General features: G+C 43.0%; 1 long non-coding RNA gene across 1 annotated transcript; it reads right to left on the bottom strand.

The window, feature by feature from the left end:
• Nucleotides 1-87,543: 87,543 nt before the first annotated feature.
• LOC144819323 (uncharacterized) lies at nucleotides 87,544-141,328 on the bottom strand. Its single transcript, XR_013607292.1, has 4 exons — nucleotides 141,087-141,328; nucleotides 120,993-121,095; nucleotides 99,127-99,236; nucleotides 87,544-87,656 (listed from the first exon to the last, which is right to left on the bottom strand). It is a non-coding gene; the product is annotated as an uncharacterized LOC144819323 (long non-coding RNA).
• Nucleotides 141,329-144,179: the final 2,851 nt, after the last annotated feature.

The following is a 144,179-nucleotide window of genomic DNA, read 5'->3' as shown; positions in this document are numbered from 1 at the left end:
CCACCATGGTAAAAACGCTTCATCGGGCAGATAGTTGATGCAACCTGACGCGTTTCGAAGCCAAGTGCTTCTTTCTCAAAGGTTCATCTTCGCATGATGCTTGAGACACACCCTCTTTTCAGTTGATATCACGCCCTCTGATGGGCAATGGTTTCTGGATCTTGTAGTGTGCCTCCGTCGTACAGCCCTGAATAGGTACATTACGAAGTGTTCATTTCAAAGCCCTGAATGGACTTCTGTCCTCTGGTGCGTTTAAAATCCAAAGTCAGTGCCCCACCTGAGGTGAAGTGGATCCAAACCTCGTGGCGCCGACCTTAAGGGGCTGGTGCAGTCTCTCGCGGCAAGGGCGGCCGCGTGTTAAATTGAAGCTCAAGTTGCCCCTAGGGCAGAAACTCACTCGAGCACTGACCACCATGGTAAAAACGCTTCATCAGGCAGATAGTTGATGCAACCTGACGCGTTTCGAAGCCAAGTGCTTCTTTCTCAAAGGTTCATCTTTGCATGATGCTTGAGACACACCCTCTTTTCAGTTGATATCACGCCCTCTGATGGGCAATGGTTTCTGGATCTTGTAGTGTGCCTTCGTCGTACAGCCCTGAATAGGTACATTACGAAGTGTTCATTTCAAAGCCCTGAATGGACTTCTGTCCTCTGGTGCGTTTAAAATCCAAAGTCAGTGCCCCACCTGAGGTTAAGTGGATCCAAACCTCGTGGCGCCGACCTTAAGGGGCTGGTGCAGTCTCTCGCGGCAAGGGCGGCCGCGTGTTAAATTGAAGCTCAAGTTGCCCCTAGGGCAGAAACTCACTCGAGCACTGACCACCATGGTAAAAACGCTTCATCGGGCAGATAGTTGATGCAACCTGACGTGTTTCGAAGCCAAGTGCTTCTTTCTCAAAGGTTCATCTTCGCATGATGCTTGAGACACACCCTCTTTTCAGTTGATATCACGCCCTCTGATGGGCAATGGTTTCTGGATCTTGTAGTGTGCCTCCGTCGTACAGCCCTGAATAGGTACATTACGAAGTGTTCATTTCAAAGCCCTGAATGGACTTCTGTCCTCTGGTGCGTTTAAAATCCAAAGTCAGTGCCCCACCTGAGGTGAAGTGGATCCAAACCTCGTGGCGCCGACCTTAAGGGGCTGGTGCAGTCTCTCGCGGCAAGGGCGGCCGCGTGTTAAATTGAAGCTCAAGTTGCCCCTAGGGCAGAAACTCACTCGAGCACTGACCACCATGGTAAAAACGCTTCATCAGGCAGATAGTTGATGCAACCTGACGCGTTTCGAAGCCAAGTGCTTCTTTCTCAAAGGTTCATCTTCGCATGATGCTTGAGACACACCCTCTTTTCAGTTGATATCACGCCCTCTGATGGGCAATGGTTTCTGGATCTTGTAGTGTGCCTCCGTCGTACAGCCCTGAATAGGTACATTACGAAGTGTTCATTTCAAAGCCCTGAATGGACTTCTGTCCTCTGGTGCGTTTAAAATCCAAAGTCAGTGCCCCAACTGAGGTGAAGTGGATCCAAACCTCGTGGCGCCGACCTTAAGGGGCTGGTGCAGTCTCTTGCGGCAAGGGCGGCCGCGTGTTAAATTGAAGCTCAAGTTGCCCCTAGGGCAGAAACTCACTCGAGCACTGACCACCATGGTAAAAACGCTTCATCAGGCAGATAGTTGATGCAACCTGACGCGTTTCGAAGCCAAGTGCTTCTTTCTCAAAGGTTCATCTTCGCATGATGCTTGAGACACACCCTCTTTTCAGTTGATATCACGCCCTCTGATGGGCAATGGTTTCTGGATCTTGTAGTGTGCCTCCGTCGTACAGCCCTGAATAGGTACATTACGAAGTGTTCATTTCAAAGCCCTGAATGGACTTATGTCCTCTGGTGCGTTTAAAATCCAAAGTCAGTGCCCCACCTGAGGTGAAGTGGATCCAAACCTCGTGGTGCCGACCTTAAGGGGCTGGTGCAGTCTCTCGCGGCAAGGGCGGCCGCGTGTTAAATTGAAGCTCAAGTTGCCCCTAGGGCAGAAACTCACTCGAGCAGTGACCACCATGGTAAAAACGCTTCATCGGGCAGATAGTTAATGCAACCTGACGCGTTTCGAAGCCAAGTGCTTCATTCTCAAAGGTTCATCTTCGCATGATGCTTGAGACACACCCTCTTTTCAGTTGATATCACGCCCTCTGATGGGCAATGGTTTCTGGATCTTGTAGTGTGCCTCCGTCGTACAGCCCTGAATAGGTACATTACGAAGTGTTCATTTCAAAGCCCTGAATGGACTTCTGTCCTCTGGTGCGTTTAAAATCCAAAGTCAGTGCCCCACCTGAGGTGAAGTGGATCCAAACCTCGTGGTGCCGACCTTAAGGGGCTGGTGCAGTCTCTCGCGGCAAGGGCGGCCGCGTGTTAAATTGAAGCTCAAGTTGCCCCTAGGGCAGAAACTCACTCGAGCACTGACCACCATGGTAAAAACGCTTCATCGGGCAGATAGTTGATGCAACCTGACGCCTTTCGAAGCCAAGTGCTTCTTTCTCAAAGGTTCATCTTCGCATGATGCTTGAGACACACCCTCTTTTCAGTTGATATCACGCCCTCTGATGGGCAATGGTTTCTGGATCTTGTAGTGTGCCTCCGTCGTACAGCCCTGAATAGGTACATTACGAAGTGTTCATTTCAAAGCCCTGAATGGACTTCTGTCCTCTGGTGCGTTTAAAATCCAAAGTCAGTGCCCCAACTGAGGTGAAGTGGATCCAAACCTCGTGGCGCCGACCTTAAGGGGCTGGTGCAGTCTCTCGCGGCAAGGGCGGCCGCGTGTTAAATTGAAGCTCAAGTTGCCCCTAGGGCAGAAACTCACTCGAGCACTGACCACCATGGTAAAAACGCTTCATCAGGCAGATAGTTGATGCAACCTGACGCGTTTCGAAGCCAAGTGCTTCTTTCTCAAAGGTTCATCTTCGCATGATGCTTGAGACACACCCTCTTTTCAGTTGATATCACGCCCTCTGATGGGCAATGGTTTCTGGATCTTCTAGTGTGCCTCCGTCGTACAGCCCTGAATAGGTACATTACGAAGTGTTCATTTCAAAGCCCTGAATGGACTTCTGTCCTCTGGTGCGTTTAAAATCCAAAGTCAGTGCCCCACCTGAGGTGAAGTGGATCCAAACCTCGTGGCGCCGACCTTAAGGGGCTGGTGCAGTCTCTCGCGGCAAGGGCGGCCGCGTGTTAAATTGAAGCTCAAGTTGCCCCTAGGGCAGAAACTCACTCGAGCACTGACCACCATGGTAAAAACGCTTCATCGGGCAGATAGTTGATGCAACCTGACGCGTTTCGAAGCCAAGTGCTTCTTTCTCAAAGGTTCATCTTCGCATGATGCTTGAGACACACCCTCTTTTCAGTTGATATCACGCCCTCTGATGGGCAATGGTTTCTGGATCTTGTAGTGTGCCTCCGTCGTACAGCCCTGAATAGGTACATTACGAAGTGTTCATTTCAAAGCCCTGAATGGACTTCTGTGCTCTGGTGCGTTTAAAATCCAAAGTCAGTGCCCCACCTGAGGTGAAGTGGATCCAAACCTCGTGGCGCCGACCTTAAGGGGCTGGTGCAGTCTCTCGCGGCAAGGGCGGCCGCGTGTTAAATTGAAGCTCAAGTTGCCCCTAGGGCAGAAACTCACTCGAGCACTGACCACCATGGTAAAAACGCTTCATCAGGCAGACAGTTGATGCAACCTGACGCGTTTCGAAGCCAAGTGCTTCTTTCTCAAAGGTTCATCTTTGCATGATGCTTGAGACACACCCTCTTTTCAGTTGATATCACGCCCTCTGATGGGCAATGGTTTCTGGATCTTGTAGTGTGCCTCCGTCGTACAGCCCTGAATAGGTACATTACGAAGTGTTCATTTCAAAGCCCTGAATGGACTTCTGTCCTCTGGTGCGTTTAAAATCCAAAGTCAGTGCCCCACCTGAGGTGAAGTAGATCCAAACCTCGTGGCGCCGACCTTAAGGGGCTGGTGCAGTCTCTCGCGGCAAGGGCGGCCGCGTGTTAAATTGAAGCTCAAGTTGCCCCTAGGGCAGAAACTCACTCGAGCACTGACCACCATGGTAAAAACGCTTCATCGGGCAGATAGTTGATGCAACCTGACGCGTTTCGAAGCCAAGTGCTTCTTTCTCAAAGGTTCATCTTCGCATGATGCTTGAGACACACCCTCTTTTCAGTTGATATCACGCCCTCTGATGGGCAATGGTTTCTGGATCTTGTAGTGTGCCTCCGTCGTACAGCCCTGAATAGGTACATTACGAAGTGTTCATTTCAAAGCCCTGAATGGACTTCTGTCCTCTGGTGCGTTTAAAATCCAAAGTCAGTGCCCCACCTGAGGTGAAGTGGATCCAAACCTCGTGGCGCCGACCTTAAGGGGCTGGTGCAGTCTCTCGCGGCAAGGGCGGCCGCGTGTTAAATTGAAGCTCAAGTTGCCCCTAGGGCAGAAACTCACTCGAGCACTGACCACCATGGTAAAAACGCTTCATCGGGCAGATAGTTGATGCAACCTGACGCGTTTCGAAGCCAAGTGCTTCTTTCTCAAAGGTTCATCTTCGCATAATGCTTGAGACACACCCTCTTTTCAGTTGATATCACGCCCTCTGATGGGCAATGGTTTCTGGATCCTGTAGTGTGCCTCCGTCGTACAGCCCTGAATAGGTACATTACGAAGTGTTCATTTCAAAGCCCTAGGGGCAACTTGAGCTTCAATTTAACACGCGGCCGCGAGAGACTGCACCAGCCCCTTAAGGTCGGCGCCACGAGGTTTGGATCCACTTCACCTCAGGTGGGGCACTGACTTTGGATTTTAAACGCACCAGAGGACAGAAGTCCATTCAGGGCTTTGAAATGAACACTTCGTAATGTACCTATTCAGGGCTGTACGACGGAGGCACACTACAAGATCCAGAAACCATTGCCCATCAGAGGGCGTGATATCAACTGAAAAGAGGGTGTGTCTCAAGCATCATGCGAAGATGAACCTTTGAGAAAGAAGCACTTGGCTTCGAAACGCGTCAGGTTGCATCAACTATCTGCCCGATGAAGCGTTTTTACCATGGTGGTCAGTGCTCGAGTGAGTTTCTGCCCTAGGGGCAACTTGAGCTTCAATTTAACACGCGGCCGCCCTTGCCGCGAGAGACTGCACCAGCCCCTTAAAGTCGGCGCCACGAGGTTTGGATCCACTTCACATCAGGTGGGGCACTGACTTTGGATTTTAAACACACCAAAGGACAGAAGTCCATTCAGGGCTTTGAAATGAACACTTCGTAATGTACCTATTCAGGGCTGTACGACGGAGGCACACTACAAGATCCAGAAACCATTGCCCATCAGAGGGCGTGATATCAACTGAAAAGAGGGTGTGTCTCAAGCATCATGCGAAGATGAACCTTTGAGAAAGAAGCACTTGGCTTCGAAACGCGTCAGGTTGCATCAACTATCTGCCCGATGAAGCGTTTTTACCATGGTGGTCAGTGCTCGAGTGAGTTTCTGCCCTAGGGGCAACTTGAGCTTCAATTTAACACGCGGCCGCCCTTGCCGCGAGAGACTGCACCAGCCCCTTAAGGTCGGCGCCACGAGGTTTGGATCCACTTCACCTCAGGTGGGGCACTGACTTTGTATTTTAAACGCACCAGAGGACAGAAGTCCATTCAGGGCTTTGAAATGAACACTTCGTAATGTACCTATTCAGGGCTGTACGACGGAGGCACACTACAAGATCCAGAAACCATTGCCCATCAGAGGGCGTGATATCAACTGAAAAGAGGGTGTGTCTCAAGCATCATGCGAAGATGAACCTTTGAGAAAGAAGCACTTGGCTTCGAAACACGTCAGGTTGCATCAACTATCTGCCCGATGAAGCGTTTTTACCATGGTGGTCAGTGCTCGAGTGAGTTTCTGCCCTAGGGGCAACTTGAGCTTCAATTTAACACGCGGCCGCCCTTGCCGCGATTGACTGCACCAGCCCCTTAAGGTCGGCGCCAAGAGGTTTGGATCCACTTCACCTCAGGTGGGGCACTGACTTTGGATTTTAAACGCACCAGAGGACAGAAGTCCATTCAGGGCTTTGAAATGAACACTTTGTAATGTACCTATTCAGGGCTGTACGACGGAGGCACACTACAAGATCCAGAAACCATTGCCCATCAGAGGGCGTGATATCAACTGAAAAGAGGGTGTGTCTCAAGCATCATGCGAAGATGAACCTTTGAGAAAGAAGCACTTGGCTTCGAAATGCGTCAGGTTGCATCAACTATCTGCCCGATGAAGCGTTTTTACCATGGTGGTCAGTGCTCGAGTGAGTTTCTGCCCTAGGGGCAACTTGAGCTTCAATTTAACACGCGGCCGCCCTTGCCGCGAGAGACTGCACCAGCCCCTTAAGGTCGGCGCCACGAGGTTTGGATCCACTTCACCTCAGGTGGGGCACTGACTTTGTATTTTAAACGCACCAGAGGACAGAAGTCCATTCAGGGCATTGAAATGAACACTTCGTAATGTACCTATTCAGGGCTGTACGACGGAGGCACACTACAAGATCCAGAAACCATTGCCCATCAGAGGGCGTGATATCAACTGAAAAGAGGGTGTGTCTCAAGCATCATGCGAAGATGAACCTTTGAGAAAGAAGCACTTGGCTTCGAAACGCGTCAGGTTGCATCAACTATCTGCCCGATGAAGCGTTTTTACCATGGTGGTCAGTGCTCGAGTGAGTTTCTGCCCTAGGGGCAACTTGAGCTTCAATTTAACACGCGGCCGCCCTTGCCGCGAGAGACTGCACCAGCCCCTTAAGGTCGGCGCCAAGAGGTTTGGATCCACTTCACCTCAGGTGGGGCACTGACTTTGGATTTTAAACGCACCAGAGGACAGAAGTCCATTCAGGGCTTTGAAATGAACACTTCGTAATGTACCTATTCAGGGCTGTACGACGGAGGCACACTACAAGATCCAGAAACCATTGCCCATCAGAGGGCGTGATATCAACTGAAAAGAGGGTGTGTCTCAAGCATCATGCGAAGATGAACCTTTGAGAAAGAAGTACTTGGCTTCGAAACACGTCAGGTTGCATCAACTATCTGCCCGATGAAGCGTTTTTACCATGGTGGTCAGTGCTCGAGTGAGTTTCTGCCCTAGGGGCAACTTGAGCTTCAATTTAACACGCGGCCGCCCTTGCCGCGAGAGACTGCACCAGCCCCTTAAGGTCGGCGCCACGAGGTTTGGATCCACTTCACCTCAGGTGGGGCACTGACTTTGGATTTTAAACGCACCAGAGGACAGAAGTCCATTCAGGGCTTTGAAATGAACACTTCGTAATGTACCTATTCAGGGCTGTACGACGGAGGCACACTACAAGATCCAGAAACCATTGCCCATCAGAGGGCGTGATATCAACGGAAAAGAGGGTGTGTCTCAAGCATCATGCGAAGATGAACCTTTGAGAAAGAAGCACTTGGCTTCGAAACGCATCTGGTTGCATCAACTATCTGCCCGATGAAGCGTTTTTACCATGGTGGTCAGTGCTCGAGTGAGTTTCTGCCCTAGGGGCAACTTGAGCTTCAATTTAACACGCGGCCGCCCTTGCGGCGAGAGACTGCACCAGCCCCTTAAGGTCGGCGCCACGAGGTTTGGATCCACTTCACCTCAGGTGGGGCACTGACTTTGGATTTTAAATGCACCAGAGGACAGAAGTCCATTCAGGGCTTTGAAATGAACACTTCGTAATGTACCTATTCAGGGCTGTACGACGGAGGCACACTACAAGATCCAGAAACCATTGCCCATCAGAGGGCGTGATATCAACTGAAAAGAGGGTGTGTCTCAAGCATCATGCGAAGATGAACCTTTGAGAAAGAAGCACTTGGCTTTGAAACGCGTCAGGTTGCATCAACTATCTGCCCGATGAAGCGTTTTTACCATGGTGGTCAGTGCTCGAGTGAGTTTCTGCCCTAGGGGCAACTTGAGCTTCAATTTAACACGCGGCCGCCCTTGCCGCGAGAGACTGCACCAGCCCCTTAAGGTCGGCGCCACGAGGTTTGGATCCACTTCACCTCAGGTGGGGCACTGACTTTGGATTTTAAACGCACCAGAGGACAGAAGTCCATTCAGGGCTTTGAAATGAACACTTCGTAATGTACCTATTCAGGGCTGTACGACGGAGGCACACTACAAGATCCAGAAACCATTGCCCATCAGAGGGCGTGATATCAACTGAAAAGAGGGTGTGTCTCAAGCAGTATGTGAAGATGAACCTTTGAGAAAAAAGCACTTGGCTTCGAAACGCGTCAGGTTGCATCAACTATCTGCCCGATGAAGCGTTTTTACCATGGTGGTCAGTGCTTGAGTGAGTTTCTGCCCTAGGGGCAACTTGAGCTTCAATATACATATATATATATATATATATATATTCTCCAAAGTACTCCATTCATTCGAACAGACGTCTCCGACACTCAAAAGATTGCAGTGCACGTAATATTTAATCATCAGGAAAACAACGCGTTTCGCATTACAGCTTGATCACGTTTACAAATTGCCACCAAATAATTCTCCTTTTACTCTTTCGAACAACATAGAAAATGGACTAACACCCAAGTGTGTAAAGTTCGGTACTGATTATAGCAGACATTTTGAAGGAGTCAATCTGTAAAATACATGTCATACATTTATCTTCAACCACGAATCAAACAATGACATTTTGCCACCAATATTGTCCATGTTTATAGTCAGTGTTCATGTACCTAAATTTATGCCACAGAATTGAAATTTATCACAATTTGTGTATATCACTATTCCTGTAGTTCTATTCTCGGGCAAAATAAATGAGCTGTCGTCATTATTTATCAGTTTAAGAGGATATAAGTCAAGCATATTTTAAGGAGTTGGTATCCCTACCGATACTTGGATGTCCCGCCCAAGTGTGTACACGGGCGAATCGATCTAGTCACATTTCCCCACATCACTCCCAAGTGGGCAAATAGTTCCAAAATGTCTCATAATGCACACAACATTGGTTCAATAAAGTCACAATTATAGCTGCGAAATTCAAGCCCCAGTGGGCAAAATCCTCCACATTTACCTTAAATAAGACAACAGTTCATTGATAAATCCTTTCGTAAACAACCTGACTGAAAAAATACATATAATAGGCGGCTATTCGATCTTCAGCATTCAGATCTGATTGGCTCCATAATCACTGTCATCTAGATTCCTCAAAGTACCTATAAATAAAATACATAGAAACATTTTTAAAAGAAAGACCTATAAAGATTCATCAGCGGACAGTTTAACAGTTAATGTACATATCAATTTCATCATCATGCAAGGTGTACAGCTAATTCCTCGTTAATATTCAACCCATTAGGATCCATACATTCGAAATCGATGATATATCTTGATTCCATTTGTCGTAGAGCCAATTTTCTGTTTCCCCCCGAATTCCCAGATTCACTTTATCGATGATCACCATCCTCAACAAATTTTCATTTTGAAAATGATGGTCAAAGAAATGACGAGCCACAGGATATTGTACATTGTGGTTTTTTATTGCCCTACGATGCTGTAGAACTCTTTCTTTTGCTTTTAGAGTAGTGCTGCCCACATACCACCTATCACAAGGACAGATGAGTATGTACACGCAGTACATTGTGTGACATGAGAGTGAATTTTTGATTGTAAACACTCTCCCAGATGTAGGAACAATCAGCTCTTTACAGTTTGTACTATTTCGACAGGCTTTACATGACCCACAACATTTAAAGCCTGGATTTTCTTTAGGTTCCATTTTGCTCTTTACAGCATTAGGGCTAAGATCGTCTTTTAGTGATCTGCATTTTCTGAATGTTATCTGGGGATTTGGGTTTAGATGGGGCTTCAAATGATTATGAGTCAGAAGGACATGCCAGTGTTTGTGAAAGATCCTTCTGATCTCATGTGCCTGTCCTGAATAGGTTGTAATAAACCTGACTTGATTATCTTCTTCCCTAGTTCTATTTGGGTTGAGTAGCTCATTTCTAGTAGTACTGTCAGCTCTTTTACATGCCTGTACAATGATCTTGTTTTTATAGCCTCTTTCTTTGAAGCGTTTACACATAGTGGATTTTTCCAACTCGTAAGCCTCTATTGTACTGCAGTTTCTTTTTGCTCGCAACAGTTCCCCATAGGGGATACTGTTTACGAGACTTCTAGGATGTGCACTTTTGGCATTTACGAGGCTGTTACCTGCAGTTTTCTTGCGAAAAAGGCTGGTTGTTATGGCAGTTCCCTGAATTTCTACTTGAATATCCAGGAATTCAATTTTAGACTTATATATATGTTCTGAAAAAGTCAAATTTACATTATTTTTGTTTAATGAACCCACAAATGCTTTGGCAGAGTTAGGACATCCATTCCAAATCATAAAAATGTAATCGATGTACCTAAGCCACAGGACAACTTTGGTGTTAAATTCGGTTAATTGATTGGACACCTGCTGCTCCCACCAACCCATAAAAAGGTTGGCATAACTGGGGGCGAAGCAGGTGCCCATAGCCGTGCCCTGTGACTGTCGGTACGTCTTGTCATCAAAAATGAAAAAATTGTTATCTGTAAGAAAGATTTGTCCAGAGGGACAGATAAAAAATATAGTTATGGCAATTATACAATGCATCGCCATATGGAGAGGTGGCACCCTATCAACTACAGTGCTGCACAGTTACGTGACCAGCAAGATAATCCTCCTTCTGTGGCCAGAAGATCAGTTGTAGAGGAAGTGACGGGACCAGAGGCGAGGGAGACGGTCCCAAATAAACAGATGAGGTTCGGGGAAGTCAAACAAGTGTGCGTGCATTGCAATGAGTTGATTTGCTACAGAGAAAGTAGCATCACTCTAATCAACAGAGCTATCGACAATCATGATTGTCGAAAACGCCCCAGAAAATAAATTATCTTTTTTTTTTTTGCTCCTGTTGAGCCCTTTACAATGAATCGTTTTCGTTTCCCCCCCCAAAAAAAAACAAAAAAAATATAAAACCGTTCAAAAAATACAAAAAAAGTAAAAATATGTTCAGAAAAATAATAAAAAAAATATAAAACAACAAAAATAATTTTAAAAAAGTTCTTTTCAGAACTACCTCCCCTTTATAAAAAAATTGCTAGAATGTTTAGCACTCTGGCAACCTCTATTTCTTTTGGTTCGCTTCCCGGTTCGCTCGCCGGTCCGCGAACCGGGAGCGAACCAAAAAAAAAAAAATAAAGAAGAGTAAGTATAAGGGAAGGAAACAGAGAGTAATGTTAAAAGAAAGACAGCTATAGGGAGTAACACAGAGATACTGTTTAATAGATCTATTTACTGAAGAAAAGATGGAAGAGGGTATAATTGTGAAAAACAAAATAGATAAGGAAGTGGAAGAAAAAAAGGAGAGTAGAAGAATAATAAACAAGAGTTTCTTAGAGAATGTGAGTGAATGTTCAAAATAAGATTAAAACATGTGGAATAACAGAGAAAAAACAGAAAGCAGAAAATAAGAAGTAACAGAAAAGGAATGATTTAAACAGCAAAGAAATGTAAATAACATAGGGGCATATTATCAACATAGGTGATAAAATTATCGCTGCTTTTATCGGCAGAAATCTGCCACTAAAGCCGCTTTTGCGGCAGTTTTCTGCCGATAATGACTGCTTTTATCGGCAGAAAACTGCAGCTAAAGCCACTTTTGCAGAAGAAAACTGCCGCTAAAGCCACTTTTGCGGCAGTTTTCTGCCGATAAAAGCAGCGATAATTTTATTGCCTGTGTTGATAATATGCCCCTTAGTGTGCTTGAACTACAGAGAGAAAGCATAATGAACAAGTAGTGAAAGAGTGATCAGTCAGAGACAGTGAGAGTAATAGAGACGGAGTGAGTGAACAAGAGTGAGGAAGTATGAGAAGAGAGGGACTGAGAAAAAGAATGGAAGGAGTAGAGTAAGTAAGTAATAGAGAAAGGAATGAGGGAAGTAGCAAAGGCAGGAAAGTGAGGGTTAAAGAAATGAAGTAGTGAAACTAATAGAAGTTAAATGTGATAGAAATGTAACGAAAAGAGTACAAAACATTTATCTTATAATTGTCGTTAACTTAGTCACTTGTTATTTTTATACTTTCAATCTGTGAAAGAGAGAACAAACATTTGAAAAATATTAAAACATGTATTTAAAAATTAGAAAAGACAAGGGAAAAGATTGAAGGACAAACAGTTTTTCAACAACTTTGACACTTACAGAAGCCTCTGCTTCTCCATGCCCCTACACAGTCCTAAAAATATACATTTTAAACTAACAGTATCTTGATGCAGATGAAGTGAGGCCTATCTTGCAACATGGTGCATCTTTTGCACTGTTGCTGTCTCACAAAAGTGACGCAACGGCAGCGCAAAAGAGGTGCACAGCCATCATAAAACTGTCCCTAACATTTTAAATGATTGTTTCAGGATGCCAATAAGGTGTGTCCTATCCAGAGGTTTGTTTGAGGTGAGGCCTACTCAGGGTTGCAGATGAAATTTAGAGTTGTTGAAGAGTACAGAGGAGATAATACATGTCCATGCCTACCAATGAAGTGAGTCATGTCCACTTTACTCTTGAACAAAGGCCAGACCTCCTCTGTTTCCCTGGACAGGCCTAAACTTGATCTGCACAATGTGATTCATAATATTAGGAAACACAGGTGATGTAATTGAAAAACGTGCAATTTCTTTTGCTCATTTCACAATCACATCACTTGTGTTTCCTTTGCTTAGGTATCTCATTGTGCAGATGTAGTCCAGCATATGAAAGAGTACGCAGAAGTGCAGCACTGCATGCAACAACTTTGACACTTACTGAAGCCTCAGCTTCTGCATGCCCCCTACACAGTCCTAATTATATACATTTTAAACTGACGGTATCTTGTTGGAGATGAAGTGAGGCCTATCTTGCAACATGGTGCATCTTTTACACTGCTGCTGCGTCACAAAAGTGACGGAACAGCGGCGCAAAAGAGCCGCACGGCCATCATAAATCTGCCCTTAACATTTTAAATGATTGTTTCTAGATGCTGATAAGGTGTGGCCTATCCACAGATTTGTTTCAGGTAAGTCCTACTCAGGGTTGCAGATGAAATTTAGGCTTGTTGAAGAGTACAGAGGAGATAATACATGTGCAGGCCTACCAACGAAGTGAGTCATGTCCACTGCACTCTTGAACAAATGTCAGACCTCCTTTGTCTCCTGGAACAGGCCTAAACCTCATCTACACAATGTGATGTGTAATGTTAGGAAACACAGGTAATTTAATTGAAAAACGTGCAATTTTTTTTGCTCATTCCACAATCACATCACCTGTGTTTCCTTTGCTTAGGTATTTCATTGTGCAGGTGTAGTCTATCATATGAAAGACTATGTAGAATGTGAGCACTGTATGCAACAACTTTGACACTTACAGAAGCCTCAGCTTCTCCATGCCTACTACACAGTTCTAAATGTATATCATAAATACAAAAAGTACAGAATTAATTATACATGTTAAATGGTTTATTTTTGCTGTTCTCAGAATTTATCAAATTTCACTAAAAACAGTGACTTGAAGGTATTCATCATATAACAGCGGGGGAAAAAAACACAATCAAAATGATTGTGTTTAAAAAACCCATATAACATAACCAATCAGAAATCAGAACTCCTGAAAAGTAACTTACTTTCCATGACGTCGAAGGATATCCTATGAACAGCTTACACTCTGTTGTGCTGTTATTATTTTCAGCCCGCCACTTTCTGAAAGAAAAGCTCCATCGTTTTGACAAATATGTTACATACAATAAATGACTTCTTGCTCTCTACCGCACTTTTCCACAAGGCCAAATCATGTAAGAGCCATTTATAACTCTTGGAATTGTTCTAAGCAAATCCCGTCATTTTGTATTTCCACAACTTTCAGAAAGAAAACGTTCAAGATCACTTTCACAATCCTATACTAGTAATATCTCACCCTTCTTGCTCACTCATGTTCCATATTTCCTATGACATTGATACTGCTTACTATGAAGCAGAATTACACTACCTCTATGACTACTACAATTATTTAATTCTCTACATCACTTTTAATCACAAAGCAATTTAAAACAGTAGATAAAATTATATCAACCCCTAGAATCATTATAGGCCAGTTACCTACCCTAAATTCTCTTTTCTGAAAACAGAAAGTAAGAATATTTTTAAGTAAAAAGGCAACATTGTATCGTAGTCAAATAGGAATCATTTACGAAACAGCAGCTTTTTTTACATTTTCAATAAGCTGTGTAATAAGCGGATCTTGTCAAAGGACCATCATGTCATATAATAGCTGCAGTTAAAAATGTTCTTCCTAAAATAAACGACTGTGTAGCCACAACATTTGTAATTAAAGTTGAAGACTTACTTTCATCAGGTTTATATAGTTGGAATTTTAAAATGACATTATAACCAAAAGTTTGGTCAAATAATCTAGACAGCATTGCAGACTTACATTACCTCTACTCCATGTTTTGATTGGCTGCTTGAATTACCTTATAAAAAGAAACAGTTTTTCTGAACTCATTCAAAGTGCAGTTATTTTTCCATGACGTTAAGTGTTATGGTAAGAACACCGTTTGCTTTGGGAAATACTCTGTTGTCCTTTAACTAATCCGTGCCCACCACTTTCTGTAAGAAAACCTTCTTTTTTCCAGGAACTATTTAAAACTTAAAAATTAACTTTTGACTCTGTACTACACTTATCCTCAAGGCCAAATAGTGTAGGAGCCATTAGAACCTCCCTGAAATTCCTCAGAGCAAATCCCGAGATTCCTTCCCTAAAATTTTGGTTTTAAAAACACCAGGTAAGAATTTTTAAGGTCAAAAGGCAATTTTTTTTTTAAAGTTAAAACAGAATCATTGCAGAATGACCAGCCGTTTCTAGACTTTAAATAAGCTGTGTAATGTCCTGATGTTGTTGAAGGACCGTCATGATATATAATTGCTGCAGTTACAAAAGTCCTTCCTGATATTGACAACTGCGAAATTTCTAATTAAAGTTGTCAATTTTGTTCCATCAGGCCTACATCGTTGGAACATTAAAATGACATACTGGCCATATGTTCGTATAAATAATGTTGACAACATTTCAGACTTACATTGGCTACACTCCATGTTGTGATCAGCTGCTTTTACTAGCTTATTAAAGGACACTGATTTACTGTCTGGCAAAGATAAATATATACATTTTTCTGAGTCTACACTAGTAGTACTTGATACCCTACAGTTCTCGCAGTCATGCTGCCATTGATAAGAAAGCCCAAACAGGTGATCTACATCTACACCTTCATCATGCAGTACATCAAGCATATACATTAAAAACTCCTGACAATCTTGCTGAATATTTTGAGAGAATTGTGTTTGACCTGAACATCTGTCTAACAGATTTCGAATTTCAGACACACTTTCTATTTTTGTTCTATCAGTGCCACATTTCTCTAACACAGAATTCAACAAATTGCAAAATCTTTGATCCGAATTGACCACAATCTCTTGTTTTACATTTTCTAGAGAAAACAAAACATTAACCACTACATTAGCATAGCAGTTGACACCAGAACTGTTTTCAAATTGAAAACCAACAACATCTTCAACAACATCCTTTTGATTTCTGCGTATAATTTCAGGTTCATCGACTTTTCGTCTTTTTGCTACAACCTCCCTACTATTGGTCACATTTCTTCGTTTCCGGCCTACCACACGTTTCTCAAACAAAGGATATTGAGGAAAATGTGGCGCATACTCTCTTCTTAACCTATTGTATTCCTTAATACAATCTAGATCCGCACAAATGTTTGTGACATCACACTCAATCAAGTACAATCCCGATAAAGTTCTAACTCGTGACAATGCCACATATGCCATACCCTCCTTGAACACAGAACTGCCAATATTCACCAATGCACTGTCTACACTTTTCACTGACCCTTCGAGAGGAAAAAAGCCGCTGCAAAATACTAGAACGCAAGTGGCGGCAGAATTATGACCCTGAATCCAAAGCTACTTACAAAACTGCCTTGAGAAAATTTCTTAAACATAAAAAAGTCACCATGAGAGATTATTTCTCTCTTCAAATCTCTAAAGCTAAGAACTCCTCCAAAGCCATTTTTAATATTGTTAAAGAGTTTGTAAACCCTCCCGCCAAGGCTTCGCAGAACCCTTCTAGCCAGGCTCTATGTGATGGACTGTCTGATTATTTTCTAGAGAAAATCGATAAAATTAGTACCTCTTTCCCTGTTGAGGAACATCTCCCGGTTCCTCCTGACCTGGCCCCAGAATCGGCTTCCCTACAGTCTTTCAACGAGCTGTCTCACGAGACCGCACTCAGGTTATTCACCCAGTGCAGATCAGGTTCGCCTTCTGACCTTATCCCTGCCAAGATCCTGGGCGACCTAGCTCCTATACTGGTTTGCCCCTTTCTTTCTATTTGGAATGCCTCCCTCCATCATGGCATATTTCCATCCATTTGGAAGGAAGCTCTCTTAGTCCCCATTCTGAAAAAGCCTGATGCCGACCCTACAAAATTTAGCAACTTTCGCCCCATCTCCCTCCTTCCCAAACCCGCAAAAATTCTGGAAAAAGCCGTTCAGCTGCAATTGACAGAATATCTTGAAAACAACTCTTTTCTACACGACTCTCAATCTGGCTTTAGAGCGGGCTTTAGCACCGAAACTGCTCTCTTGGAAGTAGCTGAGACCGTCCGTGAGTGTGTGGATAGGGGCGAGGAGGCCATGTTGGTCCTCCTCGACCTGTCCGCCGCTTTTGACACGGTTTCACATATAATCCTACTTAACCGTCTAAGGCAGGCTGGAATTAGCGGCTCTGTATTAGCCTGGGTTGAGTCATTCCTTACTGGCAGAACGCAGAGGGTGGCGCTCGGACCTTTTAAATCAGAGGGTAAACCCCTGCTGTGTGGTGTTCCGCAGGGCTCTGCCCTGAGCCCTCTGCTTTTTAATGTCTATCTCGCTCCCTTGGCTACAGTGGTGGAGTCCTGTGGGGTCAGGGTGGTCTCTTATGCTGACGATACTCAGCTGATATTCTCTTTTAGAGACCACTCGGACTCCACCTTTGCCAACTTCCGCCACTGTTTGGATAACATCTGTGCCTGGATGACCATCAACCACCTTAGGCTTAATACTGATAAGACAGAGGTCTTATTCTTTAACCAGAAAGTTCCAATATCCCCTAGCCTGTGGTGGCCCACCGCGCTTAACCCCCCGCCCTCCCCGGTCCAATCAGCACGTAACCTTGGCTTTCAGTTTGATGACTCACTCTCCTGTAAAACGCAAATTAACAAGGTCACCTCAGCCTGCTTCGCGAAACTTCGCATGATTAAAAAGATTTTTCCTTACCTCCCTTTAGATGTCCGTAGAACTACCACTCAGGCCCTCATCACATCTCATTTAGATTACGCCAACAGTCTATACGCTGGTGCCCCTCAATACTTGATTGATCGCCTCCAGATCGTGCAGAACGCGGCAGCTAGACTGATTGGAAATATCCCTTACCGTCAGTCGGTTGCTTTTTATTGCAAAGAGCTTCATTGGCTCCCCATTGCAAGCCGCATTCAATTCAAGATTCTCACCCTCGCCTTTCGTGCCATCAACGGTCTAGGGCCAGGATATCTGAAAAAGCGAGTGGTAATATCCCAATCAGTGAGAACTCTGAGATCCAATAATCTACGTCTCCTGACTGCACCTCGTTTTCGACGATCCAGAATGGGCGGCAGAGGGTTTAGCGTGACGACTGCTAAACTATGGAACTGTCTCCCACCTGACCTCAGGTTTTGCCCTTCAGAATCCCTTTTCCGCAGCAAATTAAAAACGTGGCTCTTCTCTAGAATATGATCCTGTTCTCCATTCCTCCTGCCTCCCCTCTCTAGTTGTGAGTTCCTGTTTTAGCGCCGGGACACCCATCGGGGGTAGCTGCGCGCTGTATAAGCTACTTAAATAAAATAAATAAAATAATAAATACACTTAAACCTTGCGATTTATGGATTGTCACCGCATATGCCAAGCAAACAGGAAACTGCTTACGGCGAACATATAAGTCTTTTACAAGCAAAAACCTAGCAGAGCAACGACCAATTAGCTGTACTTCCTCAATGCCATCAAATTTCATTTTTAAAAATTCAATTCCATCTCTATTTCTGTATTTCACAAAATCAACAACATTACCCATTGATCCATTTACCAGACCTCTTTCAACATGTAAATTCCTTCTTAAAATTATACGGCAATTTAAGCACACATTCAGAGTCTTTTCAAAACCTGCAGTTTTAGATATAGTCTTCTCTAATGAATCCAATTTTGATTTCAAATTCTCAGACAAAATAATTGTTGATCCCATATGCTCTACTCTGTCAATAGCTTCCAGTTTCACAATCTCTTGGTTTTCTAAATACAACATTTTTTTGTTGAAGATGGCACATTCTGCAAGAGTTGGCATCAAACATATTCCAGATTTCTTCTCAGTAATTTTCTGAAAAATATTCTCAGGCACAACGTCTTGTTCTGGATACAAATTTGACAGTAATCGTGCATGTAAAGCTTCTTTCCCATGCTCGGTCACTTTTCCAATTCTAACATCTTGTAGAATATTCTTGTAATCTTCATCCTTCGCCTGACGCATATTTTCACGCAGTTCAGCATAATTGAAGTTTAACCATATATTAACGTTGCCAATGCTCCCTAGGCACTTCCTGGTATCTTCATGCGTGAGTATTTTGAACACAGGTTGTCCTTTCACTGGTGTCAGCTGCAGAAGATCACCGAAAACAATGATGTGTTTGCCACCAAATAACACATCATACTCTGTTTTGAGAACTTCTTGCATTCTCAAATGCACAAAGGCAAGCATGACATTGGAAACCATGCTTACTTCGTCAATGATAAGAAGTTTCATTTTCTTCAAGACTCTTGAAACTTCACAACAAGCATCTCCAGATAACTTGTGGTATTGTAATTTGTTATCATGCTCCACTGGCAGCATCAGTAGACGATGCAAAGTAATACCTTTAATGTTATGTGCTGCCAGTCCAGTTGGAGCGGTGACAACACAAGACAGCGATGACTCAGTCCTTTTCTGCAAATAACATGAAATTGCTTTAATGAGGAAACTTTTTCCAGTTCCCGCTTCTCCACTCACGTACAGTCGGACAGGCTTCAACGACGTACATGAGCACTCTTTCTTCTCATGACTTAATCCATGATCAATTTGGTTAGTAACTTCGTCATATATTTTCCTCTGCTCAACGTTGAGTTGTCTTTCCAAGTCTTCTAAGTTAACCGCATCCTCCTGAGCATGTGCCATGGCTCTTTCCACTTCAATCATGGCAGTGGCAGCTTCATTTTCGATAACTGGTCCTCCTAGTGGATCCTGACTCAATGAAACAGAACTCTGACTGTCCTGAGAACTGTCTCTAGCAATCTCGGCTGCAATCGTTGCTTCCTGCTCGATTTCCGCATTCAACATTTCTAGATATTTGGGAAAAACAGGACATTCTATGGTCTCCTTGGCGGCATTGAAAGAGTCTTTGTAACAGAGGAAATCTCCAAGCAGTTCCTCTTCTGCACGCCAAGGCTTGAAAAGTTGCAAAAGTGCTAAATAGAAAAACTCTTTTTTTTCAGGAGATTCGCCACTCAATTTTCGATGGTTTACCAAGTGGCATTTTCTTTGCTTGACGAGACATCCCTCACTTCCAATTACAGCATACACTCCTTTATCAATATCTTCTTTGATGTTCCTCTTGAATATGTAATTTTGTAGAACCTCATACAGACAAACATTCTCGAGGTGACTGCTTCTATTTGGATAATATGTATCCAACATGTTGGTCTTCAAAATATCAGTACTGTTTGGCTCCTTTTCCGCCAAATACTCAATTTCCCGCACAGGTTTCAGAACTCGATTACGCGTTGCAGCAAGACCAAGACTCGCCCAAACGATACTCCTGGATTTGGCATAGTGACTTGCTGAAGATAACCGGTCAGAACATTCGTAAGCTCCGATTTCTCGATGTGACAACATCTTCAGACTGAAACTGTACAACTTCTTACTGAGGCTCTTTTCATGGGAAATGTCCTCCCACATATCCTTCAATTCTGTCTTTTCTTTTTTGGTGATGTAAGATGTCACATACCGAGCCACAGCCATACAGTTATCAGCCACAAACTGTATATCCATGTTAGCATTCCACATGGACAAAATCACTGGGTTGTAGTCGTTGATGTACATGGACTCTTCGTTCCTTTTCAAATTGTATGTGTTTTTAGGTGATTTCTTCATCACATTATGTCGCAGCGAAGACATCAAACTGTTCACTCTTCCTTTAGAAATCACCGGTCGTGGAAAGGCGAAACGACATTTGGTGTAGAACTTGTCCTTGTTTCTAAATTTATGACTACAGTACTTTCCACAACGATGGCTTTGGAAGCGTAAAACTTGTTCTCTTAGGCTTTTCTCTTCCTTTGCGTTTGGAACAGCACATGTAGAATACTGTTCTATGAAACTCATCACTAAGTCTTCTGGATCTGTTCCAAATTTAGGTGCATCCTTGATCCACAGCAGCATATGTATATGAGGAGCACCTCTTGCTTGGTACTCCTTTCTCCAGAAGAAATCCAACACCTCTCCAAGAGGTGGATTTTTCTTGTTCATGATGAAAGACATCATAGCTTCAAATCTATGATTGAAGTACCTGCATACATTCACTGGATCCAAAGAGCACAGTTCTCCGGGTGTCTTGAATTCGATATTTTCAATGTTTCCATTTGCCTCTCGTAGAAATTCAAGTAAGTCTTCCCAGCCATACTCGGCACAGCTGAGAGTGAGGAACCATGTGGGAGTTCCTAAGTTCCTCAGCATACATTTTAAATCACCATGACGACGGTACCAGTACTCATTAGTACCACGCTGACACGCCATGAGATTAATCAGGTGAGAATCCAAAATACACTCTTGCAAATTGACTTTATCCATAAAGTCACTTGCCGAGATGTTTTGCATCTGTATACCACTTTTCAAGATGTGGTTCACTGCATATGACAGTCCAGACAGATCGCTTTCAAACAGGAGATGAAACAAATACGGAATGCATTGTCGAAACCTAGGATCTTCTGCATACAATCGTAAAGTCCGGTATTCAGAAGCAGGAATTTGATGAGGTCGCTCATCATATCTTCCTCCTTGACCTGTTGGAAATAGCTGTGGGAAACACCGAGCTTCCAAACTTTCCTCCCAAACACTAATTGGACTCCCTTTGGCTTGTTTCATTTGAAACAACTCAATAGCATTCCCCATGACTTCCTTGGAATGCAAAGGATGAACACTATAATGTTCATATATTTCTTCACTTTTAGAGGGTTCTACTTTCTCAATTTGACCACCACACAAATCACTATCCTCTTCTTCACTTACTTCCTTTTCTGCAACATATACATTCTTATAGTACTTATTGCTTTTTTTCAAATACAATGTTGCCTTTTTGACTTTCCTAACATCCACTAAATCTTGCCATATTTTCTTACTCTTTGTCGGAACCCCATTAACTAAGATAACCAGAGGTTCCTCTTCCACTTTTTCTACTCCAATTGTATTAATGGAGAAGTGTGGCTCAATGGTTAGAAGCGGCAGACCTTGATGCGGAGCTCTGGCCAGGGACCAGGGTTCGATTCCTGCCTCGGCGGGTCTCGAGCTCAAAAACTCCTTGGACCTGATATTCTCGCCTCAGTGCCTATTCTAATCATGGGTCCCACGCTGTGACTCTGGGCAATAGCTTGCTTAATCTCCACGTCGGCCCCAGCAGCGCAGGGGATGCCTGGTTTCACCTTGGGGGTGCCCAGGAGTGGACACTTCACATGGAAAGCCAGGAAGGGTTCCTCTGCGGTATGAATACAGCGCTACGAGGCCTGAGGGTAGAAGTGCGCTATATAAAATACAATTCATTTCATTTCATTTCATTAATGTTTTTCTTCAAATCTAGAGGCAAATAAACAACTCTTCCCTTTAATCCTCTCTGTAAATCTGATGGAGGCAATTTCCCTGTCTTTTGCTCCATTCTTACAATAGCCTGAAAGGGATGGATACTTTGAATCAAAATAGATTCATAAGTATTTAAATCCTTCAATTCAGAAGGAATCTCAACCAATTCCAGATTATTATGAACCGCTGTAGCAGGCATCCGGTTTTGATTTAATTTGTTACAACAATAAGTACACACACGTTGATCCAATCCCAAATCAAAACAATTTTCTACCATCAAGTATGTTGCGAAATCCTTCCATTCACAATTATTTTCCCTTTCACTTTTCGCATATAAATCCACTAACTTAGTCTGATTCTTATAATAAGTGCGTCGACAACACACACAAGGGAAATTAGGCCTCTCACTTGATTTCACCTGAAACGTGGCAATTTCCTTCTGAAAATTATCTGTACTGGAAACCTGTACACTATCTTCCACATTACCCTCTTCTTCTGGGTCAATTTCAACATTCTCCTCTTTACTTCCAAAGTAACAAAACTCAATTTCTTCACAAATATTCTTCACATCTATTTCAGAACCATGCAAAAGAGCAGTGCATAATTGTTTAAGCATAATTGCTGGACTCTTAGCATAATACAACATTCTAACTAATTTCCTCACTTTATTATGATGCACTGCTAGCATCCTGAAATGATGAAAAACACTCTGGCATACTCTCCTGGAAAGACAAGCCAGTGAATGACCATGCAAACCTGTCACTTCTCTCACTCTGCAAGGATCTAATTCTTGCAACAACATCATTTTCTGCTTCAAACTTTTCTTATTAAATGTCCGTACAAAATCACAAAGCAAATTGATGGAATCCTGTCGCACACTGCAAATACTACTACACTTCCAGGTGTACACAGGTCCCTTAGGACGTCTTCCTAAAACCTCATTACCTAACACCTCTTCTGCCTCTGTTGTCACAAGTTTTTCTTTTTCAACTGGACAACCATCTTTCACCTCATAAGCTCGACCACTGGTGTCAACTGCATGCACCAAATCATTATCCTGGAAATAACTCTCCTCATTAAAAAATGCCTCACAACTTGAACTATGCATCCATTCTCCTGAAAAAACTTCACAAAAATTACTACGATTAACTGTTCTCTTCCATCTACTATTTCTTTTGTAATCATAAATTGCCTTATTTAGCTTCCTAATTCTATTGATTATCAAAATAAATAACTTTCGCTTAATTTCAAATGCCTGATCAATAACTTTCTCAACTTTTTTTTTTCTCTTATAAAAAACCACTTTCTGTTGACCTTTCTTAATATTTTTTAACAAATTGCCAATTATCCTGTTGCGGAACATTCGTCTACGAATGTCCCTAAACTGTTGTTTCCTTCTACTATCATGCACAGAGTTATCTCCTGCTCTAGCAGTAACATTTTTGATTGGCCTTTCCTTTCCGTTTAAATTGCTTCTCTTTTTCTGGACTAAAACATTTTCTGTAGTACTACTTTTTTTTCTACAAATGTTTCTTATGAATGATTTCGTTGTCTTACTCTGAGCTTTCTTGGTGACTTGACGAGTTTTTATTGTAGAGGACTGCTGCAACAATTTATTAAGCTGCTGTCTTTGACGTTTTGTAGCCTTTCGGATTCTACCCTTAGACGGCATTCTCTAATTTCGAAATAATCTGCAGTTGAATCTGTGGTAAAATATAATAAAAATTTTTATTAACCACTATTACCAAACAGTAAATCAATAACAGTCGTCAAAAATTTAACACACTACTTGTCATTTTTACATAGAATAATTTTTAGTGCATTGGCAAATTTAGTATTCACAAATAGTAGCAAAGAAATGGAATGCTTCTACATTTTACCTGTGCTGTTTTATATGTGAATCTGATCTAATTTTATGAGCATATTTTACTATTTTATTAAAGACACTACACATAACCTGTTTTTGAAGTTGTGTTTAATTTTAAATGAAACGGTTTACATTTTTACTTTTTATTTCCAGTAAATTTTAAAAATAAATGTTTATAGTTCCATAGGCTCAAGCAGGTCAGCTTCCCACCCTATGTCATACAATTCTGACAAATCGGCATCCTCATCATGTTCTTCATCATCCTCAGGATTTAAATCATCCAAGGGATCTACTTCCACTGACGTTTCAATGACAAGTTCAATGATAAGGTCGAGATCAACTGATTGCTCATTATCACTCATGGTTGATGTTGTCGTTATCTTTAAAGAAAGAGAACAACAATGAGATGTTGCAGAGTAAGAGACAAATCTCAGAGACTATAATAGTAAAATTGTTTAACAAGAGTAACATTTTGCAGCTATTATTTAGCCATGTCCAGCGATGCTGAGGAGGTGAGGCCTATGTCCAAGTTTTCAGTGAACAGGACTCATCTCTTCTTAACCTTGGATAACACCGACTCTATGTCCCCTGCTCATACTTAAATGTAAAGGGGCAGATTTATGTTAACTGGCACATCCCCACGGATGCACCAGTTAATGTGCACCGCTGCTCTGCCACCCATGGTGTGCCGCATTTACAATGTGGAGCACCATTGAGTAAAAACAGCACAGATGCGTCACGCATCTGTGCCGCAAAAGCAGCACATTGCAGGAATCACGTCGTAAGCGCAACATGTCTACTGCAATGCACAGGAGCAAGCCACACATTGCATGGTGCATCACTCCTTATGCCTGTTTCAAACAGGCGTAAGGATTTGATTCAGCAATGCTATAAAGCTGACTCAGTGAAATCTTCTAAATTTCACTGTGTTAGTTTTACAGGGCTTTCATGCAAATGAATGCCCACCCTGCAACAAAACGCCTATATGAAACCTGACGCAGGTTTCATGTGGCACAGGACTTTACAGCATGACACATCTGCCTAGATGCATCAAGTTGTAAATATGTCGCAACATAGCGCATCTTTTGCACCGCCGCTGCGTCACAAAAGTGACGCACAGCGGCGCAAAAGAGGCACACGGCTATCATAAATCTGTCCCTAACATTTTAAATGATTGATTCAGGATGACGATAAGGTGTGGCCTATCCAGATGTTTGTTTGAGGTGAGGCCTACTCAGGGTTGCAGATGAAATTTAGGCTTGTTGAAGAATACAGAGGAGATAATAAATGTGCAGGCCTACCAATGAAGTGAGTCATGTCCACTTCACTCTTGAACAAAGGCCAGACCTCTTCTGTGTCCGTGGACAGGCCTAAACCTCCTCTGCACAATGTCATTCGTAAAGTTAGGAAACACAGGTGATGTAATTGAAAAATGTGGAGTTTCTTTTCCTCATTTCACAATCACATCACCTGTGTTTCCTTTGCTTAGGTATCTCATAGTACAGATGGAGTCTAGCATATCAAAGAGTACACAGAAGTTGAGCACTGTATACAACAATTTTGACATTTACAGAAGATTCAGCTTCTTATCTTGTTGGAGATGAAGTGATGTCTGTCTTGCAACTTGGTGCATCTTTTGCATCACTGCTGCATCGGTTTCATGTGGCACGGGACTTTACAACATGACACATCTGCCTAGATGCATCAAGTTGTAAATATGTCGCCACATAGCACATCTTTTGCACCGCCGCTGCGTCACAAAAGTGACGCTCAGTGGCGCAAAAGAGGCATACACCTATCATAAATCTGTCCCTAACATTTTAAATGATTGATTCAGGATGACGATAAGGTGTGGCCTATCCAGAGGTTTGTTTGAGGTGAGGCCTACTCAGGGTTGCAGATGAAATTTACGCTTGTTGAAGAGTACAGAGGAGATAATACATGTGAAGGCCTACCAATGAAGTAAGTCATGTCCACTTCACTCTTGAACAAAGGCCAGACCTCTTCTGTGTCCGTGGACAGGCCTAAACCTCATCTGCACAATGTCATTCGTAAAGTTAGGAAACACAGGTGATGTAATTGAAAAATGCGGAATTTCTTTTCCTCATTTCACAATCACATCACCTGTGTTTCCTTTGCTTAGGTATCTCATTGTGCAGATGGAGTCTAGCATATCAAAGACTACGCAGAAGGTGAGCACTGTATGGAACATGGCTATCTAACTCAAAGAATCAAAATCTAATTTTGCCAAGCACACATGGGGGTGTATTTACAAGGACCTTTCAGCACGGGAAAATGTCTTTAATTAAAATTTAAAAAATAACATCAAAGGGACTCAAATGCCTTTTAAATATACCCCAAGCAACCTATGAAACTCTAGCACTACATATCAAGAAACCTAATTGATTTCAAAAATCGTTTTTAAACACATCATCTAAATCAATTATATACCTACATTCAAGGGGAAATGACTTAAAATGGCCTAACACACACGAAAGCGTTTTTTCAAGGCCCTTCCACCATTTTTGGGTCACTTTTAACATGGCTATGTAACTCAAAGAATTAAAATCTAAATTTGCCAAGCACAGATGGGGGCATACTTACAAGGACCTTGCACCACGGGGAAAGGTCTTAAATTAAAATGGGAAAAATAACATCAGAGAGACTCAAATGCCTTATAAATATGCCCCAAGCAACCTATGAAACTCTAGCACTACATATCCAGAAACCTAATTGATTTCAAAAAACGTTTTTAAACACATCATCTAAATCAATTATATACCTACATTCATCGGGAAATGACTTCAAATGCCCTAAGACACATGAAAGCGTTTTTTTAAGGCCCTTGCACCATTTTTGGGTCACTTTTAACATGGCTATGTAAGTCAAATAATCAAAATCTAAATTTGCCAAGCACAGATGGGGGCGTATTTACAAGGACCTTGCACCACAGGGAAAGGTCTTAAATTAAAATGGGAAAAATAACATCAGAGAGACTCAAAGGCCTTATAAATATGCCCCAAGCAACCTATGAAACTCTAGCACTACATATCCAGAAACCTAATTGATTTCAAAAAACGTTTTTAAACACATCATCTAAATCAATTATATACCTACATTCATTGGGAAATGACTTAAAATGGCCTAAGACACATGAAAGCGTTTTTTGTAAGACCCTTGCACTATTTTTACGTCACTTTTAACATGGCTATGTAACTCAAAGAAACAAAATCTATTTGTAAAACACTTGACACAAAGCAACATTTTAAATACACAACTTTCTTCATAATTTTCTCCCTAAAGCATACTATTCTCTATCTAAATTAAATGAATCTTTTCTCACCTTAGCAAATACTTTTTGAGTTCCAAAACAGTCTCAGACACACACCAATATGTCTTTAGCAGAGCAAAAGGTATGCACTCCAGAGACTGCAAGCAACAATGCCACAGAAATGCTGTAATTCATCACACATATCTCTCATGTCACCCAATCAAAACTCTTCCCTCACTTTTTTCAAATCAACACCCTTCCCCCCTCTGCCCTTTCTGCCTTTTTTTCCATAGCAACCACCTCCTGAAAGACCTCTGATGTTTGCAAGTTCACACAACAATGTTTCAATTGAACTCTGAACTCTCAGTACACCTGCATATCCAGTGCAATCTTTCATAAAATGATTTTTTCTTGACCATTCAAATTACATCTTTCAAAGAACTCATCCATGCACCCTAACTTTCTGTTTTCAGCAATCAAAATCCACCAATCACTGCTACTGCTTCATTAACACAGAAACTCCACAGTTTTTTTCATTTTAAACTCTTATTTTTTCAAATGCCATTTCATTGCCACACTTCATCTGACTGCAGCAGAACCTTCTCTCACCATGTTTTCTGTCTGGATTGTTGGACATAGTTACATCTACTGGGCTCAAAGGTATGCTGATAACAGAAATTTACCTAACCTCAATTTACAAAATGTGGAAATTAAGTGGATTGGCCACAGAGGATTAAAATGTCACCAATTGATACCATTGGTGAAAACCTTTATGCATTTTCCAAAACCTGACCTGTTAATTGTGCACTGTGGAGGAAATGACTTGGGCACTTTGACTGGTGTAGGTCTGAAAATGTTTTTAAAAGACACCTTTGACCAATTGATGGCACTTTTTCCTCAAACTGCCTTAGTATATTCAAATATATGCCAAAGACAGAAATGGAGGTGGTCGAACCAATTTTGTCCACAAATTGAGAAATCGAGGAAGCATGTAAATAAGTCTGTTTCAGCTTACATGAGAGACCATGGAATGGGCTCCATGTACAACAATAACTTGCGTTACTACATGCAAGATATCTACAGAGGAGATGGAGTTCACTTCTCAGATGAGGGGAACAGAATTTTCATCCTCAATTTAAGACTGTGCATTGGTACCTACTTGTAGGTACCTACATCAGCCACAGGACCCAAAAGCTCTTTTCAGAGCTACCCTACATCTGATCACTCACAATGATTATTTTACTCTAACTTTTTTCACTAATTTTCACCAAAGTACGCTCCCCGGAGCGCTACCCGGTACGCGCACCGGACGCTAACCGCGCGAAAATTTGAAAAAAAATGGGTTTTTTTCTCGCACATATGGGCCTCCTCAGCCACCCTCAGAAAACCTAGGGGGTCAGGATACGTCTACCGTGCCCCCTTCTACCCATTCTGAACATTATTTGCCCTCCATCTTGTATCTCCGTAACACTGCCGGTTCGCGTACCGGAGCGCTCACCGGGAAGCGCTCGATTAAAAAAGGTGGGAAAGTAATTTACAGAAAAACCACTGGAGACAATTTCACCAAATATAGATCAGCTCATACTACATACCAATCCCTACCATTTTCACAAATTTGATTGGAATACCATTTAGCCATTTAACCTGTAGACCTCTCTAAATACCCTGAGGTAAATTACTTCACAAAACACATCTGAAGTGTTGGAATTGACAACCAATTAAAATGTTACTTTCATTTTCTACTTTTTTTACCTGACATTTGATTGGTTATGTACCTGAATATATATAAAGAAAGAGAGAGAAACACAGCCATTTTGACTACCACCTCCTGAAGTAGATTTCAAGAAAATTTTCACTGAGAACTTAAACTGCTTTTTGAAAGGTAAGTTGTTATTTTGAAAACTGAAGTATATTGTGCACTTAAAGTTAATTTGGAAAACTTTTTCTGATAGTTTTATACTATCACTCTGTAATAGTTATAGATTTAGATAGACTTCTCTGTTATAGTTATGGATGGATTTAGGCTTCTCTTGTATAATTATGAATTTACTTAGGCTTCATCACATACACTTTTTTATATTTCTACTTCCAGTCTGATACTATACACTACCCAAAGATAAATTCACTGTTAAAAAATCCAAACTACCTGTCTGAACTTAAACCCAACAGTGCCCTAACTCTTCTGATATAGTTATTTTTTATGCAATTTACAGCAAAATAATGGAAGGGGAGCACGAAAATATCAATGTTTCCTTCGACATTACATCTGAGGAGATTCTAAATGAAGAATTTTTAGATGAAAATTTTATGGATCAGTCTTTGGATGAACAATTTATTGAATGCTTACAAGACATAGAAACATGCATGTTTGAGGAGATTCCAGATGATGTAATGCTGGAAGTTTTATTGAACTATGAAAATTCTGACCAATAAATTTTTATTTAATAATTAAAAATTGTTTGAGACATTATTCATTTTTATATCTAATTCATGAAGTACAACCAAAATAAATAAATAAATAAAAAAACACAAAAAAAAACAACAAAAAGAACAATCAATAAACATACAATATTTCAAAATATCATAGTCTATCAATCTTTTTTCCTTACAGTACGCTCCCCAGACCGCTTCCCGGTGCGCGTACCGGGCGCTCCCCACGCAAAAAAAACAAAAAAAATGTGGGTTTTTTTTGCCCCGCGGGTCCTTTTAAAGCCTCCACATCAAACCTAGGGGGTCAGGGAGGATCTACTATGCCCCCTTATGGTCATTTCCCCCTTTGTTTTGGCCTCCTCTTGTCTCTCGATCCTACCGAGAGACAAGATGGCGGCCGCTCCGGACTGTTTAGAATGTTGACAGACACCGGAGCGCGCTTACAGATATATATATTTTTTTGAACGTTAATTTCTCAAAATCCACTGGAGCACATATATTGATACCTAGCAAAGGCACATCGGGCTACCAGTCCCTACAATTTTGCCAAGTTTCGTGAAAATCCATTCAGCCGTTCGAGCTAAAAGTGAGGCCAACCGCCCTATGGAAAATGGAAAATTGCATGGGAAAAACACATTTTGGGACCCCCATTTTTTCTCAGCCCCCCCTTGACGAAACCCCCCCAAATTTTCAAGGGCTGCTCAGAAACAAAATGTTCCATTTTCCTGAAAATTTCAGCCAATTCCGTCCACAAACGCCAAAGTTATTAGACATAGAATTTTCAAAAATCCCATAGAGAAAAAATCCTAACTATATATACCTACTGGCGACCGCCAGTAGGTAATATATATATATATATATATATATATATATACTACTATTATAAAGGAAGAACTTTGAACCTTTGAGGCGGGTAAACTCGGGAACCACAGCGCCAATCCACACACCCGATACATCGTTGTAATCGTCAGGGTGTGCAGATGGACATAGGCTATATAAACGTAATAAATATACGTTATTTAAAAAATGGACAAAAAAAAAAAGTAGTTCCTTGGAAGAAGCGCCGGCCGTGACGTGCGTTCTGACGTGAGGAGCGCGGGGAGGAGCGGCGTCCAGGAGCGCGAGGAGGACCGGCGGACATGGCGTGGGGAGGAGCGGCAGACAGGCGGTGAGGAGCGACGGACATGCGGGGAGGAGCGGTGAGGGGCGGATGAGGTAGGTTATTTATTTATTTATTTAGGAGCAGTGAGCGGCGGAAAAATGAAGCAAAAATGACAATCGTGAGCAAGAGGAAGCAAACGGTGCATTACAAAAGTGAGCCAAATGGTGCATTACAGGAGGAAAAAGTTACGTGTGCAGGTTACAAAAGCGTACATCGTGAGCAAGAGGAAGCAAACGGAGTATTACAAAAGTGAGCCAAACGGTGCATTACAGGAGGAAAAAGTTACGTGTGCAGGTTACAAAAGCGTACAAAGTAAACATAGAGGTATAATACTGCATTACAGGAGGAAAAAGTGACGTGTGCAGGTTACAAAAGCATACAAAGTAAACATAGAGGTATAATACTGCAATATATGGAGGAAGGCTCCGGGAGACCTACGGACAACGTCGGGGCGGGCGGGGGCCCTGAATCCTAATTGCTCCCGGACAACGTCAGGACGGGCTGCTAGTATATATATATATATATATATATATATATATATATATTACCTACTGGCGGTCGCCAGTAGGTAGTTATAGTTAGGACCTAGTTTCCATAGGAAATCCGCAACATTCTATTGGGAATAACTTTGGCCCTGGTGGACGAATGTTTGCGAATTTCTCAAAGAAGATGGCTGGGTCCGCTGCGCTCATTCTGTGAAAGTTTTGGGGGGATTGGTGAAGTGGGGGCTGAGATAAAAGGGGGTCCCAAAATGTGTTTTTCTCATGTTATTTTCCATAGGACGTTTAGAAACGGCTACAGCTCGAACGGCTGAATGGATTTATAAGAAATTTGGTAGAAAGATAGAGTGTGGGTCGCAGATCACGCTTTTGTTTAAATGGTGTAAATCCGTTCAGTAGTTGCTGAGAAAATTAAAGTTGAAATCAGTTATATATCTGTAAGCGAGCACGGGTGCGCGCACCTATGCGGGTGTGCGCGAGCAGCATTGTGATTTGCTGTTTAACGTCTGTCAACATTCGATTCGGAGGAAATCAGGAAGTGTTGTCCGCCATTTTGTTAGTGCGAGTGAATATGTGTTTGGAGGGAAATTATCCTTTTTGCTTGGATTTAGAACGTTGAGATATGAACTTTTGACCTGTGCCTTCAGCTAGGTGCAGATTGAGCTGTTACCATGGTAACAGCCAGAGAAGGCAGAGGGTGAAGGGTGACCGTTATGTGACTTTGAAAATATTGAAAGGATAACCAACTGAAATGTTAATTTGAATATGAAATTGTGCGGGAACAAATATGATTGGTTGAGGAGACATATATGAGTGTGTATTGACAGAAAATCTATGCCATTATTCGAGTTCCAGGGTAGTCCAGAGTCGTTCTAGTGGACCAGGCCCAAATCCGGGGAGTCGGCCGCCATTTTGAGCGTTCCGCAGCAACAGCCGCTCTTCACCCCGGCCACCGGAGTGGGTCCCCGGCCATCCAACCGAGTGGAACGCCAATGGCAGTCATGGTGCAGCTGACCGGGGAGTGAAACGCTAAGGGTCGCCCTGCTGCAGCTGACCGCGGGGATGGGCCTTGGCGCGTGGTGTTGCCCCCGGGCTATTTGCACAACGGTCCTCCACCCCTAGGCCGCCACCTATGCTACCTCGACAGGAACAGCGTCATGCATTTGGATCGATGTTGCAGCAGGCTGCCATGTAAATAGTTATTTAATAAAACGTTTTACCCTGTTACTTTGCTGGTGTGTTGTATATATTTATAATATTTGCATAGGGTTTGTCGTTATTTTGGGCGGGGTGGGCGGCGGAGCCGAGCTAACTTCTCTTATTTAGTCAGCACATAAATTGACTTACTGGTGCGCATTATTTTGGGTGTACATTTGGAATATCGGTTGGGGTCGGGTTCGTCGTACTGAAATAACCCTTCAAGTTTCTGGTGTAGGCTACTCTCCCATTCACTAGCTCCAGAGAGAGTCGTTCCTAAGTAAGGAAAGTGCTATATTCTTTTTCGTCCTTCACATGCGGATACCATGTTCAGGCTTATTTTTCTCATTCCATTAACCGTTTGATAAACGCCTCAGTCATACAAAAAGCATTCTTTTATTGACCCAGTCGTGCGCCACACATACGCATTCATACCGTACAAATCAGGGCCCATGCGCACATTCATACCATACAATCTTTCACGCTCCCAGAGATAGCTTGTACATATAATGTACCGTCTCACAGAGCTAGCCTATTTTTCCTCGCGTGGAACACGGTGCGGTTTAGGTCTTCTCCATACTTTAGCTGAAATTCCAATGTAACCTTCAGAAAAAGAAAAGGGGGGGGCAGCGTTCAAAGCACATCAGCGTGCATAAACACGAAAATGTTTTTATCTACCACGTACTTGACTTATCTCTCTGAGATGCATTCCCTTGTGTCTCGGCAATGGTAGTCTGTTCATTACATAGATCGCCCGAGGGCGGTAGTACAGACCGCGCGTAGGAAAGGGTCAAAAGCCAGGGGTATAGGAGTATGTAACAAGCGAGCCATTTAATTGAAAAAAATAAACGTGACAAACGGTTGCAGGATCAGTGAAGGTTGATTTTTTATTCGAAAGTATAACAGGATCAGTTACAATAAAATCGTCCATACGCACACCAAGGGCGAGTATCATGGGTAACATTACTTCAAAGCTTTAATAATACAATAATCAATAATGAAAAACCGACATCAATAGGGTTGTCCGTATGCCCAGTCAGTACCCTTCCCCGCCCGCCATGTGCACAAAGACCGCATACATCCCCCATAACGTCAAGGCTAAGTAACTAGAACGTCATAAGGAGTTGCAAGTCGCTCCCATACTGGCGCCATTTTGGTCGAGGCCAGGCAGGTCCTTTCAAGTGGTGTGGGACCTGCCTGGCTTGGGGAATCTTTCAAGTGATGTGACTGAGGAGCAAATTGTGGACCTCTTTAAAGACTTCAACCCACTACATGTCAAGAAATGTCAAAGCGGAATGAAATGCTTTGCATTTGTAGACTTCAGTTCAGCGAAGACCCAGCAGAATGTTATAAGTAAATGTCATGGCACGAAGTTCAGTGGGCGGTCTGTCATTGTGAACGCTTCAATTAAGTTGAATGGCTGCAAGAGCCCCGATTACACCAGCAGCCCTGTTAATATGCCGATCTTGGAAAAAGTTGCTCTGTTGGATTGCAATGGCTGCAGTGATGGTCTTGGGAAACTGCTTCCGAAAACTCTAAAGGCCACGAAAGCTTGCTATGCTGTTTCTTTGGAAATGCGGTGCTGGGTGATGGAAGTTATTGAACAGTTGGCAGTGGTGTTTTTTGTAGATTTTGGACGCTCTGCCACAGTCCTGGTTTCGTCATTACGAGCACTTGAAAACAAGACATTCTGGGCAATACCACCCTTGACGCAGCCCTTTATGCTACAAGATGGTGTCTTCCGTACAGAAAATATTGTTGGCAGCATTTTGAAAGGAAAGATAAACGGCCGTTCTCCTAGTGAGTCTCACATTCTTACATTTATGAAGAATGTTGAAGAGTAGTATGTTGAAAATCTGAAGCCATCGTTCTACAAACTCTCAACCAGCCTTGGATGGAAAAATCCTGAAGAATGTACAAACTGAAAACCAGTTTTTGTCTGCATAGCATCAGCAGCAACACTTGAGTCAGCTTTGTGTGAAGCCGCCATCTTGATCCAATCAATACCGTCCCCCCGCACACATTCAGGGACCAGGCCGCATTGCGAGGGCACCGCAGGACGTGTCTTCAGGTCAAACGGATTGTGGGACAAGGTCCAGAATGGAAGAGTCACCAAAAGGCTAAAAGTCCCGCCGGACCCCGGGAGCCGGCAGCCTATGTCGGGGGCTCTCTCAGGCCACACCAGGGCAACAAGACTTGGGGAGGGGGCAGGAGCCAAGCGCCCCCTCCGAGTCCGCGCCACCACACCGCCCCTCGGGGCGTGGAACAGTCGCCCGGTCCGGACGTGAGCCATGAAGAAGGGCACCAGCCGCCATCTTGATCCAATCAACTCCGTCCCCCCGCACACATTCAGGGACCAGGCCGCATTGCGAGGGCACCGCAGGACGTGTCCCCAGGTCAAACGGATTGTGGGACAGGGTCCAGAATGGAAGAGTCACCAAAAGGCTAAAAGTCCCGCCGGACCCCGGGAGCCGGCCGCCTATGTCGGGGGCGATCTCAGGCCACACCAGGGCAACAAGACTTGGGGAGGGGACAGGAGCCAAGCGCCCCCTCCGAGTCCGCGCCACCACACCGCCCCTCGGGGGCCTCCGTCAAGCGGCTCAGGGAGGCACCGCAGGCAGCGGTTCTTCAGATCAGTGGCTATCACCGGCAAGGCTCCCCTCCGTCAGCAGCGATCGTTGGCGCTGTGGTTGCGGCCGGAGGCGGGTGAGACGTTGTAGCCGCAAGAGCAGGCGAAACTCAACCGGCCAAGTGAGGCACTGTGCCGCAAGAGCGGGTGAGACTCAGCTGGCCGAGCGAGGCACTGTGCCGCAAGAGCGGGCGCAACTCAGCTGGCCCAGCGAGGCACTGTGCCACAAGAGCGGGCGCAACTCAGCTGGCCGAGTGAAGCGCTGGGGTGCAGCTGAGGAACCTCCACCTGGGGAGGTGGGGGAGGCTCATTCGCGCCGCCTCTCCCTCCCAGTGCACCCCACGCCGTCTCCTGGCGCAGGTATATGTGATGGTCGGACCAGGCAATAAGAGGGGGGGGGTCATCAGCAAGGCATTCACCCCCCCCACCCGTGGATCGCTGGATGCCACCTCAGGGTGGACGAATGGGAAGGCCAGTACAACAACATCGTGGCCGTGGTGCTTCCGGGCCATCCACCCAACGACCTCTTCGGCCGATGGCTGCCAGCAAGACCCCGCCCTATACGTGCCGGGGGCCTCGTCTTCCGGATGGGCGTAGCCGCGGACCTGCTGCACAAGGAGGGACAGGAACAGCGTCATGCATTTGGATCGATGTTGCAGCAGGCTGCCATGTAAATAGGTATTTAATAAAACGTTTTACCCTGTTACTTTGCTGGTGTGTTGTATATATTTATAATATTTGCATAGGGTTTGTCGTTATTTTGGGCGGGGTGGGCAGCGGAGCCGAGCTGTCTTGCAGACATCATGGCGTCGAGCTCGGTTCCTCTCACTAGTTTCATATTTCTCATGAGGGGTTGTTCCTAATGTTTCTATTTTAGCGAGGTCAAAAAGAGATCCCATCAGTGGCCTAATGATTTTGCTTGATTCCTTTTGTTTTTTCCAACGATTTTTATGTTATAGTTTGCTTGCACGATACAGCGGCTAGTCCGTATTTTACATATATGTCCTTTTTATTAGGGGTGTCCTCCGGTGGAGTCGGATGATCTACCTCTAATAAACGGTCCGGGCTGAACCAACTACCAACAAACGGGGCAGAGATAGGCATGACGGATTACAAAGGGGACAAAAGTCTGCACTACCTATCCTTCACTATCCGCAAAGACTAAACACAGTATTGCGACTCTGTGCTTGTTTGTAAATAGAGAATGAACCAAAGAGAACCAATTCCAAAACAGTAAATGCTTGGATAACAATCAATCAAATGGAGAGGGAAGCAGGCACGACGGATTACAACGGGGGCAAAGGCCTGCGTTACCTACCCTTCACTATCTGCAAAGAGAGAATACTCCTAAAAGAAAAGAGGGGGGGGGCAGCGTTGAAAGCACATCTGCGTGCATAAACACGAAAATGTTTTTACCTACCACGTACTTGACATTTTAAAGCTTTTGATATTTGCTATTAAAAAACCATTGAAATTCACTGAAAAAACCATAGGTTATAGACCATATATAGTTAGGAATTAGCATTTACAAAACCTTGAAAATTAACTGAAAAAACCATAGGTTTTACACACGTTATAGTTAGGAAGTAGCATTTAAAAAACCTATGAAATTCACCGAAAAAACCATAGGTTTTACACCAGTTATAGTTACCAGGAAATTTTACTCGCATAAAACCATTGAAATTCCCACGTTATAGTTAGTTGGACTCACTATAACTTGCGCGTGCAATGCACTGCTGATGACGTCACATATTACATCACTCATGACGTGGTCAGTGACATCACTCATGACATCACTGATGATACCATCCTTGCGACAGAGTGACAGACCTCTTTTCACTGTAATGTAACCCTTGAAACACATATTCAAAAATAGAAACTAAAATTTTCAAAAAAATGGAGATACCCATACCAGTTACAACAACCAATTCAGTAAATCCACCATCTATATACACATCCACTCTTTCACCAACAGGTCTATGTAGTCACTCATACATATACTCACTCATCATATATAGTGATACACCTATATATCCTGTTACACAACGACAGTCATCCAAAAGATACTCTCACACATACTCACACATGCAAATAAACTATTAAACATCCATTTATTTGCATGTACAGCTATACACACACTACCACTTTACTTCTAAGGAAACTTACACATACTTACTCTCTTAAACAATCACTTATAGAAACACATACTTATTTAAACAGGAACTCTTACAATCCCTCACTCTCACATATACTCACTTATATACATCAATATTCACATATACTAGATTAAAACATATGTAGTTATAGATAAAGACACTAGTGAGACAGTGATTCACTCACTAACATACATATATACACACTCATCCACCCATACAGTCCTGCACATATGCTGTATTCAAAACACATACAAACAGAGAGTCAGTCATTCATGCATCTATGTGCTAAGTAACACCCCCAACAAACATATAGACACTCATATTGATATTAAAAAAAACATCTAATAACCCATATACCTACACATGTAGCTACTCACGAACCCATGCAGCCACTTATACACAAAGTGAAATATTAATACATATGTTTAAACATTTAAACATTACTCACTAATATTTATTTTTCAGAAAGACACACATTCACTGGATGGTGTCATCAGTGATGTCATGAGTGATGTCACTGACCACGTCATGAGTGATGTAATATGTGACGTCATCAGCAGTGCATTGCACGCGCAAGTTATAGTGAGTCCAACTAACTATAACGTGGGAATTTCAATGGTTTTATGCGAGTAAAATTTCCTGGTAACTATAACTGGTGTAAAACCTATGGTTTTTTCGGTGAATTTCATAGGTTTTTTAAATGCTACTTCCTAACTATAACGTGTGTAAAACCTATGGTTTTTTCAGTGAATATATATATATATATATATATATATATATATATATATATATATATATATATATATATATATATATATATATAATTAATGCAATCTAAAAAAATGTTAGGCCTGGGTGGTGAACTTCTCACCGTTCATGGAGTTTGCGGAGTTTTCTGCACTCAGCGGAGCTCAAGGAGTGCATAAAACTCTTCTTCGCGATGTGCAGGGGAGTTTTTTCCCAGCTCGCAAACTGTAAGTTTACGATCGCGAACAGTAAGTTCGCGAGCGCGAGCTGTAGCTCGGGTAGAATTTCCACCCGAGCAGCAGGAATACCAGCAGAAACTGCAGTTTGCATTGCACTCCGCCACTCGCAGATTTCGCAGAGTTTTTTGTAACTGCGCGGAGTTCCGTGTAGCAACACTCCGTGAACTATGCCAAGACCTGATTTTTTTACTGTTATATTACGTTCCTTCAACCCAGTCAGTCTGTCTCTTTTGCTGCTACCTGGCACCCAGATGTCTTCCGTAGGGGCCAGGTGTGGAGAGGGCAGTTGGTCAAAAAGAGAACAATTGATGAATGGGGAGTAACACAGAGGAGCTTCTTGATAGAAGGATGCACCTCAAGTGGTACATGATGATCAGGGTTGTGCCAGGCAATCCAGGGACAGCGTCTGGTGTGCGTTGGTAGGAGTTGCACCAGACACTTCAGGTCTCCAACACAAAGAGTTGCAAATTCTGTACCTCTCTGGAAAAGAGGAACAATGACCGGTGCACGTTGAGATGGGTTGCTCCAGGAAATTCCAGTCACACAATGAAGAGTTGCAAATTCTGTACCTCCCTCAAAAGGAGACACAATGTCCAGGGCATGATTATACAAGTGCACCAGACCAGTCTGGTCGCACACAAAGGCACAAGTTCAGCAATGCCACACAAGGTAGAATGAGGGACTACAACGGATACACCCACGCCTTTGAGGGTTGCACCCTGTGAATCCGACACCGCATGTAATGAGCATGCTGTCAGAGTGACACACAAAAACGATGCGGCACGATTGATGAAACGGGTCACACGGGTTCCCGCAACCCTGTGAATCCACTCACCACCAACTGGACACTTATGAGTGTCAGCGTCCCTGCAGTACAGGAACCACACACCTTAAATATGGGCACGATTTCTGGGGCTCCGCACTAGACAATCCGGTCTCCAGACACAAGTCTTAATTCCATGATCGCATCGCGCTACCCGATGGGATTCCGTATCTGATGTGAGCACTTGAGAGGGCATTGCTCTCTAGATGTCACAGGTCAATGGTGTAAATCCCTCGCAGTAGATCTTTGAAATCCGTGAGATCTCCGGGGGAACAGGAGGCCGGCAGACAGACACTTGGCGAGCACACTTTAAGGTGCCACATTTCAGCAGGTCTCCAGCCCCGGCCAGCCTCTATTCAGAAAGGCCATGCGGTCCCCTTCATGGGCAGTTATCCTCCATGTGCACGACAGAGTCCTCTGGCAATGTGCACAATGCAGCCCGGGTTCTCTGGTCTCCAAGCATATCTCAACCCTGCTGAAGGATGGAACCTGCAGTTATACTGTTGTGTGTCTCTGAAGTTAGGGGAGTTTAAGGGGTTTTCCTTTGAACCCCTGATGTCTCCCCTAAATTATAGGCCAGCCTGCCATTGGGCCATGGAACGCAGATCTTAATCTTTAGTGGAGCCATGATCCGGACACTAGAGGCTAAGGGCCTGAATATGATGTTGGTTGGAGGTACCTCTAACCAATATCACTGTGGAATCGGGAACGACCGACCTCCAGTCGGCAGTCCCAACCGCATTATTATGATACGACCGCATATTGTGCAGTCACACACTCCCATTTCCCTATTGAAGCTTGTGCTGCGGTCAGAAACTGGCCATAGCACAGGCTCCCATTGCAAAATGGGAATTTTTGTAAATCCCTTCACCCTGTGCCTGCCACACGGTGAAAGGGATTTACAAGTGGGCACCATAGGTGCTCCTCAGGCCCACAACCATAGGCTACGGAGGTGAGGGGGTCCTGCCAGGGGCTGGAAGGTTTTTTCTAACTATTTTTCCATGTCGGAAAGGCATGCATGGAAAAACTGTGTGAAACTGACATCGTAATCCTAAAGGGATTACAATGCAGTTCCGATGGGCCGACAGGCTCCTTGAGCCCGTGGGGAGCCAGCTGGAATGACCGGCCAGTTTGACTTCCGACTGCCTACATTGTAATTAGGTGGTTGAAAGTCAAGCCAGAGATGTCGGTCTTAAAGCCTCCCACCTGCGGTCAGAGGCTTCCTGACTGACATCATAATAGGGTCCCTAAGTGTCAGAACCTCTCTCTCCAATCTATCCCATTTGGCCCTCAAATGGCAGAGGTCTGTCATGGTTTATGGCTGTCTCTGGGGGAATGCAGAGATGTGCTCCCATTGAGCCTTGGTGTTCAGTGGAGCCAGGAACACCAGCACACAAGGCTCTTAGAGCATAGAAATGTCCAAATTCTATAAGTGGCATTTCTAGGTGATTTTAGCCAAACCCCCCTTTACCTTTAGGAAGGGTTCGGCAATGCGAATCCATTGATAGGAACCATCATGAGGCTGCTCCACTACAATCCACTATTTCAGCCCGAAGTGATTTCAACCACTTCCACATGTTAACCTATGGGCAGAGAAAGCCTCATACATAGTGAAAACTCACACAGATATTCCTCATACCTGGGCACACATGCACTCGTGCACACACTGGCCTGTTATGGCTTGTTGGACACAACAGCAGACTGGACACAGGTTTAAATAATACGTGTGTCAGTGCTTACACATGAGCCTGCATTGGCAGGCAGCACAGGCAATAATGGGCACCATCTGGCAGGCGGCTTATGAGTTAAATCACTATAGCTGCTGGTACGCACACACCAGTCGGCGATGTCCCACTATCCTATGGTTCAGAACATCGAGTCATCCCCACTTCCCAAAATGGGAAGGAAGGGTGCATGCACTTTCACACCATATTTACAGCAGAGAAATGCCCAGAGCCGTGAGGCCCCACAAGAGAATTAGCAAAACCCAGGCAGAAAAAGGAAAACGTTTAGGGAGATGCTTTCTGATGGGTATCAAGTCCAACACGTTCCCATCCTGCTACATCAGCTGGACACCATGTTCCCTAAAATTTAGACTCTCATAGGTAGCCTGCCAGCCCAATTTGGATGTAGTGAACAGGGTAGAGAAGGAAATATAGAAATTAGTGCAAATTCTCCGTGCAACACAAGAGGCTTATAAAAGTCATGAAGAAGTTCAGATTGAGAAGAGGTGGGAGGCAAATAAGATTGCTAATTTTGAATATGGTGAGAAGTGTGGGAAAATGCTGGCCTGGAAAGCAAGCTCTGAATGGTATAGACACTATTTAAAGGAAATTATCGATGAAAGAATGAACACCAGTGTCAATACCACTCAAGAGATGGAAAAGGCTTTTTTGATCATTTTTTATTAGGATGAATCTGCCAAGGATAATCCTCAAAAATCTGGTACCGATCATCCCACACACCGCTTGTTAGCTCTTTTAAACCCCGATTTAATTACATTTTGCTGCATTTTAACCTTTAGGGATTGTGTTGGGGGAAGGGAGCTTTGTAATTACTTTGCATCGTGTGAAGTTTCCTTCCCTTTGGTCAGCCACAGAGAATCTGATTGTGCGGAGAGGGCAGGATACCTGCAAATACTTAAGACACTTCCTATTTTAACCCGCCATTTTGGAGGTCAATGCTCTAGCTCTCTCTCTCTGTACTTAGCTACTTTAGGAGCATTCCAATGCGAATGCACTGACTGAGCATCACACCGGTGCTCCAAAGGCAAGCCTGTATGCACCAGTCTGCTCCTGAACTGCACCAGAGGGAAGACTCCTGGTGGTTTGCAGTCAGCCCCCATCACGTCCTCCAAACAAGAGCTGCTTGAACTGGCAACCGCCTTGCATTGGGCCTGCCATTAACTCCTTAGATCGATCTAGCAGGAGGTAGGTGTAAGAACTGTGGGTTTTCACCCCTGGACTCACTAGAGGTTAGTATAGAAGGCAAGGCAAAACACACCCTTTAGACCTCAGCAAGCTCTTTATGAATTGCAGGACCGTAGTCAAATATGAACTGGATGAGTATGACTTTTTGGAAGAGCATCGCCCAGAGGCGGTCTTCCTCACTGAAACACAGCTCATGGAGGATTCACCCCCGAGATATTACAAGCCATACCAACAGGTTTTGCCATGATAAGACTGGAAAGACAAGCAGAGCATGGGCTGTATAACAAGCTTAGTATTGAGGAACGTGAAGAAGCTGTGCTTTGGCTCTGACCAATAATTCTATGCTCTCAGGAACTCTGATGTATCCCCCACCCCTGCAACCAGCCTCCAGTTTTGTTGCAAAGTTAGATCATGTCTTGGCCCCACTTGCACATCGGTATTCCAATTTTCACTGTAGTTGGAGATATCAATATACACTTTGATGACACAACTTGCATCACTGTTACGATTGTGGTCACAGACTTGACTGGTTTACAGCTCCTTCACTGTGTAATGTTGATAGAGCAGATTTCATCTGGAGTCAGGCATTGTTTTATTTTTTGTGCTTCAGACAGACTGCATTTAAAATTGACACGCACATTTTGGTGTAAGTTAAAAACATGGCACATGAAAAATATGAAAGTGAGACCTAGTCAGTCTGAAATGATTGTGTCGAAATAACATGTGTTTTTGCAGTGTAGAGAAAAACTTGTGATTTAAGTGGCCTTTTTAGTTTTGAAGATTAATTGAATGTGTTCTCTCTTCCCAGTTCATCCCTTGCAATCTAGATTCTCTATTCCTGTCTTAAGAGACTTTGGCTTGTTGCAAATTTGAATAAAAAATATTTCAGTTCATAACAACGCTACACATGGGGCTAAACGCTTTTTAGCATGAAAAGCTATCTAAAACATTAAAGCATGTATGTATTAACTGTGTGCGCTTTTAAAATTCACATTAAAGCATAAAAATGCTACGTTGTACATTGCACATTTTTTGCACGCTGTGCATAAATAATCAGAAAAGCAGCTTTACATTAATAGCTTGGCTAGGTAATATTTTATAAAGGGTATTAGTATGGAGTTGGGAAAACATAATGTGCTGATTTAAATGAAATTAATACTCTCTTTTGTTTGTTTTGTTTTTGGGCCTAAAATAACATGGCTGCCTGTGAATCCAGCAAGGCTGTAACTTGCATTAAAAGAAGAGAGCATGCGCAGATTGTGCCAGCTTTCTTCATGACACAAAGGAGTCAAGGCCACTGTGAACTGTGCATTCTTGGGATTGTGCTAATGTACCAGTGTTAGTTAAAGTATCCTTCCAGCCTGCGATGTGACAGAAAGGAGGAAATTTGAATGAAACATTTTTCCTAGCAAATGTTGCAAAACATATAAAATGTATTAATCATTTACGCTTCTTTTGTTAAAACTGGTATGCTCTAGAATTTAGAATGAGATCAGGATGATGAAACCTCTTGCCATTATGGCTGACCAATCAGGTACAAGCTTACCTGAAAATGCAACATTTTGTGTAGTCTGCCAAGTATTAGAGTATAAATAATGACCTCTTTGGAGGCGTGTTTGGCTTCTAGGCTCATTTGGCTTTCAGGCTCATTTGGCTTTTGGCCTAGGCTCTGCTTCATTCATATGGGTTAGGTACGAGAAACGCCGTGGGAGAGCTTGGGGTGAGATTGCTTCCGATGAGAGTCAGGGGGGGGGAGGTTCCCTTGCTTTTATTTTTTCAGAGAGTCCTTGCACATCATTTTTTTGGCACTGCATTCCTTTGAGGTCTGGTGAAGGAGGGGCTGCTTGCTCTTTTAGACACAGAGATGCAGAGAGAAGCAACAGATAGAAAGGCTTATTTAGATTTAGATGTTAAAATACTACGTTTATGCTTTGACTAATTAATAAGGTCTGAAATGATTTATTTGTCTTATGCAATTATTTCTCTTTATGGGGGATTTTTGCAAACTATTTAATTATTGATTAGCCATGCAAGACTCTTTTTCTTAGAAACTCTTTAAGAGTTTTGACTGATATTGTGCGCCACATTTTCTTTTGTACATGTGATGCTTATATGCAGACTGTAATACGTTCTATATTAATGCTAATTTTCCTTTTTTCCAAATTCTGTAACCTGATTGATATTTTACTAATGAATAAAAGGGTCAGAGAAAAACGTAACTTTTTTTGTAAAATTTTTATTTCTCGTTTTAAAGAGGAAAAAACAGAAAGAGAGAGAGAAGGAAGGAAGAAAAAAAGAGCATCAGCGACAATCCCGCACATCCCCTCACACAGGAGGTAATCATAGCGGTTCGGACGCAAGGTATTACTGTCAACAGAGAGCACATCGTACAGATCAAAGGATCAGAACTGGAGATCTCCAGGCGGTCCCTGCAGTGTCCGAAGAGCGAGGCGTAAAGCAAGGGCATGGCAGTGCAGGACAGTCATATAGGAAGGCAGGCCATAGCAATTATCAATGCCGATGGCATCTGGCGTACGTCCGCTGCCAATGCTACGGGATATGACGCATGATAACAGAGATCAAGGAACAAACCCCCTCCCCCTAGTGATGGTGACAGCATTCATCTCAGCAGGCAAACAAAACTTAACTTTTGATTAGAAAATAAACCCCTTTAAAATACTCAACAACTCTCTTCATTGGCTTACATAATAATTGCATTTTTGATTGTTGATGTTTATTTAAAGTCTCCTGAAGGTAATACATGGTGTCAAGTGCCCAACATCTTTTCAGTGGTAAATAGAGGTAGCATGAGGGTTTTGCATTGAGAAATTACCAGATGAAATTACCGCTTCATCAGTTTCTGATAATCAGAGGATGGTCATTATTGATTAGTTTGGTGATTAATGAATATTGATTTCACCATCAGCTATTTAACTAATGGATCATTGACCTTAAGAGGGGAGTAAAATAATTGCCCAAGTTAGATAAAATATCCAAATCCTGATTCCTGACTCCAATGCTCAGAACCTGAAGACTGGCAAAGCAGTACTGGAAGGTGATACAAGAAGTTGATTGCTGGAGCGGTGTGAGTATCAATAGGGTTGTGAAATTTTTTTTGTGCTAGGATGTATTTTCAAAGTGTTGAAAATATTAAGGGTTTTTTGACTGTTGGGGAAATTTTGCTCATTTTGAATTGATGGTGTTATTGATTATACTGGTAATTTCATAGGACAGCATTTTTTTTGATTATTGGTTACATGTTTTAACTCTTCATGTTAAGTAAGTTAGTGTCTTGTTTTATGTTGTCTGGAAACACAGGTACAGTGATACCTGGAAATCCCGGGAAGGAATAGAGGGTGGTAAATGGAAGCCACACTGCTATGAGGTTACTCGTCTGTTGGAATAACACTCAGAAGCTAGGTAGGGCTGGCAGTGTTAAATTAGGGACTTGTATTCTGTGTAAAAGTGTGAGTGAGTGATAGCAAAGAGATCGCTGGTGAAACTTTGGTATTATATCACCTAGAAAGGGTAACACTGAAGGAGTAGCAGGCTCTTCTGAACTTGAGTGACCGCAAAGAGTTCGCTGGTGTAACTTTGGTGTTATATCACCTAGAAAGGGTAACACTGAAGGAGTGGCAGGTTCTCCTGAGCTTGAGTGAAGGGTAAGCGGAAGGGATTTACCTGCAGTGTTTGAAGAGTAAACGGAAGTTCTTACTTTGTGAAGAGTAAGCGGAATGTGTTACTCACAGTGAAAATAAATCTATCCTTTATTTAGTGGAACAGACAGTGTAGCAAATGTTTTTATGTTGTTTCTAACAGAATTATTGTTTAAGAAAAACTCAGAAAATATTGCGGTAAGATTTTGTGGAGGGTCAGTGGTAGGAGTAAAACTGACTGCAATTGAGATTGACATCATTGGAGAAAAGAAATTGCATTGAACTATTTCAAAAATAAAAAATTTTAAGGTTTAAAGAAACTGTTGGGAGGTAAAATGAAAAATTAGTTTTTTATTGGTGATGCTCCTGAAGGAAAACCTGTACATTTTAAGTCTACCAATTTGGGACAACATTCATGTATGTGGGTTCACCATTGGTGCAAGAATACTGAAAAAGAGGGTGCTTTGAGGTTTCCAAAAGATGGTACTTTTGAATTGCAATTTATTGACAAATTAAGGGAAGTGTTATGTGAAATGAAGACACAATCTAAAGCTGCACAATTTGAGGCCTTAAGCATGTGGGAAAAGATAGCAAGAGAGAATGCAAGTGAGGATAAAAAGATAAAGCACTAGATGCAGGAGAAGGGAATTAATGATGATAAAGAGCTTCTAATAAATAATGATTCAGGTGATGAAATAATGGATGCATTGTTAACTGAGTGTTCACCTCTTTATGTGGTTCCCATGTAAAATACGGAACATAGTGCACCAGTAAGTACTACAGTGGCTCCTGCTTCTGTTGAACGGAGAGAAAAACAGACTGAGAGAACTGTGCAGACATTCCAGGTTGACTACCTGTTGATTCAGCACTGACAGTGATACCTCCAGGTGTTACTACTTCAAATGTGACTGATTCAGTCCAAGAATTACAAACTGTAGATGCACAGACAATGCCTAGAAAAAGTATGACTGTCCCAATTAATATGGTCCCTAAGGAAAAGGTTCAAAGAGCTGCAGAAGGAGTGATTATGGCAGGGTTTATTTCAGAAACTCAGAAATCACAGATTATTGAATAAAAATTACCCCAGACAGATCAAGCACTAAAAGGTGAGGGAAAATGGTATTTACAACATCTGCAACCCAGGATAAAATAAATATATTTAAAAATGGGATTTTTCAAGCCTGCTTTGAGGAAGCAGCAGTGATTAAAAAGATAGAGAGCATGGGGGAACATATTAAACCAGACCCTGAAAAAGAGAGATAGCTTAATGTTTTACATTCAACATGTGAACATGAAGAAATGCACAGTCCCTGCTGTTTAAATCATGAAAATGTGAACCAGTGTCAGGAAAAAGAATTACTTTCCCTGAGTAAGGAAACAGCAGCATGTGCATTAACTACACATAATGGACTGACAGATTTGGCTCAAAATTATGAAATTGATGTTTCAGGAAGTTTTCCATTTCAGAATAGTTTCAGGGTACATATGGATTATAAAGCAAATGAGAAAATGTGTTCTTCAGGAATGCAAAAGTACATTGCAGACATAAAATATATGTTTTAATGCAATGGGTTTGAGACATTAGGAGACAAATGGGGAAGAAAACATGAGAAGAAAAAGAAACCACCAGACCTAGCAAGGAAACTGGATAAGGAAAAGAAGCCACCAGATCTAGTTGAGAAAAATAATAAGCAGAATGAGGAAGAAGCTTTTGCTTACTCATCGAGAGAAAAGGTGAGCGAAATGTATGTGCATATGCCACAGAATAAAAGTGAATTTGCAGCATTTCTGAACATAACCCCACAATTGAGAGTTAAACTTATGCTGTGGTACCCACAAGTTGATGGATTTGATGAAATTTTAAAAGAGTTGTGGACTAATTTGGAAATGTTCTTTTACGTTGCCAGGCAAACTGAATTGTGGTTTGAATCTAAAGTTGTTGTTCAAAGGCCAGATGATGAGACAGTGAAAAGGGTTTGCATGAATGCACCATCATTTTCTGTTGTAATGGAGATTACTTTCCTGAATGGCAGAGTGCCTGCAAAGGATTTTGATTGGGTACAGATTAAAAGAACACTGGATGGAAGTAAAGGTGGTTTGGTTTCTGCAAATTTAGGTATGGATATTGTACTGCTGGAAAATGTGTACTTTTGCCATCTTTATAACAGATTTGAGCAGTGGAAGAAGAAATATAAATTTAAACATGATGCACAAAAACATGGAGAAATGCAGATGCAAAATATGCCAGTTAAGCAAATGCAAATGTCAGTTCAGAAACAGGTACCAATGGCAGGAATTTACCAAGCACAGATGGTCTCACAAAATATGAAAAAAGCTAACATTTATTTAAATAAGTTGTCCAGAGCAAATGGGAATTATTTCCAGAGACAAAATCAGAACCCAGTTCAACAGGTTGCCGTGTTTAAAAATTAGAGTTTCAACCCTCACAATTCTGAATTTACCAAGTCCATTGTGAAGGCAGTGGAAAGTCCAGATTTAGTTGCAGGAGGTTTAAACAAAGAAATTACAAACCCAGTTTTAGAAGAATGTGCACTAAAAATAGGCCCATTTGAGGAAAATTGCAAAACTGTTGTCTGTGACTCAGGCCTAGCAGAAAAACAATTGTTTTGCAAAATAAACAGCACAATTTACTGTACACCAGATAATGTTAGTTTTCAGATTCCTGATAAGGATGTACATTTTAAAATGGCCCAACAAGAGACAGCTGTAGCATTGTTTTTAGAAAAGACAGTTGAAAAATTACCTTCTGCTTTAGAGAAAATAATAAACACAGAAATAAGAGAGTTCACAGAGAAGGATGCCAGATTAATAAAATGTGCAGAACATGTCTTATTAAAACTAGAACCAAATGACATGTATATAGGAACACCATCAGTTGCAGAAATGTAGCCAATAAAAGGATTTTTGATGGAATTGATTGGAAGTTTGTGTAACTTTCTGATCACAGGTTCACAGAAATTAAATGAAAAGAACAGAATTGTGCAGGAGATTAAAAGCATACATTTTCCATGTTGTCCTGTGGTACCGAATCCAGCCAGTATATTTTTACACATTCCATGTACTGAAGAATAGCTTACTTTTGTTGATTTTTGCAAAGTTCATGTCACAGTGCCATTGTATAAGAATAGTCAGGAGTACTGTCAAAACGAAGATGAATACCTGGGACACAAAATTGGAAAGTGAGGTAGAAAGGTGTCACCAGAGAGGGTGGAAATAATTTCCAAGAAAAATCCACCTCAAATTCAGAAAGAAATCAGGAAATGTTTGGGAATGGTTGGCTGCTGTAGAGAGTGGTTACTAAACCTTCCCCTAGTGGCTAAGCCTTTACTGAGGCTGACACACAAGGGTGTGTCTGATCCGCTCCCATTGGACAACAATTGCACAAAAGCATTCCTAAAGTTGAAAGAGAAAAAGTGTCACGCCCCGCATTAGGAATGAAAGTTTATTTGAAAGAAAATACACCAATTTGCAGTGAGAGGAAGGGTTGCACTCTCTCATTGCCTATTCAAAACAAGCATTTGCAATGCAATAGGTCTCGCATTAGGAAAGTTTGAGCTATTGTTATTATAAATGACACATTTTTTATTTATGTTTTCTTTTTGAAAGTAGCGAAATTAATAGCATTGTCATTTACAATGCCAATAGTTATAACTTTCGCAAATGTGACACCTATAGCATTTGTAATGCAATATGTGTTGTATTTACGTGACGTACATGTATTGATATTACAAATAACAATGGCTTTTAATTTTTTTAATAATTAATACTTAAATAAAAGTTATTGTAATTCATAATGGCAATAGCTTAAACTTTTGTAAATAACTTTTGTGAAGATTATGTTGAGTGTATTTTATTGTGAGGAAAATCCAAGAACAGAAGTGAAATATTAACATCTTTTTTGTTACATTTGTAATAAAGCTTGAAACATATTTGAACCAGTTGTTGTTGAATGGTTGCACAGATTGATGCTGTGGTGGCGCTGAGTGATGTTGTGATGGCGAACGAGTGATGCTGTGGCGTTCAGTGATGCTGTGGTACTGCATAGTGATGTTGTGGTGCTCCTGAGTGATGCTGTGGTGGTGCTGAGTGATGCTGTATGATATGCTATGTTTTGTTTTGTTTTCCTATGTTTTGTTTTGTTATGTTATCCTATGTTTTGCTATCCTATGCTTTGATTTGTTATGCTATGCTGTGTTTTGTTATGCAATGCTATGTTTTGTTATGCTATGCTATGCTGTGTTTTATTATGCTATGCTTTGTTTTGCTATGTTATGTTTTGTTATGCTATGCTATTTTTTGTTGTGTTTGGTATGCTATGCTTTGCTATGCTATTATATGTTTTGTTTTGCTATGCTATGTTTTGTTAAGCTATGCTATGTTTTGTTGTGTTTTGCTATGTTTTGTTATGCTGTGTTGTTCTGTTTTGTTATGCTATGTTTTGTTATGTTATGCTACGTTTTGTTATGCTATGCTATTTTTTGTTTTGCTATCCTATGCTTTGTTTTGTTATGATATGCTATGTTAAGTTTTGCTATCCTATGCTTTGTTTTGTTATGCTATGCTATGTTTTGTTGTGTTTTGTTATGCTATGCTATGTTTTGTTGTGTTTTGTTATGCTATGTTTTGTTATGTTATGCTATGTTTTGTTATGTTATGTTATGCTATGTTTTGTTATGTTATGCTATGTTTTGTTATGCTATGCTATGCTTTGTTGTGTTTTGCTATGCTATGTTTTGTTTTGCTATGTTTTGTTTTGCTATCCTATGCTTTCTTTTGTTATGCTATGCTATGTTTTGCTACCCTATGCTTTTTTTGTTATGCTATGCTATGGTGTGTTTTGTTATGCTATGCTTTGTTTTGTTATGCTAAGCTGGTGAGGGTGTGTGAGGGTGTGTGAGGGTGAGTGAGGGTGAGTGAGTGAGAGTGAGTGAGAGTGAGGGTGTGTGAGAGTGAGGGTGTGTGAGGATGAGGGTGTGTGAGGGTAAGTGAGGGTGTTTGAGGGTGAGGGCGTGTGAGGGTGTGTGAGGGTGAGTGAGGATGTGTGAGGGTGATAGGGTGAGAGGGTGTGAGGGTGTGTGAGTGTGAGGGGGTGTGGGGTTGAGGGGTGTGAGGGTGAGGGGTGTGAGGGTGAGGGGGTGTGAGGGTGAGGGGGTTGTGTGGGTGATGGGGTGTGAGGGTGAGGGGGTGTGAGGGTGATGGTGTGAGGGTAAATGAGGGGGTGTGAGGGTGGGTGAGGGGGTGTGAGAGTGAGGGGGTGTGAGGGTGAGGGGGTGTGAGGGTGAGGGGGTTGTGTGGGTGATGGGGTGTTAGGGTGAGGGGGTGTGAGGGTGATGGTGTGAGGGTAAATGAGGGGGTGTGAGGGTGGGTGAGGGGGTGTGAGAGTGAGGGGGTGTGAGGGTGAGGGGGTGTGAGGGTAAATGAGGGGGTGTGAGGGTGGGTGAGGGGGAGTGAGAGTGAGGGGGTGTGAGGGTGAGGGGGTGTGAGGGTAAGTGAGGGTGAGGGGGTGTGAGGGTATGAGGGTGAGGGGCGTGAGGGTGAGGGAGTGTGAGGGTGTTTGAGGGTGAGGCGGTGTGAGGGTGAGGGGGTGTGAGAGTGAGGTGTGTGAGGGGGTGTGAGGGGGTGTGAGGGTGAGAGGGTGTGTGAGGGTGAGAGGGTGGGTGAGGGTGAGAGGGTGGGTGAGAGGGTGAGTGAGGGTGAGGGGTGTGTGAGGGTGAGGGGGTGTGTGAGGGTGGGTGAGAGGGTGTTTGAGGGTGAGGGTGTGTGTGTGTGTGAGGGTGTGTGAGGTTGAGGGGGTGTGAGGGTGAGGGGGTGAGAGGGTGTGAGTGAGGGTGGGTGAGGGTGTGTGAGGGTGTGTGAGGGTGAGGGTGGGTGAGGGTGAGTGAGGGTGAGAGGGTTGTGAGGGTGAGGGGGTGAGGGTGTGAGGGTGAGTGAGGGTGTGTGAGGGTATGTGAGGCTGAGGGTGTGTGAGGGTGAGGGTGTGAGGGTATGGGGTGTGAGGGTGAGTGAGGGTGTGTGAGGGTGAGAGGTGTGAGGGTGTGTGAGGGTGAGAGGGTGTGAGGGTTTGTGAGGGTGAGGAGGTGTGAGGGTGAGGGTGTGTGAGGGTCCGAAGTAAATGGTGGCCGGGCAGACATCATAAGACAGAGAGAAACACAAATGTTAAGATAACAGTGCTCGAAGGGGTTGTGGCCTTTAGTATATACGTACACGGCAGTCCATGTTAGAAAAAACCTACAAGATACAGAAGCATGGTGAAAAAGAATCCCTGAAAAGGCCTCTGTGTGGACATGGGACACCCATTAAAAGCAATTGCTCACCAATTAATGACTTTTGGAAACAATGCTTCTCTCCCAGGGCAACTTAAATTTGCGGAGGTGCGTAGGTAAAGAGAGGCTGGTGGAAGGCCTGTGCGTGTGTTGAGGGCTGTCCCAGGAAGGCGCACATGATATAAATCAGCGGGTATCTGTGCTATAAACGCACTAACGTAAGGGTATTTTAGGGCCACACCTCTGCACACCTGATCCTCACATTTACTACATTTTGTTTCTAGGAAACGGATGCTTGAAGTCAAGAAAAGTGAGATCACCTTTTCGAGTTATTCTCCAGTAACCTAGAAATGAGGGTTGCGGTGGGAGGCAAATGAAACCTGTCTGCCGATTTAAATAACAGTTTCTGAGAGATGCAGCTTTCAGGAGCAAAACAAGTAGCGAACTAAAGACCTCCTTGAAAAATAACAGTTAAGAGTGCTGTGTGAGAATTAAAACACATGAGGATACATATGAGAAAACGTGAGAGTCCGACCTACAGTGCAAGATAAAATGCACCAAAACACATTTTGACAAGTTAGCATGCTGACTATAAAATCACAGGCAGGCAAATCACTGCAAGGAAGCAAAGTAAAATAGAACAAGGACTGGGCGAGAAGGTGGGGGGAATGCCATCAGGAAGCGAGGGGGTGACAAATGGTGAGTATTTCGCGGCCGCTTTGATGTTCTGAGTGCCCGCACGGCTCACTGAGAACATCAAATTGTCCGCGAAGCATGGTGGTTTGTGACGTGGCTGGTGTGTGTGTGGGGGTGGGGGGGAGAGGGAGGCATTGCTTTGAAGTGTCAAGCGCATAAAAAGGCCTCGTTTACAATTTATACGGTTGGTCTGCAATGTAGGGTGTCACAAAACAGCACAGATGAATGATCAGCATAAACTAAAACGCAATGAGAGGTAAAGACAGACACATTTAAAGCAGAAATCTCTCAAGGAAAAATATAGTGTTATTACATAAGTCATGCAGAAAAAAATGCCATAACCTTAGAAGAACATACATTGACTTAACAAACGCTGCTGTCATCTGTTTGCACTACCGAGCACCAATGCGTATTCTCTCTTGTCCAACCAACTCCATTACTCTTTGCCATGGCATGCATGGGTCCAGCAATGCTGTATAAAGTATAATGCAGCTTCCGTTCTAAAGCACAGGAATGAAAGGGGTCACAACTTGGACAGGAGCTCTCATCGCTGCAGCACAACGTCAGGTACTGTCACATCAATCAAGCTGCGGCCGCGACATCTGTCAGAGAGGCGACAGGCACACGCGGACACGCTCAGCTTTAAACTGGCACCGAGCTGGGCAAACCCTGTCAAAAAGCACATGCCTGACGATTGTAAGCACGACGATCAACGGCTAAAAATATCAGGGAAATTAGTTTATGTAAACACTGAAGATGGACTAAAAGTATTCTTGTGTATGCACCAACCTTTACAAAGTATGACGACTTTCTGCAACTGCCAAAGCAGTGATTAAGGATATATTTTATTTGTGTAAATATGGATTGATAAAACGGTGTGCACGACAATGTTCACTGGGAGCAGATTTTTTTGTAGCGCTCAAACTCCAGTCGATCACGCTCCAGTCTGCCAAGAAAATGCAGACTATGGATTGACAGCATGTGAAAGACGGTGAAATGGCAGCGCGGGAGCTGGAGGCCTCCTCTGCCGTGTGAGCTTTTCACTCTGCCGTGTGTTAGCCAAGGGCCTGCTCAGCAGCGTGCGAGGGAAGAAGGGTCTAACCCAGGCCATCTTAGCCCACCTCCATGGAGTAATAACATTGGTGCTAACTGGGCTGGATATGATAGTGATTGGCAGGACAAGCAATAGGCCTACCAAATGAGAAATGTGTAGGCTATGTCAGTGTGGGATGAGGAGGGAGAAACCCTGAGTGAGAATGGGCGAAAGCGATTGAAGTGTGCAAGGCACACTGACTGAGACTTAGAACGTACAGGGAATGCACAACCTATTTCTCTCCCAAAAGTTGATTTGGGTATATTTTGGTGGAAATAAGGACATCTAAATGGATGTACCCAAGTGCTACGGGACTCCATGGAATGGGATGTAAAATAATTGTACAACAGAGTCACTACATCAGTGAACAAATGTCTGCCTCCAATACCTTCGGGTAAGCCGGCAAGACTGCAAAATAAACAAGCTTTTACTACAAAAAAATGGCCACCAGATGGCAGTATAAGACAGCCTGTGGAGAATGCCAGCATAGTTCAGGCCCAATTCAAACAAGTTAAAAAAATGCGAGTCACGGCCTAGCGGCCGTGAAGTGTGAAAATGCGTGGGCAGAGAGAAGGCAGGCGCTGGAGAGGGAGGGGGTGGGCAACTCGAACGACCATATGGAGAGGGAGGGGGTGGGCTGCCTGCTGGGAGAAGCTTGTGTGAGGGAGGCTGGGCTGGCTGGGCTGCCTTTGATGATGGAATACGAGCTTGTGCACGAGGAGCTTGTGGTGATGTGATTCTCGTGAACTGTTGAAAATCCGCTTTTAGAGAGCCTTTTGCGAGCCTTGGGTTTAAGTAGTGGTTTAGCTGCATTAGACTCGCATATTCCTTCCTTGCGGAATGGAATAGGCGAGACCTATAGATGAATGTTTTCAAAGGTCTGTGATGTATTTCCCAATGACCTTGGACCCTAACTTCACAGAAATGTCAGCAAATGAATTGGTTTGTGATGAAACTGAATATGAGTGTCTAAATGTCATGAAAATATGCATAAAGCCAAAATCAGACTTTAAGGATGAACGTCTGAGTCAGCCTAACAATGTCCATTTTTTTGATGGCCCATGTTCGAAAGGTAACAATGACATATTAAAAGCAGCACATGCTGTGCTCCTTATACATTATGTTGTCAAAGCTTCATGGCTCTCAGTAGTTACCTCAGCCCAAAATTCGAAATTGATTGCCCTTACCATAACATGCAGTATATCTGCTCAAATGAGAGTCACTGTTGTCATGGGAGAGAGAAATGCTAATTCAGTTGCACAAAATTGTGTTCTGTTATAATATACATTCTATGGAATCTTCACAGGTGAATTAAAAGAGGCTCAAGAAAATGTTTCAGAAGCAAAACAACAGGGTGGTATCAGAACTGTTTTGAGAAAAGTGACAACTGCATAGTGGCAAATGTGTTATTGCAAAAACTGATGCCCAGGTATAGATTGCCAGTTTCTCTGAAATCAGATCATAATGAGGTCTCAAAGATAATGAGTGCAGAACAACAGATTGGACATGGAATGGATTGTAGCTATCTGTCTGAAGTGTCAAGCATAATAAAGCGACACAATGGCAGCACAGAGTTACATTTTGCAAAAAAACTGTATTTCAGCATCACCAAAGTGGCTTGAAAATACATATGCAAATGCACTTGTGGAAAACACTGATGGGAACACTTGCCATTGCTGTGTAGGTCTGGGTGCTGTACAGTGTGCAGTTTCTCACCAGATTGCAGTTGCTACACAAGATCTGCATAATGGATGGTGCAACGACTTTGATCTGAGAGATGCTGTGGTGAAACATCTGAATCTGATCAAAGTGAAAATACGAGTGAAAGGCCTTGGTTGAAAAAGTGCAAAGGATTGTTGGTGCTCTGTCAAAGTTTCTCTGCACCTAAGTAGTCTAATTGCATGCAAAAAGGTACAGAATGCCACGCTGTATGAGCCATACTGATGGCAAGCTGATGACTAAGAGCAAAGAAATGATGAAACTGTCCTGTTGAATTCACCTTTTATTATTTTAGTTACCTATTTTAAAGAAGACTAACAATTCCAAGAAGCTACTTACAGAACTGCATTAAAACATTTGAGCTTGGCTATATGTGATCTGATTACAGACCAGACTTGTGTTTGCCTTAGAAATAGAAGTAACATTTTTATATGCTCAGCTTTTGCATTACAAAAATGTCACCTGTGAAATTAAATAAGTGTTATGATGTATACATCATTTGATTATGATTTGAATCATCAGAAGGGTGGATTCATGGAGCAGATTTCATCTGGAGTCAGGCATTGTTTTATTTGTTGTGCTTAAGACAGACTGCATTTAAAATTGACACGCACATTTTGGTGCAAGTTAAAAACACGGCACATGAAAAATATGAAAGTGAGGCCTAGTCAGTCTGAAATGCTTGTGTTGAATTAACATGTGTTTTTGCAGTGTAGACAAAAACTTGTGATTTCAGTGCCCTTTTTAGTTTTGAAGATTAATAGAATGTGTTCTCTCTTCCCAGTTCATCCCTTGCTGTCTAGATTCACTATTCCTGTCTTAAGAGACTTTGGCTTGTTGCATATTTGAATACAAAAATATTTCAGTTTCTAACACCTCTTTTATAATGTGTGTGAATTATTAATGCACCAAACACTACACATGGGGCTAAACACTTTTTAGCATGAAAAGCTATCTAAAACATTAAAGCATATATGTATTAACTGTGTGCGCTTTTAAAATTTACATAAAAGCATAAAAATGCTACGTTGTACATTGCAAATCTTTTGCCTGATATGCATAAATAATCAGAAAAGCTGCTTTAAATTAATAGCTTGGCTAGGTAATATTTTATAAAGGGTATTAGTATGGAGTTGGGAAAACATAATGGGCTGATATACATGAAATTAATACTCTCTTTTGTTTGTTTGTTTTTTGGGCCTAAAATAACGTGGTTGCCTGTGAATCCAGCAAGGCTGTGACTTGCATTAAAAGAAGAGAGCATGCGCAGATTGTGTCAGCTATCCTCAAGACACGAAGGAGTCAAGGCCACTGTGAACTGTGCATTCTTGTGATTGTGTTAATGTACCAGTGTTAGTTAAAGTATCCCTCGAGCCTGCGATGTGACAGGAAGGAGGAAATTAGAATGAAACATTTTTCCTGGCAAATGTTGCAAAACATATAAAATGTATTAATCATTAACGCTTCTTTTGTTAAAACTGGTATGCTCTAGAATTTAGAATGATATCAGGATGATCAAACCTCTTGCCATCATGGCTGACCAATCAGGTACAAGCTTTCCTGAAAATGCAACATTTTGTGTAGTCTGCCAAGAATTAGAGTATAAATAATGACCTCTTTGGAGGCGTGTTTAGGCTTCTAGGCTCATTTAGCTTTCAGGCTCATTTGGCTTTTGGCTTAGGCTCTGACGAGAAACATCGTGGAAGAGCTTGGGGTGAGATTGCTTCCAAAGAGAGTCAGTTGGGGGGGTTCCCTTGCTCATATTTTTTCAGAGAGTCCTTGCATGTCATATTTTTGGCACGGCAGGCCACATTCCTTTGCGGTCTGGTGAAGGACGGGCTGCTTGCTCTTTTAAACACAGAGATGCAGAGAGCAGCAACAGATAGAAAGGCTTTTTTAGATTTAGATGCTAAAATTCTAAGTTTATGCTTTGACTAATTAATTAGGTCTGAAAGGATTTATTTGTCTTATGCAATTATTTCTCTTATGGGGGATTTTTGCAAATTATTTAATTATTGATTAGCCATGCAATACTCTTTTTCTTAAAAACTCTTTAAGAGTTTTTGACTGATATTTTGCGCCACATTTTCTTTTCTACATGTGATGTTTATATGCAGACTGTAACATGTTCTGTATTAATGCTAATTTTCCTGTTTTCCAAATTCTGTAACCTGATTGATATTTTACTAATGAATAAAGGGTCAGAGAAAAACGTAACTTTTGACTAGAAAATAAAACCCTTTAAAATACTCAACAATTCTCTTCATTAGCTTAAATAATAATTTCATTTTTGATTGTTGATGTTTATTTAGAGTCTCCTGAAGGTAATACATGGTGTCAAGGGCCCAACACCTTTTCACCGGTAAATAGAGGTAGCATGAGGGTTTTACATTGAAAAATTACCAGATGAAATTACCGCTGCATCAATGTCCTCTACACACAGTTTGGGGTACACACTGGAACCTGTTTTTTTCAAACATGGCTCATATAGTTGTTAAGTACCCTATGCCACTCTCATGGTCTGACCTTTTTGCCATCCCTTTTCTGGTCCCCCATGAGAATACTCCCAAAAGTCTTGCATTCATCTCAGCGCTGAAGGCTAGGTGATGGGCCAAAGTTACCCGGTCTGCATTTTGCGGTGCCCTGCCTACTAGCCATCCTACAGATGTACCAGCTTGGCTGATGCATAAGTAGGTAACTGGATTATTGGTTTAATAAGGATCTTTTAGCTGAAAAAACAAGTACCAATGTCTGGAGCACTTCTGGCGTAGAGAGCATGACTCTGCCTGCAAAAGGCAGGAACAAAAACTATCATTGTGGCATTAAAAAAGCTTGCATGAATATTTTATCAATAATCGAGGTGGCCCAACATTCCTCTCACAAGTTATTTAGTGTGGTGAAGTAACTATCATCCTCAGCGCCAATCTCAGCTACGACCAACCCAATAGAGGAAGGATGCAATGCTTTAGCGCAGTTCTTCCTGGAAAAGGTAGCAAATATATACAACTTCTTTCCTTCAGGAGCTAGAGACTGCTAAAGCACCGGTTCAACTGGTCAGACTGCAATATATGCTTCAGTAAAGTCAGATTCTCAATTAGATCCAGCTTCTCTGTGCATTCTGGAACGAGACCTGGAGCAGATCCACCCAGTTTTCGGTGAATTGATTAACAGCTCCATGACCTCTGGCCAGGTACCTAGGAGAGGGAAGCTTGCCGTAGTGGTTCCGCTTCTAAAAAAGCTGCTGATAGATCCCACCTAGCCAGAAAACTATTGCCCAGTCTTGTTATTACCAAGATTGCAGAGAAAGCAGTCAATAAGCAGCTGTCGAGCTTTGTAGAGAGCCACTACCTATTACACAGGATCCAATCTGGATTCTGCCCCTCATTGAGTACAGTTTCAGCCTTACTGTTGGCAAGAGTCCATTCATCAGATCCTGGACTCTCCCAAATATGCGGCAATACTGATTTTGGATCTCACTGCCACATTCAACACTTTGCCTCGCAATGATTTCTTCAGAGAGAACTGTGGGGTGGGACACAAAGCACTGCTCTGTGTTGCGTCTTTTTTACATAGTCGCACCATTCATGTGTCACAGAAGCTCCACCAGTGCAAGGTGCACCCATTGAAGCAAGGGATGCCGCAGGGCTCTTCTTTGAGTCCAACCCTGTTTAATTTATATGTGCGACAATTTGCAGACGTAATTGAGAGCTATGAGTCTACAATTGTGTCATATGCAGATGACGCACAACTCATCATTGCGTTGTTAATGGCTAAAAGGATGGACTTAAATTGTCTTAAGCTAAGAGCTGGAAAGATGGAGATTCTGACCTAGGGCAACCATTCAAACATCTATTCAAATGCATGGTGGCCTAAGGAGCTGGGTTTAGTACCAAACTCCAAACCCAAGGTCAATAATAGCTGCCTTTGGGTGGACTAAAACCTGGCTTTTGACAACCAATTTGCAGTGACAAGAGAGTGCTTCGGACGTCTTAAAGTGCGGAGGCAAAGACAGGGCGTCTTGCCGGATGCAGCAAGAAAGGCAGAGTTCAGGCCTTGATAGTGTCCAGGCTGGACTACTACAATGTCCTATATCTTGGAGTGACACAGGGCAGGATCAACAGACTGCAAATAGTGCAGGATGCTGCGGCCTGACTCATACTGAATCTACCAAATCAGCGTTAATGGAGGCTGCACTCAAGCAGCTTCATGCGGTCTCAGTGAAACAGAGATCCTAATTTAATGCCTGTTACTAAGACCTGACCTACAAAGGCTGACGATATTTGCAAAAGTTTGTCAGACCTTATCTAGCTCTGAGGTACCTTAGATCAGCTGGGGAGATACTGGCAATCGTTCCTATAGTCAAGAGGGTGCATATGGGCTGGAGTTTGTTTAGTTACCTGGCACCTGAATTGTGTAATGCTTTGCCAGTAGCAGTTCACCAGGCCCAGTCGGAAGACTATGAGAGGATTCTCTGTTACTGTCTCAATACACTAGATATATAATCAAGTGTTTTAAAAATGTGTTTAAATTTCCTAATTTCTGGGAAACTCGGTCTCGATTTAATTATGAATATCCTTCAATTTATTTTCAACCAATTGTTATTCTCTTAATTTGTGCTTGGACTTAGGGACTAAGCCACATCTTACTTTTCTTCCATACAACGAATACTTGATACTTTCAGCCTGATTCATCATTCTCCCGTTTTGCGAGCCCCTAAAAGCGATTCATAACGAATCGCTATTAAGGACTTGCAAAACGGGATTCATGTAGGAATTGCAATAAATATTGCGATTCCTACATGTTCCTTATTTGCGATTAGCTAATTGCTAATCGCTAATAAGGAATAACTCCCCATGCATTCCTATCGGCCTACAGGCCCAGCAGAATGAGGTGCTTTTGATGTTAAAGTGTAAGGAGGGGGGTGTGGCACCATGTTATTCCCTGTTAATATAGAATACAGGCTGGATACACCATACTGATGGGGCAGTACATGGAGGACTGATGCAGCAGTGCAGGCACCCTGACAAGCTTGCGGTGGGGCAAGGTGTAAATATTGCCTCGCACTTGCATGGTGATGGCTAATCATTGACATATTGGACATTCCTTTAAACAATGTTGACTAGTGCTTAATTTGTAAAAAAATTAAATAAATAAGTGCGGGTGCCCAAAGGTTTTCTTAGAATGTCACTGTCCACTTACCTACTTGCCCGACTGGCACCATTCACTCTTCCTGCTGCCACTGTCCCCTTCCAACCATGGCCGTGCCCACTCATGGCATGTGCAATTTCAAAAGCGCATTCTAGGTATTCCACGTATTTATGGATGGGGGGACAAAAATGGTAAACTTCTTCACAACCTAGTGTCCTACCCCAGAGCTAATCGTCTCATCCCAGAGATCCGGACAGCCAGAGGGTCCTGTCAGGTGACGTCGTCGGCCATTGCACAAACTTTCGCGCACTATTATGCGGCCTTATATGCCGCTCGCCCTCCTGGTGCCTCCCTGGCTGGACTGTTGGAGGAGTCCGGTACCCAACTGCCGTGTCTCCCCCGGGAAACCGCTGAAACCCTGGACGGCCCTTTCACCCCGGAGGAAATTCACGGGGCAATCTCCCTGGTGAACCCAGGCAGGACGCCTGGACCCGGCGGGTTCCCCCAGGAGTGCTACGCCGCATTCCGAGATAACCTGGTCCCTCACTTGGTGGAGCTTTTCCGCCACGTGGTTGATGAGGGGTCCTTCCCATCTGAATCAATGTGGCTACCATTGTAGTCATCCCGAAGTCGCACCCGCCCTCCCTGGACTGCTCTGACTACCGCCCAATTTCACTGATCAACACGGAGATCAAGATCTTCGGTACTGTGATAGCTCAGCGACTCCGGCCCCTCCTGCAGGACTTGGTCCACCCTTATCAATGTGAGTTTATGCCCACCAGGGGCACCCATCGCTGTATTCGCCGCCTCCACCTGGCAATGGCCCACCGTCATCGGCTGTCCCCGTATCTGGCATTGCTTCTCGTCGACTTTGAGAAAGCTTTTGACACGGTGGACTGGGGATACCTGGGGGATGTACTAGAGCGGATGGGCTTTGGCCTTCCCTTCCGCCACCTGATCAGGGTTGTTTATAGTAGCCCTAGAGCCGCATCCTCATTAATAGTGAGCTTTCCGAACCAGTTCCGATCCGGAGAGGAACTCGTCAGAGTTGCCCACTCTCACCACTTTTATTTGCACTGGTGATGGAGCCCCTGGCGGCGCTGATCCGTCAGGACCCTCTCATCCGGGGTTAGGCCTGGGACCTGAGCCAGGTTGATAAGATTGCTCTCTATGCAGACGATGTTCTGCTCTACCTGGCAGATCTGTACCACTCCGGCCTTAGATGCCCGGAGGCCCTCTCGGCATTTGAGCGGGTCTCGGGGCTCCAACTTAACCCGGCAAAATCATCCTTGGTCTCGCTACACCCCTCTTGGGCGTGTTTTGATTGGCAGGCGGTTATTCCCCTCCGGAGGCAATCATTCAAATACCTGGTCACTCTCCTGCCGGAGCTTGAATGGGCCCTAAACATTGCTCCCCTGGTCGTTCAGATGAAGGCTGACCTCAAGAACTGGCAGTCCCTCCCCCTTAACCCGCTGGGCAGGAGCGCGCTTTTTAAAATGATGATTCCCCCCCGCTTTCTCTACATTTTGCAGAATACCACGATCCACCTTCCAGGTAGCTGGTTCCGGGAACTAGACGGCACACTCACCCGGTTTCTGTGGGGAGGCGGGCAGTCGCGAATGTCCCTGGCACACTGTCGTATTCCCCCTTTTACGGTGGTATGGGAGTCACTAATCTCCACCTCTACTACTTGGCCACGAGACTCATCATGATCCACGACTGGTTTGCAGGCGGCTGGTCCGACCCAGCTTACCGGGTGGAGCTCAGTACCATGGAATTTACACAGATTCAGGGGTTCCTATACGGCTGCCCAGTGCCGCAGGACTTGCCCCCAGTCACCAGGACGGTACTCACGGCCTGGCGTACTGCCCCTCGTCATGTGCAATGGGACCGGAGGCTTACTAGACAGACGCCGTTATGGAATGGTGCCTGGCTGAGGGAGGTCTCGTCCTTCGGGGGGTTCCGCCGCTGGGACCTTAGGGGGTCTCGCTGCTTGGAGACGTGTGGGTGGGAGACCACATGCGATCCTTTGCTGACCTACAACACCGGCACGCCCTTCTCCACTCCCAATTATATAAATACCTACAACTCCAACATGCTCTCCACACGCACATCCCAACCACCCACCTATCACCCGGAATTCAGCCCCCTGGAGGCCCAGGTGATGATGGGGAACTTGGGCCGGAGGGTCCCGTATATACCGAGCTCTGGTGGACAACAGCCCTACATCCCTTGACCGGCTTCGGGAGCGATGGGAGGGGTGAGTGGGTCCTCTAGAAGAGGCCGACTGGGGGGACGCCCTTATGGCACCCAAAACCCTGACTACATCCTCTAAGTTACGCCTGGTCCAGCTTTACTACCTTCACGCAGCGTACCTCACTCCGGCGCGTCTCTTCCGAGCTGGCATGAGAGCATCCCCGTCGTGTGCGCGCTGTGCCTCTACTCCAGCGGATTTCTACCATATGGTGTGGCAGTGCCCGGCCTGGGCGCCGTTCTGGAGGGGGGTTGAGCTCGAGCTCACGTGGGCCCTGGGGTGGAAGGTCCCCCATGACCTGAGGCACTTGCTGTTGGGGGTATTCGATGGCTTAGATGGCTCAAGGGCTGACAAGTGTTTCCTGGGGACAGCAGTGGCAGTGGCGAAACGAGACATAGCAGCGTACTGGTCCCAGACGGCGGCACCAACGGTGCGGAAATGGAGGAGGGGGGTGGATTGGTGTGGGGTACAGGAGGAGTCTCTCTTTGAGGCCCGGGGCAGACTGGAACTTTTCGGTAAAGTGTGGGGCAAACGGTTCGGTTTAATACCACTGTGAAGGTCCAAGTCTTATCACGCAATTGCGTTGTCTGGGGGGGGCTTCTTTACCTTTGTTGACGTCAATGAGGAGATGTGTTTTAACTGTGATGTGTGATTTGCTATCAATGATATTTGCTTGTTCATAAAACTTTCAACAAAATTGATTATCAAAAATAAAAAGTGCATTCTAAAGCCCTATTTTCACCTAAAGGTGCCTGGAAATCCATAAACTGTGAAAGGATAATCTGAAAGGGCACGCATAAAATATTCCAGTACTTGCACAGTTCGGTTTAGGGTAGAGCAAGGACTGAGGTACGTGAATAGGTGCTTTATCCTTGGTTCTATACCTCTCTCGTTCAGCCCACTACAGGTTTAGGCTCTGTAACTTGCTCAGAATAAGAACACCATTAGCGCCAAGAAACCATTCAGTGGACATGCGCTCTATAAATGCTAAGAACAATGACATAGCATAACACCATGTGGCGAATCATGCGAAATACCACAATGCTTCCACATTTGCCACTTGCAATTCAAGACTCTTTCAACCCAGCATCACTTCCTGCCGTGCAACGCGCGCTGCAGCGCCTCCTTACTGCGAAAACACAATCACAAACAATACAACTAGCTAGAGTACATGTTGTCATTATCTGCAGAGTATAACGCAATGGCCGCCAAGTGACCTTCTGTGATGATCACACCAGTGTTTCACTCTAATACCTGCTCTACAAGAGGCATGGATTAGGTAATTAAAACGATAAAATCTGAACATATATATTAATCTTTAGAAATGTCTGTTGGAGAGTTTCTGAATGACTTCCCTATGCAAGCTCTCATTAAATGTTAGTCACGTGGGACTTTTTCTACTCCCCAGCTCCCTACATTCCCCTCCGGAACCCTGCATCAGATTAGGAGCCAGATATCGGATGCGCATGGAGTCTGAACACCTTCATGACTCACTGGCAGGACTATGAGTGCAATTGGCACACATGCGACCATTGTGCTGCAGAGGCGCCAATGTCTGTAGCCTGTGCAGCGTTATGCCTCACTTAAAGGCACTGTAAATACACTGGAACATATGTGACCATAGCTCTGTGCTTTCTGCACAGAGGCCAAATAACTGGTTATATATTTAGCTTAAACACGTTTACAACCCATTAACAGGTACCCTAATTAGCATTGGCACAAACTCTGTGCATTCCGCAGAGAGGCCAATGAGCACGTAGTGTGAACTATTATGACACAGTGATAGGTACTGTAAATACATTTGTCATGTATATGATCATCGATTTGCATAGAGGCCAAACAATGGATGAGCATGTAGTCTGATCAGCGTTATGAACCACTAACAGGCACTGAACATACAATTGGTTCTGTGCTAAGTGTACAGAGGCCAAAGACTGAATGGGCATGTAGTTTGAACATCTTTATAACCCACGGACAGGCACTGTAATTAAAATTGGAACATATGTGATGATTGTTCTGTGCACTCTGCAGAGAGGTCAGAGACTGCTTCAGCATGCAGTCTGGACATGTTTATGGCCCACTGACTGGCACTATAATCACAATGACACATATGTGACCATCAGTTCGTGTGCTCTGCAGAGAGGCCAAAGACTGCATAGTCTTTTAATCTGAACACCTTTATGGCCCACTTATGGACACAGCTGGAAACTCACATGAACTTCAACATCAACTCCAGTGCTCTCTATCGCCCCCATCATAAACATCCATTCTAACTCTGCAACCACCAAGTAACCTAGAGTTGACTTTGGCCACAGTATTGCTGTGCTATAAAAGGGTCATATGCTGCATGGAGTAAACACAGAAACACAACATGTGTAAAAAGTAAATTCTCTTAGGGAATCTGGTGGGACCGTTGCAGTAATGGCGACGACGACGTAACAGACGACGTAACACAATATGAATGGCACCTGTGAAGTTAACGTGTAGTGTGCAGGTGTGAGTGAGTGAGAATGGGGGCAGTGAGGGTGACGCAGCACCCATGCAGTGATGTCACTACTGTTGCCCACTTGACAATGGAGTGTCTGGACTTGTGCAGGTCACTAAGCAGAAGAGACGGCAGCAGGCTTCTACTGAGACCTGGACAACTTCCGCCCAGCGACCAACCTGCCATTCCTGGCAAAGACTCTTGAAAAATGTGCAACCTCTATATGGAATCCCTAACTGCAACACTAAAACACATCAACCTGCTGTATCAATTATATGCAGATCACACTCAACTATATCTAAAAGTCTCCTCACTCAGTGATATGCTATACCCGATTGAAACCCTAAAAGAGGTACAATGCGGGCTAGTAGGAAACCATCTGAAGCTCAACCCCAAGACAACGGAACTCCTCCTAATTGCCTGCCTATCCAAGAATGGCCCAACCACCTGGACACTCATCAACTCCACTAAATCACTTCGGATTACAAAAGGCAAAAACATGAACATGAAGGCACTCCTAAGCTCCACGACTAAACAAATATGAAGCTATCCACTTGTTGAACCTAGAATGCTTATCAAGTAAACTATCTAGGAAAGAACTACACCCTAAGGAGCTCAGACACACTACTACTGAAACCGGCCAAACTCAAGAAGGAAAGATCACACACTCTCTCCTTGTCTGGGAAGGCACCCAGAATCTGGAGCTGCTTGCCACCTGAGATACGTGTTAACCAATCTTCAACGAGCTTCAAGAGAAATATCAAAGCACTACTTATAGAAATATACTTGGGCCCAAATGGACACAGATTCTTTTCCCAGAAAATTACACTATCTCCAATATTAGTGTATATTATACTTGGGATAAGTGGATAGAACAAAAATCAAACACCCGCCTTCTAAGTATACTACTTCACCTACTATTCCGATCCATGTAAGGCTTATTCACAGGGCAGGAAACCTCCCAGTCTTCATACCCACCCATATCACTGGAGTACAGCAGAATGAACGCATGCGTATACCTAACGTACAAGGGAGACGTATATAGGTAACTAGCAAATTATAACGTATATAGACAACTTCAAATTGTACACACCATGGGGGGCAACATTGCAGAATATGTAACCACTAACGTTAACCTGCAAACGGAAACTCTCATGATATGTGAACACCAACTCCTGTGAAAAAAATAGTTTTGTCAATTTAGTCATTGAAGGTTGTGTTGTATATAGCTGAAACTGAGGCAAAATATCCGAATATGTTGGTCACTTGTCTCCAATTCACCGTTGGTGGAATTGTTTGTCCCTCTTACTTGTTTGTTATATTTCATATCCCTTGTTCTCTATTATGTGATTTATCATAAATGGTCAGATGCACTGTTGTTTGTGAATGTATGAACTAGCTTTCCCTTTAACACGATGAAGAACGCTATTTGCTATAGGACATGAATGTGCATCTTATTTCTGTAAGTCCTTTTGTGCTTGAACTGTTCTTACCAGGCCTTATAGTTTTTCTTTATTTTGATGGTCTATACGGTGTGTTACCGCTACAACGCATCTTTTACAACGTAATGCTGTTACAACGCAGCTATTACATCGCAAATACCATTACAATGCATGCCATTACAACGCATGGCATTACATAGCAGATGGTATTACAACGCATACCATTACATCGTAAGTATTGGTAAGTATTTAATTTTTTTTTTATTTTATTTAATATGTTATTATTGATTTAATTATTATTAATTATAAAAAAATATTTATTTCGTTTTTAAATATTATAAATTAAATATATTAATTTAAGTATTTTTTAAAATAAGTATGACTATAGGAGTATATGTTTTGGGGTACTGATGTATATGTTTTGGGGTGTTTGGGTATTTTTAGGTTTTAGGGCAGTGTTTGGGTTTTGGGGTACAGGGGTGTTTTTAGGTTTTAGGGCAGTGTTTGGGTTTTGGGGTACAGGGGTGTTTTTAGGTTTTAGGGTAGGGTTTGGGTTTTGGGGTACAGGGGTGTTTTTAGGTTTTAGGGTAGGGTTTGGGTTTTGGGGTACAGGGGTGTTTTTAGGTTTTATGGCAGGGTTTGGGTTTTGGGGTACAGGGGTGTTTTTAGGTTTTAGGGCAGGGTTTGGGTTTTGGGGTACAGGGGTGTTTTTAGGTTTTAGGGCAGGGTTTGGGTTTTGGGGTACAGGGGTGTTTTTAGGTTTTAGGGCAGGGTTTGGGTTTTGGGGTACAGGGGTGTTTTTAGGTTTTAGGGCAGGGTTTGGGTTTTGGGGTACAGGGGTGTTTTTAGGTTTTAGGGCAGTGTTTGGGTTTTGGGGTACAGGGGTGTTTTTAGGTTTTAGGGTAGGGTTTGGGTTTTGGGGTACAGGGGTGTTTTTAGGTTTTAGGGCAGTGTATGGGTTTTGGGGTACAGGGGTATTACGACTTTATATAAATTAAATTAATTAAATTATTTTTATTTAATTTAATTAAATTAATAACAATATTTACTTACTGTTTTAAAAATGTTATATTATTTTTATTATTTTAAATTAATTTAATTAACTTTATTACATTTTTTAAAAAAAAAATATACTTACCAATACTTACGATGTAATGGTATGCGTTGTAATACCATCTGCTATGTAATGCCATGCGTTGTAATGGCATGCATTGTAATGGTATTTGCGATGTAAAAATCGCGTTGTAACGGAACGCGTTGTAATAACATGCGTTGTACTGACACCAATCCGTCTATACATAAATGATGTTTCAGGACATGGAGCTTCCCATAGAGCCGCAGGTCCACACGATGTGAGAATGATAATGATTTTCATGTTCAATGATGCAGTTTTGTTAGAAATTGTTATTTATATTTCTAATTGATTTATATATATATACCTTTTATTCACAGATGTTTTGTCCCCCTCTCTGTATTACATCATCGCCTTGACGACGGTGTGGTCCTTTACTGGTCTGGACACCGAAACGCGCGTTGGCGTTATTTTTGTGGGCAACAGGATTGTTCTGTCCATCTTCAGTCCTATTTGTGTTCCTGCCGCCACCTTTGCTTTATTGGATGATCTGTTTGTCATCTGGTCATCAATCCATCAGATGGCGTTAATGTAATATTGTGACTACTTGTAGAGTTGTGAATGAGAAATTAGTTGTATGGGTATGAGTGGAGAATATGTATTTATGAATGTGAGATTGAACTGTTTGTGTGGGACTGTATATTCAGATAATCTGGTTTGTACTTTTTATCTAATGGTCGTATAATGAAATGATTGCCTTTCTTGTGGCATCGTTGCACTTAATCTTGAGCTCTAGAAAAAGAAAAAATGAAAAAATAAATAAGAAAAGTAATTGTTTATACATCATTGGTTTTGCTCTTTGACTTGCTTATGGGTTGTTACGTTATCCTGGTTAATATATAGGACCCTATATAGGGCCTCAAGAAGAAAAAAATTTCGGCAGGGCTCTCCTCTGTTCTCTTTGATAGTTTGGTCTTCCCCTTGCGAACCTGTCTACATTCCCTTTTTGGCGGGCCCCCTTCTATTTAGCACACCCACCTACTTAGTCTCTCCAAGTCTTCCTTCTGTTTTGCACACAGAGGAGCTTGAGTTTAAAAAAAAATTATTAAAGAGGCTCCGGGCTGTGGAACTCTCTTCCCTGGTGATGCAATGAATAACTCAGTGCTTTAAAAGGCAACTTCTTTTGTAAGTTTTGTCTCAGCACTTAACTGTTTTACTGCAGGCAATAGAGTCTAGAGGCTGACTTATGTGTGTTCTTACAATTTATAAATTATTTAACCTGTTCAGATAGAGTGAGATTCACATTTGGAGCAACCTTCATGTACAGCCGATTGTCATCCAGAGGTTATAGTTAGCACCGGAAAGTAAGCTTGTTGTTACAAATTTGCAAAAAAGATAGTCAAGATAATCTGCAGCTGCCTAGGCCAGATCATGTAGCCTAGGTGCAAAAACCCCATATTGCATTTCTTTCTTACATGTTATGTCAAATGTGAATTGAATGCTAACAACTACAACACAGCGCCACAAAGTCAAATTGACTGATTCTGAGCTTTACAAGTACCGCCTACCCATATTACTAACACATTAAGCGAAATAATTGTTACTGATTGAAAGCAAAGATAAAGGCTTCTATCCACAGACTAGACACTCAAACTCATCTGTTCACAAACTTTCATAAGTTAAGGGCTCTTCTTTTGGTAGTATGGTTGATTGCTAAATTTGACCTTGATGTACAACTTAGAACTCTGTCCTCTGATAGGCCTGATTTAAAAGAGCGAATTAATTGGACATATGACAAATAACTGATAGGCAGTTCAACTAACCCGCCGTATTGTGTTACTTAATATAGAAGAGGGCAGATAGCTGATGGGGCCGATTGCGGAACCTCCACCAGCTTGGTATTGGGTGCGTGCTCTTGTTGCTTAAAATGGGGCCGGACTGGCCTGCTAATTTAGGGCGACATTCTTTGCCCCATTTTCAATGGCAACAACACTAATGGCAGCAGATACGGCTGGGGTAAATCTCTCACAACCTTGGTAGCCTCCAATGAATATGGTGGATCATTTACCACAGTAGGTGGAGGATGAAAGTATTTCCTCCTCCAAAGAAACAAAAAATGCCAGAGGTGGAATGCTCAAATTAAACTCAGCAACTGGTAATTACCCAGAGCGCATTCCAGTGAATCATTTTACACCCACTATGCCTTCCCAGACAGGGACCAGTCATATCCAGATCACACTTGACCCTGTACCACAAGGATGTGTCTCATGGTGTTGCTGTATACCCTTGCCCTATTCTAAATGGCACTCTTTGCCTGTGCATATGCTCAGTGGGGAGATTAATTCCCCTGCTTACTGTGGATTTTTTAAATGTGTTTTTGTTTGACTACCACACAACTGCAGGACATGTTTATTGTCCAAACTTACTACAGAGTGCAGAATGCGAAAGAGGAACATTTCCCTCCTGTAGCTCTTGCAGGCATTTACAAAATGTGACCCAGAGTTCCCCCAGCAATGGGTGGTGCAACTCGGTTTTGCTCTATTTCCCCAGACGGTGCAGCTAGACACAGTAATCACAGGGGCTTTGCATATGGTCTTCTACTAAAAACCTGTGCGTTGAACAGTTCAGAAAGCAAAAGCCTCGTTATGGAAACATCACATTGTAAAAATTACTTGTAAAATTACCACCTTCCAACATTAAATTGTGACAGAAATAACTCACCTCTAAATAATGGTAAAAGTTCAAACTTGTCTGAGATGATCACCAACAGAAATTCTGCTAGCATAGATTGAAGTCCCACTGTCAAACACTACCTTGCTCCCTGGCCCCATTTAAATCGCCATGGAGAAGAGTTAGAATGCTCTCAGCTAACCTCATGAACCCTAGGTTCTCAAATCTTTCACTGTGGGACTTGATCTGGTGCTAGCCACAACCACACCACCCTGATCATTCCATTCCTCGGTACCCTTTTGCAAAAATTAACAGGTCACTTCACCACCACACGCAACTTGGCCAGTAAACATCGTTTCATGCATACATTATGCACAGTCTAGTTCATTTAAACTGTCATACTAGTTATAGACATTCACATCCTTATAAGGTTTGTACCTCAACATGACTTCAGTGACAGTAGCGGCTCTTTGAGGGAGCGCTGCAGGGCGCTGGGGCGGGGCTGGGCGGTGCAGTGTGCGCCATGTAATTCGTTTTATTTATTTATGTACTTACCTCCATTAGGCCGTATGCTGGGGTTTACTATCCCCACCCTGCCCCACCCCCGCCCCACCGCCCTGCAGCACTCCCTCGAGGAGCTTCTACTGGAACTCTTAGTAACTATGTTCACCCTGACAGGAGCTGTGAAGTACTGAGCCTCATAAGTTTCTTGATAATTACCCATTCCACCACACTTAGAAGAGTATCCTACACATTTCTCTGAGCATCATGAAATAAGTGACTCTAGGCTGCTTTCAGCTACTGTCCCCATAAGTTCCTTGATTAGGTGACTTGGTTAAGCACAAATTGCTGTGCACAATGTAACTGACCAAGCACAAGTCTAGTCCCCACTTTCCAGTCCCTCAGCAAAACAAAAGGAGAAACCCCAGTCATATAATGTGATGTATTGACATAACTCCACATTTTATCACACAACAATGATTCAGCATCCAGTCCGAATGCCATGGCAGTATCTCCTTTTTAAAAAAACTGTTTTGCTCTCTCAACCAGTCCATTTTAGGCCGGGCCATGTAAGGCAACATTAAAACATGTAACGTAGTGATACCTTTAAAATTTCAACAATTTCTCAGAGACAAAATGGATCCCATTGCCTGATATGAAGGTTTTAGCGGCACTCTCTAATTAAAAGCTATTCATAAAATCTATGATTACCTCGGTAGTGTTGGCTTTAACAAAAGCGTAATAAATCAATTACAATGGTAATCACTAACAACAGCTAGAATTCTCATATCCTCAGAGTTCGGAGAATTGTTCTGGAAAATCAATGGATAACTTCTCCCAATGTCTGTCCGGTAGAGGAACAGGCTCCTCAGCACACTTCTAATGTTTATTAAACAACAGCCACTCACAGTACATATTCACAATATTTACCACCTAGGATCCCATCTCTGGCCACCAATAATAGATTTATAGTAGTGATACCTAAACAATCACTCTGAGCTATGACTATCAGTCTGTGTCTTAATATTTCAGGTGCAAACCCAATTCCTGTCTGAGGACCATTTCCTGAACAATGGACAGGTTGTGCCAACCCGTGTCTTATCAATTAATCTATCCCAAGGTCATCAATTAACAAAATGCTACTTCACTTGGCACACTATGGGGTCTCTCCGGCAAGCTCTACAGTACTCGTCTCCTGAAACTACAGAAACGTTCTCTTGAACAACATCTACAGCCACTACAACACATAATCTGCCACACATCTTTGTAGCATTTCAAACAAGGGCTTCCATGAAAAATTATCAGCTCTAAATTTCCTTCCAGCACTCACATACTTAACATCAAAATGTTACTCCTGTAATTTAGAAAATCTCATCAGTCTTGAGGACATCTGTCCCATGGCATTTCCATTGATCATATATATGGTTTGTGGTCAGTGTACAATTTAAAATATTTCCCCCAAACAAATGTTTTCAATTTTTCCACTGCCCACGAGCACACCAGTTTATTAGTGTTGTAAGGGATGCTAAATCCTTGAGAGAAAGAGCAATGAAAACTAGTTTGCCAATTATTGTCAAGCCACTGTCTTACAATTGTTCCTAAATACAATGAGTTGGAGCCCAAAGTTACACCACATTTTTCTCCTGCCATATAAGGTTTCAGCGCTGGAGCATTAAAGGCTCATGCCTTTATAATGATGTCGGGTGGGTGTCACCGTTGCGGAATCGGGACAGACCAACCTCCAGTCGGTTGTCCCTACCGCAGCATACTCCCATTTATCTAGGCAGGGAAGGGACTGACTGCCTCCTTGGTCCCCAACTCGAAGCTGCAAAGTGAAGGGGCCCCCAATGTCACTTTGTAAACCGACATCGTAATCCTACAATGGAAATGCCGTCCATAGGGATTATGGGGAGGCCCCAGACAGGCTCCTTGAGCCCGTCAGATTCCAACTGAAATGACTGGCTGATTTCACTTTTGACCACCTACATCGTAATGTGGCGGTTTAAAGTGAAACCCGCAATGAGACCCAGAATCTCATCAGTGGCTGCATAATCATGGACTACAAATGAACAAATCTGGCGTCGTAATCACTAAGTTCAAGAAATGAACAGAGAGCATGGTTCCCCTCGAATTGGCAAGAATAGGTAAATACTTTAAAGTTTTGCAGGACCTTCTTAAAAATACACAACGAAGTATAGAGATGACCGTGGTTTGATAACTTTTAGATCCTGCACTACGGACATAAGGCATTGTAATGTTTGACCGCAACGTAATTGAGATCTAACATTTGCTATGTATCTATTCCATTTTGTGGTTGATTTTAAATTATTTTTATTCTCCTTACCAGAAAACTCAACTTGGCTCACTTACAATAGATTTTAAATAGCCAAATACCCCAAATTTACTCAAAACTGCCTGCATATCCCGAGTTTTACTCTTGGGCACTACGTGCCAGTTACTCTAGAGTTCCCATTTGCTCTTTGCACAATATGTTTTAAAATGTTTTATATTGTCATAGTTTTAAGTAATCTACACAATAATCTTTGTATTGTATATTAGCCATATGATCTCTCTATCCTTCCAGGCATGTTTCGTTCCAGAAGCTTGGAAATTAGCGCAAGTGATACCGCAAAAAAAAAAACTAACATCCCTATTTCACAGCTCAATAACCTAAGACCCATTTCACTTCTACCATACTGCGCTAAAATCATAGAAAAAGTAGTAAACAAACAACTCATGGATTTTGTAGAAAAAGAGAACTTACTCCATCCCTCTCAATCAGGATTCAGGCCAGGATACTCCACTGAGTCTGCAGTTCTGTACTCCACGGAATGTATTCGAATGATGGTGGATGAGGGCGAGACTGCAGCATTGGTCATGCTGGACCTCAGTGCAGCATTCGATACTGTGCTGCACTCAAAGCTGCTATCACGTCTCTCGAACTTAGGAGTAAAAGGCCCAGCACTCGCCTGGCTCAGCTCTTTCCTTACTAAGAGATCATTCCAACTACACTGCCCACCCTTCAGATCATCACCTCGCAGTGTCAGCCATGGGGTTCCACAGGGCTCAAGTTTGAGCCCTACCCTATTCAACATCTATATGGAACCCCTGGCTGACATAGTAAGGAATTTTGGGGTGGGCATTGTTAGCTATGCTGATGATACTCAACTCATGTTCAAAATCACACCGGACTGTAAGGAATATGCCACCAACTTCTCAAATTGTATGACGGCAGTAGCTACCTGGATGGACGATAATTGTCTACGCCTCAATGGAGAGAAGACTGAGGTATTGGTGGTGGGAAAGGAAACCTCTGTTTGGTCTGATGCATGGTGGCCCTGTGAATTGGGAAAACTTCCCAGCCCTGCAAAAGTGGTAAAAAACTTGGGAGTCATGTAAGATTCTGACCTATCGGGCAAATCCCAAGTGAATAAAACTACAGGAAAGTGCACTGGCATATTCAAAATACTTCGAAAAATCATTGATTTGATTCCCATAGGAGCTAGAAAAACAATAGTCCATGCCTTAATAACGCCACATTTGGACTATGGAAACGCCCTCTTAATAGGCCTCAATAACAAAGGCCTACACCAGCTCCAATGTATTCAAAATGCGGCTGCACGACTGGTGTTAGGTCTCTCGAGAAAAACCTCCATTAAATCTGCCCTAATCAAACTTCATTGGCTTCCTATCAAGGAGAGAATCATATTCAAAAGTCTCTGCTATGCCCACAGGATAGCCCATAACAAAGGCCCCATATACCTGAGAAGTCTCCTGGCTATACATCGACCGATTAGAGCCCTAAGATCATCAGGAACAATGCAATTTAAAATTCCCCGCATTAAACGAGCTAAAATGGGAGGTAAATCCTTCCGTTCCCTAGCTGCTAAACACTGGAACGATCTCCCCCTTCAATTGCGGATGGAACCGTCCGAAATGATATTTAGGGCAAAACTCAAAACTCTCCTATTTCCTAAATAAATAGCTGATTTGACCCCCTCTCCGGCATCTTCCTCGTTGGTTGATTTATAAGCAGTTAGCGCGGGGACACACAGTTTGTGCAGCCAGGCGCTTTATAAGTGTTTTATTATTATTATTATTAAACAGAGAGCGTCCTTTTCAGGCGATTGTGGGGTATAACATCTGCTAAACTAATTTGCGCTTTATACCTGTTGGAGTAATTTTCCTTTATCACATTTACTTTACAGTTTTGCCTTGTTACTTGAAACAGCCCTTATCATCCTGACACGCGACATACCAAGCTGTATCCCAGTGGAAAGACTTAAAATTAAAAATTAAAAGGTAGCCTCGATTGCTAGATCCTGACTCTCATACCGCTTTATTTTATTTTTAGGCTAGACATTTTATGATACATTTTCTTTTTATTCTTTAGGTATTTTATCTAGAATAAGTGTGATTAAAATTTCTATCGCCATTTATCTTTCAGTATGACTCTTCTCCACTTTTAATAGGTAATTATTCACCGTTTTTCTCATTATTTTTTCAATGTAATATCTGAGAGCATGCATCTTTGAAACCCTCTTTACTATATTGTTACATAACTAATAGCTGTACCCAATACCATTATTTGGTATTCAGTACCTTGAGTCAAGTCTCCTGATATATATATAAATTCTTTGAGGTAAGATCTTGTCTTAATAAACCACATTTGTAGATCTTTTTCTAGATTTCTAAATTTTCTTGCTTTACTCAACACGGGGCTAAGTGGTAGTACCTTTATTTGATCTCACTAATCATCTTCTCTAGCTCCTTTTTCAGTTTTTCAGTTCTTTTTCATCTTTTTTCAGCTCTTTTATCATCTTTTTCAGTTTCTTGATTACTTGGAAATCATGGTTTTCCTCCTCTCTTCCCACAAAGATACAACAGTCTTGAGGTGATGGTTTCTCTCTTGTCTTCTCCTTGACCTCTGTGTTATTCTGAGCAGCAGCCTAACTTAGCTATGACTCTGGATTTCTACTATGCCTTATTTTGTCCTTTGTGCACCCCATGTAATAATATGTAGCCTCATTGTACCTGTGTGCCGTATTTGATATGTATTTTTTGTTTATAGAATATCAAGAGGTTCTCCAGAAGAAGGCGTGTTGCACGCCGAAACGTGCGTAGAGATGTTCATCATATTTACCTCTAATGTTGTTATAATTATTGAACGGATTCTTCTGTCTGTATACCCTTGCAATATTTTATTTGAACACATATGATTGTATTTTAATTGTTTTCTATTGATATGTATTGTTTATTGTTTTTATGTAATTAATTTGCACATGATTATCATCCACTATTTTATATGTATTAATAAATGACAACATACGGCTTCCTTTTAAAACTATTTCCCTGTTTTGTTTTTACATTGAGGCTACTTTTTGTTTTATCTTGTGTTATGTGCCATACCCGACTTTAGACAGGTACTGAGTTGCTTAGGAGTGATTATTTTTTAAAATACCCTAGAGGTCTTGTGCACTTTCTAGTGCTCCAACAATTAGATGCTGAAAAACCCAACACACAGAGGCATGGTCAAACTGCATTTTTAAGAACTTGTATGACCCAAAGAGCATTGCAAACCTGGTGAGGTCTTGAGACTCCAATGATAGACGCACCTGATAGTAAGCCAACCTGAGATCTATTATAGAAAAGTATGTAACAAAGGGTGCTATAATTTCATGTATCCTTGCCAACAGATGGCAAGACAGTAGAATCTTTTTATGTAAGGTGTGTAAGCGTGGACAGAGGTGAATTACGCAAGGCCTTTTTAAGGCATTTACAATCGTAGCCACTCTTTGTGAGGAGTCAGTTGGTGTGATAATACCTTCACAACGCAACTCACTAAGAGATTTAAGCTGTTCATGCACACTCAAATGGATTCGTCAAACCATATGACCCATGGGAGATTGTATGCTTTCAATTTCTGCCATGTTCAAACTCCTTAACAACGCTAACTCTTGTCTCAAAGACTTCCAGAAAGCTACTGAGAACACACGCCACATCAGGAGAATTTATACTTTCATCAGACATTGCCACTGCCCGAGGACGCTGGACAATTTTGTGGTAATTCCACAACACGTGAAAGGGCACAGTTACATTATAAATTAGAACATAAATGTTGATAAAAGACTGTACTATATATAGCAGAAACTATAACATTTTGCTTGTTACAATATTAGGCAAACATCTCTATGAAGTGGTCGTAGACAGAATTTCGGTCACTCCAGATTACTCTTTAGGGCAGATCTCTGGTCAAATTCTTCCGATCGCAGCGTCGCATAATTTTGCTCCTGTTAAAGTGACATGATTACAGCAAGACCGCAAGGCTCCAGTAAACGAGCTGGGAATGCAAGCCAGATTTGGCATCCCCTAGCATGATTTCAGATTGCTAGGAAGCCTTCCGGCAGCATTTACTAACACCGGCGGTCACGTTCAGAGGGTTACTTCAAGAGTAGATTTTCTACTCGGGAAGCAGCAAAATCAGCTCAAAATTAGATTTTCGACTAACTATTCTATCCGAACAGACAGTTTAGGAAGCTGTTTAGTGTGAAACATTTTTTTTGTTTTACTTTTTTTTTCAACAGAAAGGAAGTGCCATGGAGGCTCCTACTTCCTCCTCCTGTCTAGGAGGCCCCCCCCAGTGCTTTGTCCATCCTTTGGTCACTTATCATTTGGATTTGGAGGGGAAAGGATCACTCTCTTCTTTGTCTGGAATCCCTGATGCACATACCTTTGGGTTTTCAGGGATTGTTTTTGAGGAATCGAGTTACAGAACTTTTGGATACGTTTGTGGTTTGATGGGACAAGCACCAGTACTTTGTTTTACCTTTTTATGCTTTATCTTCCATTTTAAAATTTGATGTCAGGCCTGAAGTTGGAGTAGGGGCCTGTTTTGCATTAACCTTTTTAGTTTTCTCTAAGGAAAAAAGTATACACTGGTTTGTGTCAGCTGGGGGCATGGTTTTAAAACTTTTAATGTGCTTTTTCTCTATTTTCCTGTGTGCTTCTTGGGAATTTTGAGCTATTATTTTGCTCATTTTACTGTCTGACCTAGTCTGCCCATGCCATTGACATGGCCAGCCAGCTATTATTACTAGGATTTGGGTATATATATTAAACAACTGTTGTTTATGTTGTATATGTTTTTTAAACCTCTATTGACTTAGGGATGGTCTTGGATTAACTGCAAAACATGCTTTTTGTATTTTACATTTTTCTGCAAAGGGTTAAAGTATTTTGATGAGGTAATTTTTGATGCCTTGAGATGTTTGTGGTTGGTGAATTTTTTAATTTGACAGATAATTTTCATTTTTGGCATTACTGAATTAATGGTAGTAATTTCTTCTTTATTTACCATCCCTCCTGTCTTTGCTAGTCAAGTGGACATTTTTCTTGTTTAGCCAGTGTGCGTGTTTGTTTACTACTGGCCGCCATTTTGTCTTTGTTCTCCATGCCATGTGGCAGGGTGGCCATTTTGTTTTGTGTCGTTTGTGTGTTTTGCCCTAGGCCTACATGTGTTCCTTGTTGCCCATGCCTACGCCCTTGGTGGCAATGTGGCTGGTGGCCATTTTTTTGTCAGTGTGCTTTACATTTGGAGTAGGCCTGCATGTGTTCTTTGTTGTCCATGCCTTTGCCCCTGGTAGCCATGGAGCCGGCTGCCATTTTGTAGTCAGTGTGTTTTGCTCTTGCCATAAGAATGCATGTGCTCTTTGTTTTCCATGCTTTTGTCCTTTGTGGCCATGTGTCCTGCAGCCATTTTGTAGCCAGTATCCTTTGCTTCTGAAATAGGCCTGTATGTGTTCTTTGTTTCTCATGCTTTTGCCCTTGGTGGCCATATGGCCGGCGGGCATTTTATAGTCAGTGTGCTTTGCTTTTGCCATTGGCCACAGATGCACATCAGCACTCATTTTTAGGTCTCGCGCCTAGCATTGCAGTGTGCAGCACGGCTCGCGCAGCAAGAGACCTGTAGTAGGGGGTTTTAAAACTAAGGAAGGAATCGCTAACGCACAAGCATGTGCTTTTCCTTTTGGCCCACGTTATTGGCCTTTGCGTGCGTCTTTTTAATAAAGACAGCACGCAATTGGCCATAGGGGGGCGCATTGCTCCACCCATGGCCTATTGGTGTCTATTACGCGCACTGGCCGTCATGTGGTTTCAATTATCGTGCCCAGACACGGGCACGATAATTGAAACCAAATCGCTTGCTGTGGCGCGCGCGCACCACTCGCGGGCTTCTTCTGTTTTTGGATCCATTTCATAAACATTACAGCCACTTGTTTAACTTCCAACAGATGGTGCATGCATCAAGTGTCTGCAAATTACTAATATTAGGATTTAATAGAGCGGCGGCACTGTCGGTTCATTGCAGAGTCCGCTTTCAGCCACCTTTCAGGAAGTCTGGGCTCACAATTGAGGCTTCTGGGGTATATTACGATGGAAAGATAGTGGGGCAGCCGACCTAAAGAGGAGTGGGGCCAAAAGTTAAGCCTAAGTTTAGAGTAATTAAATAATTAGCAATTACGAGCAAAAGGAAGAAACGCGTCCACTATTGATCAGCTGCATTGGCCTTCTCGTATTTAAGGAGCCAAAAATGTGCCCCATGTCCCTTTATATAAATTAGTAGTCAGTTGCATGAACGCAGAAGTATCAGTATTTAGAAATAGCTGCGCTCCCAAGACCTGTCTAAAAATTAACATTTGATCACAGCCTATCAAGGTAAGTACAAATCTATAGTGACCCCCAAAAAGTCCATTTGGTATATTCGCGGAAATTATCTGATATCTTCAAAATAAAGGTATCAAGTAATTTATAGGCCCAGGGGTGCCCAGTTGGGTCTCCACAACTAGCTGAGACAGTGACTTCCATCGCTCAACCAATTGGATGTAAAGAGGCTGCATTGATTACACAAATACAACATAAGGTCACACATCAAAAGTGCACTCACATTAAACCTTTTAACATATGATTTATGGGCGTACCTAACAGGCAACTATCTAATCTAAAGACCAAACATTCAAATAATATTTAAAGAATTAAGGGGTTACAAGCTGTCTCAGCATTCCAGTTACATTCAACCAACATGATGTGTGAAACCACACACGTCCATGAGGGATGAAATCAGGCAATCCCCCAAATCTGTGTACATGTCCTAATCTCAACTCTTCACAAATTCAGAATTGAGGGGTCTCACCTAAGCAGCAAGAGCAGGGTCAGAATCCCCGTGCTTTGCACTGAAACACATTGTACAGGCCACCCAAAACACCCCTTCCACAAATGAACCTGAAGTAGAACGGGAATGTGCAGAGACCCTGAATTGCTTCCCAGGTGTCCTGGTACCTTTCTAACCTGTATCAACTAAAACAGCCGAAAATTGTCTTTCTCTGCAACTCCTAGTAGAACTTTAGCCCTAAAGCAAACCTCAATCTCTTACTATAACTCAAGGGGGGTTGGGTGAGAGGAAATCCGCTGAGGATGGTCTGGTCTTTCCAAAAATATCGGAAAGACTGCACACACCTCAGTTACTTTTCCATACAAAACCAGCGCCAAATGTCACCAAAGTGGGAGTTTCTTTTACTGATGTAATTCCCATATCTGGCTTGAGGGCTAAGAGACACCCGCACAGGAAAGGGAGCAGCATCAACTGCTTATGGCCATAGTGGCAGTAGAAAATTAGGTGGAAGCAGGGCATCTTACTCTTAACTCTGGGCCCATAATGGGAGGGCACTTGCTCAAAGCAGTTGTCTCCAGAAACACTATCTGAAATATTCAAGAAAAATTGAATGATGTCTGATACCATCCTGTAATGTAACCTCATTGGTATACACTTTATGGAAACCATTACATTAAACTACAGTTGTATCAAGTGAGTATGTATATCATGCATATAGTCACTACATCAACTGCAGAACATTATCATAACTGTCAGTTTGACCAAAGCCATAAATCTATCTCTAATCCTAACATTAAACCTAGAAAAATCCATATCGAGACGAGGTGGTGTTATTTGACGAAATATGCGGTATTCCCAATCTCCAATGCAAATATGAGTCAATGCGCCTATAGGAAACACAGATTAGTGGAGTTACACATACATCCTGATGTACATGTATTGGAACTAGTCCGCACCCACTGCAAGTAAGCAATGATCAAGAAGTCACCAGCATGTTCCTCTGCACACAAGTCACTATCATGGCTGCAACTTCCCTCAGTGGTGTACCAGGATAGATCTGGTTTGATTTAAAATTATCAGAACGGACCATTGAAAGTCTGTTTTAGTCCCTGGAATTGGATATTTAACCTCCTGTCTTAAGGTGCCCGCTTTTATAAAACACTGCGGCTGCCTCCTGGCCCTACAAGCATTGGTGGCTGCTGACTCGCCATTATGAGCCTGCCACCATGTAGCAGAGGATTCCAACCAGTTGCTGCCCCTGGACCAGCTGAAGAGCCTCGGCACCTCCAAGAATCTAGTGAGTACTGCAGCGCTACTTCCCTTCTCGACTGCTTGCTTCTTATGCTGTGGACATGCAGCCCGGGGCTGCCATTTGCTACCCCATACCCACCCTCCCCATGCCTGTGTCCCTAACTCACTGTCCATCCTTCGCCTTGTGTCTATAATCCTGCCCGCTCTTATCCTCGTGTCTGTGTCCCTGGCCGATAGTATCCTCATGTTTTAGCTCAAGTCTCAAGGCTCATATCTGTGCCCCTGCCCGCTCCTGTCTGTGCTCCTATCCACTCCTGTACCTTTGCATGTCCCTGCAGCCCTGCCCATAAACCCATACCCAGCTGTGCCCTATGTATGTGCCCCTAACCCCATGCCCGCTCCTGTCCTTTTGTCTGTGTCCCTTTAACACAACCAATATCTGTACCCCACCACCCCCTAGCCACTACTGTCCTCCGAGTTTGTGTCCCTGCCCACTACCTGCCCTGGGTGCCTGTAGCCCTGTTAAAAACACTCTTTCCACCCCTACCTGCTATAGCTGCGCCCTGCCACAACACACAACCTACTACTACCGCGAACTCTATATGCCTGTCCTCACCCTGTGCACACTCAGGCGCCAGGGTCTATTACCCATAATCACCACCCCTACTGCTCCCTTGTCCCTCCACTAACTCTGCCCTTCTCGCATATGTGATTCTACCCCCTACCTCCAATAACCACACCTAGTAACTACGCCCTCGTAACTCCAGGGATACTGCCCTTTTTGCCTCAGTGGTTCTATCCTATTACCCCCAAACACCGCCCTAGTATCAGCTCCCTCTTACCTCCCGTAGCTCTGCTTTTCTTACCTCTGTGATTCTGCCCCATACCCTCACTAACTGCCCCTAGTAACTGCGCCTTCCTGACTCCAATCATACTACCAGCGTGTAGTTGTGCAATATGCAATGTACTATTTCTCTGGTATGTGTTCCGGAAGCTGCAGTATTAGTGTAGGTGGTGTGTGCAGGACTTTTTTTCGCTGGCAAGTACTTATTTAATAGTCTATATAAGAAATGTTTAATTGCTACTGTCCAGGGGTATGGGGGATGTTTGTCGAATTAACTGTGAACTGCTGTAACTGTGAAGGGAGCTCCTATTAGTAACATGATGAAGCCTTTGGCGTATTGACATTCCGATTCACTTTATTAATTGAGAAAACTCTGACCCTCTATTATGTTTTTTTTTTAATGTGTTGTCGCTATAGCTTAAATCGTAATCACATATCTTTTGTTTACCCAATACGTACTCCCATTGTTCTGTCATCAGTGTGTGCATTTTGTGCCATAGTGGCATACTTAGGTCTGGCATTACTGAAAATTATAGCTATTGGTGTTGCGTTATTATTTGCCAAAGTTCAAACTTTTACTAATGCGAGACCTATTGCATTGCAAATGCTTGTTTAAAGGACTATTTGATTTCCCCCCTCTTCCTCCCACAGGCGTCTCATAGGTGTTTGAGGCACATTAAGTAAACTTTTTAATATATATGTTATTGAAATATTATGTTATTATGGTTTTGAATGCATACATTATTGTTAATTATTTGTGATGTGACCTCACTAAATTATATTATCTGTAGATTCAAACTGAAAAAGTCATGTTTCACTGATTTTTTTTCTTGTGTGTTTGCTTTTAGGTGCACATGAGACATCTTCACACAGAGTACAGCCAGTCAGAAGGCCTGCAATGACACCCACCAGCTGAGTCCTCCTCTTCTACCCCCTGTGTAGCTAAGTGGCAAGTACCAGAGTTGAGAAAGAATTTGAAGATGGCCCAAAAGAAGGGTGTTTCTGCCAAGAAAGTGGCCAGTGAGGTGGATCAGAAGGTGGTAATTGCCACCTCTGGCATGCTGACCTCCACCTTTGTTAGGAAACCCTCCTCTGGGCAGTACAAGTCTGAAAGCAGCACTCACACATTATTAGCAGCACCACCACAACCTAAGGCTAAGCCCAAGCCAATGTCTCTCAGTGAAGCAGCCAAAGCAGTCATGGTGATGAGCAGGGTGTCTGAAATGGATTTGTCTCGGCCACAAAAAAGTACTCAATCGTCACAGGAAAGTGGACAACAGGTGCCGCAGCCAGCAACAGTTCTTCCTGAAGTAGGAGCAGAACAAGAGGTTGAGCTTCCTTCAGAGAAGGATGCTGCTCTTCAATCATTGGCTTCATAATCTCAAACAAAAAAAGAGAGGGTACTCCATCATCGTCTCCAAGCCCCCCTACTGATGATCTGGACATGGAGTCCGACACCTGCCCCATGAGACAGGGAAAAAGGAAAGTTCCTGAAACCCTTAGAATTATGGAAAATACAGCATGGAGGGCAGGTCAGAGAACACTGAGATGAGCCCTCTAATTCAACCTAATCAGAGGGATGTGGTTCCACCACCACCAGATTCTATATTTGTAATTGTAAGACCCCCGTCAAGACCTGCATCCATCACTACCACAGTTGAAGCATGCCCTACAAAATGGCAAATGACACAGCCACCTACCTCGAGTTCTTCAGGCATTGGCAGTGGCACACCGAAAAGTTTTCTTCTCCTGTTTGGGACTACTTCACAATTAGCAAGCAGGAGGATAATACTGCAATATGCTCCATTTGTCACACAAGAGAGCATTGAGGTAAGCCAGGTTCGCACTACGGTACTGGAGGACAAGCGTCCAATCTGAGATAATATCGCACAATCCAGTGGGAGGAGCTCCTTAAAAAAAATAGGTGGTGGTGGTTGTAGTGATGAGAGAGGAGAAGCAGCTGAGTGCACAGTGATAAAAGAAAAAGGTGGTCATGAGCAAGAAGAAGATGGCAGCATTAGATAAAGCAGCACTGTCCCCTATAGTATGCCAGCATCCTCCTGCATCACCAACCTCCAAATGGCACAAGACTCAAATGTAGACACTTCAGCCACATACAGTGATTCCCACAAGTTGCACATTGAGTCTACCACCTCCTGGTTCTCTATGGATGTTGCCTGTGTCAGTGGTACCACAAATGAAAAAAGTCCAGCTACTATAACAGGCCTATTTAGGCAGAAGGGGCCCAATGCATGCAACTACCCAATGGCATGTTTGTACGATGGAAAGCTGGCTAAAATGTTAGTGCTGGCCATCCTCCCTTTTCCTTTTGTGAAAGGAGTGGGATTATTATAATTTGTGCCAGCCTTCAGCCCAAAATGGAAGTTTCTCGATGGACCGATTTTGACGGAGTTGCTGTTCCAGCCCTCCATTGTGATTTGCTGCAATTGGTTGGCCAGCAATTGTTTTTCATGGCTTTGACCCATAGGTCTCAGAGTTAGATTTGTTGTCACGGACAATGGCAGTTATATAGTCAAGGCCATGGAAGATGATGTATATTTCAGGGTCCTGTGTTTGCGCATTACATCAACCTGATTGTGCAGAATGTTCTAAAAAAACTAAGACGTAGTCAGAAAAATTCTGCCTACCTGCCACAGAATCTGCACTCATTTCAGCCATTCTTTTGACGCCTGGAAGCAGTTGAGCATCATTCAGTGTGCTAATTAAAGCCCTCATACAAGAGGTGCTAACACATTGGAACTCGCACAGGAGCAATGCCAGCTCACATAGGACATGGTGGAGAAGACAGTCGTACGATGATGAGGATTGGGAGCTGGTGGTGTACCGGGCCGTAGTGGACCCCAGGTGAAGGTGTGGCGGCGGTGCTGATGTTGGTGTGGCTGGGTTGGAGGTGTGCCTGGCAGTCGGTCCAAGTAACTGGAGGCCAGCGCCTTATCCTCTTCCTCTCCCAAGGCCACCAGCAGTGATATTCCACCGGGTGGGTATCTCCTGCCAGCATGGTGGTTGCTGGCCAGCTCCAGCAGCAGAAGTAGCTATATAAAGAAAGTAAAAACAAAAATACAAATTGTGATGCTCAGTATAAACACTTGTTTATACTGTCTATAGTGACACATTTCCAGATAATTGCGGGTCCCTTAGGACCATTGGAATTTAATTTGGATGTGATGATTAGTCACAGCTTAGGCCTAGTTTTTCCCACCCATGCATCACATAAAGCAAAAGCACTGACTGCAAAGAATTCATTAAACCAGAACACCAACATAATCAAAAAGGAATTTTATTTTTAAGGATTTCATAGTAAAACTGAATAGACACTTTATGTGTGTTAGTAACTGCCATTAATAAGAAAGATGTATATATGCTGCACAATTAATACTTGACTATGCAACATTAACAGAGCCATGCTGGTGGGTTGCTTACTCTGCAGCGTGAGTATGGGGTACTTGTAGCACATAATGTCATTTACTTTTGATAATTCCAATGGTCCTGCTCTTCTCTGACTCCCTGTTCAGTCCTACCCTGAGTACAAACTTTGGGGCGGATAGAGTGTGGCAGATGGGTTACACTGTCACACACATGGCGGATAACAGATATCTCATCCGCTGTATTACAATAGACAGTGCATACAATATAAATGATGCACTGTAGTAAAGCGAACAGGGTGTATTTTAATTGTCACATTTGTCACATAGTATCTCATTCGCCAAAATCTAGATCAGGTCTTAGTCTTTCATTACGTCCGGGCTCCATCACAAATTATTTGCCGCCAATACCTTCACTTGGCAGTGGGGAAAGATAATCTACTAGGAGGTAAGTTATAGGGATTCGGCTGAGTAGGGATTTAGCTATGGAATGATTGGGTGTCACTGATCATGTACTATTCTTTTGCATATTCACATTGGTTGATGGAAGAAAAAATTGGAACCATTCATCCTTAATGGAAACCATGAAATATAAGTTACCTGAGCCGAAAAATGTGGCACTTGCCGAGGTAGAATTTACATTATTGGGTAGGCTGGGACGGAAAGAAAGAATGATGAAGAGAAGCACTAATAGGTGACTGAGTAGGCACTGGGAAACACACCTTGTCTTCTGTTGGGTCATTTCAGTCTTTGCTGTGCCACAGCAGATGCATATTCACTGCCTGCTCTACAGCAAAGTATTAAGCCGTGCTGCAGTTTTAGGTGGCGAAATACCTTTGGCAGAGACTGGAGGTGATGGGCGGGATATCTGCCTTACTTAACGAATACAGTATTCTCAATAAGAAAGCAAGGTTACTCACCACTTGTCCCTGCCACCACTGGAACTTCTCCCCCTCCCTTGACCTCCCGGTCCTCCTCCATCCCTGGCTGGCGCTTGTTGTAGTGGCATTAATGATCTGTGCGCCTATACAAAAAAAATAACACACCCGCGACATCCCCTTGCAGGTGGGTGCAGTCACTCACTGCACCCGCCGTTAAGGGGATCTCTCAACCCTCTTAAAAGTGCAGGTGGGTTGCTGTCTGTACAGTGAAACATGGAGCAGAAGCTTCTAGGCCCCTCTGTATTTCACTTGAATGCTCTGCCCTGGGGGCAGAATGAGCTCGTGGCTGCCCTGGGGGCAGGCGCATTCAATCTAATATGGCACACTCTCCTTGTTAGCGCTCATCGCACCTTTTGAAAGGTGCACTCGGTACTAACAAGGAAAATGCACCCATTCTGTAATACACCCCCAGGTAGTCATTAAGTCAATAAAAACTCCTAAAGCTACACATGGATAAGAAGTGGAAGGGAATATAAACAACATATGGTGTTGGCTGTTGTCTCTCAATCCTACCATGCTGTACTGTCATGGAAACTGCTAGTATAAGACATATTGGGGGTCCATGACCATGGCCACTCTGTCCCTGTACTTCTTGACTATTTGATCAAGAAATCCTTCTCAAACAGCATGTTTGGTGAATAGAATACTTAGGCCTGGCTGCAATCCTGTTTATGCTACCAAAAATCTGTTCTCCTCTTAATACTACGTAACAACAAGACATGTAAAAGAGGGGCGATGGAAACCTTACTAAAAAAGGGAGCAGAAGAAAGCTACAGACAAGAGAAAGTCAACTGTGGAAACTGAAAATACAGAAAACACAGGGAAATACAGGGATAACAAACATTAGAATTAGAATTAGAATGGGAATTGAAAAATGAAAATAGTATGCATACACAAAACCATAATTTTATTAGTGGAAATAGAAAGTAAGAAATAATAAACATGACTTACTGGTGCCAGTAGAACCATGTGCTGTGGCTTAGTGCTGGTGTTGGTTGTCCCACCCACTGCAGCGCTGGTGGTGTTGGTGGTGCACGTCCAGGTGCCCTCTTGCCCATGAGTGCTTAAAATAGAAAGAAGATAAAAAACAATAATTGGTGGTACTCGCTACAAAATGAAAGAATTGACTGTCACAACATTGTACTTTTTACAACAGATAGCCTATTCCTAGTTTCCTAATCCTAACCTAAATTTACATTTTGAACTATTCATGCATTCCAACAAATGATCTTTGCTTCTCTGTCCCCTTTTGTAGGGTCATCCTAGTGACCCTTTGTGTACTGCCCATCAGGGAGATTGGAACTAAGAGCTACAAAAAGCAACAGAGAAGAACACTAATACCCCTGATATACTGCTATTGTAAGAGTGAGTAACATACCTTGACATTCCTTAACTCCGCCCAAAGGAACACCTGGCTAACTCACACTGAAACAGAATCCTAGCAGTATCATTCTTGAGCAGTCCACTTCACTCCTACATTGCACTTCATACACCCTCCCTGTCAGGCTGGTACAACTACTCTATCAAAGCTTTGCGTTGCCCTTGCCTCTAAGGATTTTTTTTGTGCAGGGAAGTGTCCCTTCCTGCACAATACAATCCAGGGTGCAGTGCTGTGTAATGTGATACCCTTGTACCATGGTGCAAGGGCACCTGCATTGGGGCTAGGCAGTACTCGGTGCACCAGCGCAGGTAGACGGCAGGAATGCAACATATCTGGATAAATAAATATGTTGCATTCCAGCCCTCTTCCTTTGGTGCAGTGCAGCAGTTGTCTTTCTGTCCTGCACTCTGGATGCCCACAGCAAACTACTTTAGAGATAACACCTCATATATTCATTTACATGCCCAATCCGTTTGGAAGAAATAGAGTGGACGCAACTGGAAGCATTTTCTGATGCAAAAAGAGCATTCATTTACATGAGTGGCACACACTAAAACCTATCTATCTATCTATCTATCTATCTATCTATCTATCTATCTATCTATCTATCTATCTATCTATCTATCTATCTATCTATCTATCTATCTATCTATCTATCTATCTATCTATCTATCTATCTATCTATCTATCTATCTATCTTTATATCTATCTATCTATCTATCTATCTATCTATCTATCTATCTATCTATCTATCTATCTATCTATCTATCTATCTATCTATCTATCTATCTATCTATCCATCTATATATCTATCTGTCTATCTATCTATCCATCCATCTATCTATCTATCTATCTATCTATCTACCTATCTATCTATCTATATATCTGTCTATCTATCTATCTATCTATCTGTGTGTATATCAACACAATTTATTTAATACACACGTAAAGTAAGTTACATTTTATAACAAATGAACATATTGACGTTACATATATATATACATATATGTATATATATATAATAGCATACATATAAATTTATATATACATACTGACATTGTGAATAATGTGAATATGCACACTTATTATTATTAACAGCAGAAAATATATTTATTTTTATAAATAAAATAAATAATACACATAATTAACATTTATATTGATATTGTCTTCAATGTATTTAGCAGGACGAAGAAATTTACCTTTAGTTCGTTAGAAATGTTGGAAACAACTGTGTATCCTCATCATTCCACTGTTTTTATTATTGTTAAAAAATATGTGGCAAACACCCGAAGACTGTAACTGTTGAATGGTAATCAGACAGAGTTGTGAAATGTTAAACAGGAATGATCTTTACCTGTTTACATAATAAGCTCCCAGGCAGTGAAAGGGTGTTGAGTATTTTTTCCACAGCTGTAGTGACAGGAAACCATGTGATTTGTAGTTCTCGTATTTTAGTTGTGCAAAGAGAGTGACCCTCCTTGTGTGAGCAAGGCAAGGATATGCCGAAACGCGGCACACGCAAGAATAAAATGCAGAAAGAAAAAATTGTGTTGGTGTCTAATTTCTATTGTGGAATTGGAACTGGTGTTCATGTATATATAAATTGATGTGTACGTATATATATGTATATAATCATCCCGTAAACTTAACTTACATGTGATCATGATGCTTGGAAAAAAAATCGAATTTTAAGAAAGCAAAAGTAATACTCACTGAGCCCGCAACCTCGATGCCTAGCAGGTGGAGCAGGTCCTGTTCCCTGTCTATGATGTCGGCCCAGCAGTGCATCACCTGCTGCTGGGTGTGCTGGATGCCTGTGCTGCTGGCTCACACCACTGCACTCTACTCCAGAGCACCTTACTGGGCCAGTAGCTTGCTGCCTGCAAGTGGGGAGGTGGCACTGCATCAAGAAAATGAGCACGCCAACCACTGACTCACTGAAGATGAGGACAGAGAGGAAGGACTGGCCAGGAAAAGAAAACAAAAAACAAGGTACAAAAAAGTAACAAAAAACACACAGAGACAATTAAATACACACAGGGAAAGTCAAATAGTAGTAAGGAAAAGGTGGTATTAGAAAGGGTGTGATCAGATGGGGTGGATTGATTGGGTTGAATTGGAGTAAAATGGAATTTAGAACCGGGAGAAGGCAGGCAGGAGCAGGCAAAACAAAATGGGCACATGCATGCGCACTGCGTGGTGCTGTTTGTGCTGATTTTTCTGCACCGAACGAGCTACCGGTGCTCAATCGCAACGTGAGTAGTGCAGCATGCATTTTCTGCCCATTCGTAGACCTCCGCAGACCTCCGCAGAACGCCCAACTTCCTGCGCATGGGCATCACCAAAAACAACACTAGGTGGAAAGAAACGTAGGTACTGCTGCACACAGGTCATCTGGGCAGGCAGATTTCATAGGATCATTGCAAAAGCAAAGAATAAGCTTATTTTGGTTGTCAGCAACAACTTTTAAAAGGGAACCCTGTTCCTGATTGCCCCTCCTTCCACTTATTTATTCAGTATTCAGTGCACCATTCAGCTGCAGTGCAACAGTCCCATTGACATACACTAAATCAGACTTACTGTTCTAAAATAATTTTACCTGTAACCTGTGATGTCTTTGTCTTGAGTTGTCCTATTTGTAAGTCATTTTTTCCCTGCTCCATATGCCTGTTGTTTGATAAATCTGTTGTTCCAGAGGAAGTGTTTTGCATGGAACAATTGATGTAGTCAATTAAACCAGGGTTTGAGGAGAGAAACAGGGAAAAGCATGGTGTGGTGTGTCTGTATTTTAAATACCTGATTTCACGTGTCTTGAATACTCTACACTGCTAGGCCTCAAGTCTGCAGTCTCCATACACTCTACAGTCCACAAGCTGTCTCTGGCCTCTGGTCTCTTCAGACTGAACTCTACTTTCCAGTTTCCAGTCTTCAATCGGTCTCTGGTCATCATTGTTAGCATTCTGACTTCAATATCCCACAGTCCTTCAAACATGTTCGTAATGATCCCACCCCCCCACTTTATTTACAAAAACTGTACTTATTTTATTGTTTTTATTATTGGTTATATTATTCACTGTCCTTTGTATAAGGGTGTCTCATGCAGGCTGTCTGTTTAGAGTTCTGCCGAACACTCCTTTACTCTTGTGCAAAGGTTAATTCACAGCTTATGGGTAAATCACATTTGCCAGATTAGAAAATTGCTTGCTAGATTTAGGACTAAAATTAAAAGCCTGTTACAACAAATATTCATCACATCTCAACCCCTGGGTTAAAATTAAAAATACGACTTTCAGATAGTTCTGACCACTGAATACTAGGAATTATCAAGAGTAGCTTAATGAAGACTTCAGACTGACCTCATTAAGCATGAGCGCAAAATCCGCTCCGATCGCGGATTTTGCGGATTTTCGGCAAATCCGCGATCCGCGAACTCTCGCGGATTTGCCGAAAATCCGCAATCCGCGATCGGAGCGGATTTTGCGGTCAAAAGTTCAAGCGCGCCTAATTAACGATGGCGCCGGCAAGCTGCCAGCGCCCATCCTGCAATAGTTACTTAATTAGCTTCAACAGGAAGCTCTAACAGATAAGATACAGCAGGGGCTCGAGCGCCTGCTTTATTTTAGCAGTTGGAGCTTCCTGTTGAAGCTAATTAAGTAACTTTTGCAGGATGGCGCTGGCAGCTTGCCGGCGCCATCGTAAATTATTTCAACAGTGGTGTCTTCTTGAATAAATATGAAGGGCAGGGTTCATTCGGGCACGACGGTCCTGGCACAAAAAAATAAACCTCAACAGGAAACACTTGCAAATATCAATAAAGCATGTGCCCTAGTTGAAGCTTAAATTCAGTGACTCATTCATCAGCCCAAAAATTAATCTGCTGCTCTGATCGGTCTCTGACCTTTTATACACACAAGAGGCATGCTCGCATGGACGCCCCGTCCGTTTGGCCCCGCCCACACACTCGAGGTGTGCACCGTCTTCCCGCCATTTACCCACTATGATGGACATTTCACTCAAGGGACCCCTGCGCACTTCGGCGCGATTGCATAGTGACACACACTTGGTCGCTGGAACTAGTTGAAGCGCAAATGCAGTGACTCATTCAGCATACGAGCGCAACCCCCGTGCTGTTCCTGTGACCAGGGGCTTCTGTCTCTTAATCTGCTGCTCTGATCGGTCTCTGACCTTTTAGACACACAAGAGGCATGTGCGCTCGCGTGGAAGCCCCGTCCGTTTGGCCCCGCCCACACGCTCGAGGAAGCCCCGCCCCCAAATCCGCAAATCCGCAAATCCGCGGATTTTGCGGATCCACGATCCGTGAATCCGCTGAATCCGCGAATCGTGGATCCGCAAAATCCGCCCATGCTTAGACCTCATACATTATTTCGTATGGTTCATAAAATCAGAAACTGCAGATATTTGTATACACTGATGTCAGCTGTGACTGAGGAAGATCCACCCTATGACACCGTTTTCCAATTTGTAAGTGATCTATTGAGTAATGTAGGAGAGTATCAAATGAGTGATTACAACAAACTATGATTAATTCCCACAAAGTGGTAAATTTTAGACTTGACCCTTTCTGCAGGGTCATTCCCAAACTATTTGCCTTCATACTTCCCATTTTTGCTGACAGTGCTTTTGTTGGCCTTAGGACTCTGAGCACCTCACCACTGTTAATCAATCCTTAAGTGTTTGTGATCTATCCTTTAATCATGGTAAAATCGGTTTAGTTCTGCAAACATATTGCACACATTGCTGCCAAGTTAAGCCTGATGGCTCAGTGCCAAGCTACCAGAGAGTTGAGTACAGACTTATTTCGGATTTGTTTATGACTTCACCCTGACAAGGATTGTGGTTGCTGCTTGCTCCCTAAACAGTAACCCGATTCCCTACATTGGTGGTGGCGGTTGGGATTTTGGACATGTGTTTGTGCAGTGCAATACAGTGATTCTATGTTATAGCAAAATCCCATATAAATAATTCGAGACCATTTCAAGCTTTAAATTCTCCCTGATTGGCTTCTTTTGTTTTTTCCAAATCTACTCTACTTGCTACCTGACTGTCTGTGGCCATGCATGCATTAATGAAATTCAAACTTGCCAACTTGGAAAGGCACTCTGTGGTTGAGCTTAAACAGTTCTGTAAGGAAAGAGATCTCCCCACCAAGAAGGGTACCAAGAGATTGGAGCATCATAAATCTCTGAGGACCTGGTGGGAGGGTCACCAGTCACATAACAGCAACAGAGGTGAAGGATGAAAAGCATGATATGGGTGAGCAGGATCAGGAACTGAATATAAGCCCTGATATACAACCTTCAGGGGAACAGGAAACAGTGCTAGAATAGGGTACAGTGTATCCTCACATAGCTTCCCCCCAGGGTAGCTGGCAGGCAGGAAGGTAAAGAGGGAGTTCAGGATACCAATGACCCAGCTTAAAATTGAGGAGAAGCTGGCCCTGGAGGAGAAAAGATTGGCTCATGAGAGGAGCCTTAGAGAAATGGACCTTAATGCCAAACAAGCAGAGTCCAGCAGCACTGGTGGCAGCACACACACAGTGTCTGAAGGCCAGCATCCCTAAATATCTGGTGCCCAACTATGTTATAGGGGATGACATAGACAAGTGGCGTGCTGCATATGAGGTAGCTCTGAAGGTTGGAAAGATTACAGAAGATTATAGGGGGTATCTTGTGGAGACATATGCCCCCAGTGTTAAGGAACACCCTACTCACACTGGAGGTAGAGGACCAAACAAGATATGCCTACATGAGATCCATGCTTGCCACTAAGTTTGGACTCGCCTCACAGAAATATTTTATCTTGCGTGGACTTCTTGTGTGGACTTCTTGGATGATGACAGCAAGGTTGAGTGAGAGGCAGCAAAGTTCATGTTAACTGGGTTGCTTAATTTAATACTAAGAGAGCACATACTCAGTGCATGTGTTACAGAGCTGTGCCAGCACCTAATGGACAGCAAGCTGACTAATCCAGAGCCAGAAGGGGGGCTCTGTCCTTGTAGTCAACCGATCACTTGCTGCTGACAACTGATATGCTTTTGCCGTCATTAGGTTGATTCCTGGAAAGGCGGCGTCAGTCTTTCAGGGATTTTTGAATTGATTATCATAAATGAGGTAGTGGTAATATCTGTTATACACAGAGTTTACAATTTTTAGACGTATGATATAAAGTATTGTATAAAAAGCCAGGCATTATTATAATCACTCAGCCGAGGCCGGTAGTAGGTGTACCTGCAGGGCGGTGACGTTGGGAGGGGGAGGGGCAGGGTGGGGGGTAGTAATGTATGGATTACAGACTTTAACAGGTAAGTAAACATATAAATAAATAAAACGAATTTCGTTGCGCGCACTGCATCGCATTTGGTGATGCAGTGCGCGCAACCAAATTCGTTTTATGGGCTTTGCCCTTTTTTTTTATTAACATCTGTCCCAAAAACATAATCTGACCTAACTATTACAGGATTGATTCACAAAAGAAATGTATGACTACTGGAAACAATACTTCAGAGCCAACAGGACACATTCCTTTCTGTATGTTCTAGCTGTATATAAATATTTTCTGAATAGTCCTGAATATTCCCATCTTTGATGGTTTGGGACTAGTTTACAGAAGTATGTAAGAGTTGTAAAAGAGTACCACTGGAGTGCTACTTGAATAGACTGTGTGAATGGGCCCCTGTGACTTCTCTGCGTGCTCTGTGTCACTTACTCTAAGGCTGGCTAGCAGTTTTTATTGCACTGGCATGTCTTAATTTAGCACAATTATTGTATTACAGCATATTCTGTGTCAGGCTACTGTGATGCAGGGCGTGCAGTGTGTGTGAATGCTACAGTTTTGTGTGACATGCACTGCCCTTGTGATCTTGCATCTGAGATGGGACATTTCCAGTAAAATCAGCAGGAAAGGAGAGCGGAGTTGGTGAAAATAGAGTTAAAGAAAGGGGAGAGGAAGTGCGTGACGAGAGCGAGGTAGAGAGAGAGAGAGAGAGAGAGAGAGAGAGAGAGGAAGGAAGATGGAGGGGTGACAAACGAAAGAAAGAGTGGATGGGGAGAGAAAGAGGAAGAAAGATGTATAGTGAGCATCTGTGCTTCCTATGGAGGGAGGCTAAAGGGGGTGGAGCAGGAACGGAGATAAAATAGGACATAAAATAGAGAGTGAAAAATAGTGAGACACAAAAGAAGAGTTAGAGAAAGAAGAAGAAAGAGAAAGGCAGAGTGTGGAAAAACATGAGATGGGGAGGGCTGCCAAGAGAGAGGAAACAGATGGAAAGAGGAGTAAAGAAAAATGAGTGGGAGAGACGGCGGGAGATCACGGGATAGAGACACAAAATTACAAAAAAGCGGAGCAGCCAATGTGGAAGAAGCTGAAATAGAGAAGTTGACAAGAGAGAGAGAGAAAGGAAGGATGAATGCCGGAGAAAAGGGAGAGACAGGAGCAGGAGAAGGTAGTGATCGGGAAACCCCTGGAGAGCCTGCCTTACCACAGCGCTCAGCCAGTAGGAGTCCTGTTCCCATAGCAACCAGTTGGCAGTGGGATAGTCCTATTTCGGAAAAGCCTACTTGACAAATGTAATTTCTGAATCTTGAACATTCATCATTTGAGGTTAAGAAAAATGCCGCCTTGTGTGTATGAGAGTGAGTCAGCGAATGATCGGGTCCCTCATTCTACAGCCCACTTACTGTTTCTGAAATATTGATAGTTGCATTTTCCTATTACCTCCTCGTCTGTCTGCTCCGTTGCAGGCTTCATGTAGCTCCATCTGGTGGCTAAGTGAACTGATGTAGTGACTACAAGAATGAGTGTTTGACCTAATGGTCACAGGTTCAAATCTTGGTGGGTCTACTCAGCCTTTTATCCTTCTGATGATAATAAAATGGGTACCACTGAGTTGGGTAAAAATCGACATCCGTTATTTCAGCGCCAAGAAACCCTTCTGGGTGAACATGCCCTGTTACGAGGGCGAGTCTCCACTGGAGGCAGGCAATTGTTTTGCTACATTAGAAAAAAAAGGTTGCTCCGCCCATGTACCTGCACAATGACACCCTTCTCTTCTACCTTCTGTGTTATTGTCCCAGCTTGGCTTGTTAGCCATTTTCGGTTTATTCGTTGCATTTCTACCTCCCCGGTGATTCAAGTTTGATAGGTCCTTAAGTTAGTTGCCTTTTGCTCTTTCACTAACGGGAGCTCCCTTCATGAGGGGTTAGTGGCTGCAAGGGGGCTTCGTCTTTTGCTCTGCCTGCTGCTCTGAGCCTCAAGGCCTCCTGCTATGTTTTAGGTTTGTTTATTCTTGTGTTTGAGCCCTTGTGTTCCCTCTGTCTCTCTGTTTTTCATGTGTATCTATGGTGTCACTGTGTGCTTGGCTCTGGCACTGCTAGCAGACAGTGTCATGTAGGGGTCGTTTCCTGCTCCAGTGCTTTTGTTTCCTCGCACATTCAGCGAGGGGCCCTGACTATTTACAGTTCATTTGCTATTCCCTCTTTTCTACCTGGCTCTGCAATGGTTGAATTCTTTTGGCCCAGTTATTATCCAGTAAGTCTTCAGTGCCCCAGTGGTTTATTAGGAGATGTCAAGCTCAGCAGTCAGGCAATTACTTTACTACCCCAAGTTATTGGCCCGTTGTTGAACTATTTATTTCCGTCCTCGCTTTATACTGCACCATATCCACTGTGGGTCACTTGTAATGCATGCAGTCGGCTACATATAAAGGCTACAGCAAAAACGTCCTCAAATATTACAGCACGACTACATGTAGCCAATGGTTAATTTGTAAAACAATAAGGGGCAAATTTACAAGCCGCTTGCGCCTCTTTTGCGCCGCCGTCGCGTCACTTTTGTGACACAGCGGTGACGCAAAAGATGCGCCATGGTGCGGGGTATTAACAACGTGACGCATCTGGGAGATGCGTCACGTTCTAAAGCCCTGCGCCATAAGGAGGCGGTTCTGCGCAGGGGGCGGCGTTCCTGCGCAGGAATGCCTCCTAAAAGTGGCTGAGTGAAATCTACAAGATTTCACTTAGTCACTTTTAGGCCATGCTGCGTCAAAACCCTGCGCCTGCTTGAAGCAGGCGTAAGGCTTGATGAGGCATTGGAAGAATAGGCCCCCCAGAGCATTGCTGGAGCTGCGTTGCGCTTGCGACGCAACTCCAGCAATGCGCCGTCTTTACGGCACAGTTGCGTGACGCATCTGTGCCGTTTTTGCCCCATGGTGCGCCGCATTGTAAATGTGGCGCATCATGGGTGGCGGAGCCGCGGTGCACAATTACTGGCGCATCCCTGCTGATATACAGGGATGCGCCAGTAATTGTAAATCTGCCCCTAAGTGCCCGGGTCCTCCTCAAGAGGACACAGCAGCTTGCACCATCCATTGCCCGTGTCAGCTCTGCCAATTACTACTAACCATCACACTCCTACAAGTGTGACGATTCAGACCAGTCAAGGCCCCCAAAGCTATCAGAATGGATTGGGTGGTACTATTAATGATTGTTAATGTATATTACATTTATAAACAGCTGTTGTTGCGCTCATACTCAAATCTGGCAGACAGCACAACCATGTGGCAGACTGTCACAAGCGCCGGCTCAAATTAATCACTGCATGATGTAGCTCGACAAGCTTCCCATCTGCACTCCTTGGAGGAAGCTCCGGAAAACTAACCTGCCCAAGCTGGCGTCCGACTGATTTGACAGTCCCCTGGAAGCACAATGAGAAATATTAATTGAGAGGGGGCCATCCGCCATTGAATAGTAACTCGCCCTGTTTCTTTATGATTGCCTTTATTACTCTACTGCGCCGTGAAGTTACAAAAGGAGGATTCTCCGGTGCTATATTAAACGTCAGACTAAAAATGAATATGCCACTGCTGTAGAGAGAAGGACTTTGGTAGTGGGCGCTGGTGTGTCAGAAACCATCCCAGCCTCACGGTGCTGCTCAAGTCGCACCATTGGTTGTAGCCAAAGGTCAGGGCCACTACAGTTATGTGACCATTACGGGACCAAATTATGCGGCAGGGGTGACTAAATTATGGTGCAAGAAAAGACAAATGCGGCACATACTGTGACAGTGCAACCTCATGACTGACATTTTTACACGTTAACACTCTATCGGCAGAGGTTTCACCTCGTTATTACTGGTTTGACATGGACACACAAATAAATCAATCAGGAACAAAAAGGTGACTATTCAAACTCTGCAAACGGCCTCGTACTGCGCACTGCGCAGTAACACGTGTCACTGCGTTTTAGTAACTTTAGATACGTTCTAATTAGAAACGACATTTTTTTTTGTTAGAATCTCCAGATTATGCAGCAAATAATGGATTATGTGGCAAATGCAGCATAGCCATAATTATGCTGAAAACGCCCCACATAATTCCAGCGGCCCTGCCATCGGTAAATATACTTTGCAGCTCGCGTCCTAAGACTAACGAAACTGATTTTACAGCATGGTTCACGGTGAAGCTGCAGTCAATGTGGGAGAAGTGAATATCTAAAATCGAGAGCGGGTCTAAGCTGTCTGCGGGCTAAACTAGATGAAAGCGACGGAGCAGTAGGAAGGGGAAGATGGGTATCCCCCTGTTGACTGGTTGCTTAGCAGCCGGACCCTTTCCGGGGTCAGCTGGGCAGAGCACATTCTACCTTGCATGCTTGTGCTGGCGGGCGGTGTTTCAGTAAATATATCGACTAAAAAGTGCCAAGAAACTGTTCAGAGAACGTAAACTGCAAATGACTGGCTTCGCATCACGTGTCTGACGCATTTGCCCCCTCCCTCCCCCTCCCATAAGAAACTAGCACTTCTTCGGTACTTAATGTTACTGCACGGGCGCGGGTAAAATGCGCGCCCTTGAGCACCACAACAACACAGCCGATATTTGTGGATTTGATTTAGTGGGCAAAAATATCTATGATGGAAAGCAGATACATTTGGACCCACACCAGTTCGAAAAACTCCTCCTTTTCAAAATATAGAATATCACCCTAAGCATCTCATCATGGCTATCAGCCGGTTTCCATATGAGTGGGTATGATTTTTTTTGTTGCTTTTTCTTTGCAGATGATATCTTGGGGACATTCGGAAAGCTTCCCTGGGAAGGCATTCCACCCTGTGCTTAGCATTGGTCCTGTGGTTTCTAACTCACATTTGCTTGCTTTCTATTTGCTTGTTTTATTTGTTTTAGACTGTCCAGCTCGAGTTTCTCCCTTCTTGGCCAAAGTCTCTTTACTGTATTCTTCCTTCAGTACTGAATTTCTGTAAAAAAAAAGACCTTTAAATGTTATTCTTATCTTGTCACATTTGCTATGCATAACAAAAACAACAGGGGCAAATGTCAGGCTCTATCTTCCAGGGAACTTGGTGTTTACTTTTCTTTCTCTGACTTCAAAATTAGAGGATTTATGTGGCAATCACGTGGGCTTCTCTGGTGTACTCTACAAGGTTTTTTTTTACAGCACAAAACAATTTCAATGTCTGTAAATAAAGTGCCAGATTCTTCCGAATATGGAAAGCACAAATTAAGCAAATATTTTGGTAATTCTGAAGAGTGGTGGAAACAAATATTTCAATACGATCAAAGAAAATCAATACACTAGGTGATGACATTTCCACACATTGTCATTTGTGTGCAGTATGCTTTTATCAGTAAAACTGTATGTCTGCAAATGTCATGGTCATTTCAATTGAAGAGGTGTTGTGTGTAATGGAAGTGGGCTACCATATCAGGCATACTGCACTTTACCCCATTCAACTCTACTCTGCACCACTCAAAGTTGCTGCGCTCTACTCTGCACCACTCCACACTACGCCACTGCACTCCACACTGCATCACTGCACTATACTCTGCACCACTCTATGCAACACCACTTCACTCGATGCCTCTCTACTCTATACCAGCCTACTCTATGCCAATGCACTCTAGCCCACACCACTCTAAATATGCTCCACTGCACTCTTCGAAACTGCACTCTACGCCAATCCGCTCTAAGCCACTCTAATGTTATCTGCAGCACTGCATTCTATGCCACTGCTCTCTATGACACTCTGCAAGACTACACTCTCGGCCCCTGACCTCAATGCCACTCTACTCTGCCCAACTGCACTGTATGCCACTGCACTCTATGCCACTTCACTCTACTCTCAAACAATCTAGTTTACACCACTGCATGCTATGCCACTGTATTCCGCTCTGCGCCATTTCACTCTACACCTCTGCAATCTACCCTGCGCCATTCCACTGCGCTCTACTTCACTTCACTCTGCGCCACTATATTCTAAGCAGCTGCACTCTACGCCACTGCATTCTTTGCCAATGCACTCTACGCCACTTTACTCCAAAGCAATACACTCTACGCAGTGCACCCAATGCCAGTCTACTCTGCATCACTGCACTGTATGCCACTATATAATACTCTGCAACACTCTACACCACTCCACTCTTTGCCACTCTATTCTACAATATTGTACTTTACATTGCTTTAATCTTCACCACTCTACACCAATGAACTCTACACCACTCTACTCTACACCACTGCACTCTACGACACTCTACTCTGTAATACTGTGCTCTTTGTCACTGAACTCTGTGCAACGCTACTTTGCAATACTGTGCCCTCTTCCACTGAACTCTGCATCACTCTACTCTGCACCACTGCACTCTTTGCCACTGCATTCTTCTTTGCATCACTCTTCACCACTCTACTGCACTCTATGACACTACACTCCATGCCATTTCACTCTACGCTTCTCTACTCTACTCTGTGCCAGTGCACTCTACTTCACCCTCCTATGCACCACTGTACTCTGCACCACTCTACTTGACACCAATGCACTCTATGACACTCGACTCTGCAAGAGTGCACTTTCTGACACTGAACTCTACACCATTCAAGTCCACACCACTATACATCACTCTACACCAATGGACTCTGTGCAACTACACTCTATGCTGCACTATTCTGCATCACCCCACTCTACGCAACTGCACTCTACTCCACACTACACCACTGCACTCAATGCCACTCCACTGTACACCTCTGCACTTTACTCCGCAGCACTACACTCTACCCTGCACCAGTCCACTCTACAACACTTCACTTGATGCCACTTCACTCTACACAACTCTGCTCCATTCCACTATATGCAATTGCACTCTACACCACCACAATCTACCCTGCACCACTCTGAGTCACTGCACTTTATGCTACTGCACTCTGTTCAACTCTACAAATCACTATGATACTCCACTCTATGATTCTCTACTCTATTAAATTCTACTCCACTCTATGGCAATACACTTTACTTCACGCTACAACACTTCTTCACGCTACAATGCTCTACGCAATTTCTTCTATTCCACTTTATCCACTCTATTTGACAACACTCTACTCAACTCCACTGCTCCACTCTGTGCCAGTCCATTCTTTGCCACTCGACTCTGAAACTCCATGCCACTTCACTCTATGCCAATCGACTCAACACCCTTATAGTGCACTCTATGCCTTCCCACTCTCCTAAACTACTCAACTCTATGCCACTTCACTCTATGACATTCTACTCCGCTCTATGTCACTCTACTCTGCTATATTCTGCTCCACTCAAAGCAATCCCATTCCACTGTGCTCTACACCACTCCACAACACTCTATGTCTCTCTATTCCACTCTAACCCTCTACTCCACTCTAAACCACTCAACTCAACTCTACTCCACTCCACTCTATGCCCTTCCAGTCAACAACACTCTACTCCCTCCATGATACTCCACAATACTCTACACTACTCCACTCTGTGCCACTCCATGACACTCCACTTAATTTCACTCAACTTTATTATTTATTTATTTTTACTAAGGAGTTTTATATAGCGCTAGCCTGACCCGAGGGTATTGTAGTACTTCACATCAGATTTTGAGCAAGATTCATACAATAAAGCAGTATTCTACGTATGGGTACGAAAAGTCTAAGTGTGCTGAGCAGCATTGAGGTAGTGTGTGAGTCCTGAGATAGCTTCCCATTTGATTTATACTATCACTCCCTTTCAGAGAGTGACTCCCTGGAGCTCCTTACAACTAAACCCAACTTATCATTACCTTTAGTAGTGCGCCTACAAATTACCCTTTTATAGTCCTGAGATAACCTCATAGAGTGCACGTTTTCTTGGGGCTGATCCAATAAAGCAGTATTCTACATAGGTTCGGAAGACCAAGTGTGCTGAGCAGCATTGAGGTAGTCCTTGAGTCCTGAGATAACCTCATAGAGAGCACGTTGTCATGGGGTAGAACCACTTGGGAGGGAGCTGATAGGAGTCAAATAGCAGGGAGGAGGTATGTGTTAGAGTTACAATGACTGGGAGAGTCATTGTAACCAACTCTACTCTACACCACTCTACACGTCCCCACACCAGTCTACACCACTCCAAAACTCCCTACAGTACTCCATAACACTCCACTCTACTCCACTTTACAATAATCCACACCTCTCTTCTTTACCTCACTAACTGTTAACCATGCTGAACAGCAGCTAAGCTGGTGTAGAACATAGCTAAAACATATTGACAAAGACAGTAGCTATTGCGTAGACGAGACCTATTAGCTTTAACAATGCTTGTTTAAGCAGTAGTAGGAAGCCTGCTGAGGCTTGTAATCGTTCCTACAGTTGTTACAGAAAAAGTGGAACTTCAGCATTCATAATGAATGCATAATGAAGCGGGTTATACAGACCAAACCTAGCAAACTAGCGCTGAATGTGCTGGGGGTTTACAATGGGCTGTGCAGAAGAAAAGGGGGGTTGGGGAATGGGAACCCTTAAAGTGCTTACCTGAATACTTGTGGCTGTGCTGTGAAAATTAATTGAACGTGTGTTCCATTTTAACAGAGTAAAATGAAGTGTCTATTGACAGTAACATGGTGTTTTGTGAGAATCAATATGAATCTAATTAACAAAATTCCGGAAATTTTGGGTTCAAATGAAAGATAAAGCTATACAATGTTTATATGAAACAGCATTTCGTTAAGGCTTAAGCCCGTTTTTCCATTACATTTGGGATGTCAGAGCAGTTTGTGATATGGTATGATGTATTCTGTGCCATATAAACCAGATTTACTCAATGCCACACGATCACCACTGTAAACGCCCTCTTTCGTCTAAATGAAGGGGCTTAAAAGATCGCAGAATTTCACTCCTCCGAATGCAGTTAATTTTCGGAATCCATACTGATGTTATTGAAAAATTAGCTAACATCAGTGCTTTCCACCAACAAGGTACTCTTTCTCTGGTATAGTGGCTTCATCTGCCATTTGAGATACCCATTTGTTGTAAAAAAAAAACATCATACCAACCGAAAACCCATCCGTGTCCATTCCTGGTAGAAATTAAATCTGCAAAAATTGGACCGCGAAATTCACTGGTAAAACGAGTGCACATTGAATTGACAGTGACCACATTTCCTTTCAAGAAATCCATCTTTATTGCAATGTTCAGTTATTTACTATCCACCTTAATGACTGATATCTGCAATGAAAGCAGCCACTTGGAGAAGAAAGACTCAGGAGGAAAATCCATTCATGTTTATCTTTGGCCATTGTATCTAGAAATGTGGAAACATAAGTGATGGTATATTGTCAGTGCTCACAAAGAGGTAAAACATTTAGGTAGCTTAATTCCACTTCTATTCCTCAACCAACACAAAAGAATAAGACTCTAGTCTGCATACAATGATCCTTACCCAAAACTCTTATAATACTAGATGTGTCTCTCCCCAGACCACAAACACAAAAAATACGCCAAATGTTGGTATGTCATGATCCAAAGGATTAGAATTAATTCCCTACACTTGTCTGTCACTTATCATAAGAAAACTTCTAAGAAAATCAAATGCTCACAAAACGATTTAAAAAACGTTGTGATCACCAAACAGGAGAGGAACAGAGTTTATCAACATTGCTAGATCTAAAAAACTCCTCAATCTAATTCTTACTAAAGTGGAAGGCAACAGCTTGAACTCAACAGCTTGTCAATCACAATGGATGCACCTCTGATGGAGGAAGGATGCCTCTCTGCAAACCCAAAATGGTCCTTTTTTTACTTTGTCACACGTCAGAATAATGTTAGCATAAAAAGTAAATCCAGCCCCCCTGGCTCTCCCCAACTCTAGCTTCACTGGTTTGCCACCCTCTAACCCTAAAGAACATAGCTGTCTTGCTCAGATCTTGGCCCCCAAGGTACCAAACAGAATGAGATCAAAGACAAATATGCCAAAATACTACAAAAAACGCATTTACTCAACAGGATTATCAAACCTGAGGGCCCAATTCACAAAGGTAAAGTTAGACGAAAGTCTAACTTTACAACTTTCAGTATTTACATAGGGCATTTACTACTTGTAAATGCCCTTTGTGAATACTGAAAGTCGTAAAGTTCGACTTTCGGTATTCACAAAGGGCATTATGAGTAGTAAATGCATTTCGTGAACACCAAAAGTTGTAAAGTTAGACTTTTGTCTAACTTTACCTTTGTGAATCGGGTCCTGAGGTTATCCGATCCTCCATGAAAGGCTTCATGAAACCATCACATACATGTCTATTATACAGCTCCAGATCAGCAGTATTACTATACATTGAGATTGCTAATCTGATTGAGGCTAATAATCTCAGCCTCCTAATATTGACTGAAACATTGCTGAATCAACCACTGTTGGATGTCCTCACCCCTAGACTTACCTACAATATACCATCAATAAAGATAGAGTGACTAAGAGTAATCAAGGTCCAGCACATACACTCCCAACTCCCTGTTAGATTTGGGGGGTCTCTAGTTTGCAAAGGTAGGTACTTGTGACAAATAGGGACCCTTGCCTCTAGTCAGGGTAAGGGGGTACACTCCTAAAATAACCCCTGCTCACCCCCATAGTAGCTTGGCACGAGCAGACAGGCTTATCTCAGAGGCAGTGTGTAAAGCATTTGTGAACATCTACAGTAATCCAGTGACAACACTACAGATGGTCACCACACAGTTGTATATTAAAAATAAGTATTCTTTATATAGATTTAACAAAAGACCACAAACGACAAAAATCCACAATACTATACTTAAAATGGTAGAATTAGCTTAGTTCTCTTCAGATCTTAAAATGCGACACTTTGAGTTCAATGTACCTTAAGATGCGAAATGCAGGGCAACGAAAGTGTTGCAAGGATGGTGATGCGTTGGTTCCTTACTGCATTTCCGGGGCGATGCGGCGAGCAACGCCGCGATGCGATGAAATTTTGGTGTAAAGAAATAAAGACGCTGTTTTCTTCTTGATGCGGCACGCTTCTCCGATGTTGCGCGAAGTCTCGACTCGATGCGTCAGCTGCAGCAGCGATACCCCTGTTCCGTGATGAGACAACAGTGGCTTTGGCGGCGACACTCTTCTCCGATGATGCAAGACGCTTCCGCTCGATGTGACAGCTGCAGCGGCGACACCCTTGTTCCGTGATGCGACGACAGCGGCTCCGGCGGCGGCACGCTTCTCAGTGGATTCGAGGCGCTTCTCTTGATGCGGTGTAATGTGACAGCTACAGCGGTGACATCCACGATGCAATGGCAGCGGCTGCAACTTGCTTCTTCTTCGTTGCGAGATGCTTCTCTTGATGCAGTGCAATGCGACAGCTACAGCGGTGACATCCACGATGCGATGACAGCGGCTGCGACGGCAAAACACTTCTTCTTCGTTGCGAGATGCTTCCAGCTCCATGCAACACACAGTCCCTCAGAAGGCCCAAAACAGCAGCAGGCACTTTCAAAGAACTCTTGGGGAGCTGGTGGTTGAAGTCTGTTGTCCCTGGGACTTCAGCAGGAGGCAAGCTCTTCTCTCAAGCCCTTGGAAATCCTTTACAAGTTGAATAAAGTACACAAAGTTCCTTTCTCCTTTCTTTGGTAGTCAGGCAACCACTGCAGGCCAATCCCCCAAGCAGCACTTCAGCTTATGGATAGTCTATCCTCAGTATCTTCTGGTTCCACTCCTCAGCAAAGGATTCTTCTTGTTGTCCAAAAGTGATCTAAATTCTTGGGATCAGGGTCCCAATACTTATACCCCCAAATCCTTTGTCCTCTGAGGGCAGAGTGGCCTTTGCCTAATCCAAACCAGTTCTGGTCAGTCCTGGAGCAGTCTGTTTACATGACTCCTTCTTTCCTTTCACAGTGCAGGGCAGAAACATCAGACGCCCCACAGGAGGTGGAGCCAGCATTGTGGCGGGAAGGCACAGCCCTGGAGCACTCTGTTGACATTACTCCATCTCTCCTTTCACAGTGCAGGGCAGAGACATCAGATGCACCACATGAGGTGGAGCCAGCATTGTGGAGGGACGGCATAGCCCTATTCAGGTCCCAGGTGCAACACCTCCCTCCCATCTAGATGCAGATTTCTCTATTCACCACTGGGCTGACTCACCCTGTCTCCTGGAATCCCCCAGCCCCTGTCACTCAAACTCCAGACAGGGAATATACAACCTAGCAGAGGCAGGCTTGGATAGTTACGCAAGAAAATACCTACTTTCTAAAAGTGGTATTTTCAAACACAGAATGTTATAACCAACTTCACTAAAATATGTATTTTATCATTCTGAGTTCAGGCATTCTAAACTCGAATTTCTACCTAGTTCCCTGAGTCAGTTAGGATTATAAAATGTAATAATCTAACTGCCCATTCTGGCCTATAGGGAATAGGTAGCCTAGCAATAGTGAAAAACGAAAATGGCTGTAATTCACTATTAAGACATGCCACACACACCAGGGCTTGTCCTACCTTATACTTACAATGCACCCTGCCCTTGGGCCTACCATAGGGGTGTCTGATATGAAGAAAAGGGAAGGTTTAGGGACTGGCAAGTGGGTGCACTTGCCCAGTCAACATAGCAGTACCAGACTGCTCACATGCTCTGCAATTGCAGACCTTAGACACACTTTTACAGGCTGCTTCTGTGGGTGGCACAACCAGTGTTGCAAGCCCACCAGTAGCATTTGGTTTACAAGCCCTGGGCACACTCCTGGTACACTGTACTGTACTAGGGTCTGACAGGTAAACCAAACCAGCCAATCATGGAATCAATAATTAATACATCAATTTACAATAGGAAGAGCATATGCACTTTAGCACCGATCAGCAGTGGTAAAGAGCCCAGAGTCATAAAACAGCCAACAACAGGTCAGAAAAAATAGAGGAGGAAGGCAAAATGTTCAGGGATGACTCTGCAAAAAAAGGGCCAAGCCCAACACTCACCTTTTGTGGTTATCTAGAATATGACCCTAGGTAATAGGTAAGATAAGCAGAGGTGTAGCACTTATCCACAGAGACCATATTTTATGCAAGAACCTGAAAAATTCCCCACCTTCCAAAGTTTATTGATGGAAATAATACCTTAGGATTCTACATCCCTCAGGGTCCACATCCCCCTGAGGGAAAACATAACCTTTGTATAACAACTCATCATGTCTTTTACCAAAACAAGTATTTCCTTCAATAAAACACATTTCTAGGTGATTACAATTGGAAGAAGAAAAAAACTCAGCTGTTCATAACATGTTTTTTACTGAACAACAGCAACCTCAAACAACTTTGTTAAACTCCCACACTAGAAAATATCCATTCTGATTATCCCTCTCATTATTGCACCATAGGGTATGATTAAGACAACATATTCAGATTTGGTTGACTGGTCTGACCATTTCCGAATGACACCCAATCTCCTCTTCATTGAAGGCATAACCCAAAGGCCAACTTTAGAACAACTATAAATTGGGTCAGAGACCTCGAATGCGTCAGGGACCTCAAATATTGAGTCATCTGAATTATCAAATCAATTCTTCTTGAGAAAATATCCCTTTGATCAAGGATCACATCTCCATAGCCTACAAACCATTTGAGTTTATTGAGAACTTAGGGCCCCAAAAATGACAAAAACTGAAATTGTCCTGAAAGAAACTTAATGAAAAACAAGCATTGGCATAGCAAATAGGTCTTGCCTTTCGGACCTTATAAGTATTTTGCTATGCAGCACACTATCCCTGGTGCAACAACATCAACTGTTGCATGTCTAAACACGTATACGGTCCCAAAGGCGAGACCTATTGGCTATGCCAATGCTTGTTTTATTTTGCCACTGCTAAGGAGCATATGCAAAAATTTTATTTCTTTTTATCAATGCTACACAGCATTGGCTAATGCTATAGGTCCAAAGAGCGATACCCATTGACTTTGCTGATTACTGTTGGTTTGCTATCAACAGCAGTACTTTAAATGGGTAGGTGATGCATAACTTTAACTCAAGTGTTAGAGTAGCACTTGTCATCAGATCTGAAAGACATTTAATGGTCGAGCACAGGCACAGCTCAGGAGCATACAGGTGTTCAGAGATAATAAACATCTGCACTGTTATATTGCCATTTCAGGAGCTGGGTGCTATCTGGTGGTCAATCACATTATACCAGGTATGGGTTTAGCTTCAGCTCGCCCAATAGTCTGTCAGACTAAATGAATGGTACAGAAGGCGCCGGGACACTTCTTCTGGGAGGTGTCCCCTTCTGCCCCGCACAGCCTTCTCCAGCTGAAGCTCTACTACTGACTACTCTATTGACACTATGTTATCGATCGATTCAATGTCAGGGTGCAGATTATCCGCCAACTTGGTGGCGTCTGCCCTGCTGTCAGCGAAGCAGAAGACAGGCTACGTGCTGTGATCCAAGCTGCAAGCAACGTAGGCCCAGATGTAAACACAGAGAAAACAAAGACTAACACGGGGGTTCTACATAGAAGCGCCGGATAGTTGCCACCACAGAAAAAACTCTAATGTGAACGAACAATGAATATGGATGTTTAATGGTAGCCATCATGGAATGGGCGGCGGGGTGTGTGTAAAAGGAGTCACTACCTCCCAATAGCTAATGACTGATGCATGCGAGTGGGTAGCCCTCTGACTGATCTAGACTCGCTGTCTTGCTATGAGTATGGACTGGCTCGGCAGAGATGTGTTGAAAACTTCACTTCCGCCCATTCCAGGATGGCCGTACTGGTGCGTTCTGTTTAGTTTAACAGCACTGAGCGCATGCAAAACTTTAAGGGAGCTTTCTAGGTGCGTCATGGAGATGCTCTGAATGTGGCGGTTAGGGGTTTGTTTAAAGAGGAGTCACTGGGCATATCCGGTTCCTGGGGTATTCAATACTGTAACACAGTGCAGTAGCATTGCCTATTGATATTCTCATAGCTGACAGGTTTTCTGGTTGCTTTTGTGTGACTTTGATATTGTTTCTGTGTGGGTATGAGTGGCATTCCATCCTGCCAAATGTAGAAAGCCAGATAAAGAACAAGCGCTGAAAGACAACCGCGGCCCCAAAGGTTAAAGCGACGTGGGAGCGAGCAGAGGGCATGTACGCCGCCGTGAAAGTTAAAGTGACGCGGGAGCGAGCAGTGGGCATGTACAGCGTTTACTCTGCGGGAGCGAGCAGCGCCAGGCGCTATAATTGCTAACAGATGGCGCTGCTGCTCGCTCCTGCAAGGTAAACGCCATACATGCACAAGTACTAATAGGAAACAGTGCAAAACATGCACGAGTTTCAGCAAAAGCCTGGAGCGATTCCAAGAGGTCACTCCAAAGCAGCGCTTGCGCCCTGCGTAGGCGAAACCTAATGACTATCCTTTGGCTATAGAAAGTTTTCAATGCCAAATGGACATTCCTTCTCACCAGTAAAAAAAAACATTAATACACATCTTTGAAGACAAAAAGTAGTTTACAGTAACATAAATAAACCATTCCAAATAACATCCCAAAACATGCTCTTTGAAACCACAAAACAGCATATCACATATAACTTGATTTTAATGAACAATCCCAAGAATATTTGTGAAAACTTTACTAATTTCTGTCTAGAAAAGGTGAAAAAGCAGAACTCTTTCTTCCAAACCATCTGAAGATAAGGCGAACTATAGACAAATATAAAAAGGTGAACATGAAAGATATCGGCTTATTAATTGGGGGAGGGATTGACAACCCACCTCAAGGAATAATCACAACCCTTTTTAGGGTGAACCCTTAAAGTTACTAATTTAGTCTGAGCTCAACCCTCTAGTTGCTAGAGCACAGACAGACAGGCTTAACTTAGGGCAGTGTCTAAAGTAGTGTGTAAAGTATTCGTGCAGTACCCCAACAGCAATAAAATCAAAACACCACACAATAAAAATCTCAAATGACAACGGAATTTTCATTTAAAAATAGCTCAAAAAATTGCCAATGCTGGTGAACTGGTCATCGAAGACCAGGACATAGGCAATATTTCAGTCTGACAGCAATGGAGCACAGGTTGAATACGCAAACCAGGTTTAACACGGTCCGGGTTTTAGATTGGGACTTATGGCCTGATTTAGATTTCGGCAGATGGGTAACTCCATCAAAACCGCTACGTATATCTCGTTTGCTGAAATATGAATCCCATATTATCCAATGGGATTAATATTTCGTTGTATGCAATATCCTTCACCATTGTGAAATCTTAATCATGAAACCTTAATCAGGCCCTTAGTCTCAAAAATGGTCAGTGAAATTTTGTTAGCGGGGCAAGATAGCAGCTGTGTCTGAGGAGGGCTCCATGGCACCAGATAACTTTCGGACGAAGTCATGGTGAAGCTGTTCGTTTAAGCAGGAATAGTTCAGAGCAGGAAAATTCAAAGGGTCAGATCCTCCAGGAGGGCAAGACTGCATGCTCTATCTGACATGAGCTCTGCTAGGGCATATACATTCTCACATGGGTACTGCTGAAATAGATTTGCTTCTATGGAGACACTACAGGATGGAAAAACATGTTTCTTTGTCCCAGCAGCAATGCACCTTGGGTAGATCACCTTGGCATGTTGGTCCTCATCCTGCGGATTCCTTCAAGTCCAAAAGTTGCTAGTTCCCAGGTTTTCAGGGGTGGTAGGAGAACTCCATCTAGGAACAGTCCAGGGTACCAGGACCTCAGGAATAGAACTTGGGGGTGGGAGGGGTGTCAGAACTCACTCTAACATAGGCCAGCAGCAGAGTTCAGGTCAGGTCAGGTCCAGTTGCTATTGGTCAGAGGGCTCTTACCAACGACTTGCACAGAAGCAGAATGACGACCGTTCTCAATGCCCCACCTAGAACACCACCTGTTCTCTCTATTGTTTACCGGACAACAGAGGTGCACCAAGGGGGTAAAGAAGAGAAAAGAAGAGACAGCCTGATAACAGTGGTTTCTTCTCCCGGAAAGGTGTTCCTATCTTCTATCTGCTTTAGTGTTGAATATTTGTGGAACCCCTTCTTGTGGAAATTAGAAAACTGCAAAAGAATACAAACACTGATTATACTTCCTAGCTACTCTACTCTGAATACTGTTCAATCTAATTATAACTCAACCTTACATATCCAATCTGTTTACGACTTATGATCCTCTTCTACGTAATATGAGTTACACTCTTTCCAGTATGTGAAAATTAATTTCTTTGTTCTCATTTTCCTTAAGGCATTAGTGTTCTTTCCTTTTATTCTTTTTATACATCACTATGCAATTAAATTGTTTGTTGTATTTACTTCCAGAGGAAGTACTTGTGTGAATTAGGATGGCAAAGAAAGCTGGGGCTGACGAGCTTCTGAACACTCAGGTAAGCCTTAATCTTCTCTTGTAGTTAATAATTCTCGTAAACCACTTCAGCGTTCCTTTTACTCTTTATGTATGAGATTTTTCTCATGAGAGGGAAACAAGTAAGTAATATTTCTTTGACTACACTTGATATAGTTTCCTATATACTATGATAGACTTTAGAAGTCTTGAAGTAATTTGGACACTAATATCCAAGATAGTGTCTCATAAGTGTTCAGTTCCTATTGTAGAAGTTATGACACAATGAGATTTTTTAGCACACGGACACAGAGAAGAGATGTTACTCTTGTCAAGAAATGCAAACTCTAAGTTGAGACACTGCTTTATCAGACAGACTCCTTGCTGCAAACCCGTGGACCGAAGGAACTATAACAATTAATTCAGGCAACACCACTACTGTGACTGAACTTTCATGACAGAGAACTCTGGAGAGGCTGCTCCTTCAGGCATTCACTTAGATAAAGTTGCATTCTTCGGCAAGGATGCCCTTCACATTCCATTTGTGTCTTTGAAAGAACAACTAGTGCGTTGCAGGGAAAACTGATCTGGCAGTCCTCCTCAGTTTTCAGCGCTGCAAGCTCAGCTTCCAATTATTGGTTTTAGTCACCATTTGTTTCCTTCCTTTAGTTCTTGACGTCAATATACTAGCCCACTATTGTGTTTTTGGCGTGGATCCTCCTTAGGATCCTGACAGGGGGTATTAAGAAAAGGCCTCTTGTAGATTTGTATTGCTATGTACTCAAACTGGAGGTTAGTCAACTGGCCCTTGGAGTCCACTTCTTTGTTCTGGGTACAAGAGGGAGCAGGCCCAGTCCTTTAGGACTCCTCTCAGGTCTCAGACAGTAGGTCAAGTTATCTTCTGTTCTTTCTCAGGTCCAACAGTGTTCTAAGGAAGGTGCCAGGGGCTGTCACATTTATGTCTAGAATTAGCTTTTAGATGGGGCTGATTCCTAGTCCCTCTCTAACTAAGGGGGTAAAAGTTCCCAGTGGTAACCTTACCCACTTTCGTAACAGTTCCTGTATGCCCTACTGCAAACAATCCCACCGTGCCTCGCACATCTAAAATCCAACATGGTGAAACTCTTCTCCCTTTGAGCAGAGCCTGTGTGCCCACTGAGAGTGTAGCCAGGGCAATGAGTGACCCCTCCTCTGTGGTCACTTCAAACCAGTTCTGGGGGCTGATCTACTGCACTGGGTTTGGTGCCTGCCTGACTTCAGGACAAAAGAAGGCACCAGTAAATGTGTCACCTGACACCTGCTTGTGACAAAACGGGTCTCTTTGAGGTAAATTAAGTTCTCCTGGGCACAACCCAACTGGTCTTCCTGCCAGAGGAACAAAAACACCTCCCTATGCCCAGGCCTTTTTCTCTACTCTGGAAGCAGTTTTCTCACCTCATTCAGAGCCATTAACCCACTGTGTGACTTTTGGAAGTTTAATGTAAATTAGCCTTCAGGAGCATCAGAAAGGGAAAAGGTAACTTTTTAAAAGTTATTGTTCTTAATATTTAATAAAATTATCACGTCAGCATTAAGTTGGGCTTTTAATAGATATTAAAAACAGTAGTTCAATCATTTTTCTAGCTGGTCACTACCTGAGTTAGCAACATTAACATCCCTATAGTGAACATAGCTTTTGGCTGCTAGTCACTGTAAGGACATGTTAATGTTAGAAGTCTACATGTTCTACTTTTAAATACCATTCAACCTACCTTGTAGGCTACAAGGCATGCATAGGGGATGAGTTATCAATACAAAAATTGTTTATTTTGACAAGTCACAGAGTGTGCTTTGCACTGCAATGTCAGGCTAGAGTGGTTGGCCCAAAGCCATGTTTTCACTCCCACTGCAGTGGTTGGCACAACAGGTGCTGCAGTCCACTAGTGGCATTCAACTTACTGGCCCTAGGTACACCTTGTACCATATAGTAGGGACTTATAGGCAAGGGCTTAGAGGCAAGGTTATGAATTTTTTTTGCCACGTGTTAAACTTTCCATTCCCAGTAAAAGTATTCAAAAGTCATGTATAGACCCAACTGAAACATTCTATCAAAGACAATGACCTGCTAGATGAATGCAGGAGGAAGCATGCAATTAACCACTTCACCCATAACAAATGAGGCTCTTCATCTTCTAGACTGTGACTCCTGTCTTCGGACCCCCGCCCTTGATCCAACTGCGACATTCAACACTGTAAACCACTTCATCCTCTTGCATGTGTTGTAACACACTCTGCACCTGAGGTCTGATTTATGTTATATGAAGCTGGTAAATTAATTACTACAAGAAGGGGTTCCACAGCAAGCCGTCCTATCTTCAATACTCTTCAACCTACATATGGAAATCTTGGCTATGCTGTTGAAAAATAAAGATATAATTTCGGTTCCACACTGGCAATACTGAGCTCTGCATAAAAAAATCTCATCACCAAATGATATCCAGTTCATTGCAGGGACTCTCAATTATATTCAGTCCTGGATAGCTCACAACCACCACTCTTTCTTCCCTTCAATTGCCACCTAAACTGATCACTCTTCTGACACAGTGTGTTTTGCTGATTCTGTTTATTTTATCCTGTCTGTGACTGTTCTCAAATTTGAACTCTGTAGCAACCAATATGAATCCTTGTAAAACACATTGGCACCCGAGGTCTGATTTATGTTAAATAAAGCTGGTAAATAAATGAATGAATGAAGAAATAAACAAATATATTCTATATTCCATTATTTATCTTGCTCCATACATCTGGCATTAGGACCTCTTCAGGGGCTTTAGCCTGCTGTTCTACATCAGCCACAAGTGCTCTATATCAATCCATATAAAAAGAAAAAGTGACTGTCAATCTACCATGTTGTCACAAAATAACCCTAATGTAATCATCCATCTACAGAGACATCCATCACAACATACCACACAGTCATTTACAGTAATGGCCCTAATTACGATGTTGGTCGACTTACCTCTGACCGACACCGTCTCGGCGTGGGAACTGACCGACTGTAGGTCGGCGGTTCTGAACACCGTATTGCAACGGTCCTAAACTACCATTTTCCTATTGAAGCTTGTGCAGTGGTCGGAAAATGTCTGCAAGACAAGCTCCCAAAGAAAAATGGGAGTGTCTGTAATCCCTGCACCACGTGGCAGGGATTTACAGGAGGGCACCATAGGTGCCATTCAGGACCTCAACGGGAGGCCACTGAGGGATTAGGGCCCTATTAGGGCCCCACCAAGTCGTTTTTGAACAGGCTTGTCATGTCAGAAAGCCAGACATGAAAAGCCTGTCCGTCGGGGGCTTTCTAATGGACATCCAAATGAGGCCCTATATGTGTTGGTCCCTTACAAAATGCTAGATAGTTCCAAATAATTGTCTACCAACCACTTGGTCAAACAGAATTGTTTCTGTATTAGAGCAACATATCAATGTATTCAAGATAATATTAAATAAGGACAGATACTTTAAAAAATGATATAACCTAATTGTAAAAAATTATGCACAGAGGGATCAAGTGATATACTACTGCAAGCCCCTTGGCATACATTTAATATAGGAAAAACAGCCCAACGTCCATAGAAGTTGCTTTGTCTCCTAAAAGCAGCAGAATTGGCTTCATTGGATCACTCTCAACACCTGTTTGCAGCCCCTTCAACTGCACAGCAGATATGGGCACTTCAATGCCTGTTTCAGCAGGCCCAAATTAGTATGAGACACATTCTTCAGAACAAAGTCATTTCAAAATTTCATATAAAAAATGGTTCCCACTTTGGATCACTTACGGCCAACATCACAATACGTAATACAACTAAAAAAAAGAAACACATACATAAATGACTAGTGCTTGTTTTACTTAGCACTAACTTAACATGAAAACAATCAAGATTTTATTAAAGACAAGGAAATAAAAACCTTAGGAGAAAAGCCACAGGTAAAAGACCATTAAAAACTCAAAGGGTTCTGGTTCAAAGCATCACCAGGGCTAATGAATATTTGTGGTGTAGCAACCTTTTATTTCCTTTACCTCCTTCTTTTCACTCCCTCTGCCTTGTACTCATTTCCATGCTCCTAAAACTCCACTAACCTATATCCAAGACATGTGGCAAACGTTCCTCTGTTAAAATAATGTTTTGCTAAATGTCATACTCAAGAGCATAACAGTTGTAGTCTTCAGTCATCAGGCCTTCACATTCTGCCAGGAAATCTCCCAGTACATTAATGTTGCGAAATGAGAACCGTCAATGGTGTCTGCAGTGCTCAGGGCTCTGGTTGCTCAGGATTATTCCTTTCACAGAGGTGCTCTTCCCCATGCACAGCCTGCAACTGGCCATGAGGAGATGTGCTGTGTGCCATCCTATGAGAGGAGAGGCAACTCTGCAACCCTAAGGACCTGATTAAGGTATAGGTATATGGAAACTGTGTATTGCTAGGATAATTTCAAAAAGGCTTTGTGCAAGCAATTGTTGGCGTCACACATACTACTTAATAGCACTTGAATGTATTATATCAGAATATATTCAAGGTGCAAACAATTCATTAAAATACAATACAAAAGAAATGCAAAAGTAATGGGGCTATAGTAACAATCGATAACTGTGATGTCAAGTGACTGCACAGTACTCAGTATACAAAACATGTTCACACAGCTGAACAAATGTAGAAATAGGAATGAGAACAAAGGTTTGCCAAGAAGAATCATACAGCCAATATTATCGATATCTTAGAGCCACTGTATCGGGTATTGTAAACAATTATAGGTTAATGAACAATGGAATAAGCAGCCTAAAAGTTTTATTAAATTGTCAATGTTTTGACACCAAACAGGAAGGTGACTGGGGCTTTCTTCAGGACATAGGGTATGTGAGACTTCAAAGCAGAATTCTAATTGTAACTAAAGGGACTGGGGAGCTCAAAAGAGCAAGAAAGTCTTCAAAAAAACACATAAATGGGCTTACCTTATTGCTGAGACATTTTTACTGGTGAAGAAATTAGATGCAAATTAGTAAATAATTTATAGATTATCCAATATCAGTGCACAAAAACACTGAAAAACACCAGTGATCAAACTGCATGACTTATGTAACAAATGGACGAGTTTCTATAAAAGATTGTCCAAAAGAAGTAAAATAAATCATGGCCAAGATGAAGCAGTCATGTCGATGAGGAATCTTAAAAAAACAAATCTCTTGCAAAAGTAAAGACATCGCTTGAGTTCCTCTGATGCAAGTGAACACAGGATATGGGCCACTAAAAACGAACAACTAGTTGTGCTAACTCCATGGAGTTTTTTTTAACAAAACTCAAAAAAAGTCAGCAAAGAGGAGAAACACACACAAAAGGCCCATGAGAAATTCACAGGGCCCCAGTTGCAGTGTTGGAGCTCAATGCAATTAACGTAAATAAATTGCCAGCTAGCGTCAAATAATTCAAGTTGGTGGCACCTGGGGGAACCAGGTAAACAAAAGAGAAAACCTTGTGGCTGAAGATCATTCTCCACATTAATTAAATATAATAAGAATGTGTTCATGGATAAAAATGTAAGTCGAGAAAAGACGTCCTAGGGGCATGCAAGCAGCCGCTAAGAAGTAACATTAAATTGAGCAAACTAGTTGTATATGTTGACAAGCATCAAAGAGGAGCTCAGAAGGTGAAGACTGCTGGGAATCCAGCAGCCATTGGTTACATAATCTCACTCCCGTCTCCACTGTTATTAACCAGGCATTCCTACAATCCTTCTAAACTGGCCAAAAGAAAAGCCACTTTACTGGCTAAGACTGATTTGTTCCTAAGGAGCCATATGTTATAGCTAAGAATGAAGGAGTTCATGTAGAGCTTGGTGAAATGGTGCACCCACTGTAAACCATCGGATGCATTGTTGCGCAAACTTCCAATACTCGCTCGTATACAAATCGCTGGGTTTCCTCTGGTGAAGCCTTAGCTGGCTCTGCGATCCGAAACTAGCGACCCATTGCTCTGTCCATCAAAGGACAACCGGGACAGAATACGGCTGCACCACCCTATTTCGGGCGTGGTGGCCATCACTCGTTTTACCTACCCAAACCAGCATTGGCACATGTGGAAAATAGTTTCCTTACAGGAGAAATTATTTAAAATATAATATAGGTCACTCTGATTCTTGAATCCCTCTGCTTTTTTTGACTGGTAGATTGGAATGACAGTTCAGCTCATAGCATTGCCTCTGATGACCAGGATCTATAATTCGCGAAAAGAAAGGGGGAACCTGGTGTCCTACTTACTTCTATACTTGATTTATTACAGCAACCACACTATATTCCTTTAGCGATTGGGTTATTTATTAACCGTTTTTTTTCAATGACTATTTTATTTTATGTGAGGAACTCACATCTTTATAGAAAAACACATATAAAGTGACATATACATGTATGACAATTTACACAACGTTTAGAACATTCATAATATTTTACACTGACACTAGTTTGACATCATGAACATAAATATAACACAAGACCAATGTATCATTAACATTATAGACATAAATATAACACAAAACCAATGTATCACATATATTTCCAAAAAAGAAGAAGACACCACTGTATTTTCTTTGGTGTTCCTACTACATTTCAGTCAATTTTTTCCTGACTTATGTGTGCATCCATATCAATAATTGCCATCTCTATTTGGCTATGCCAAATTGAGATGGCAAATATTGATATATATTTCTTTTCGCATATTGATAAATGGCCCTACCAGGGTCCTGTCTTTTGGGCCTGACCCCTTTGATTGTCTAACTACAGGATCCACATTTCAGCATTCTCCTTGACAGATTCCTCATTCAGCCTCTTCTCACCTTTCAGTTGTACGATCTACTACATGGGTAGCTTTGTGGAGCCACTGATCAGAAAGCCCTGGCACTCCATTTTCTACTAAGGCCCTGATTACGAGCCTGGTGGTCCATGGACCACCAGACTTGCGGGGGCATAGCAGTGGTGGTCTCCCAACCGCACTATTGAGATATTGGCAGTGGGACCGCTACAACCTGCTGCAGCCGCCAGTGAATGTTTCCTGGCGTTCTTGCGGCAGTCAGGAGGCAGTAATATGCTTGGTGGGACCACAGCAGTCCCACCAAGCATAATACAAGTTTCCTCTCCACCACGGGTTTCATGGCGGTTCCGCGGGGGAGAGAAAACAAAGGTGCCTCACACCCTGTGGTTGGTCACTGGGGAGCACAGCAAGTGCCTCCCTGTGTACATGCCCACCAGTTCCTGCACTTTATGGAATTTTTAGTCCATGCCGTGCAAGAACTGATTTTAGTGTTCTCATTGCAGTGCCCATTTTCAGGGCACCGCAGTGGGAACATCAAAAACAAAGCACGTCAGATAGGAGGAAACTCCCAATCTGGCAGGTTCACTGACCACGGCTATGGCGGTGGGGCCACGGGCAGTCCCAGTGCCGCCGCACCTCCAAAGACGTAATCAGGCCCTTAGAGGAGATTCCGGTAAAAAAGGTAACGTTTTATTTTTTTAATCCACTTTCTAGTGTGTTTGGATATCAATTTATTAGGCAGATAGAAAATTGTGCAATACTTTGTCTATAGTTTTCATTTGGAATGTTCTTTACCAGTATATTGTACCTTATGTATTCTACTGGGTCATGCAATGCATACTACAGTTGGACCAATTAAAAAGAATATGCTTCTGTGCAAATGAAATTTACTTTCTCTTTGTGTTTGGGGCTTTTGCTGCTTCTTTCCACACCAGCCTGGCTTTCAAGGGATGGAGGAAAGCTGTGTGAGAAATACCGAATAAAAATTCCTTTGTTCCACTTAAAAAGACAAATAAATCCATACCACCCATCAACATATTCCTGCCACTCCCAGGATTGATAGCTGCAGATAATGAATAGCGTTAGGAGGTTATAAAGGGACGAGAAGCAGGGTAGCTCCTCGGAGAGCTGTGATTCCAAGCCGAGGTCACACCCCTCCTCACTCAGAAGCTATTAACACGTGTTCTTTTCACACATTGCATTTTACCACATGTCACAACCAGAGGATTTGCGACATCCTGTCATAAAATCTCAAAGTGAATGGTATTTTTTGTAAACAACCTACCACGGTATCTTCCTAAACTCTGCTTCTTTCTTGGTTTCAGTATTCCATTGAGTTTATATACCCAATATGTTATTTATATGTATTATGTTCAGTAACTAATTGTGTACCTTTGCCCTGACATTCTTGCTTTGAATTGTTTCCGCTGCTGCTGTGAATCAGATTTATATAGTCATAAAAAAGGAAATAAAATCCGTTTTTATCAGTGCGAACATTAATTGGAAATGCTTTTAGGATCCTACTGCTACCGTACAAACCGTCATGACAGCTGGGAAACACATGCCCCTGATGGTTAACACTAGATGAGCAGTCTGCCCCTGGTCGCTGATGTCATGCTGTTGAAATTCGTACATAAATGGCTTATATTAAATGTTAGATATACCATTTCCACTGCTCACCCCTTAAACAACTTGTCCGATGTTTTTCAGACTGCAGATCAAATTACGGGTGTGCTGTTTAGTGAAGTCATGGCATGACTGATTACTTGTGGACTCCTCGTTCTCGCCTCACTAATTACTAATACGTTGGTGTGTACCCCAAGAAAGGAAACTGCAGGGAAATACTAAAGAAAACACATTTTACTTTTTGATAGAGTCCTACCTCATTAACAAATAACTCATCTTCTTGTACAAAAAAACGCTTAGGTGCATTCATGTGAAATTTTAAAAAATCTGTTTCATTTCTGTAAAATATGACAATAAGAGCCAGATGTACGACTATTTTATTTTGTGCCTCGCAATTTGCGTCTAATTGAGAGTCGCAAATTGCAAGGCGCAATATAAAATGTACAACAGTGTGTTTAACACTGTTTGCGATTCCCAATGGGGTCACAAATAGCGAGGCTCATTAATATTAATGAGCCTCTCGCAATTTGCGAGCCCATTGGGAATGACAGGCTCTCCCAGGGATGGTGGCCTGCTGGGCTCAGGAGCTCACCATATCTGGTACTGCTTTTAAATAAAGCAGTTTTTTTTAAAGGCGGCCTGTTTTACTTAAAGAAAAACAATACATTTAAAAAAAAAATTCAAGTCAAACGTTTTCGTTTAATTTAGGTCTCGCCTATGCAGTACGCATTTGGAAGGGTACGCCCCTTCCAAATAGCAAGTCACAAAATCTATTTAGCGAGTTGCAAATAAATTGAGACTCGCTAAATAGGCTTTGTACATGGCCCATGATGTTTTTACATGAGCAAACGGGTTTGCAAACCCGTCTGCGCATGCAAAAACGGGTCTTACATCTGGCTTATAATATACGAATAATCTAAAATAATACATAATGGAACATTTCACTTACCTCAGTTAAAAAGAATGCAGCTAACATCTGGTGGGAACTGCTGGTCATTAGTTCAAATCCTTGCAGGGTCAATTTAGCCTTTCATCCTCTTGAGGTTGATGCACTGAGTGGCATTAAATTGGGTAAAGAAATCTATTATTTGCAACATTTAGATTTATATAAACTGTGGCATAACATAAAATCTCAAAATACAATAGATTTTTTAATAAATACTAAAATGCAATATGCTGATAACTACAAGTGAAAGACGGCTAAATCGATGTACTGATTTAGTTAGATTTCTTGGCAGCTTTTGACATTATTGATCACCAACTGTTCACTCCATGTTCTTGTGACTTGGCTGTTCGAGGCTGCATCTTGAGTTGAATTTCACTTCAGCATGCAACTTTTACATCAATCAGAGACCATAATGTTGCGGGCCCGCAAGGCTCACTACTGTCTACTCTTCTTATAAATTTGTCTTTGCCCATTACCTCATGTACTTCATAAGTTTAAATGAGGTATAATTTCTATGCTGTTAATACCCAGATTCTCCTCAATATTACGGGGAGGAGGGTGGGGTTGGTGGAGTCCAGGTGTGTATGTAGAGCTCCCTGTGGCATTTGTCTACTTGTGAATAGATGATCCTGACCTAAAAAATATTCCACCATTACACATGATTTGACATAATATCGACCTTAAGGCTTCACAAGAATCGGAAATACCAAAGCTATGTCTCTGATCACCTCAATTATTTGACTGATGCTGGTTGTTACTGATTGTGCCCTGGACTCTGCTAACCAGGCCCAGGGTCAGTGCTCTATTTAAAAGGTATATGGTAATTAGGTGTATTACAATTAGTATGAAAACCTTCCTTTAAGCCCCTAGTATATGGTAGGGCATGTAGGTTTAGAGACCCAGCAGATTTAATGCACTTAAGTGTGCACTGCTGTGTTGCCTGCTGTCATTTTAAAGGTCAGCCTTGCTTTGCAGGCTGCTTTTAAAATAAAATTATTTGCATATTGAATTTGGAATTAACTGTTCTTCCAAAGTCTTAAACTACCTTATTTTTACATACATGTCAACCCTAAGGTCTCCCCTATGTGCCCTTGGGGTGGGGTACCTTGTAAGTATCAGCGGGCACCTGATAAAAGATATTTTATATTCCCCGGTGTGGGAAAAGCTGCCAATTTCTTTTTTCTCCATTGTAGTACATTAGCTCCCTAGGCTAACATGGGAAGGCTTCATTTTACTTAAATAAAGTCTGACTATTGACAGGAGTGAGCACAAATTATATTTCAAAGTGTCTAAATAATCGAATAAATTCAACAACTTGCCATGGTTGGATTTATTATAACTATGCCGGAAACAAAGTTATAGAACTTGCTTTACTGTGCCATAATCCAGCACTGGAGAAGCCTCTCCTGATGGCCAGCCTTTCACAGGCTGAGCCAAGCTGCTCTAATAAGGTATGAAGTGGCCTTAAAAGAAAAATAGAGATATCTGGTGGGAGATCATCTGTGAACTACAGTGAAAAAGGCAGGAAGGGGGTGGCATAGCCAAACTAGTATTCAAATAGAGAAAGACATTTGGGACAGGCTCCAGACCCACCCCCTCTTCCTGCACCTCCAGCCAGAAGGGAGCCTCAGTAATTGAACTAGCAGAGGGGCTGGAAGGGCAGTGTTAGATAAAGTTAGCCACACCAGTAGGTTGGGTTAGCCATACCTTAAGCTCTAGGAGAGATTTTCTCCATTTTGTATTTTGACAAACAGTGCTTTCTGGGACAAAAATATCCACACTTTGGAGGTTATTTCAAACCTGAGTATAACACTTAATGCCCCATTGGTCAGGGGTGCCCCCCTGCCTGCTACCCGAGAAACATGGATAAATATACAAAACATGCAATCAACTCAGATCTCTTTCTGGAAGAAACAAGAAGAAGATAGACAACCTTGGTAAGCCCATGGTCTGCACCAAGAGGACTGCACTCTTTGGATATCTGGCGGTTACAAAACTCACAGTGCAGAGAATATTCGTATTACTCGCACATATATGACTTGCACACAAGACTAGATATGTTTTTCTGTACTGCCATATTGTCCACCACAATGACGGGAGCTGAATATCTGGGTAGATCCCTTTAGGACCATAGTCCTCTTCTTTTGAGATTTACATCCACCCCTGAGCAGACCCTCATCTCCTTGTGGAGGCTAGACCCAGCATTATTGGAGGATGATGGTTTTTGTCAGCTGCTTTTGGCGGCTTTGGGACATTATTTTACTGAACATCTGCGGACTGCAAGTTCCCCGTTCATAGAGTTGGAGGCGTTTAAAGTGGTGGTTCGTGGACACTGTATGGGACAGAAGGTGGAACTCCGAAGTATGGTCACCCAGGACCTAGATGATTTAGAAGGGAGTATTTTGGCACTAAATAGAGAAATTGCAGGAGGGGCCAGTTCGCAGAGTAAGCTGGCAGAGATAAAGAGCCTCTATAACTCTACTTGGGAAAGATTGAGGGCATTGGACATTAAAGCCTATCAAGCAAAATAACATATGGAGGGAGGTAAAGCTGGACGATTATTAGCCTGGCTGGCTAAGCTGGAGTCCAGGGGTACAGCTATTCCCAGCGTAACAGATGCGCGTGGCAAGCTACTCTTGTCTCCATTAGCTATTAACGCTGCGTTATGCACTTACTATGAGTCACTCTATGGGTTACCGGAAGGGAACCGAGAGGAAGAACTAATCACATATCTTGGGGGATTGAGCTTGCCAAGCTTAGACCGTGACCCTGAAACCTCGTTGGCATTACCGCTTAAAGCAGGGGAAATTAGAGCGGCTATTTGAGATATGGCCAGAGGGAAAATGCCGGGACCGGACGACCTCCCGGCCGAATTTTATGCTACCTTCGTAGATATTTTGGCACCAAAATTAGAGCAAGGGTATGCTATTGCACTCAAAGACCAGTAATTACCGCCATCAATTAGGGAGGCATTGGTGATTCCTCTGCCAAAAACTACAAATACTCATGCTCAATTGAATGAGTTCCGAACATTGTCCATGTTAAATTTGGATTTTAAGATATTGAGCAAAACCTGGCAACTAGGCTTTTGCCCCATATGAGACACTTGGTTCATGTGGCCCAGAAGGGTTTTATCCCCACCAGGTCAACATCAGCCAACCTCCGAGGACTCTATCATGTCTTGTTTCATCCAGCTATAACAAATTTCCCAAATGCTGTAGTGGTAGCAATAGACTTGGAAAAAGCTTTTGATTCTCTGCGCTGGGATTTTTTAATGGCAGTAATGGGAAAAATGAAAATGGGGAAGGGTGGCAGAACTGGGTTTGCCTTTTATATGCGAAGCCGCATGCCCGGGTCTGTACTGGCCACGTAATATCGGCTCCGTACTTTATCCATAGAGGCACTAGGCAGGGGTGCCAACTGTCGCCATCGATTTTCGCACTGGCGATGGAACTGCTGGTGGAACGATTTAGACAGTAAGGGAGTAGATTGGGAATACCATTAGACGGGACCAATAATATAATCTCGTTATACGCTGTTGATGCCTTGATATATTTGCGAGAGGGTCTTGGTGGGATCCACACCGTGATACAAATATTTGAGGGATTTGCTAAACTTTCTTGTTTACGTTTGAATCGTCAAAAAACCTGTGTTTTCCCGCTAAGCTCTGCTCTCCTGTGGCCTCTAGCTTTTTCACCTAGCCTGGAATGGGCATCGGTCTCCTTTAAATACTTGGGGATACAGATTTATCACATGCAAACTGATTTATTCTATGGTAATTTAGGAGGTACATTGAGAAAGCTTCGAGCGGACGTGGCATTTTGGGGCACGCTCAAGCTCCCACTCATGGCCAGAGTAGCGTTATCTAAAATGGTAATGTTACCAAGACTTTTGTATTACTTTGTCAACCTACCGGTTGTGGTGCCCAAACGCTGGTTTCGGACGCTTGACGGGATGCTATGGGATCTGGTGTGGGATGGTGGTCGTAATAGGGTCTTCTTACAGACCATGAACCACTCGTTGGTGGGCGGGGGGCTGGAGGGCCCTGACTTTGAGGCGTACTATCTGGCGGCCCAACTTCAATGGCTTGCGAGTTGGTTGGGGTGTAGAGACCTGTCTACATTCTCGCTCCCGTCTAGCGCCTTACATAAGACCTTAATTCCTAGATTGCTTGATCGTCGTCAAAAGATTATGCACATGGGGTGCTGCTCTCTGTGGCGATGACATGTTGGGACAGATGCACAGCGCGTTGCAAGGGAACCCTGCTCTATGCACCAAGTATACCATTGACAGGTATCCCCCAGGCGGGAAAAGGTCCTCCCTCTCTCTGGCCGACAATTGGTGGGTTAGGAGGAGGCGGGGATACAGACACTTGGCGATTGCTATAGAGATGGTCAATTGCTACGGGTAACCGTATTTCTAGAACATCACAAACTCCCACCAGGGCAATTTTTAAATTACCATAAACTCTGAGGAGCGATGTCAGAATTATGGGGCATAGCGGGAAATGAGCCAGATACACATCCAGTACTACAGGCACTGCTGACTCTAGGTTTGGCGGGACATTTGGTAAAATGGCTGTACCTGGCAATAAGGGAGCTGACACCTCAAACCTTGCCTAGACTATGGGAGCGATGGGAACACACTTTAACCAGACCATTGACTGACAAGTAATGAGGAAAGGTCTCGAGTACTCCAAAAAAGATATCCCGGAACATTGCTTTTAAGATGGTACAATTTAACATTCTGATTTAATTCAGTGCACAACGGACTGCACACCCAGGAGCACGCAACAAAGTACTAATCAGGAAAGCTAGGAGTGTGAGTGTAAAATCAATTGTTTGTATACAATTTAACATTCTTCATCGTACTTATCTCACCCCACACTGGTAAATGTGGTTTATGGCAGGAACGTACAGACCTGTGCGAGGTGCTCGCATTTAGATGCACTCTTTGACCATATGATCTGGGCATGTGGACTGCTGGTGGACTTCTGGGGCAGAGTTGTTGATTTACTTAACAGCGTCTTCTCTAGATCCTTGACGTGGTCTCCTGAGGTCTGCTTGTTGGGTTTATTCCCAAGACCCCGGCCACTAAAACTGGGACATAGATTTATTGACCTGGCTCTTGTCCTTCCCAGGAGACGGAGAACTCTGGGTTGGAAATCAAAGCACACACCATTGATAGTGACTTGGGAGGAAGATGTTACACGCTGGGCTAGAGGAGAGTAACAGGCTTTGCTTCGACACAATAGGATCACGAAACGACGTAAACCATTGGCAGACCCTTGGGCAGATATGGTGAAACTATGGGAAGCACGTCATGCACCGGATAAGACTCCGACTTCAACCTCGAGTGAATCTGAAGGATATAGAGAGAGTTGCACCTGGCGTCGTGACCCCTCATTTTTCCCTGAGCATGTCCGGACCGCCCCCTACCCCTGGTGCACCCCTCAAGGATTTTTGGACACTCTTTACATTAACATAACACACTCAATGGGAAGCCCTCTGATGGATTAGGCTTAGTTGTGGTTGAAGGTTTATTTTGTATGGTTTATCCTTTTTAATGGCATGCATCATAAGCTAAAAAATGATTCAGTGTATATTGCAAAGATGGAAATGTAGACAATATTGACAAGTACTCTAACAGTCAACTGCACAGAATACAGGGAATATTATAATGCTGACTGTCTCCAACAGAAATAACTGTTTTCCGTTCGATTGTCTTTGTATGGGATATGAAGAACCGCTGGTTTATTTAAGACCCAGCGGCGCCAGGGGCACGCACAAAGGCTTCGGGTTCACCTGTCTTAGAATACAGAGACACGGGACTCTTCTTGGTGGCGTCAAAGATCGAATTTATTGGCTGCAGCCAGTAACAGAAGTCCTAGAAATCATCACGGTATGAGTTCTCAGGAGACTGCTCAATTTTACACAGCAAGTCGTCCCTTTTTATGCCAAAAATCACATTCCAGACAAATACCTAATATTTACAAACTGTCCAATCACATGTATTCACACCAAAGGTATCGCATGACAGTAAAACCCACTTTTCAGTTGCCCAGCCCATGATCAATCATCGGTCAAACCCAACATTCTTCTTTAGACAGGTCGAACGAACCCATAATAAAAAAGGCCACAACCCAATCATAAATAGACCATAAAGAAAGGAGCAGAAACAGGTGAGAGTAGGATAAGGCATATTTGTGTGCAATAAAACTTTACGATGTCCCGTGCTCTGATCCTTAATCTTGATCAGCTAAAGGGCAGGAACTGGTTTAACAAGGTCAGCTTCAGGCAACAGGGTCAGTTCATTCAGGTCAAACAGGAGTCAGCGCGAACTGGAGCTAAGGTGTACATGTACTTAAAAGACTTGTTCAGCCACAGTCATCAGCCTATGTGAGGGCAACCACAAAATGGCTGCCATACACAAAATGGAACCCAAGGGTTCAGAACGAAATCCCTAAATACGTAGTGAATCCATTGGTCTAACATGACGAAAATACTCATACTTGCCGCACTAACTAGTTACGGTTCGCTAATATCAAATTCATAACGAAACCATGACCTTTATGGAACGGGTTCAGAATTCACGGAACCTCAGACCCTCCTTTTGCCCTTACATAGGCAATAACCTAAACACACGTCAATCTGAATCCAGGTCTATATTCATCAGATCATCAAGATGTTGCTGGAGCATAATCCTATTACCTAGTACCTCTCTTGGGGCAGGTCTCCTTGCACACGTAGTAGCACAGAGGCCACATATAGCAGGAGCGCACTGCACACAAAGACAGAACAGGAAAAGAATCGCTAAAGCCATCCCAAAGATCATCAGAATCTTCCATCCCCAGGTCGATAACAGTTCCCAAAACCATCCAATCAACGACCAATCTCCTGTATCCACATTTATAGACTCAGAGATCTTATGTAACTTAGAAATGGCCTGGTATACTGTAGGAGCATTGTCTGGTATGAAAATGCAGCAACTCGATTGGATCACTTTACATACCCCACCTCGATCTGCAAGTATAACGTCTAAAACCATTCGATTCTGTAACGTCATAAGGCGATCCGCTTGAAGCTCAGCGGTCATATTACTAAGGGCGCCGGCAGTTTCATTTATGGTGGATTCAACCACTCTCGTTAATTGCCGTATATTTCTACTGTTTGCCATAGGTCCCCAAAACGGTAGGAAACCCTTGAAAAAGTCTCCCGCTTCTTGTCCCGTGGTATCTTCCTCACTGAAGACACCCCTAACAACTCTCGTTCTGTGGTAATCTACAGCAGCAGTATACGTAGGAGGCAACACATATGCAACATAACATGTTTCCGAAAAATCAGGGGGCAACCATGTATATGCTCTATCATAGCAGACAAAATATGTGCCCTTAGCTGCTAAAAACGGTGGGGAAGTTTGGGATGCAAAGACATACTTCTGAGTACAAATACTCTTCCCTAACTGAGCTCTCGGATTATTGCCTTTCCCTTGCAGACAAAAATGACCACGATGGGGTACAATCCAAATCGGAGGTGACCTTTTTCGTCTCTGCTTCTCACCCAGACTAATACTATATCCGGTTGCATTCCAACCAACATATGCTAGTAACTCATCTCTGGGAATAGTTCTATAAGTATCGATATCTCTACTCATATCTGTAATTCCCTTCACCAAGGCTTTATTACTTGAGTTATCTCTCATGGAACGCAGGGGATAGATTTCAATGGCATAAATAAACATCGTCTGATATGCCCATACGGACCCATTGTAACTGAATGGCAGAACCAGATAAGGAATACCTCTATCCATAGTATGTGGCATAAGACCACACACCCAACAATTAGTGGTGTTTACTACTAACTGGTGTTGATGGAGAAGTTGCACAAAGGAATTATTCACAAATTCCGACCTTCTAATCTGTTCGTGTTCAGGTAAAGTATGAAAAGAATGCAAAGAAGTAGTAGCAGGTAACGTCGTAGGTTGGAAAATGGGTGCAGAAATCAGTTGAAGAGAAAATACAAACCAACCCACCAAAGCTAACGTCATGCTAAAAAACATCAAAAGACATGTGATCAGAAAACATTTGCTATGCATAATTTTACACAGTTTCTTCTTAAAGTTAATTTTCTCAAGGGCTCTCTCAATCTCAAAAAACTCCATCCTCTAACCGATGCTGTTCACGGCGGTTGTTTTTCTTCTGCTAAGGAATGCTTCTGTCAGCCCAGGGAACTCCCTTAGACCGACCAGAACCGTTGACCTTGGGTATTCGGCTTGCACTTTCTAGTCTTTACACCGTGACCCTACAGCTGAACCCGGATGGTGGTTCACAAAAATATACCAAAAAAGTTTCTTGGCTGAGAGAGTTCAGTTCCAAAAATCAAAAAAAGGAATTCATTTATTTTATTAGTCCATTGTTTCTAGGACGTAGATTATAACGCTCTTTTCCAGGCCTCGTTTGAGGCTGAAACAACAGTTCAGGTTCAGTAGTGTCTAATCTTTGAGACACAGGCACAGCTTCTTGAAGGACATCGTCATCTTCTTTCTCGGAGCCTCTCCACACCAACTCAGCGTCGCTAAACGGTGCAAACTTCGGCACCCTTTCAGTCTCTGAATCTGCAATACCTTCACGGACCCACTGGTGGTACGGCAGAGGCAACGCTGCCCTCTTACAATGTACGCCGTGGATCCAGTTTTTCTTCCCGAAAACCTTTACTGAAGTCCTCGTAGATAGCAGGACTTGGTACGGTTCATTCCAGCGGGGCTGATCATTCTTAGTCTACTGAAAATGTTTCACCAGGACCCAGTCACCGAGATTGAGGATGTGACCTGGGTCCACAGAAGCTGGCGGCAATTTATCATGAACCTGTTGATGTAAGACACGCAATTTAGTCGTCAAGTCATACAAGTAGTCCACTAGCATAGGGTATTCGATGTCACTAAACTTCGTTGGCCTCGGCACTCCCCAAACGTTTGCCGGACGGCCAAAGACAATCTCATACGGACTAAGACCTATCCGGGAATGTACTGTAGTTCTAGTCGACAAAAGTGCCAACGGTAAAGCATCAGGCCATTGAAGACCAGTGCTCGCTTGAATCTTAGCCAGATTTAACTTTAACGTGCCATTATAGCACTCAACTAAACCAGCTGATTGGGGATGATTCGCAGCGTGGAATTTCTGGTGAATTCCCACCTCTTCACACACTCTCTTCATCACCTTCCCCACGAATTCACTTCCGTTATCACTCCATACCATCCTTGGCAACCCAAACCTAGGGAAATATTCTTTGACCAGGACTTTAGCAGTGGACGAGGCAGTATTATCTTTTAGGGGGTATGCTTCTACCCATCTAGAAAAGGCGCAAACAACTACAAGGACATACTTTAAATTATTGAACCTTTCCATGTGGATGAAATCCAATTGCAAAACCTCGAACGGATACGTCGGAGGAGCAAAGTGACCAGCTGGAGTTGGGGTTCCCTTGCCAGGATTATACATTAAACACACCATGCAATTCTTGACCACATTCTCCGCACACTTGGGAATTCCAGCATTCTGCCATACTGGAGCCAACAACTTACAAATCCCTTTCACACTGATGTGAGACAAACCATGTGCCATAGTAACCACTGCAGGCACGTACGCATCTGGCAACATCCATATTTGGTGTTCTGATAGCTCAACCCAACAACCAGTCGAATCCAATCTACCCGTCGTTTCTCTCCAAACATTCTTTTCACTTTCAGTAGCTTCAGCTTGGATTTATTTCACACTCTCAATCGTATCTTCGCACATTCCAACATCACCAATCCATCTCGCAGGGCCTGCCACATACATTCGACTCATCAGATTTCTTGCAGTGTCTTTCGCAACTTCATCCGCAAACGCATTACCACGGCCAACATCATCTGTAACCTTCCGGTGAGCACTAAACTTCACAATCGCAACTTGCTTCGGCAAAGTAAGTGACTTGAGAAGCTCATTCACCAACTGTCCATGCTGAATCTTAGTCCCATGGGATGTGAGGAATCCCCTTTCTTTCCACAAACGTCCAAAACTATGGGCAACACCAAACGCATACTGACTATCGGTATACACATTCACTCTCTTTCCTTCAGACAAAACACACGCTCTCGTTAATGCAATCAATTCCGCTGCTTGTGCTGAATTATAGCTCACTCGTGCAGTTTCAACAACTGTACTTAATGTCGTCACGGCATATCCTGCAGTTGTGTCACCATTCGGAAGCTTGTAGCATGAACCATCAACCCATAACGTACCATCAGGATCCGGAAGAGGAGAATCTTTTAAATCGATCCTACCCTTCGTCTCCTCTTCCGTCCTCAGAAAACAATCGTGCTGTTCCTGACCATCTGTATCCACAGAAGTCGGCAACAATGTTGCTGGATTTGATACATTGCATCGCTTAATATGCACATGACTAGCCAAAAATGTCAACTCATAACCCGACAACCTTGCACTAGTAAGGTGTTGAGTTTTTGTCCGATTTAATAAAGTATCTACTGCATGTGGAACCATCACAATCAACGTATTATCCATCACCAGTCCAGCAGACTGTCGGATAGAAACAGCCGCTGCCGCTGTAGCTCTCAAGCAACTCGGCAACCCTCTAGCTACCGGATCTAACGTTGATGAAAAATACGCGCATGGACGCTGCTTGTCCCCAAAAGATTGTGTCAACACTGACAACGCACATCCCTCTCTCTCGTGCACATACAACGTGAAAGGCTTGTTATAGTCTGGAGTACCCTACACAGGAGCCGAACACAATGCATCACGTAATTCCGAAAAACTTTTCTGACATTTGTCAGACCACGGAAGAGGATTCGGTGTATCTTTACAAGTCAAAGCCAACAGAGGTTTCGCCAATAGAGAGAAATTTTGAATCCACTGTCTACAATACGACGTAATACCCAAGAAAGCACGCACTTCTCTCTGTGTACTTGGCACAGTCATTCGAGCAATCGCTTGAATTCGTTCTGGGGTCAACCTTCTTCCCTCCTTTGACAAGAGATGACCTAAGTAGGTCACTTCTTGGCGACAATACTGCAACTTAGAAGGTGACACTTTATGATGCAAGTCCGACAGATGTCGCAACAAAGAAAGAGTAGCTTCTTTACAAGTTTTCTCATCATCAGCGGCCACTAACAGATCATCCACATACTGAATAAGAGCAGCACCAGCAGGCAACACAAGAGTATCAAGTTGAGTTTTCAAAGCCTGACTATAGATAGAAGGACTTTCACAATAGCCTTGGGGAGCTCTCTTAAACCGGAAGCTTCGGCCTCCTAAAGAGAAGCCAAAAATATCTCTACTCTCCTCAGCAATTGGAATACTGAAGAAAGCATTTTTCATGTCTATGACTGAAAACCAGGCAGCTGAAACAGGAATCAAAGTCAACAAAGCAGTAATATCCGGAAGAACTGGAAACTGTGGCACAACAATCTTGTTAACCTCCCTAAGATCGATCACAACCCTGTAAACAGGTGGCTGAGAAGAGTCAGTGCGTTTCAGGACAGGCAAAACAGGACTGTTACACACATTACCTCTCGTTTCTTCAATCACATCTTTCTCAATCAAATCATAGATGATCGCTAAAAGCGCTCTTTCACCATCGCTAGAAATCCGATATTGGGGAATACGTGGCATTTTAACATTCGCTTTAAGCGTTACAACATAAGGTGGAATCTCCAAAAGACCCACATCATTAGGACCAGTAGCCCAAAGAGTATCAGGGAGAGAACGCAATTCCGGTGGAAGCCGATCTTTACACAAATACATCGGAGAGATCACTTTCTTACCCGATGTAAGCTGTACTCCCGCAGGAGAACAACGTAATGTTGCATGCAACCTTTTCAACAAATCCAAACCCAACAAATTCTCACCACAACCTGTCGTTAAAATGAGAGGTGCTTCCAACTCACAAGGCCCTATAGAAAGAGACAAGGGACTAGACACTGGGTTACGAACCGGGGCGCAAGAGAATCCTACTGAAACATTAGGTAAGCCAGACAAAGGTGTGCCAGGGAGTTTAGAGTGCATGATAGAACTCTTCGCTGCACCAGTATCCAAAAGAAAAGGCTCTACCACACCCGATGTGGCTACTGCAACATAAGGCCCACTCTGATCTACTGGAACCGACACTACTCCCTCTCTTTGTCCATGCCTGTCCTAGCAATCATTATAATCAGCATTCTCACTCTCAACATAATAGTCATCAGCATAGTACTGAGTCGACTGACCAGATGCAATTTTCTGTTGATCAAAACAATTCATAGAATTCTGTGGGGGGAAAGGAACGTTCGTTCTGAGGAAACGCACCACGTCCTCTACCCCTAGACACTTGCTGAAAACCACCACGGCCTCTCGGGGCCGTCATACCACTCGCGCGCTGTCGCAACACAGGGCACTCATTTTTATAATGGCCTTCCTCCCTACAATACGCACACTGATTTAAACCCAAGGGTGGTCTTGGAGGAAAATACCCAGCGTTCTGTGGCAGTCTCTGAAATGGGGGAGGTTGCTGAAACTGTGGGCGTTGCTGAGACCCTTGCTGATTCAAGTGAGGCGGATACGCCTGCTGCAAAAGAACCTTTGTCTTTAAGTCTTTGGTCTTTTTCTCTACTCTTTCTTTCTCGTCCTTGTCCCTATTCTCGTAGTACTGTGCAGTCGCTAATATCTGGGCCGACGAGGAAACAGCCCAAGAACTCTCAGAATCTTTCAACTTATTACACAGTTCAGGAAGTAAGTTGAAGACAAACTTATCTACGAACAATCTTTGTCCACCTTCCGTACTCATATCCTGACCACTATGATCTATAAATGTTTCTTCAAATCTAGTGAAGAAATCAGATACACTTTCGTCCTTTTTCTGCTTACATGCTGCTAACTTGTCCCAATTTACTCGTAACGCTGGCATCATCGTCTTCATTAAATTAATAATTCTACCTGGCAATTCCGTAACCAAAGGTTCAGGTTTAGCACCTCCCTGTTGTCTACCATCCGCAGCAATAATATTTGCCCAAGTATCTCCTAATTCTACCGCATGATTCTCATGATGAATCTTTGCCCATAGAGGTTGAGGTACTACATTACCCAACAGCATATCTATGTCTGCCAAATTCATGATGCATGCGTCAACTGTCTGGGACAATTCTTTGTAATAGCCAGCAGGATTCTTACGGGGATCAGGTAAGGTCTGCTTAAGAGCCCAGACCTCTGCTCTCTTCCATGGGACATGTACCCATACTCGCTGAAAATGAGGCAGAATCGCTGGATTAGCGTTTGGGTCCCCTTCCTTCCAAACTGGGGGAACTTCTCTCATGGGATACGTTCTCGCTTTTCTCCTAACAGAGGAATCAGGTTCGTGCAATGTCGGAGGCGGAAGGCTAGATCTAAAAGCCAGTATCGTCTCTACGGCATCTGTAATATCAGATTCCACTATCATCCCTTTAGCAAAATCCGACTGAACATCAAGTAGTTCCTGCGGGATCAAACCCAAATCATTATCTTCCCATTCCTGACGCAGAAACATACACATTACATTAAAAACATAACTTTGCTTAGGCGGTTCCCACTGAAAAAAAACATCCATAACCGCTGGCAAACTATACCTTGAGGCATTCATAATCCATTTACGAGCTAACAAATCCAACACAGCCCGTTCCTCGGAACCCGGAAGCTGACTACGACTCTGCTTATGTTCCGAAACAGGGGTCATATTCAGTGACCCAAACAATGGAGACAATAAACTAGAAACAGTTTCTGTCATTCGTTTTCGAACAGAAGGAGAAGAAGCAGTCATAAGAACAGGAGAATAAGTGTTCTGAGGCAAAGAAGGTGTAGGAATAAGAACAGTAGGAGTCTCAGATGCAGAAGCGGAAGGCAAAGGAGTTTGAGGCAAAGCTGGTAGCACAGCTGGCGACCCTAGAGCGGGTTGCGCAGGAGGAGGTAAAACCATCTGTGGAGTACCAGGTGGCTAAACAACAGCAGGAGGTTGAACAACAAAGGGTGGAACAACCGGTGGTAATGAAGGCGCAGTAGCACCCTGCACATAAGGAGGTGGTAATCTCAGTAAATGAGACATCAAACGATCTTTCTCAAGATCTTCAATCGCTTTCGGAGGAGTAGACGGCAAGGCCGGATAACATTTATCTAATGCCATGCAACGTTGCCTATCTGACACCTCAATTGCTTTATCTTCTTCGTTTTCTTTAAACTGCCTAGCAGCTTGCATTATTGATACATCCTTTTCTCTTTTATCTCTTTTAGCTTGTTTAATTTCTCGTTGTCTGGCTTCTTTACGCCAAAGGCGAAAGGAGTCAAACATTGCCCGCCGGGCTTTCTTCCTAAATAATTTAGTTTTTAAATTGTCTAAAATCTCTGTATTAAAGCTACCATGTTGGGGCCATTGTAAGACACCATCTTTTCTAGTGTAGTGGACCCATACTTCATTGAACGTAATGGGGCCCACACCGTGTTTAGAATAGAGCTCATAAGTTGGAGTTCCAACCGGAGGTATCGGACACGAATCCTCCAATCGGGAATCCTTGTTGCAACCACAACCAAACCAAGTACCAAATTTGCTACAATTAGGCATCTTCGCTCACTAATCGAGCTTCAAACTTCAAGAGATTATCTCTACCGATACACTCGTAAATATACAAGAACCTCGGCTTTGGAAATTGCAATTTTCAAATCAAAACTAAGGACCAAACAAACTAAGAACCAAAGGACCAAAAACTAAGGACTGGGAGCGACCCACTTATACTTAACTGAAGTATCAGTCACGCCACCAGAAGACCCGTCCATCGTCTCGCCGTACAAAGCATCACAAATGGGTCCAAGACAGGGCGACAGTCAGGGCAGCAGTCCTTCGTAGCCGTCAGGAAAGCGGGAAGCCTCGCAGAAAAGACCTTCAGTCCACATTCGACATGCCGGGGTCGATGAAGTGGTGGCCGTCCTCCAGAATTTCCTCACGAAGCTCCTCACGATCTTCAGGCTTGGACCGGTACCGCTGAAGTCGCCCCACGTTGGAAGCGCCAACAGAAGAACCGGGTTATTTAAGACCTAGCGCTGCGAGGGGCACGCCCAAAGTCTTCGGGTTCACCTGTCTTTGAATACAGAGACACGGGACTCTTCGTGGTGGCGTCAAAGATCGAATTTATTGGCTGCAGCCAGTAACAGAAGTCCTAGAAATCATCACGGTATGAGTTCTCAGGAGACTGCTCAATTTTACACAGCAAGTCGTCCCTTTTTATGCCAAAAATTACATTCCAGACAAATACCTAATATTTACAAACTGTCCAATCACATGTATTCACACCAAAGGTATCGCATGAGAGTAAAACCCACTTTTCAGTTGCCCAGCCCATGATCAATCATCGGTCAAACCCAACATTCTTCTTTAGACAGGTCGAACGAACCCATAATAAAAAAGGCCACAACCCAATCATAAATAGACCATAAAGAAAGGAGCAGAAACAGGTGAGAGTAGGATAAGGCATATTTGTGTGCAATAAAACTTTACGATGTCCTGTGCTCTGATCCTTAATCTTGATCAGCTAAAGGGCAGGAACTGGTTTAACAAGGTCAGCTTCAGGCAACAGGGTCAGTTCATTCAGGTCAAACAGGAGTCAGCACTAACTGGAGCTAAGCTGTACATGTACTTAAAAGACTTGTTCAGCCACAGTCATCGGCCTATGTGAGGGCAACCACAAAATGGCTGCCATACACAAAATGGAACCCAAGGGTTCAGAACGAAATCCCTAAATACGTTATGAATCCATTGGTCTAACATGACGAAAACACACCTAATGCCGCACTAACTAGTTACGGTTCGCTAATATCAAATTCATAACGAAACCATGATCTTTATGGAACGGGTTCAGAATTCACGGAACCTTAGATACTGAGCTTAAGACTAACTTTTGCCTTGCAGGAAGCACCTGGATGATTGTACCAATTGGAATCCATATAGTTTGTAATGTTAGTGCGCCTGCTATACTTCAGTAATTGCAGTGATTGTGTGTTAACAATAAATATAAATGCCAATAAAAAGATATTTAAGAAAAAAGTGGACTGCACTCTTAAGTGTAAAAGTGGCAGGGCTATCTCTGTACTGAATCAGTGCAAAGTAGAACAGCCAAAATTCAAAAGTTTGCTCCAAGGATAAGTGGAACGGCCACCCAACACTCCAAGGTTTGGAGAAGGAATCCCCAAATAACAATACAAATGAGACAAAACATGTGTTGGCTGCACTCTGCTCAGACGGGCTGTGATATTACCTATTTGGAATTCTGGCATTTGGAATAAAACAAAGAAATTGCCATAACTACGGACTGCTAGATTTACTTTAGAATGGACATTTGCTCAGGATAAGATTTTGTTTGTACTGCACTATTAAGGACTGCACTTGCTGCACACTCTGTGGTTCACCAAAGAAGGACTTTGCCTTGCTCTGAAGGTTTAAGGAGTGGACTCCCTGACAGCAACAGGTTAAAAGAGCTTCACCTGGGTCATCTCCACCAAAAATAACCCAGCTGATCAGCGCCACCTGGACTTTGAATGATTTGGCCAGGTGCATTGTGGTCGTTGTAGTCCCAACTTCCCAAAGAGAAACTCCGAAATCCTGGAACCTTGGATTGGTGTAAGGGACACTTCAAGACCCCCAAATGGGCCTCCTGGAAGAACATCCTGAAGTTTGAGACTATTTGGAGAATTTTCATCAAAAAGCTTCATATGTTGACCAACCTGTCGTCAAGAGTCAAGCCGGCGACATCAAACCGCAACTCGGCCTGAGATTCAGGTTTCCCCTGCTGAAGCTCCGAACATTTTTCCCATCGACGAGACCTCCATGAGTTCAGCTAGGCTTCCAGCTGAAGTAAGCCGCCATCATCAACTAGCAACCTGGCCTGTCAAGGAGCCTCGCTTGATTTCCAGAGAAAAAGCTCCAAGAAAGTGACTGAGTCAGAAGGTAAAAACTTGAATGGACCCTACCGCTCATCGTATCCGACCCACGCTCCATTATGATCGGCCTGAAACTTTGACTTTGTCCCAGTCAAGCACAACCAGATGCCCAATGTTGGTACTTTTAGCTTTTAGGCACTAGAAAGCACTTAATGTTAAAACATTCATATCTCTGGTTCCCTACATTTAATTTGTGTCATTCTGGTGCCATGTTATTAATGAAAATTATTCCTATTTGTATAAATTGGTGTTGGATTTTTATTGTGTGTTGTGTCTTACTTTCTTCCTGGTATTGGTGTTTTTCAATTCTTTACATACCTGTCTCCTAAGTTAAGCCTGACTGCTCATAAAGTAAGCTACCTAAGATTCAGCAAGGATTCATTTATTGAGATTCTACTGGACCTTATTTCTGATCGTGGTGTTATTACTAGCTGTAGTTAAGTACCTGCAGCTACCAATAAATCACCTTTTAACACTTTATAAGCAACACATGAACTAAAACCTGCAGACATCTGCAATGTGGAGGGGCAGGATTTCTGGAAAAAGTATCTTGCAAATATATTTTTTGTGAGATAATTAGTTAAAAGATTTCGGTTCATATCCTTTTGCAATGTTGAAATGCTCTATAGATGAGGAAGAATGTTTCTTCTTTGCACTTTTACTAATAAGGATTTGGACATGTTGGGACCAATAAACAAAGGCATGTAAAAGTACATAAAAATATACTACAAGAGTAATATTTTGCATGCTTTAAAATACCTTTGTGAATTGGTTTCATAAACCACAAATCAAGAAGCAAGATGTTTTCCAGTGCACAGCTTGTAGCCCCAAGAGGTGAGTGATTTAAAATTCTTTCAATAAACTTAACTTCTGTGGACCTGTTTTGTTTCAAAATCATTCCATGTATTTAAAATACTTTAATTAGTCATGTTTTTATATCTACAATCAAGTCCAAATATCTCATAATTCATAAAGCATCTATGAGTACGGGAAGGAGTACCAAAGGGCTACTCTTTTACATATTGTTGTATGCCACAGTAAATCAGCCCTGAAAAATTCAGATGACTAAAAGTGTAAGATAAAAGTGCAAAAAGCGCAAGGTTCTTTCTATTTGTGCGAACTGTATCTAAATAGTCACTGACAATTCTAGCATTGTTCCCTTTTAAAATGTTTTAGGACTATTTCACAAAGGCATGCAAGAGTATGTAAAAGAGTACTAGAGGAGTACTACTTTACATACTCCAAAACGGCTCTGAGAATAGGCCGCTAAGAGTTAATCCAATGACAATTCACATAGTACAATAATGCATTTCAGGGAGGCCCATTCATATCTAGAACGCCTCAATATTTTTTGAGCTGATTGTGGATTTACAAAACACCAGTTACAAGTACGAATTTCAAATAAATGGTATAATTTTGTAACAATATATACATCGACACAAGTTAAGTATATTTGTAAGAATTTGTTAATACCTGCTTGCTGGGGCTGCAATCTGTGGACTGGGAGATGCATCTCAATTCTTGATATGTACTTTACAACTTCAATATTGTTTTCCATCCTGAAGGGATCTGATGCTGTTAGTATTCTAAGCTTGAATTATCACAGACAAAAATATTCGATAAATCAAGAGTGTGCAACCAGTTGTGCCTCCATGTTTTCTCGTTCCTAATACCATTAGGATAGTAGACGCAGCACGGCTTTCATTGTCCTAGCAGATGCAGTAGCACCGGGACTTAGCGATATGGGGGACCCACTGCAACCCAAGTATGGCTGCGTTTTACTACCCAATCTAGGAGGCGGGTGAGGGGGAATTTGAGGCGCCTACCAGTGGTGTAACAATAGTAAGGGGCCCCTCTGCAAAGTACATGAAGGGAGTCAGTCAGGAGCTCTCCGGCCAGGGTACTGAGCTGAGGGGGACCCCGGGAGCTCGGGAGTCCCCCACAACGCTGGGGCTGTGCGGGCCTATGTTACGTCACTGGTGCTTACGTTTGAGACTATGGACTATGACACCCTTGCTATACCGCGGTCGGTAGAGCATAAAACCGACCGAGACTATACACCGTACTTAAAACCAAGCTAGGCTCATAAACATACATAGCATGCATTCAGCAAAGTTGTGCAAACTACCTTTGTTTTGGTTAATGTGTTTGATGATATGCCAATATAATTTAAGATATTTAATCTTGTTTCTAGTTAACGTTTATATGAATATGCGGAATTTGCTTAAGGAGGTTCGTTTCTTAATTAATCAGAAATGTATACAGTTCCTCTGAATACTGTATATCAGTAAACACTTGTTTAATCTCAGATAAAATAGCTAATTACTTTATTGTTTGCAGCTGAGCCGCAGGTACAAAGGTGAAGCCAAGAGAAGGTTCGGCTGTAATTACTATGACTCACTCTGTCTCTAACAGCAAAGCTCGGAAGCTTGGAGCCAAGTTCCACATAGTCTGACTGTCACCGACCTAAAATAATGACTATTAATCAGTTTTATATATTAACAATGACGCCTTGCTTTCTTCTATTTATTTGCCACCAGATGGTAAGCTAAGTTCAACACAGCCTCAGAACATTTCAATATTTGTCAAGAGGCTGATAGCATTACAAGTATGATAACATCTTGTATATTATATTGAGTTTACTACAGGATTTATATGGCTTTGTAGCACTATATATACTGGACAGGCCATGACATTCTGTTCATGTAGTTATTTAGGATAACTTTAATGAAAAAGTCCTACATTTAAAAGTAGAAACATTCAAGAAAGAATAACCCTCCGAATCAAATTTCCATGACTAAAGTGCCTTGAGTTATGACATTTGAAGGAACACTGTGGTCTTTTTCACCTTATTCGAAATATGTTGTTTTCTAAAGTTCAATCATTTTATTCAGGTGCTCCCAAATTTGGTATTCAAAGAAAATTAGACAACGTTTCCAAAATTCAAAGTTGCTCTTTTTATAAATTAACTAGCAGCCCGTCCTGACGTTGTCCGGGGCAGAAGGGGGCTGGGGGCAGCACCGCAGCAGGAGACGCGCAGCAGAGCGGCCAGCAGCGGGAGCAGCATAGCGTAGTCACAGCAGAGCGCACTCACAGCACAGCGTACTCACCAGCATCACATGCGCAGGGTGTTGTTTCCTTGCTCCCGTTTTCTTGCTCCTGACCGCTTCTGCCCATGCTCTGGTCCGCTTTTACTCCGCGCTCCCCTGGGCATGTTGATGTCGACGGTCCTCCCCGCGCTCCTGGCCGCTCCTATGCGCTCCGGACCTCGCAGGGTGTCGCTTTCTTTCTCCTGGGCGCTCCTTGCAGGGTGTGTCTTCCGCGCTCCGAACCTTGCAGGGTGTTGCTTCGGCGCTCCTGTCCGCTCCTCGAAGGGTGTCACTTCCGCGCTCCGGCCCTCGCAGGGTGTTGCTTCCAGCTTCCGCGCTCCTGGCCGCCGACCCGTGATGTCAGCACGCACGTCGTTAGCTGGCGCTACTTCGAAGGGACTACTTTTCCTTAAAAATTACTTTTCCCTTCTAACATATATATTTTTTTCTTATATAGCCTATGTCCATCTGCTTGCCCTGACGTTTTCAAAGATGTATTGAGTGTTTGGATTGGTGGTGTACTTTTCCAGTTTACCTGCCTCAAAGGACACAGTTCTCTCTTTATAATAGTAGTATAGATAACCATTTTTTCATGACTTACAAACAAACAATTTCAAGAAAAACCTAATAACATTAAATACATAAATCAGTAAAACAGTGAGATCAGTGGCCCCATGGAACTTCCTTTTAGGTTGTCAGATGTTTTCAATGGAGCAGAGCGACACAATGCACATTAATGGCCTCATTAATGGCATTTAGGTGTTGGACAGTGGAGCAAGGCACAGTGCTGCTCTGCCCTATGCCAAAGTGAAAGGGCAGGAATGCACAGTATTTAAGCTTTACGGTGCATTCCTGTCCTTTCTGCTTTCAGTGGAGCAGTTTCACCAGCCTTGCGCCAACTGGTATATTAAGGGTGCCTCCGTTACAGACAGTATTGTTTTTGTACAGGAATGGGCACCTTCCTGCACAATAAAAATCCAACAAGGTGTTTTCCTCTTTCTAAGTGTGCTGAAGAGTGCCGCACAGAGGGAAAGAGGACAAAACGAAGAGAAATGCACATATTTCTCTGCGTTACGCATCACCTTGGGAGGTGTACGGATTTGGTGCTTCCCCAGGTTTACATCACTTTGAAATTCTGGGCAGCGTCAAATTCCATGGGTGTTGCATGGGAAAACCCACTGCAATGCCTATGGAATGCCTCCTGGGCAGAGAGTAAGGCTACATAGTGATTTGTGCTGCATCGCCTTACTCATGATTTATGAGGCCTCTCAAAGCCACCCGGCTTCATAAATCTTTATGAGAGTCCTGTGTCACACATGTAACAATTTACGTGGTGCAAAAGTGACACAGAGCTCACATAAATAAGCCCCTGAGTATATAGATAAGTATTAACTCGCTTTTTTTCCATGTGAAAGGAAGTTTCATTGGAAGATGTTCAATGAAGAACACACATTTTCATCTTCGTGAATACACATACTAGCTGTTCTCCTTTTAGCAATGCACTCCCAGTCTTTCTATAATTCAAACTGTATTAGTGAGAGGAGATCGTGTTCAGTGTGGGAGTCGACACTCAATATTTATCTGAATCCCAATAATTTATCACACCAAAAATTAGAACTATTATTTCGGCCCCAGAATTCTTATTTGATCTAGCGGTTGGAGACTGCACTCCTCATCAGAAAAAACAATAATTTAGCAGAGTTAAACAGTACAAAATATAAAGCGCATAAATGGCAAAGTTCTAGATAAAAAATAGGCAAAAGTATTTTAATCCAGAAAAATAAAAGGTGGTACTAAGGAATGTAGGCAAAGTCATCTTAGACAAGCAAAGTACAGAAAATAATGCAATATTGTAAACTCAGCTAGGCATATTATAAATGAAAAATTCTAAATGCGAAACTCATAAAGAGTACAGACAGCATGATGGGCATCAAGAAGTGGCAAAGTATCCCCAATAAAGAGCTCACAGAGAGTGCATGGGTGAAATAATAAGCAAAAGGCAAAAAGCATCAAAAAGGGAAACAGCACAAGGGCCGAATGAGCAAAATGGCAAATTGGCCAAATGAGCACCAACTACCGGAGCACAAAAGGGTTTTAATAAGAAAACACACAATCTCATTTCTTGAACAATTGTGCAGAGAACCTGCATGTCTCCCCTGGAACTTCCAGCTGAAGTGTTTGAAAATGATACTAGGGGTACACCATGGAAACCTCATTCACAATGCTATCAGACACAATATTATTATGTTGTGTGCGAAGGTCTACTCCCAGAAGAAGAGAAGAGATAGTTTTGCAGTGGGACACTGATTGGGAGGGGGTTGAGCAGGAGCCGGTTGGATAGAACACACAGTCAGCATCCATTTTAAAATTATTGACGCACAACACAAAAAATGCAACCTATTTCATAGCATAATCTAGAGTTCTATATGACTTAAACATTTTGTTTCAGAAGCACTCTTATCAGTTCATCAGTTGTGAATTCATGTATCATTAAAACCATAATATTTCAAAGCAAACTGTGCAGGACATTTGCACATTTTTAAAAAATTTACAACTGATGTACACAGGATACTCATCTAGGCTGTGGGGTGCAGGGAGTCTAACTTGCGTCTTTGTTGGCACCATTCCCTGGGACCCGGCCTTTTTTTGTTTTCTTTAAACAATTTAAGGAGTGGGCCAAGTGGCCCCCCTCCCGGGCCAATTTCTGCCCCGTGCACCCCATACTCCAGCATCCGGGCAAATGTTTATTCTAAAACAGGGGCAGAGGGCCACAAGGCCCTACTCCGAGGGCCGATTTTAGCCCCAGGGACTCATCCCCCGGTCTTTTTAAAAAACATGCACTTAATACTAGGTGAGGGGTGCCGTGCTGGTCCCCCTCTCTGAGCCGATTTTGGCCCTATGGACCCCATCTCCCAGGGTCCTGGTCATTTACACATGGGGATGGAGTCTGCATGGCCCCCCTTCCTGGCCATATTGGGCACCAGAGACTGCATCAACCGGGGCATGGCCATTTAATGTGGGTGCCTCCAGGGCACCCACACACTACTGGGACCACAGGGGAGCCTCAAGGCCACCAGGGTCCCTGCTGGCTCCCTGCTGAACATGAAGCTCCCT

The sequence above is a fragment of the Lissotriton helveticus genome, chromosome 2_1 (genome assembly GCF_964261635.1).
Source record: "Lissotriton helveticus chromosome 2_1, aLisHel1.1, whole genome shotgun sequence".
In the NCBI taxonomy this organism is placed as follows: domain Eukaryota; kingdom Metazoa; phylum Chordata; class Amphibia; order Caudata; family Salamandridae; genus Lissotriton; species Lissotriton helveticus.
This window is presented reverse-complemented; position numbering and strand designations above follow the sequence as displayed.